General features: G+C 54.2%; 4 protein-coding genes across 7 annotated transcripts; 2 read left to right on the top strand and 2 right to left on the bottom strand.

Annotated features, from left to right (window-relative positions):
• Positions 1 to 22,231: 22,231 nt before the first annotated feature.
• NANOS3 (nanos C2HC-type zinc finger 3) lies at positions 22,232 to 39,727 on the top strand. Of its 3 annotated transcripts, XM_033195900.1 has the most exons (3): positions 22,232 to 23,347; positions 36,396 to 36,513; positions 39,413 to 39,727. In XM_033195900.1, the coding sequence occupies exons 1-3, from the start codon at positions 22,679 to 22,681 to the stop codon at positions 39,472 to 39,474; spliced, it is 849 nt and encodes a 282-aa protein (XP_033051791.1). In that variant the 5' UTR covers positions 22,232 to 22,678; the 3' UTR covers positions 39,475 to 39,727. The 3 variants fall into 3 exon arrangements, with proteins under 3 accessions (XP_033051791.1, XP_033051792.1, XP_033051793.1); XM_033195901.1 differs by lacking the exon at positions 36,396 to 36,513 and having other exon boundaries at positions 39,413 to 39,718; XM_033195902.1 differs by lacking the exon at positions 22,232 to 23,347 and having other exon boundaries at positions 35,148 to 36,513.
• A 1,588-nt stretch (positions 39,728 to 41,315) lies between these two features.
• On the bottom strand, positions 41,316 to 66,231 carry CUNH19orf57 (chromosome unknown C19orf57 homolog). The gene is given in 10 exon segments (XM_033195899.1): positions 41,316 to 41,880; positions 42,237 to 42,329; positions 45,188 to 45,282; positions 48,717 to 49,991; positions 52,825 to 53,010; positions 53,262 to 53,343; positions 55,512 to 55,686; positions 64,848 to 64,899; positions 65,853 to 66,098; positions 66,100 to 66,231. Coding segments are annotated over 10 exon segments (2,487 nt in total). The 3' UTR covers positions 41,316 to 41,729.
• Positions 66,232 to 66,263: 32 nt separating this feature from the next.
• Positions 66,264 to 93,042, top strand: CC2D1A (coiled-coil and C2 domain containing 1A). The gene is given in 30 exon segments (XM_033195895.1): positions 66,264 to 66,622; positions 72,594 to 72,729; positions 74,731 to 74,846; positions 74,937 to 75,002; positions 75,572 to 75,706; positions 75,805 to 76,039; positions 81,740 to 81,864; positions 82,194 to 82,266; positions 82,428 to 82,499; positions 82,594 to 82,724; positions 82,812 to 82,884; positions 83,521 to 83,654; positions 84,254 to 84,365; positions 84,449 to 84,621; positions 87,009 to 87,131; positions 87,225 to 87,283; positions 87,372 to 87,488; positions 89,329 to 89,402; positions 89,479 to 89,537; positions 89,631 to 89,682; positions 89,788 to 89,887; positions 89,985 to 90,075; positions 90,383 to 90,520; positions 90,614 to 90,635; positions 90,638 to 90,677; positions 91,850 to 91,913; positions 91,997 to 92,123; positions 92,243 to 92,319; positions 92,407 to 92,454; positions 92,537 to 93,042. Coding segments are annotated over 30 exon segments (2,853 nt in total). The 5' UTR covers positions 66,264 to 66,562; the 3' UTR covers positions 92,558 to 93,042.
• A 308-nt stretch (positions 93,043 to 93,350) lies between these two features.
• PODNL1 (podocan like 1) lies at positions 93,351 to 101,127 on the bottom strand. Of its 2 annotated transcripts, XM_033195898.1 has the most exons (10): positions 100,889 to 101,127; positions 100,495 to 100,716; positions 98,826 to 98,919; positions 98,447 to 98,511; positions 98,188 to 98,297; positions 96,708 to 96,864; positions 96,331 to 96,446; positions 95,252 to 95,909; positions 94,125 to 94,273; positions 93,351 to 94,048 (listed from the first exon to the last, which is right to left on the bottom strand). In XM_033195898.1, the coding sequence occupies exons 1-10, from the start codon at positions 100,889 to 100,891 to the stop codon at positions 93,898 to 93,900; spliced, it is 1,725 nt and encodes a 574-aa protein (XP_033051789.1). In that variant the 5' UTR covers positions 100,892 to 101,127; the 3' UTR covers positions 93,351 to 93,897. The 2 variants fall into 2 exon arrangements, with proteins under 2 accessions (XP_033051789.1, XP_033051787.1); XM_033195896.1 differs by having other exon boundaries at positions 93,351 to 94,273; positions 100,889 to 101,119.
• Between the last annotated feature and the right edge of the window lie 9,034 nt (positions 101,128 to 110,161).

Here is a 110,161-nt window from a genome sequence, read left to right as displayed (position 1 = left end):
GGTCTGGATATTGCCCTGGGATGCCGCCAAACAGGAACCCACACTTCCTGCAGTTCCACAGCGCCTTCTCCAGCCTTAGGAAGTTCCTCCTCTTATCCTACCTAACCTTCTCCTGCTGCCATCGAAAAGACTTTCTGGTCCCAGGCCATGCGGCCCCTGGGTCTGGGTCCCCTCCCTCTAGGCTTCCCGGCACCCTCCCCCACACACTGGGACCTCTGGGAAACTCCCCGGGCTCCCAGAGTAGCCCTGGGAGCAAGGCCCTCCCTGAATCCCTCCCTCTTTCCCGGTGTGCCTGTCTTTCCCGCTCCATCCTCCAGCCTCCACAGGGAGGAACACGGCTGCATTGTTCCTCAGGACGAGGCCCTGCCTGGGGGCCTGGCCCGGTGCCCAGGTGGGGGGCCAGGAACAAAACTCTGAGATCAAGGGGCAGGGTGCCCTCTGCAACCACACCAGTCTCCTTGGGCACGTCCGGCTGCCATCTGCCCTCTCCAGGCCGATGGACCCCTATCCACCACCCACAACCACCGTTGTGTCACAGCGGGGGTCTGGAACCCGCAGGACCCTTCCCAGACCTGGGTGGGCATTGCTTTGGGGGATGTTTCCCACTCAGTCTCCAATATTTTTGAGATGTCATCCTTGGGGCTAGGGATGAAATTCTTCATCCACGTCTTGGGTGGTGACAGAGCAGCCTCCCCTTTTGAGTAACTCTGGGGTGGGGGCGCGGGAGTTCCCAGCAGCAGGCCAGGCCCTCCAAGGGACTGGAGGGACTGGTTGGACGCTTCTGTGCCACCTTGCACCCCGGAATTCCTCCAGGGTCCCCCATTTCATCAGCTCAGCTGGCTCTCACCTTGGTACCTGGTAGAACTGGGGAGAGGGACTTAGGAGCCACACCCAGCTACCATCCCGTGGGGCCCAGCCCTGGGGGCTCTAGGGTCTTTTCTTCTCTGTGGGGCCCAAGGGGCAGGCTGGCCCAGGATGCAGGATCTGACAGGTTGGGGCAGGAGGGGCAGAGCCGCCTAGTGGGGCCCCAGGGGAAGATTTGGGGTGGCACAGAATTCCCCAACTCAGGGTGGGGCGGAGAAGGTGGGAGTAACTTACTACATGACCTTCTGAGCAGCTACACACAAGAATGGCATTTCCAGGGCGGGCCTGGAGTCGGGGGTGGGGTGGGGGGAGTCTCCCTGTAGGGGACACACACGCACACAAACTTGTCATTGCAAAAGTAGAAAGTGACCAAATTATAATGAAATGACAAACCTCAGATCTCTACCTCATCCCTATCCACACTGCCCCTCCGGAATTCCCTTCACCCCATAATAAGGCCTTCCATCCAGACATTGCCTCTCCCGTCATCAGTCCAATTCACATTCAGGGAGAACACCTCATCCATGCTGGCCTCTGGGGATACTTCTTCCCAGATTTTTTCTGATCTAATTTTCACTGTTCTGTTGCCTATGGCTTGGACCACACCCCAGTTCACTAGTATCCCTCAGCCCAGGCTCAGAGGGTCCTCCCAGAGCCCCCACCTCTCCCTCTGAGTCCCTTGACATTTATTTCCATAGGCTCCAGTCCTGAGCCTGCTGGTTTACCCAGGGCATAACAGGTGAGGGAGTGGTGAAGGGACAGGGTGAAGGTGAGACCAGGTCAGCTGGTCAAATGGCATGGCACGTGCACACACACACCACACACACACACACACCCTTTTGTTCATTCTACAAACATTGAGTGTCTGCTGTATGCATGTCAGGCTCTGTTCCGGGCATTTGGGGACACAGAAAAGAACAAAACAGAAGAAAAAAATCCCTGTACTTTTGGGACCAGCATCTATGGGAGAAACAAACGTGATAAGCAGATAGATAGGTATAAAGATATATATATAATGTGGCCGGGAGCGGTGGCTCCTGCCTGTCATCCCAGCACTGTGGGAGGCTGAGGCAGGTTGATCACTTGAGGCCGGGAGTTCAAGACCAGCCTGGCCAACATGGTGAAACCCCGTCTCTACTAAAAATACAAAAATTAGCTGGGCGTGGTGGCACATGCCTGTAGTCCCAGCTACTCGGGAGGCTGAGGCAGGAGAATCACTTGAACCTGGGAGGCAGAGGTTGCAGTGAGCCGAGATCGCGCCACCAGACTCCAGCCTGGGCGACACAGGGAAATCCTGTCTCAAAAAAAAAAAAAGTTATATATCTATATATATTTTTAAAAACTATATATCTATATATATTTAAAATTATGTATCTATATAGATTTTTAAATTATATATCCATATATATTTTTAAAAATTATATTTATTATATATATATATAAAAAATGTGTTGGGTGGTAAGTCTATGGGTAATCTAGAAAAAGGCAAGAGAGATGAAGTCAGTGAAGTTTAGTCAGGAAAGGCCTCCCTGAGGTGACTTTGAACAAAGATTTTAGGCACTGAGGGAGAAGCCAGGCAGAGATCAAGAGGAAGAGTTCCAGGCAGAGAGAATGGCCAGTGCACAGGCTTTGCGGTAGGATGGTGCCTGGAACATAGGAAAACTGGCAGAGTAGACCAGTTTCATGGAGGTAGAGAGGGGAGTGGAGTGGAAGAGGAACAAATTTTTGTTTTGTTTTGGTTTGTGTTTTTGAGAAGGAGTCTCACTCTGTCGCCCAGGCTGGAGTGCATTGTCACAATCTCACCTCACTGAAACCTCCACCTCCCCAGTTCAAGCGATTCTCCTGCCTCAGCCTCCCAAGTAGCTGGGATTAGAGGTGTCCACCACCACGCCTGACTAATTTTTGTATTTTTAGTAGAGACAGGGTTTCACCATATTGGCCAGGCTGGTCTTGAACTACTGACTTCAAGTTATCGGCCTACCTCAGCCTCCCAAAGTGCTGGGATGACAGGCGTGAGCCACTGCGCCAGGCCCTACACCCCAGCTTTCTAGCTGGATGTCTTTGGGATGTCTTTGCCATGTCTTTGGGGTCAGGCGATTACATTTCCTAAGCCTCAGTTTTGTCAGCTGAAAAATGGGGCTGAAAATGTGCAATTTGCAGTTGTTACCAGGCTTTGAGGTGAGACGTGTAATGTGCTGGTCCCAGGTAGAAAGAGGGTAAGTGATACACCAGGCACACCTGGATGAAGGGACCCTGACAGGCCCAGCCGGCCCACAGGTCACCCCAGCTCACATGCAGGGCCGTCTGCTGGGCCCCATAGCAACGCTGCACACAGAGACATCAAACAGGCCCTGCCGAGGAAGTCCCACGTCACTGCGGTTAGAGTTGCTCCTCCCAGCCCAGCCCCCGGCCGGCGGCAGTGACCCCCCATGCCTGTCAGGGCCCCTGCCTCCTGTCGCCCTGGCGACCATCTGTGTTATGGACTGAGCCGGGATCCCACCACATCCCTGCCCCCTCACCAGGGCACCAGCCACTCCCCACATCCGGAGAAGGACACTACACGGTGGCCCCAGCTCACCGTGACAAACTCAACCGCCTGGTGTCTGGAGCACCAGGAAAGACTTTGTATACCTACGTAATGGTTCAGAGGGACAGAGAGGTCCCAGGGATCTGTGGGGACCCCCAGCCAGGTGCCTGAAATCCCCAGGGAAGGGTCCCAGTGTTGCTCAAGGGCACTGGTGGGGCAGGTCAGACAGGAATAGCCCCCAGGCCTGGCCCAGCCCCCACCTCAGGAATGACTCACCGCCCACCCAGCTCCCGATGACATCAAGGCCTGGCCTGCCACCCTGACCTGGCCCCAAGCCAGAATTGGTGGGGGCACCCAAGCAGTGTCACATCTGGCTGTCCCTGCTTGACTGGGACCTGGTACGCAGAGGGTTAAGGAGGAGCCCTTCTGGGGGTCTCCCCCCCATCCTGTCACCCCCCTTTCCCGGGGATTTCGGGCCCCAGCCCCTCTGACGTCACTGGGGGTTGCTATGGCAACTGGCCGAAGTTCCCAAATAAAATTACCGCGGGCGGGTTAAGTTTCCTAGGAGGCAGCCGACGGGTAAACAATGGCGGTGGCAGGCGGGGCCGGCGAGGGGCCGTCTCTCTCTCCTACCCCCCACTCTGCTGCGACCTGGGGGTCCCTGGGGCCAGGAGCAGCGTCCCCCTTCCCGCGCAGGACCTGAGAGCCCTCGAGCCAGCGAGGGGATTGGCATCCAGATGGGGGACAGCGAGGCCGCGACCCAGATGAGCGGGGGATGGGGACGAGGGGTCTTTGGAGGGGAGGCTGGGGCGGCGGGGAACAAAGAGGGGACCGGAGGCCTGGGGATCCACCCTCCGCACACCCTTCCCCCCAACCCCGCTCCCGGCCGGCCGCCAGTCCAGCTGTGGCTGTTCCCAGCTGCCTGGCTCCCCACATCTGGCGGGCCGCGCGCTCACTTCCTGTCGCCCCGGCTGCCTGGAGGGAGGTAAAAATAACCCGCCCCCTCCCCCTGCCGGCGGCGCAGACGGCGGATCCTCGCAGCCTGGAGGAGGGCGAGGCCGAGCCTCAGCCGAGAGAGGAGGCCCCCTGAGGCCGCCTCCCGTCCCTCCCAGTGCCTCGGTGTCCTGGAAGGAGGGGGTTAAGTAGGGGTGTCACAGAGCCTAGGCTGCGCTGGAGGACTGGGGAAGCTCATCCCAGGAGAAAGGCCCTTAGCTGGGTCACCAGGAACCCAAGGAACCGTAGTGTCCAATACCCCCGCCCCCACCAATCCCGTGGAGGAGAGGGTTCAAGCTCTTCGCTGAGGGAGTGCAACCAACATGCCCAGGTTCCAATCGAGGGTCACCCACATCCTGACCTAACTTGTTTATAAACACACACACACACACCAAAAGCAATAACTGCTCCAAGCCTCAGTTTACCTAGCTGTAAAATGGGCATGATAGCGGTACTCACTTCAAAGTGCATTTGTTGGGTTAGGAGTGTTAACTCACTCCTATAATCCCAAAACTTTGGGAGGCCGAGGCAGGAGGATCGCTTGAACTCAGGAGTTTCAGACCAGCCTGGGCAATATAGCGAGACCCCTATCTCTATGAAAAAGTGAATAAGTAAAATGAAAACACATAAAAAAAGAATAACAAAGTGCATGTTTTCCCTGAGTGTTAGCTATGATCGTTTGCCCCTCCCCAGGGGCCCCTGAGACCCGCCCCCCTCCACCAAGTACAGTTCCCAGATGAGACACAGGACACCCAGTGAAACTTGATTTTTCAGATACACAGCGGATCTCTTTTTTTAGTATAAGTATGTCCCATGCAATTTTGGGGACATCGCTATACTAAAAAAAAAAGTTTTGTACTAAAAAAGAATTACTTGTTCTGTATCTGAAATTCAAATTTAACTGATGTCCTGTATTTTTTATTTGTTAAATCTGCCAACTGTATCCTTAAGTCACCATCATCTCTGGCCTAAATATATTCCAACAGCCACTTCCCTGGTCCTCCCTGACTTTCCTTATGCTTTCTATCCATTCTCCAGAGACAGCCTTTAAATTCAATGACGCTTCCCCTCTACCTTCCACTTTGAAAAGTTCCTCCATGTCCCAACCTCTCCCGCAGGAAGGTCCTGCCTGTTACTCGCCAACTCCTGAGCATCCTTCAGGTCCCAGATGCTAGTGTCTACTCTTCTCCCCACCCCATAGGATGTGGGGTTCCAGGAGGCCCCTCAGGCAGTTCCCTTAAGGGTTCTGTGGGCAGCTCAGTGGTGACTATTGGGGTGCCAGGGAGCCCAGAGTTCAGGCCATCCAATGATGCTGGTTCTGGGAAACTCTCCCTGCACTCAGATGGCATGGGAAGTCTAGCAGGGGCGCTGGTGCAGCCTCTGGAGTGCACAGCCTTCAGCTTTATGTGTCAACAGCTCCCAGGGAGCCCACCAGGCACCATCCCCACTTGTATAACCTACCCACACTTCAGTGTAGCCTTGACACCTATCCCCACAACGCCCGAAGACTCTTACAGATATGACCCGGCCAAGGCCAGGCATGCACCCTCCTGAGACAGGTTTGGGAGCCTGTATGCCAGCTTGGCTGTGCCTCTTCTGGCAAAGGACATTGCCCCTCTGTTGACTCAGTTTCCCTATCTGTAAAACGAGAATGTCGGTGAAACGTCAGAGGGCCATGGTGAACATTATTTTTAATTTTAATTTTATTTTTTTGAGACAGAGTTTCACTCTTGTGGCCTAGGTTGGAGTGCAGTGGGGCAATCTTGACTCACTGCAGCCTCTGCCTCCCGAGTTCAAGCGATTCTCCTGCCTCAGCCTCCCGAGTAGCTGGGATTGCAGGTGCTGGCCATTACGCTCGGCTAATTTTTATATTTTTAGTAGAGACAGTGTTTCACCATGTTGCCCAGGCTGGTCCTGAACTCCTGACATCAAGTGATCCACCGGCTTTGGCTTCCTAAAGTGCTGGGATTACAGGTGTGAGCCACCGTGCCCAGCCTCATGGTGAACATTACATGAGTTAATACACATAGGCCCACACATGTATAGAATGGGCTTAGAACATAGACGGTGCTCATTAAGTGTTAGCTACTTTGGGGGATTGGCAGGGCCGGGGGAGGATGCAAAAAAGCCCTCATCACAGCCCTCCTGACAGCCCCCGCCAGGCCAGCTCCCCAAATCCCTCTAGGAAAATGGCCTCCACTTCTCAGCTGCAACTCTGGCCCAGCCGCCATCTCCTGACCTGAGCACCCACTTCTGGGGAGCCCTGGTGGGTCTGGATTGGAGAGAGCCACCCTCAGCTCTTCCCACCTTCACTGGGCTACAGCTGTCTCCTTCACCCTCACTTCCGTGCCCACCAGGACCACAGGCCTGATCTGAACCCCAAATCTGGGGAAGCCTACGGGGTCCCAAAGTCCTTCTTAGCCCGCACCCTGGCCGGAGGCTCGAACCAAGGGCCGCGCTGGAGGGCGGTGGCGGTTGCCGAGCAACGCGCTGTTTGTTGGCACGGGGGGCGGGGCCGAGGCCGGCGCGCGGTGACTCACCGCGGCGTGATGCGGGCGGGCGCGGCGCCCAGCAGCCTGGCCGGCGGCCCGATCTCTGCTGGCCTCCGCGTCCGGAGGGGGCCGGCGGCGGGGGTGCCTTAGCCCCCAAGTGGGCGCCGGAGGCCCGTGGGGAAGCAGCGGAGCAGGTTCGGCGCTCCGCACTCGGTTCGAATCCTGGCACTGCCTCTTACTCTTGACTCTTGATCTGTGACTTCTGACTCCTTGCCTCAGTTTACCCTTCAGTAAAAGAAGCGACACTGGAGGGTGCAGTAACCCACCACTGGCGTTTAAGGCAGCTGAGATGATCACGCAGTGACATTGCGGGGCAGCGAGTTTGGGACACCCAGATTCTGCATGTGAATCTCCTGTGTTAAAGAAACTCTGCAACCTCAGGGAGAATCAATTTCCCCATCTGTTACAGGGCAGTAGCAAGAACACCCTGCCTCTCGGGTGGTTTGAGAATCCTGTGAATTCATGGTGAGACAATGCGTGGTACATTTCAGTACATCTGCTGCCCCACGGAGGGATGAGGTGTAGGAGGTTTTCTCTGTGGTCTGAGCTCAGGAGGGCAAGGAGGTCAGGGCAAGACTGGCACCCCTAGAAGTGGCTGGCAAGTCACAGGCCCAGGGGAGGGTGGCACGACCATGGCTGCAGAGGCCTCTATCCCGAAGCTGGCGCACAGCACCTGCTGCGGGCAGGCAGAAGGGGGGCCTGGGGGTGAGTCACCGCCCAGCAATGAGGCTTGAGTCACACAGGGCGGGGTCCCCCCCGGCCGCCCCCCCAGCTGCTCCCACAAAGGCCCTTTGAGAAGAGTTCCCCACCCCCTACTCCCACCCCCTAGGCCCTCTCTGGGGGTGGGCTGTGGGGCCGAGGCCCTGCTGGGCTGCCCCCAGGAGCCCAGTCTGGGTCTGGGAGGCGCCAGCCAGTTTCAGCCATGTCTGTGAAAAGTCACCATAGGAAGCTAGGCGTCCCCAGGGGAGGGGGCTTCCAGGCTGCCTGAGTCACTCGGATGGTGGAGGGTCACACGCGCAGGGCCCACGCACACAGCGGGCAAATTGAGTCAGGCTGTCTGGTGGGGCGGGCAGGCCAGGACGCTTCAAGTCAGGCTGCGAAGAAACCCTGGGAAGAGACGTGGTTCTTCCAAGCCCACAGCCTCTGGCAGAGAAAGAGGGTGCTTGAAGGACACATCTGGTGGGTTTCACCATGCCTCCTGCCCAGGCCTCCCCTCCTTGCCTGCCCAGAAACATTCTCCCCCACCTTTCTATCCTTCTTAAACTTGGGGTGAGAAGAACAGCAAGTTGGGTTGGGACTCCAGGGAGGCACTCCACTAGCGGAAGAATCAATATTATTATTTTTTAATTTTATTATTTATTTTTATTTATTTATTTGAGACTGAGTCTCATTCTGTCACCCAGGCTGGAGTGCAGTGGCATGATCTTGGCTCACTGCAGCCTCTGCCTCCCAGGTTCAAGCGATTCTCCTGCTTCACCCTCCCAAGTAGCTGGGACTACAAGCACACGCCACCATGCCCAACTAATTTTTGTAGTTTTAGTAGAGACGGGGGTTTCACCATGTTGGCCAGGGTAGTCTCGAACTCCTGATCTCAGGTGATCTGCCTGCCTCGGCCTCCCAAAGTGCTGGGATTAAAGGTGTGAGCCACTGTGCCTGGCCAATTTTTATTTATTTATTTATTGAGACAGGGTCTCACTGTGTCACACAGGATGGAGTGCAGTGGCATGATCACGTCTTACTGCAGGCTCGACCTCCCGAACTCACCTGAGCCTCCCACCTTAGCCTCCCAAGTAGCTGGGACCACAGGTGAGAGCGACCACACCTAGCTAATTTTTGTACTTTTTTTTGTAGAGACAGGGTTATGCTGTGTTGCCCAGGCGGGTCTGGAATTCCTGACTTGAATTCCTGCCCTCAAGTGTTCCGCCCACCTTAGCCTCCTAAAGCGCTGGGATTAGAGGCATGAGCCCCTGGGCCCTGACCTATTTGTTTATTTGTTAGAGATAGGGGTGTCTCCATGTTGCCCTGGCTGGCCTCAAACTCTTGGGCTTAAGGGATCCTCCCGAGTAGCTGGGAATACAGGCAAATGTCTCCACACTCAGCTTTAAGATCAAAAGATTTTTTTTTTTTTTTTGAGATGGAGTCTTTGTCGCCCAGGCTGGAGGGCAGTGGCACAATCTCGGCTCACTGCAACCTCCACCTCTTGGGTTCAAGTGATTCTCCTGCCTCAGCCTTCCAAGTAGCTGAGACTACAGGCGAGTGCCACCACGCCTGGCAAATTTTTTGTATTTAAGTAGAGACGGGGTTTCACCATGTTAGCCAGGATGGTCTTGATCTCCTGACCTCGTGACCCACGTGCCTCAGCCTCCCAAAGTGCTGGGATTACAGGCATGAGCCACTGCACCCAGCCCAGGATTAAAATTTTTTAAGACAAGGTCTCACCGTTGCAACCTCAAACTCCTAGGCTCAAAGGATCCTTCTACCCCAGCCTCCAGAGTAGCTAGAACTAGAGGTGAGCACCACCACACCTGGCTAATTTATTTATCTTATAGGGGTGGGGACGTGAGTGTCTTGCTGTGTTGTCTAGACTGGTCTCCAACTCCTGGCCTTAAGTGAGCCTCCTGCCTAAGCCTCGTAAGTAGCTAGGACTACAGGCATGTGCAAGCGCACCCAGTTTATTTATACCCTTTTTTTTTTTTTAAAGAGACAGGGTCTTGCTGTTTCCCAGGCTGGTCTTGAACTCCTAGCCTCAAGCAGTCCTCCTGCATTGGTCTCCCAAAGTGCTGGTATTACAGGCATGAGCTACCTCGGCTGATCACTTTGCTTTTTCGATTTGTTGACCAAGATGGCTATAAAGGGACTAACAGACAGGTAGCCTATACAGACAGCATGGATAAGCTGGGTAAAGGGATGATTCACATCCCAGGACTGTGGGAGATTTCATAACACTACTCAGAACGGCCTGGAATGTAAAGGTATGACTTGTTTTATTTCTGGAATTTTCTTTCTTTCTTTTTTTTTTTTCTGAGACCGAGTCTCGCTCTGTCACCCAGGCTGGAGTGCAATGGTGTGATCTTGGCTCATTGCAACCTCTGCCTACCGTGTTCAGGCCATTCACCTGCCTCAGCCTCCCGAGTAGCTGGGATTACAGGCACGCTCCACCATGCCCAGCTAATTTTTGTATTTTTAGTAGAGGCAGGGTTTCACCATGTCGGTCAGGCTGGTCTTGAACTCCTGACGTCAGGTGATCCACCTACCTCGGCCTCCCAAACTGCTGGGATTAAAGGCATGAGCGGGCCGGGCGCGGTGGCTCAAGCCTGTAATCCCAGCACTTTGGGAGGCCGAGACGGGCGGATCACGAGGTCAGGAGATCGAGACCATCCTGGCTAACACGGTGAAACCTCGTCTCTACTAAAAGAATACAAAATAACTAGCCGGGCGAGGTAGCGGGCGCCTGTAGTCCCAGCTACTCGGGAGGCTGAGGCAGGAGAATGGCGTAAACCCGGGAGGCGGAGCTTGCAGTGAGCTGAGATCCGGCCACTGCACTCCAGCCTGGGTGGCAGAGCGAGACTCCATCTCAAAAAAAATAAAAATAAAAATAAAAACAAGGCATGAGCCACTGGGCCTGGCCTCTGGAATTTTCCATTTAGTATTTTTGGACCAAAGTTGACCGAGGATAACTGAAACCGAGGAAATCGAAGCTGCAGATAAGGGGGACAACCGTATACAGTCAAATGTATTTAGAATATTCATAGACTTATGCAACCATCACAATACATTTTAGAACATTCCTTTTTTTTTTTTTGGAGACGGAGTCTCACTCTGTCACCCAGGCAGGAGTGCAGTGGTATGATCTCGGCTCACTGCAACCTCCGCCTCCTGGGTTCAAGCAATTCTCCTGCCTCAGCCTCCTGCCCAGCTGAGTAGCTGGGACTACAGGCATACGTGGCCAAGCCAGCTATTTTTTTTTGTTTTTTTTTTTTTTTTTTTTTTTGAGGCGGAGTCTCGCTCTGTCGCCCAGGCTGGAGTGCAGTGGCGCAATCTCGGCTCACTGCAAGCTCCGCCTCCCGGGTTCACGCCATTCTCCTGCCTCAGCCTCCCAAGTAGCTGGGACTACAGGCGCCCGCCACCTCGCCCGGCTAGTTTTTTGTATTTTTAGTAGAGACGGGGTTTCACCATGTTAGCCAGGATGGTCTCGATCTCCTGACCTCGTGATCCGCCCGTCTCGGCCTCCCAAAGTGCTGGGATTACAGGCTTGAGCCACCGCGCCCGGCCTTGTTTTTTTTTTTGAGACAGAATCTTGCACTGTTACCTAGGTTGGAGTGCAGTGGCTTGATCTCAGGTCACTGCAGCCTCCGCCTCCCAGGTTCAAGCGATTCTCCTGCCTCAGCCGTCCAAGTAGCTGGGATTACAGGCTCCTGCCACCGCGCCCAGCTAATTTCTGTATTTTTAGTAGAGACGGGGGTTTCACCATTTTGGCCAGGCTGGTCTCGAACTTCTGACCTAGTAATCTGCCCGCCTTGGCCTTCCGAAGTGCTGGGATTACAGGCGTGAGCCACCGCGCCTGATACATACCAGCTAATTTATTGTATTTTAGTAGAGACGAGGTTTTACCGCGTTGCCCAACCCAGTCTCCAACTCCTGAGCTCAGGCAATCCGCCTGCATCGGTCTTCCACAGTGCTGGGATTACAGGCATGAGGCACCACGCCCAGCCTTTCTTTATTTTTTTTCCTGAGACAGGATCTCACTGTGTAGCCCAGGATGGAGTGCAGTGGTGCCATCTTGGCTTATTGCAACCACTGCCTCCGGGGCTCAAGCAATCCTCCCTGAGACCTCAGCCTCTGGAGTAGCTGAGACTACAGGCGCCCGCCACCACGCCCAGCTAATTTTTCTTTTCTTTTTTTTTTTTTTTTTTTTTGAGATGGAGTCTCGCTCTGTTGCCAGGCTGGAGTGCAGTGGCTCGATCTCGGCTCACTGCAAACTCCGCTCCCGGGTTCACGCCATTCTCCTGCCTCAGCCTCCGGAGTAGCTGGGACTACAGGCCCCCGCCACCACGCCCGGCTAATTTTCTGTATTTTTAGTAGAGACGGGGTTTCACTGCGTTAACCAGGACGCTCTCGATCTCCTGACCTCGTGATCCGCTGGCCTCGGCCTCCCAAAGTGCTGGGATTACAGGCGTGAGCCACGGCGCCAGGCCATTTTTTTGTATTTTTTTTTTTTTTGTAAAGACAGGGTGTTACTATGTTGCCCAGGCTGTTCTCAAACTCCTGGGCTCAAGCAGTCCTCCCACATCCCCCTTCCAAAGTGCTGAGATTACAAGCATGAGTGACCACGCCCTGCCCAATTTTAGAACATTTCCATCACCCCAAAAAGAAATCTCAAGCCCATTAGAAATCATTTTCTGGCTGGGTATGGTGGCTCACGCCTGTAACCCCAGCACTTTGGGAGGCCAAGGTGGGTGGATCACCTGAGGTCAGGAGTTCCAGACCAGCCTGGCCAACGTAGTGAAACCCCATCTCTAGTAGAAACACAAAAATTAGCCGGGTGTGGTGGCACGCACCTATAGTCCCAGCTACTCAGGAGGCTGAGGTGGGAGAATCACTTGAACCCGGGAGGCAGACGTTATGGTGAGCTGAGGTCGTGCCACTGCACTCCAGCTTGGGTGACAGAGGGAGACCCTGTCAAAAAAAAAAAAAAAAAAAGAGGCCGGGCGCGGTGGCTCACGCCTGTAATCCCAGCACTTTGGGAGGCCGAGGAGGGTGGATCACAAGGTCAGGAGATCGAGACCACGGTGAAACCCCGTCTCTACTAAAAATGCAAAAAATTAGCTGGGCGTGGTGGCGGGCGCCTGTAGTCCCAGCTACTTGGGAGGCTGAGGCAGGAGAATGGCGTGAACCCGGGAGGCGGAGCTTGCAGTGAGCTGAGATTCTGCCACTGCACTCCAGCCTGGGCGACTGAGCAAGACTCAGTCCCAAAAAAAAAAAAAAAAAAGAAAGAAAGAAAGGAAAATAAAAGAAAGGAAAAGAAAGGAACAAATCACTTTCTATTTCACCCCCTAGTATTCTCAGTCTCTGGCAACCCTGATCTATGTTTTGTCTTTGTGTATAATTGCTGTGGTACAATGTGACTTGTGACTAGCTTCTTTCAATTGTCAGAGTTCATCCATGTTATAACAAGTGTAACAAGCATGAGTACCTTGTTCATTTTTATTGCCAAATAATATGTGGTATGGCTGGGTGTGGTGGCCCATGCCTGTAATCCCAGTACTTTGGGAGGCTGAGGTGCTCGGAGGATCACTTCACCTCAGGAGTTCGAGACCAGCCTGGGCAACGTAGTGAAACCCTATCTATGCAAAAATTAGCTGGGCATGGTGGTGCTCACCTGTAGTCCCAGCTACTCAGGAGACTGGGGCAAGAGGATCACTTGAGCCCAGGAGGTGGAGGATGCAATGGGCTATAGGATTCTGTTACTGTACTACAGCCCGGGCAACAGAGTGAGACCTCACTTCTAAAATAAAAATGAGGCCGGGCAGGGTGGCTCCTGCCTGTAATCCCAGCACTTTGGGAGGCTGAGGCGGGTGGATCACTTGAGGTTAGTAGTTCGAGACCAGCGTGGCCAACATGGTAAAACCCCATCTCTACTAAAAATACAAAAATTAGCTGGGTATGGTGGCAGGCAACTTTAATCCCAGCTACTCGGGAGGCTGAGGCAGGAGAATCTCTTGAACCCAGGAGACAGAGGTTGCAGTGAGCCGAGATCACGCCACTGCACTCCAGCCTGGGAGACAGAGTGAGACTCTGTCTCAAAAATAAATAAATAAGTAAATAATAAAAATGAAAATAAACAAAATAGAGAGACCAAAGCTATGTCCAGGGAGCAAAGCATTTGAGAAGCAGAGGCTGTCTCACAAAAAAGCCTAAGAAAGAGAAGGGATGTCAGGAGGATCTAGTGTCCCAAGGCCAAGGAGGAACCAGGCAAAGGTGACAGATACATGGAGCTCAAGGACAACTGCAGCTGAGAACTTGGCCTGACTCTGAAGTCTGGTATCAGTAGTGTGATCAGAAAGCTGCTAAGTAAATGGGAAGGAAGGCAATAAAGGCAGTGTCTAAAGAAATATATTGCCGGGCGCGGTGGCTCAAGCCTGTAATCCCAGCACTTTGGGAGGCCGAGACGGGCGGATCACGAGGTCAGGAGATCGAGACCATCCTGGCTAATACGGTGAAACCCTGTCTCTACTTAAAAATACAAAAAACTAGCCAGGCGAGGTGGCGGGCGCCTGTAGTCCCAGCTACTCGGGAGGCTGAGGCAGGAGAATGGCATAAACCCGGGAGGCGGAGCTTGCAGTGAGCTGAGATCCGGCCACTGCACTCCAGCCTGGGTGGCAGAGCAAGACTCCGTCTCAAAAAAAAAAAAAAAAAAAAAATACATTGTGAGCCACAAATGCAAGCCACATATGTAATGAAAACTTTTTTAGTAGCCACATTTTTTTAAAAAAAAGGAACAGGTGAAGTGAATTTTATTTTATGTATATTTATTTATTTATTTTTGAGACATATCACTCTGTCACCCAGGCTGGAGTGCAGTGGCAGGATCTCAGCTCACTGTAACCTCTGCCTCCCAGGTTCAAGTGATTCTTCTGCCTCAGCCTCCCAAGTAGTCAGGATTACAGGTGTGTGCCACCACACCCAGCCAATTTTGTATTTTTAATGGAGACAGGGTTTCGCCATGTTGCCCAGGCTGGTTTTGAACTCCTGACCTCAAGTGATCCACCTGCCTCAGCCTCCCAAAGTGCTGGGATTACAGGTGGGAGCCGGTGAGCCTGCCAAAATTAATTTTTTTTTTTTTTTTTTGAGACAGAGTCTTGCCCTGTTGCCCAGGCTGGAGTGCAGTGGCAAGGTCTCAGCTCACTGCAACCTCCACTTCATGGGTTCAAGTGATTTTCCTGCCTCAGCCTCCAATTAGCTGGGATTACAGACACCCGCCACCATGCCTGGCTAATTTTTGTATTTTTTTTTTTTTTTTTTGAGGCGGAGTCTCGCTCTGTCGCCCGGACTGGAGTGCAGTGGCCGGATCTCAGCTCACTGCAAGCTCCGCCTCCCGGTTTACACCATTCTCCTGCCTCAGCCTCCCGAGTAGCTGGGACTACAGGCGCCCGCCACCTCACCCGGCTAGTTTTTGTATTTTTAGTAGAGACGGGGGTTTCACCGTGTTAGCCAGGATGGTCTCGATCTCCTGACCTCGTGATCCGCCCGTCTCGGCCTCCCAAAGTGCTGGGATTACAGGCTTGAGCCACCGCGCCCGGCTAATTTTTGTATTTTTAGTAGAGACGAGGGTTTCACTCTGGTGGCCAGGCTGGTCTTGAACTCCTGACCTCAGGTGATCCATCTGCCTCGGCCTCCCAAAGTGCTAGGATTACAGGTGTGAGTTACTACACTCGGCTACAAAATTAATTTTCATAAGATATTTTATTTAACTCAGTGTATCCAAAATAGTATCATTTTAACATATAATCAAAGTAAACATTATGAACGAGATATTTCACTTTTTTTGGTACTGGCTTCAAAATCTGATGTGGATTTTATACTTATAACACATCTCAATTCAAACTATTAGGTTGGTGCAAAGTAATTGTGGTTTTTGCCATTACTTTCTTTCTTTCTTTTTTCTTTTTTTTTTGAGGTGGAGTCTTGCTTTGTCACCAGGCTGGAGTGCAGTGGCACAATCTCGGCTCACTGCAACATCTGCCTCCTGGGTTCAAGCGATTCTCCTGCCTCAGCCTCCTGAGTAGCTGGGATTTCAGGCATGTACCACCACACCTGGCTAATTTTTGTATTTTTAGTAGAGACGGGGGTTTCACCATGGTGACCAGGCTGGTCTCGAACTCCTGACCTCAGGTATCTACCCTCCTCGGCCTCCCAAAGTGCTGGGATTACAGGCGTGAGTCACTGCGCCCAGCTGCCATTACTTTCAAGAATAGCTGCATTTCAGGCTCTCAGTAGCCACATGTGACCAGTAATAACGTCACTGGAAAATGCAGTCCAGACAGGCCCGAGTCCTGCCCTTGTGTGACTCATGTCACTCACCTATCCCTAATCCCTGCTCTGTTGGATCCTATCTTTATTGAAAAAAACAATTTTTTTTTTTTTTTCTAGACAGGGTGGAATGCAGTGGTGTGATCATGGGCTCACTGCAGCCTCCACTTCTGGAGCTCAACCAGTCCTCTCACTTCTGCCTCCGAGTAGCTGGGACCACAAGCGTACACCACCACACCCAGCTAATTTTTTAAATTTTTTGTAGAGGCGGGATGCAGTGGCTCATACCTATAATCCCAGCACTTTGGGAGGCCAAGGCGAGTGGATCACTTGAGGTCAAAGTTCGAGACTAGCCTGACCAACATGGCAAAACCCTGTTTCTACTAAAAATACAAAAATCAGCTGGGCGTGGTGGCGGGTGCCTGTAATCCCAGCTACTCTGGAGGCTGAGGCAGGAGAATGGCTTAAACCTGGGAGCTGAAGATTGCAATGAGCCAAGATCATGCCACTGCACTCCAGCCTGGGCGACACAGTGAGACTCCGTCTCAAAAAACAAAATAAAATAAAATAAAATAATAAAACCCTTGGTTGGGCATGGTGGCTCATGCTTGTAATCCCAAAATTTTGGGAGGCTGAGGAGGGTGGATCATTTGAGCCCAGTAGTTTGAGACCAGCCTGAGCAATATAGTGAGACATTGTCTCTACAAAAAAATTTAAAAATTAGCCAGGTGTGGTGGTGTGTGCCAGGAGTCCCAGCTAGTTGGGAGGCTGGGGCGGGAGAATTGCCTAAACCCAAGTTGAGGCCTCAGTGGCCTAGGACTGTGCTACTGAACTCTAGCCTGAGCAACAGAGCAAGATCCCATTTCTAAAAAACAAATCAAACAAACAAAAACCCCTAAGCCTTCTCATCATACTTAAATCCAAACTCCTTACTGATCAATTCCCTACAAGATGTCACCTTCTCAACAGCCTTCCCGGATTGCACTTTCATCCTCCAGGCTGGGCCTTTGCTCTCCGCACTGAAAAGTCTTCATTGTAATTGGCTAGCTACATGACTAGCCCCCTGCCAGATGGTGGCAGGCAAGCTCCAAGTCTGTTTTGTCCCTCCCCACTTCCCATCACCTCCCCCAACACATGTGCCAGGAACATAGTGATTATTAATGCATTAATTCACTAGATATTGACTAAGGGCCTTTCTTAAGTTCTCCAGCAGTGATGAAGACAAACATTGTAGGCTGGGCACGGTGGCTCACACCTGTCATCCCAGCACTTTGGGAGACTGAGGCAGAAGGATCGCTTGAACCCAGGAGTTCAAGACCACCCTGGGCAACAAAGTGAGACCCCTCCAATGTCTCCAAAAAAAAAGACAACACCTATTGTGCTGGCAGAGCTGACAATTGAGTACAGGAGACAGATAAGAAACAAGATGCGTAGTAAAGCATGTAGCCTGTTGAAAGGTGACAGGGTTGTGAGAAATAAAGAGGAGAAACCAAGGTGGGTGCAATTTTTAAATAGGGGAGTCGGCCGGGTGCGGTGGCTCCATCTGTAATTCCAGCACTTTGGGAGGCTGAGGTGGGTGGATTGCCTGAGCTCAGGAGTTTGAGACCAGCCTGGGTAACATGGTGAAACCTTGTCTCTACTAAAAATACAAAAAAAAATTAGCCGGGCATGGTGGTGGGTGCCTGTAATCCCAGCTACTCGGGAGGCTGAGACAGAAGAATCACTTGAACCAGAGAAGTGGAGGTTGCAGTGAGCTGAGAGCGTGCCACTGCACTCCAGCCTGGGCAAGAGAGCAAGACTCCGTCTAAAAAAAAAATTTAAGAAAAAAAAGAGGGTAGGCCGGGCGTGGTGGCTCAAGCTTGTAATCCCAGCACTTTGGGAGGCCGAGACGGGCGGATCATGAGGTCAGGAGATCGAGACCATCCTGGTTAACACGGTGAAACCCCGTCTATACTAAAAATACAAAAAACTAGCCGGGCCACGTGGCGGGCGTCTGTAGTCCCAGCTACTCCGGAGGCTGAGGCAGGAGAATGGTGTGAACCCGGGAGGCGGAGCTTGCAATGAGCTGAGATCCGGCCACTGCACTCCAGCCTGGGCAACAGAGCGAGACTCCGCCTCAAAAAAAAAAAAAAAAAAAAAAAAGAGGGTAGTCAGGGAAACTCACTGGGGAAGTAATACCTGAGCAGAGATCTGAAGGAGTGAAGGAGAAAGATGTGAGAATCAGGGGGCAACAAGTCCCTGGCAGAAGCAGCAGCTTGTGCAAAGGCTCCGAGGCGGGACCATGCCTGGTGTATTTGAGACCTGGTCTAAGGAGGTCTGGAATGGAGTGAATGAGGGAGGGAGTAGAGAGGGTGAGGCAGAGAGGAGACAGGAGAGATTGTGCAAAGCCTTCTGGGTCCTGGGGAGGACTTTGGCTTTTGTTCTGATTAAGGTGGGAGCCACTGAGGGTTCCCAGCAGAGGAGGGACTGGACCTGACTTGGGTGTTAACAGGCGCCCCCCGCACCCCCGCCCCCACCGGCCCCGCTGCTGTGGTGGGGAGAGGCAAACAGGGGATTGGGGGTATGGGGACAGACTGTTGAGGGCTGCAAGGCATGCAGAGAGGTGGCAACTGGAGTAATTCTGGGGAGAGATGATGGGAGCCGGTGACCAGGGTGGGGCCCTGGAGAAGGCAGGATTCTGGATGCATTAGACCGGACAGTAACCAGCCTGGGCGCGATGGCTCATGTCTGTAATCCCAGCACTTTATTTTTTTATTTTTTATTTTTTTGAGACGGAGTCTGACTCTGTCGCCCAGGCTGGAGTGCGGTGGCCGGATCTCAGCTCACTGCAAGCTCCGCCTCCCAGGTTCACGCCATTCTCCTGCCTCCGCCTCCCAAGTAGCTGGGACTACAGGCGCCCGCCTCGTCGCCCGGCTAGTTTTTTGTATTCTTTAGTAGAGACGGGGTTTCACCGTATTAGCCAGGATGGTCTTGATCTCCTGACCTTGTGATCCGCCCGTCTCGGCCTCCCAAAGTGCTGGGATTACAGGCTTGAGCCACCGCGCCCGGCCAATCCCAGCACTTTAAAAGGCCGAGACGGGTGGATTGCTTGAGTCTAGGAATTCGAGACCAGTCTGGGCAACATAGCAAGACCCATCTCTACTAAAAATACAAAAAATTAGCCAGGCGTGGTGGCAGGTGCCTGCAGCCCCAGCTATTTGTGAGGTTGAAAGAAATCCGGGAGGCGGAGGATACAGTGAGCAGAGATCGTGCCACTGTACTCCAGCCTGGGCGATAGAGCCAGATCCTGTTTAAAAAAAAAAAAAAAAAAAGCACAGTAACCAAAATTGTTAATGGGTTGCATCTGTTAATAAAGGTTTTTGTCTGAGCAGCTGGGAGGATGGAGCCGCCATTTCCGGAGACCGGGAAGATGGCGGGAGAAGATGGTTTGCGGTTGAGGAAATGAGCTCCAAGCCCAGGGCTTCGTTCTGGTCCCGGAGTGTCCCTGCCCAGACTCTGGTGGGGTGCGGAGGAAAGCACTCACACGGCCTAGGCGTTGCCTCCTCGGGGCTTTCTCTCAGTCGACGACTGCGTGTGCAAGCTACACCCACATCTGAGTACACAGGGGCAGCACCCAAGACCCCCGACACATCCACCCGGTATCCAATGGCCACAGCCTTGGGGGACTTCGGGGGCTGGAGTTCCGGGCTGATGGAGTTGAGAAGGGCTGCCTGACTCTCACACCCACCTTGGGTCCCCACGGAGACCCCCAAGGGGACAGGAGGTGAGAACTCCCAGGGAAAGGTTCAGGAAGAGCTGCTGGTGTGTCGCAGCCCTGGGCTCCCCCTATGAGTCAGCACTGGCAGGGGCCCCAGGAACTGGGGACCGGGGTTGTGTAGGGAGGAGGGCAGTTCCCACGCCCTAAGGCGTCTGGGGCGCTGGGGCTTCCCCCACCGCTCCTCCCATCCTGTGCTGGGCTCTGGGGATCTTCAGAGGAGTCTGGGGGGTGAGAAGCCCAGGGCGAATTGGCCACTGGGCCAGGATCCAGGAATCTTCTCTCCTGGTCTGACCCAGTTCTGGAATGCAGAGGCCGCCTGCCCCGGCAAATGCGTTGCAGCAAGAAGGAGAGTTAGACGTAGAGAAACACCGAGTGAGTTGGACATTTGTGGGGACGGCAGTTCTAGGGGGCTTTATTTAAGAAGGGGCCCTTCCTTCTGGGGCCTCTGCATTTGGGCAATGGAGGCTCCAGCCTAGGGTGTCCAGGCAGAGTCCTCAGCTACCGTGGAGTGGGAGGTGGCGGGGAGGAGACTGCGCTGAGAGCTGAGATCAGTCCCGCCGGCCCCCACAGCTGGGAGGGCGCTGGACTTTGCTGCCCCCTGCTGGTGGCTGCAGGAAATTCAGCGGGCCGGACAGCTGGCCAGTCCTGGAGAAGAGCTAGGGGGAAAAGGCCTCGCACAAAAAGAATTCCAGCTCTGCCTTTTTTTTTTTTTTTTTTTTTTTGAGACGGAGTCTCGCTGTGTGGCCCAGGCTGGAGTGCAGTGGCGCCATCTCGGCTCACTGCAACCTCTGCCTCCCGGGTTCAAGCGATTCTCCTGCCTCAGCCTCCTGAGTAGCTGGGATTACAGGTGTATGCCACAACGCCGGCCAATTTTTGTATTTTTGGTAGAGACAGGATTTCACTGTGTTGGTCAGGCTGGTCTCGAACTCCTGATCTCGTGATTCACCCGACTCGGCCTCCCAAAATGCTGGCATTACAGGTGTGAGCCACCGCGCCTGGCCCCAGCTCTGCCTCTTACAGGCGGTGCCACCTTGGGCAAGGGCAGCCCCCGTCTGGGCCTTGGTTGCCCATTGGTTGGAACGGCAGTATTCACTTCATTGGCTTGCTGGGAAGAGTCTGAGATGATGGATGATAAGCCCTTCTGGGACCAGGAAGAAGGTTCCAAAATACAGCTGGGGAGAACTCTACCCTGGGTCCCCACCCCTCTAGATAAATAGAATAGTCCCTGCCTCAGAGGTTGCCCTGGTCTGGATGGGAGATGAGGTTTATACATGTCTATGGATGGATGGATGATTGCATGAATAAATGTGAATGTTGAGTATTCCAGAGCAAGTCCCTCCCCAACCCCCTCCACCTCTTTTTCTAGGAGAGGAACTCCTTCCCCAATACCCTTTTTTTAGAGATGAAGTGTCTATTGCCCATGCTGGAGTGCAGTGGTGCGATCACAGCTCATTGCAGCCTTGACCTCCTGGGCTCAAGCGATCCTTTTGCTTCAGCCTCCTACAAGTAGCTGGGACTATAGGCACTCACCACTACACCTGGCTAATTTTATTTTATTTTATTTTATTTTTGTAGAGACAGTGTCTCTCTGTGTTGCCCAGGCTCGTCTTGAACTCCTGGCCTCAAGCGATCCTCCTGCCTCGGCCTTCCAAAGTGCTGGGGTTACAGGCTTGGGCCACCGTACCTGGCCCCCTTGCTCCTTTTCTGTAAGAAGGGCTGGCCAGTGGGGAGGGGGTGGGTGGCACAGGAGGGGCATCAACAGAGCTGACCGCCCCCCCACCTTATTGAGGTATGATTACTAGATTGCAGTGAACTCCCATTCTCTCCCCTGCACGTGTCTCTCCATCCCCACTCTGGGGAAAGACTTCCTTTGGGAGAGGTTAGGTATAGACTAGGGCTGGCCCCTCTAACCTTTGGTGGGGTTGGGGATGCAGGGAGTGGTCCTGGAGACCTCCACTCTCCTGGACCTGGGACCAGACTTTCTGGGCTGAGACCTGAAGGCAGTTGGACGATGTGGGAGGTGAACCTGTCAAGGAGAAACTGAGGCAGGACTGTGGTGGAGGGGGCTGAAAGGAAGGGAGGGGTGCGGTCAGGTGGGGAAGGGCCATGGCCCCATAAGGGTTAAGGCCTGGGCTTGGAAGGGGGGCAGCCAAGGTTTCTCCATCCCCCTCTCAGACTGGGGTAGGGGATAAATAAACAGAATGAGAAATCTGCCAGCTCAGCCCGGGCCAATGGGAGGCTGCCTGGCGCCATGGTTTGCCCTGATGTGACCTTCCTCTACCAGCCGCGGTGGCCACTCCGGGCAGGGGCAGTGTGTGGAGCCTCAGCCAGGGTAGGATCATTCCTGCCTTGTGCATGCTCTTATACCTGGGCGGGGCAGGGGCGGGGGCGGTGTGTGGAGGGGGGAGTATGAGGGGATAGTCTGTGCAAGGATCTTTGGGAGATCCGGGGAACCCCATCCTTTGTACAGATGGCACGCGGTCTGTGCACCTGGCCTGTATACATGTTTGTCTCACAGTCCCAGGTACACGTCCCCACGTGCCCCTGAATTGTGTGTGTGTCTATGTGGACCCCTGTGGCTCTGGGACCTGCTGGGGGTCTTGTGCATGAGGCTGTTGGTTCTGTTTCTCTGCCTCTGCGCCTGGTCCATTTGACCTGAGTGGCTGTGCATATATGTGTGTGTCTGTGAACTTTGTAGATCTGTGTGCGTCTCTATGGGTGTGTTCTGGTTCTATGTGTATATCCATGTGTTATTTTGTGTGTGTCACGGTGTTCCTGTGGCTGTGTACCTGGGGTACTGCATGTGTATGTTGGGGGGTATATCTCAGGTCTGTGGATACCCCAGTGTGTCTGTGATCTCCTGTGTGTCCGTGTGTCTTGTGTGAGCTGTGCGCGCCCGGGGTTCAGCCGTGTTTTTGTAGATTTCGGTTCTAAGGACCTTCCCTCCTGTCCTGGATGTGGTGTGTCTGTGTATCTTGCATGTGTCTGGTGCCCCCGGGTGTCCCTCTGTGTGTAGCTGGGTTTTATGACCACCCCGTGCGGCCCGGCACGCCTGCACGTCCCGCCACCCCCTCCCTTGGGTGTGTGTCTCACAGCCCCCTGCACACCGTTCCCTGTGTCTGTGGCCCGCGTGCCTTTGTGCGCGCTTGCTCCCCCCCGGCGCCTTTGAGGTCTGCGTGCGTCTGGGTCCCTGCGTGTGCCCGCCCGCGCCTCCGTGTCCCCGATTCCCCCGCGCGGGCCCCGGGAGCTGCGTCTTGTAGACCCACGGGCATCCCCCGAGTGCGTCCCGGTGCGCCTGGCGGGAGGCCTCGGGGCGCGCACTGCCGCGGCTGGACCCACCGCCCGACGCGGCGCTGGGAGGAGGGAGGGGGCGGCGGTGGCGGGGAGCGCGGGCACGTCACCGAGACAGACAGGCGGGCGGGCGGGAGGCGGCGGCCACGGGTTCGAGCCGGCGCCGGAGCCCCGCCGCCCCCTCCCCCCCCCCCCGCCCACGGCCTAGGGAGCCCCCGCCCGGCCCGGAGCCGCCGAAATGCAATTTCCCGTGCAGGCGCCTCGGGCCCGGGGGGCTTTTCCGGGCGGGTTTTGGAAAGAAGAGGGGGAAATGCGGCGGCGGCCCCAGTCGAGGTGAGCGCGGGCGCCTGGCGGACCGGGGGCACGGGCGGGGCGGGGGCCGCCCGCGGGGAGGGGGCGCGGCGGGGCGGGGCGGGATGCGGCCGCAGCCCCCTCGCGCACCTGCTCGCGGCCCCGAGGCGAGCGCCCTGGCCTCTGCGGCCCGGCCCTCCATTGTTGTTGGGGATGGGAAGCGGGGCGGGGAGGCCCCGGCGGCATCTCTGCGTCTGGCCTTTCCGGAGAGGGGGCGCCGGGAGGGTCAGATTCTGCAAAGGGGACAGGCCCCCGAGTCCCCGAGCCGGGGCCGCCAGCGGGAGGGCGAGCAGAGATGCCCCCGCGGGGCGGAGACGTGCGATGGGGGGCGTGGGGACAGTGGCGCCCCGACCGCCCGACACCTGACCGCGCGCGGGGAGGCCACGGGCCGGGGCGGCGGCGAGCTTTGTTCTTGGGGGCGCGGGGCGGGTGGGGCGCTCGGAAATCGAGTGCCAGGAGAGAGTCCAGCCCGGCGCGCGCGCGCGTTCGTGAAGGCTGCTCCGGCCAAGTTCATGGGCGCTCGGGCCTGCGGAGACCGATCCCGGCGGGGGCCCCCCTCAGGCTTGGCCGCGGGCTGGGGGTGCTGCAGCCGCGCCGCCTCCGGAAGCCCTGGCGCCCAGCGCGGGCCGCCCCTCCGGCCTGTCATTACCGGCAGCAGCTGCAGGGTATTTACTGGGGCCAAGGTTTGCGAGAAGGAACCCGCCCTCCAAAACTGGCCATAAAAAGGAAAAATGGCCCCGAATCCCACTGCCGGGGAGCCCTTTTAAAGCGACAGGGCGCCTTTCAAAGCGACCTGCCCTGGAGGGCAGGTTGGGGGTGGGAGGGTGGAGAAGACACCTCATTGGCTGATAAGGACTGAGAGGTCCCCCCCACCGCCCCACGCTTCGGTTCCCCTCCCCTCATCTCCTTCCCTACCCATTCCACACCCTGGACTGCTGGCAGATGCATTAACCCAGCCACGATTAGATATTCCCAAGGCCCTGGTGGAGACCCCCAAAATCACACGCTATACACAGACGTACAGCACCGCCATTAATACACAGCCCAAAGTGATGCTGACACACACATACAGTCCCCCACAATAACACTGCCACGTGTGTAGACACGTCACCCAGAAGGGCTCGGACATCCAGGGATACTGCCCATTGAAAGACTGCCACACAGAGAAATGGAGCCACCAGCGAAGGCGGCTACAACATAGACACCGCCTTTCGCGTAACACTGACACACAGGAGTGGGTGTTCACCCACAGAATGTCACTCAGGGTAGCAATGACAAACACAGATCCCTAAAGCCCACCAGTCAGGCACACACAGAATCCATTGTTCACAATACCTGGGACACACACAGACATCCATGTGTCCTCCCAAGCAAGTTCACACCTGTACACTCACAGTTACCCACAGTCACCCCCCGACCCTGCCACACACACACACACACACACACACACACACAGTACAAAGCCTGCAGAAACACTCACATCTGACAGCAGGTCACATAAGGTCGTCATTTTTATTTTTATTTACTTATTTATTTATTTAGAGATGGAGTCTCTCAGCTGCCCAGGTTGGAATGCCATGGCACGATCTCCTGGCAAGCAATTCTCTTGCCTCAGCCTCCTGAGTAGCTGGGATTACAGGCGTGTACCACCACACCCGGCTAATTTTTGTATTTTTAGTAGAGACAGGGTTTTACCATGTTGGCCAGGCTGGTCTTGAACTCCTGACCTCAGGGGATCCGCCCACCTCAGCCTCCCAAAGTGCTGGGATTACAGGTGTGAGCCGTCGCGCCCGGCCACCGTTTTTTATTTTACTTTTTTTAATTTTTTAATTTTTTTATTTATTGATTTATTTTTTTGAGGCAGAGTCTCGCTCTGTCGCCCAGGCTGGAGTGCAGTGGCCGGATCTCAGCTCACTGCAAGCTCCGCCTCCCGGGTTTACGCCATTCTCTCGCCTCAGCCTCCGGAGTAGCTGGGACTACAGGCGCCCGCCATCTCGCCCGGCTAATTTTTTGTATCTTTTTAGTAGAGACGGGGTTTCACCGTGTTAGCCAGGATGGTCTCGATCTCCTGACCTCGTGATCCGCCCGTCTCGGCCTCCCAAAGTGCTGGGATTACAGGCTTGAGTCACCGCGCCCGGCCTATTTTACTTTTTTTGAGATAGGGTCTCACTCTGCTGCCTAGGCTGGAGTGCAGTGGCGCGATCTAGGCTCACTGCAGTCTATGCCCATCTCCTGGGCTTAAGCACCCCTCCCACCTCAGCTTCCTGAGTAGCTGGGAGTACAGGTGTGCACCACTACACCTGGATAATTTTTGTATTTTTTGTAGAGATGGAATTTTGCCGGTTGCCCAGGCTGGTCTCGAACTCGTGAGCTCTAGCTGTCCCCTGACCTTGGCCTCCCAGAGCGCTGAGCCACCATGCCTGGCCCAAATTTTTGTTTGTTTGTTTTGTTTTTTGAGACAGGGTTTGGCTCTGTTACCCAAGCTGGAGTTCAGTGGCACGATCATAGCTCTGACTGCAGCCTCAAATTCTCAGGCTCAAGCGATCCTCCCACCTTAGTCTCCCGTGTAGCGGGTCTCAGTAGTCTTGACATATACACATACAGACCCCCCTTGCCCAAGAACACAACTGCACACATGGACACACAGTTGTCCACAGTAAAATGGATCTTCCTAGCCACCCACAATGACACTGTCACCCACAAAGATACATGAGCACGAACCCAGTGGTCGTATGCCCATCGTCACCTACCCTGAGGCTTGTTTAGGCACTCGGACACCTGCACATCTACAATAATACTGACGTACACACAGACACAATTAACACATGTACACACACTGGCGTGCACAGACTCATGGGAAAATGACACACGGGCAGGCAGAAATCCCCAGAAACCCAATACTCATTGGCTTTTTTTTTTTTTTTTTTTTTTGGGAGACGGAGTCTTGCTTTGTCACACAGGCTGGAGTGCAGTGGCACAATCTCGGCTCACTGCAAGCTCCACCTCCCAGGTTCAAGCGATTCTCCTGCCTCAGCCTCCAGTAGCTGGATTACAGGTGCCCGCTACCACACCCGGCTAATTTTTGTATTTTTAGTAGAGATGGGGTTTCACAGTATTGTCCAGGCTGGTCTTGATCTCCTGACCTCAGGTGATTGCGCCCACCTCGGCCTCCCAAAATGTTGGGATTACAGGCGTAAGCCACTGCACCTGGCCCCAGTACTCATTTATTGAGCATCTGTTATGTACCCGGCACTGTTCTAGCACTGGGGATGCAGCTGTGAACAAGAGGGAAATCTGAAAGAGCACAGTGTTCACGCCTATAATCTCAGCACTTTGGGAGGCCTAGGTGGCAGGATCACTTGAGACCAGGAGTTAAAAAAAGAAAATTAGCTGCGCGTGGTGGTGTGTGCCTATAGTCCCAGGTACTAGGGAGACTGAGGCGGGAGGATCGCTTGAGCCCAGGAGTTTGAGGCTGCAGTGAGCTATGATGGCACCACTGCACTCTAGCCTGGGTGACAGCGAGACCTAGTCTCTAAAAAAAATTAAAAAAAAAAAAAAAAGGGTGAAATCCCTGTCCTCCCACACCTGACATTTTAGTGGGGAATGGGATGAGGGGGACACCATGACTGGATGATACAGACTCCAGTCACTCATAGTGACACCAGCAGACATCAAACACCCACGCACACTGGCTCACACGTCGACCTGGAATTATGCACGATTAGCATGATATACACCCACAGGAACGCTGACATCCACACACAAACAGAAGCCGACAGGAACTCACACACACGCACACACACACACACAACTGGTGGGGAGACTCCCACCTGGACTTACAGACACCCACAGAACCCCCCAAAATAGCTCAGCAAAGTAGCTTGGACCTGAAGCCCCGATTTAGAGACCCATAGAAATATCCTGCAAGATGTCTTGAGGTGGAGCCCACCCTGACCCAGGCCAGGGTCACCCAGCACCGTAAGCCTCAGTAGAAGTGTCTGAATTTCCCCTATTTAAGAAAATTCTTTTTAAATTTATTTCTTGTAGAGATGAGGGCTCCCTGCGTTGCCCAGGCTGATCTCGAACTCCAGGGCTCAAGTGATCCTCCTGCCTTGGCCTCCCAAAGCACTGGGACTACGGGTGTGAGCCACCACGCCAGGCCTGAATTTTCCTTCAGCTTGGCCCCTCCATAGTCCCCAATCCCAATCCTGGAGAAGCCAGAACCTCCTCGCCTTCCCCAGCCCTGGCCTCACATCCGGCAGGCCTGGGAAGGAAGCTGGGCTCCTAGCCCACCCACTGCCCATGGGCTGGGTGGGACAGAGGAGCCCCTTGTCTGAGGACCCCTGGCATGAAAGACTCCCACAGCTGGAAAGGAAGTGGGGGAGACGGCCTGCGGAGGGCGGGACCTGAGAGAGCCCACGCAGGTATCACTGAAATGAGGCACCCTTGCTTGCCAGTCTAGACAGCCTGGGCCATCACCGTGACACCGCGGAGACCCCCAGAGGGCTCTTCGTGTCGCTGGAATCCCCATAATGGGCTCTTTGTCTGCCAGGTCCTGACCACCTCCTCCCCCCGGGTCCGCCTTCCAGGCCCAAGTACGCACACGCACACACAGTTACATACAACATTCAGACACACAGGAGCATATATATAGGAACTCATGCGGGGAACATACATAGATACACCCCCAACCCCCACACACCAAAGCTCAGGGTTCGGGATCGAGAGGAGACAGCCTGTCACCTCCCACCCTGAGGGACTTCAAAGTCAAGACTTCAAGAATCACGGGCAGGACACACGGACCACCAGACATCCCTGGGAACTTGGGAGACGCTGACCTAGCCACGCCCACCTCGTTCTTCAACTTTTTTCTTTTTTTTTTGAGACAGGGCCTGGGCTAGAGTGCAGTGGAGCGACTGTGTCTCACTCACTGCAGCCTTGATTTCCCTGGCTTCTGTGATCCTCCCACCTCAGCCTCCCAAATAGCTGGGACTACAGGCATGCACCACCACGCCTGGCTAAGTTTTTTTATTTTTAGTTGAGCCAGGGTTTCACCATGTTGCTCAAGCTGGTCTTGAAGGCCGGGCGCGGTGGCTCAAGCCTGTAATCTCAGCACTTTGGGAGGCCGAGACGGGCGGATCACGAGGTCAGGAGATCGAGACCATCCTGGCTAACACGGTGAAACCCCGTCTCTACTAAAAAATACAAAAAAACTAGCCGGGTGAGGTGGCGGGTGCCTGTAGTCCCAGCTACTCGGGAGGCTGAGGCAGGAGAATGGCGTAAACTCGGGAGGCGGAGCTTGCAGTGAGCCGAGATCTGGCCACTGCACTCCAGTCTGGGCGACAGAGCAAGACTCTGTCTCAAAAAAAAAAAAGAAAAGAAAAAAAGCTGGTCTTGAACTCCTGGGCTCAGGCAATCTTCCTGCTTTGGCCTCCCAAAGCAGTGGGATGACGGGCATGAGCCACCGCGCCCAGCCTTGTTCTTCAGCTTGACGGTAGAACTGCCTCCATCCATCCATCCATCCGTCCGTCCATCACTTGCTCATCTGCCTCTGCTAGGACGTCTCACCTCTGACTCTGATCCCCCTGACCTGCACCAGCTGCCCTGTACCTTGCTGGTGCTAAGTGTGGGGGTGGGGGACAGGGCCCTGGGATAGTGTGGCTTATTTTTTTTAGTTTTTGAGACAGAGTCTCACTCTTGTCACTCAGGCTGTAGTGCAGTGGCTCGATCTCGGTACACTGCAAACTCTGCCTCCTGGGTTCACGCAATTCTTGTGCCTCAGCCTCCCAAGTAGCTGGGACTACAGCTGTGCACCACCATGCCCGGCTACTTTTTTTTTTTTTTTTTTTTTTTTGTATTTTTAGTAGAGATGGGGTTTCACAATGTTGGCTAGGCTGGTCTCGAACTCCTGACCTCAAGTGATCTGCCCACCTTGGCCTCCCAAAGTGCTGGGATTACAGGCATGAGCCACCATGCCCAGCCAAGAACGTGGCTTTTAGAGGGCCATCCCCCACACCCCACTTATCCTCAGACCCTTCCAGCTGCACTGGGGCCAGGTGAGGGGTCCCAGGAACCCTGCATCAAGGCTCAGGGTCACAAGCGGGAGGAGACAGTTTGTCACCTCCCACGCTGAGGGACTTCAAAGTCAGACCAGCAGACAGCTGCAGCGAGACAAGCGGACTCCCTCAGGGGACAGGAGGGGACAGGCACCACAGTCACCAGTCACAGACAGGGGAGATGGGGAGTAAACAGCCAGACACACATACAGACAGATTCAGACAGTTCAAGGCAGGTGCACGGGCCGGGCCAGAGACCCAGACCGATAACAGGTGTATGAGGGGCGTAGTCCGACCCAGACAGATGACCCTGGGACGACCAAGAGACAGGTGGATCTAGACAGACATGGAGGGCCAGAAGCCTGCACTGACCACAGGCAAAGAAGGGAGATAGTCAGACCCAGGGTTGGGGCTGCCAGCCTCCTGTCGCCCCAGCCCCAGCTTCCTGGCCTTCAAGACCAGAGCCCTCCTCCACCATGGTCTTGTGTCTTGTCTTAGGGAGAAACCTTATAGGGAACAACGTCCTTGGCAGTTCAAGGCCAAAGCCCTCAGGGGGAGGAGTGGGAGGCAGAGAGGACACACAGGAAGTGTCTGGGGAACCCCCTCCAACATAGCCAGAATGTCTCCTGCCTGATGACCCCCTACACCCAACATTACAGCTGTTCACAGTCATCAAGAAGAAATTCGGGTGGGAAGAGGTGGCTCACGCCTGTAATCCCAGAACTTTGGGAGGCCCAGGAGTTTGCGACCAGCCTGGGCAACATAATGAGATCTCATCTCTACAGAATTTTTTTGTTTGTTTTTGTTTTAAACTAGCCAGGCCAGGCACCTGTGATCCCAGCTACTCAGGAGGCTAAGGTGGAAAGACTGGTTGAGCCTGGGAGGTCGAGGCTGCAGTGAGCTGTGATTGCACCATTGCACTCCAGCCTGGGCGACAGAGCGAGACCCCGTCTCAAAACAAAACAAAAGAGAGAATAAACATTTTTCTTTTTTAAAGAAATGGGGGCCAGCTGGGTGCAGTGGCTCATGCCTATAATCCCAGCACTTTGGGAGGCCCAGGAGTTGGAGACCAACCTGGCCAACACGGTGAAACCCCATCTCTACTAAAAATACAAAAATTAGCCGGGCATAGTGGCAGGTGCCTGTAGTCCCAGCTTCTCGCCGGGCTGAAGCAGGAGAACTGCTTGAACCCGGGAGGTGGAGATTATGGTGGGCGGATATGGCACCACTGCACTTCAGCCTGGGCGACAGAAAAAAAAAAGCCTGGGCCATCACGGGTGACACCGTGGAGATCCCCAGAGGGCTCTTAGTGTCGCTGGAATCCCCATAATGGGCTCTTTGTCTGCCAGGTCCTGACCACCTCCTCCCCCGTGTCCCCCTTCCAGGCCCCCCCCACCCCCGCAAAAAAGAGAGGAGAGATGGGGGTCTCACTGTATTTTCCAGGCTGGCCTCAACTTCTGGGCTCCAGCCATCCTCCTCCCTGCCAACTCGCTGGGGCTACAGGCAAGAACCAAGCTTTTGAGGAACCTTGAGAGTTCTGGACTAACAGCCACTCACCTTCCCCCTCCGCAAAATGGGTATATCCTACTCATGGCGTGATGAATGTAGTGTTATCATCAGTAATGTAATTATTAATACCTGTTCTCCCAACTCACTCTCCTTCCCAAGTCCTAGGCGGTCTCCTACTTAGAATGATGATCCACAAGGCAGGGGACCGGCCACCTCCCTCCGAAGGGCCTGGACACCTGGGGATGGGGGTGGCGGTGGCGGATACAGAGGAGCTGATCAGGGCCCCTCGCACTCCATAGCCCGAATGGGAGGGCCTGCTGGACGCGGCGGATGAGCTGCGAGAGAGGGCGCCCCACTCCAGCTCCAGACAGAGGGGTGGGAACGTGACCCCGACCCGGGGCGGGTGAGAGGGCGGGCTCTGGGGGAAGAGCTCTAGAGGGTGTCGGAGGGCGGGGGGCGGTTCGGGAGGGCGAGTTAGCCGGCATCGGGCTCTGAGGGGCCCTACGAAGTTCGGTTTGGGGGCGTGCCCGGTCGGGGCGGACCTTAGTGGGGGGCCGGGCTTCGCGGAGGCAGGACGCTGTCCCGGGGCGACTGTAGAGCAGGCTTTTGTGGAGGGCTCTAAGGGGGCGGGTCCTATGGGATCTGGGCTCTTTGAGGACCGGCTTAGGGGCTTGGAGGGTGGGCTCCGTGGGAGTCTATATGGGCGGGTTTTAGAGGGAGCGTGTCCTGGGGAACAGGTCAAAAGCGACGGGGCTCCAGAGGGCAGTGCCTGGGGTGGGGCCTTGGCTGGTGCCTCCAGACTGTGGGTGGGGCTCTCGGGGGCGCGGCCTGGGGGGCTGGGCCGGGTCCTGTCGCCAGGACCGTGAGGGGTGTGGTGGTGGGGGGGTGGTTCACACAGCTCGACACACTTGGGGGTCCCTAATCCGCCTTGGGGTGTGCCAGGCGGTTATTTTGGGCCTCAGTATTCCCCTCGGTGAAATGTCAGGGGCCAGGAAATTATTTTTTGCGACAACGGGGTCTCGCACTGTCACCCAGGCGGGAATACAGTGGCGCGATCACGGCTCACTGCAGCCTCGAACTCATGGGGTCCAAGCGATCTTCCCATCTCAGCCTCCTAAGTAGCTGAGACTACAGGCTCACTACACCACACCCAGCTAATTTTTTTGTAGGGACAGGAATCTCGCTATGTTGCCCAGTCTGGTCTTCATCTCCTGGGCTCAAAAGATCCTCCCGCCTGTCTCTCAAAATACTGGAATTACAGGTGTGAGCCGCAGCACTCAGCCATGCCTAGGAAATCTGAATGCAGCTTTCTAGGCCGTCCGCAGACCCAGGTCGGGGGCGAAGGCTCTCTAGTCCATCCTGGTCACTGCTTGGCTTGCGGGGCTATGGGATAGGGGTGCGTAGCTGCAGGCCTGGGGGCACCCGGGGGTGGGGGGTGGTCGCCGAACTCTGTGCGATCACTGGAGGAAGGGACTGGGGGTCATTTGAAGGATGAGGAAATGGACAGGGGGCGCCGCAGCCCCTTTTGAGACCCAGGGGGCTGCGCTGACTCCCGAAGTGCCCGAGTTCAGATGCTGTGCGCACGCGCACGCGGGGCGAGCTGCGCCCTCTCTGATCCTCCTGCCTCTCCCCTGTCTAGTGGGGACCCCATTGCACTTGAAAAGTGGAGAGACCTGACGAACCCCCACCCCCAAGTGCCCCACTCCCGCTGTTGTAATTCCTAAACCATCGTGCCCGGAACTCAGTGAAGCTCCCGGAACGTATTACATTGTATTAAAATGGCTTGTTTATCTTCACGTTGCATCAATGCCCTCGGGGCCAGGATGCTTGGTTGCCAGACTTCCCGGGGCCATTTGGAATGCCTCCTCCACCTCGGACTAGCAGTGGCCTTTTGCCTCAGTCTCCCCAGTTGACAAAGAGGGGGTAATCTGCACCTCCAGGACCACTTTGTGAATTACTTAGGGAGCCGGCTTGAGGCCAGCCTTCCCGGGCACTGCTACATCTCCATCCCCATAGCAAAGGCTACATTTTATTTACTATCATTTATATTTGCCTTGTGTTTTTCCCAGATCTAGGTGCAAACAGTTGGCACCTGAAAAGCGGTTGTTGATTTCATGAGAGTCAAGGGGTCCCTTACTCTCTCCTCCTGTCCCCCTTCGCCCTCTCTGGTTCTCTGCCACCTACCCCACCCCCAACTCCAGGTCCCGGAGAATTTGCCAAGGGTTTGGGGGAACATTCAACCTGTCGGTGAGTTTGGGCAGCTCAGGCAAACCATCGACCGTTGAGTGGACCCTGAGACCTGGACTTGCCATCCTCCTTCCGGTGACTCTAACCTTCCAGATCTAGGGGGGCCAGGGGAGCCCCCAATCCAGCCTGGGCACGTCCCCTCCCCTAGGCCACAGCCAAGGTCACAATCAACATTCATTGTTGTCGGTGGGTTGTGAGGACCGAGGCCAGACCCACCGGGGGATGAATGTCACTGTGGCTGGGCCAGACACGGCTTAAGGGGAATGGGGACTGGGGACAGGACCCCCCACCCACAAAGTCACTCAGCCTGTTTTTTGCCCTGACCCCAGCCACTCCTCTTTGGAGAGGAGAGCTGGTGTCTGGGATCTGGATGGACTCTGGCTGGATTTGGGACTAAGTATTAGAGGATTGGGGGTAAACAGGCTGGGGCAAGGCAGCTAAACTCCCCTCTTCTTATTATTTATTATTATTTTTTAAGACAGTCTCACTCTGTTGCCTAGGCTGGGGTGCAGTGGCCCAATCTTGGCTCACTGCAACCTCTGCCTCCAGGGTTTGAGCGATTCTCCGGCCTCTGCCTCCCAAGTAGCTGGGATTACAGCCATCTGCCACCACGGCAGGCTAATTTTTGTATTTTTAGTAGAGATGCAATTTCACTGTGTTGGCCAGGCTGGTCTCAAACTCCTGACCTCAAGTAATCCTCCCACCTCGGCCTCCCAAGGTGCTGGGATTACAGGCATGAACCACTTTGCTTGGCCTAAAATCCCTTTCTGAAATGTGGGTGGTAAGTTCTGCTCCATGGAGTGCTCCATAGTTTTGTTCTTTTTTTTTTTTTTGAGGCGGAGTCTCGCTCTGTCGCCCGGACTGGAGTGCAGTGGCCAGATCTCAGCTCACTGCAAGCTCCGCCTCCCGGGTTTCCGCCATTCTCCTGCCTCAGCCTCCGAGTAGCTGGGACTACAGGCACCCGCCACCTCGCCGGCTAGTTTTTGTATTTTTAGTAGAGACGGGGTTTCACCGTATTAGCCAGGATGGTCTCGATCTCCTGACCTCGTGATCCGCCCGTCTCGGCCTCCCAAAGTGCTGGGATTACAGGCTTGAGCCACCGCGCCCGGCCTAGTTTTGTTCTTTTAAATTAGAGACAGGATCTCGCTCTTGTCACCCAGGCTGGAGTGCAATGGTGTGATCTTAGCTCACTGCAGCCTCTAATAACTGGGGTCAAGTGTTGATCCTCCCGCCTCAGCCTCCCCAGTAGCCGGGACCACTGGCACGCACCACCACACCCAGCTTATTTCGAAAAAGTGTTTTTGTAGGAGCGGGGTCTCAAAGTGTTGCCCAGGCTGGTCTCCAGCTCCTGGGTTCAAGCGAGCCTCCCTTGGCCTCTCAAAAATGAGCTGCAGTGCCTGGCCAATAAAAGTTTCTTCAATGAATGGATGGGTGGATGAGGTGTGTAAGCGGCACAGCCTCTCTCCTCTGTGTCCAAGTCCTGAGCACCCCCTACCCTCCTGAGATCTCATCTGGGGGAGGACATTGAAGAGCTGTAGGTACTAGGGTAGGTACTTAGGTACCTCCTAAGATCCCAACCTGCTATCCCCCACCTCCCGACTCCAGAGGATTATTTCTCACCCCTCTGCAGCCCCAGCCAGGAAGGGGCTCCCTCCCCAGCACCTAGCCTCAGGGGGCCCCCGGTAACTAGAATAAGGAGGCAGATCTGGTGCTTTTTGTTGTTTTGTTTTGAGACAAGAGCCTTACTGTGTCACCCAGGCTGGAGTGCAATGGCTCATCTTGGCTCACTGCAACCTCTGCCTCCTGGGTTCAAGCAGTTCTCCTGCCTCAGCCTCCCGAGTAGCTGGGATCACAGGCACCCACCACCATGCCTAGCTAATTTTTTTTTTTTGTATTTTTAGTAGAGACAGGGTTTCACCATGTTAGCCAGGCTGGCCTCGAACTCCTGACCTCACGTGATCCGCCCCGTCTTGGCCTCCCAAAGTTTTAGGATTACAGGCATGAGCCACCACGCCCGGCCTGGTGCATGTCTTTATAAATAACTGGATGGGCAGGTGGCTTCACACTTCAGTTTGCTCATCCATTAAATGGGGGTTCCACTAAGACAACCGATGTGAAAACTCTTGGAGGGAGACCAGAGCTTGGGGGGTGGGGCATGATCCTTCCCCTACCCCCACAACCAGCCCATGAGCCTGGGACCACCACACTCCTTTCAGAGACAGCTGGAGCATCAGCAACCTACTCCCTGGACACACACACAAAGAGCCCAGGGGCACCTGGCCACTCCTCCGCCCAGGGGAAGGAAGAAAAAGTTATAAAGAAGTTACTAAGTTAACTTCTTTAAGTTACTGGTAACTGTTAGTCTTTGAGGGTGGGGTTTCCAACCCATTCTGCCCATCCTCCAGTGGGGCTGGAGGGCTAAGGACTCCAAAAAGAGGGGAGTCAGGGTAGCCCCCCAGTTCCCTGGAGGTGTGTACATGGGGGTGTGGTGCACATCGCTGGGTGCCCCCCCACACACACCGTGTGTCCTGCAGCCCCCCAGCACCACCAGAGGCCATGCAGCCTCTTGGGAGGTGCCTTAGTGGGGCACCCACCCCCCTGCGACAACAAGGAACCTCCCACAGCCTGCTCCTCCCCCTTCACACCCCCTTGGAGGTAAAAGGAGGGTCGGCCAGCCCAGACTCCCAGGCTCCAGAGAGAGGAAGGCAGGGGCAGCAGAGAAGGTTCAGAAAGAGGGAGTTTGCACCAGGCAGGGTTACTTGTCTCTGTGACTCCCTCCACCTGGCACATGCTGCCCAGCTATGGGGACCTTTGACCTGTGGACAGATTACCTGGGTTTGGCACGCCTGGTTAGGGCTCTCAGTGGGAAAGAGGGGCCTGAGACCAGGCTAAGCCCCCAGCCAGAGCCAGAGCCAGTGCTGGAACCAGTGTCAGCGCCGGAGTCAGTGCCAGTGCCAGAGTCAGTGTCAGTGCCGGAGTCAGTCCCAGTGCCAGGACCCAAGGATCAGAAGCGCAGCCTGGAGTCCTCGCCAGCTCCTGAACGCCTGTGCTCTTTCTGCAAACACAACGGCGAGTCCCGGGCCATCTACCAGTCCCACGTGCTGAAGGACGAGGCCGGCAGGGTGCTGTGTCCCATCTTGCGGGACTACGTGTGCCCCCAGTGTGGTGCCACGCGTGAGCGTGCCCACACCCGACGCTTCTGCCCGCTTACTGGCCAGGGCTACACCTCCGTCTACAGCCACACCACCCGAAACTCAGCAGGCAAGAAGCTGGTCCGTCCTGACAAGGCGAAGATGCAGGACACAGGCCACCGCCGAGGAGGAGGAGGAGGAGCAGGTGCCTGTACAGGTGGCTGGGGGGACCTGTCCGAGAGTAATGGCTGAGCCCCTCTGTGAAGTAAGATTAGCCCCAGTACCCACCTCCAAGGGTTAAGGGAAGACCTTAGAGAGAGCTTAGAACAGCAGTTTATTTTATTTACTTATTTGTTTATCTTGAGACAGAGTCTCTTTCTGTTGATCAGGCTGGAGTGCCGTGGCCCCATCTCAGCTCACTGCAATCTCCATCTCTTGGATTCAAGTGATTCTCCTGCCTCAACCTCCTGAGTAGCTGGGATTATAGGCGGGCACCACTATGCCTGACTAATTGCCACCATGCCCAGCTAAATTTTGTATTTTTAGTGGAGATGGGGTTTCACCATGTTGGCCAGGCTGGTCTCGAACTCCTGACCTGAAGATCTGCCCGCCTCGGCCTCCCAAACTGCTGAGATTACAGGCGTGAGCACCACGCCGAGCCAGTTTATTTTACTTATGTCTTTATTTATCTTGAGACAGAGTCTCTTTCTGTCACCCAGGCTGGACTGCAGTAGCGCGATCTTGGCTCACTGCAACCTCGCCTCCTGGGTTCAAGCGATTCTCCTGCCTCAGTCTCCCGAGTAGCTGGAATTACAGGCCTGCACCACCACACCTGGCTTTCCCACCGGCCCCCCACCGGTAGAAACAAGGTCTTACTATGTTTCCCAGGCCGGTCTCGAACACGGCTTAGGTGATCCTCCTGCCTAGGCCTCCCAAAATGCTAGGATTACAGGCCTGAGCCACCATGCCTGGCCCCAGTGAGGTTTTATTTATTTATTTATATTGGTTTTCCGAGATGAGTCTTGCTCTGTCACCCAGGCTAGAGAGTGCAGTGGCGCGATCTTAGCTCACTGCAACGTCTGCCTCCCGGGTTCAAGCAATTCTCTTGCCTCAGCCTCCCGAGTAGCTGGAATTAGAGGCGCCCGGCTAATTTTTGTATTTTTAGTACAGAACGGGGTTTCACCATCTTGGCCAGACTGAGTCTCAAACTCCTGACCTGGAGATTCACCTGCCTCGGCCTCCCAAAGTGCTGCGATTACAGGCATGAGCCACCGTGCCTGGCCCCCAGTGAGGTTTTAAAAGAGAAATTCGTTCTAGCAACTTAAATTGTCTTTGAGGAAGTCAGGTAACAGAGGAGGGGCCCGTCCGACTAGGTATGTTTGGGCACTGCCTCACCCATCAGACTGTGAGCTCCTGGAGGATAGTGACTGGGAGAGGACCACCCCTCCCATCTATTCTCAGGCAGCTTTGCAGTGAACATTTGTTAAAGTCATGAGGCCGGGCGCGGTGGCTCAAGCCTGTAATCCCAGCACTTTGGGAGGCCGAGGCGGGCGGATCACGAGGTCAGGAGATCGAGACCATCCTGGCTAACACGGTGAAACCCTGTCTCTACTAAAAAAAATACAAAAAACTAGCCGGGCGAGGTGGCGGGCGCCTGTAGTCCCAGCTACTCGGAGGCTGAGGCAGGAGAATGGCGTGAACCCGGGAGGTGGAGCTTGCAGTGAGTCGAGATCGCGCCACTGCACTCCAGCCTGGGTGACAGAGTGAGACTCCGTCTCAAAAAAAAAAAAAAAAAAAGTCATGAAAGGATCAGATGTGGTGGCTCACACCTGTAATCCCAATACTTTGGGAGGCCAAGGCAGGAGGATTACTCAAGCCCAAGAGTTTGAGACCAGCCTGAGGCAACATGGTGAAACCCCGTGTCTACAAAAAAATTAGCCGGACATGGTGTAGTATGTGCCTGTAGTCCCAGCTACTTGGGAGGCTGACCAGGGAGGATCGCTTGGGTCCGGGGGGCAGAGGCTGCAGTGAGCTGAGATGGTGCCACTGCACTGCAGCCTGGGCAACACAGCAAGACCCTGTCTTAAAAAAAATAAAAGCGCTGAGGGCGGTGGCTCACGCCTGTAAACCCAGTACTTGGGGACGCTGAAGCAGGTGGATCACTTGAGGTCAGCAATTCAAGACCAGCCTGGCCAACATGGTGAAACCCCGTCTCTACTAAAAATACAAAAAATTAACGGCGTGGTGGCATGCGCCTGTAATCCCTGCTACTCGGGGGGCTGAGACACGAGAATCGCTAGAACCCGGGAGGTGGAAGTCGCAGTGAGCTGAGATCACGTTACTGCACTTCAGTCTGGGCGACAGAGACTCCCTCTCAAAAAAGAAAAAAAGTAGGCCGGGCGCGGTGGCTCAAGCCTGTAATCCCAGCACTTTGGGAGGCCGAGACGGGCGGATCACGAGGTCAGGAGATCGAGACCATCCTGGCTAACATGGTGAAACCCCGTCTCTACTAAAAAATACAAAAAACTAGCCGGGCGAGGTGGCGGGCGCCTGTAGTCCCAGCTACTCGGGAGGCTGAGGCAGGAGAATGGCGGGAACCCGGGAGGCGGAGCTTGCAGTGAGCTGAGATCCGGCCACTGCACTCCAGCCTGGGCGACAGAGCGAGACTCCGTCTCAAAAAAAAAAAAAAAAAAAAAAAGAAAAAAAGCGTGAAAGACTGCCTCCAGGAGACCTGTGAGGTTTGATGCTGTCCCACTGGGAGACGCTGGAGGCTAAAAGGACATAGGGACGATGGTGTCCTGCCGCCAGCCTTTGATTAAAAACTTCTGGGAGTAACAGATCTGGGGACCCCCCCCCAGAGCCCGGCGGCCACGAGAGGGCACCACGGTCGCAGAATCGGAACTCCGGCGCTTTGTCTTGGGCTCTGGGTCCCAGCGGGGCCGCCCTGCGGAGCCAGAGACATCACGGGGTCGCTGTCTCCGGAGCAGCCACTGGGTGGCGCCAGAGGCCCAGCATCTCCGGAGGCCGAGTCCGTGGGCAACTTGGGGAGCGTTGAGTCATCGTGGCCTGTGATTAAGCATTTCTCTCCCTCCCCCCTCCGCTAGGTTTCAGAGGTGCCGGGAAGTCTGAGCCTTCGCCCTCCTGCTCTCCCTCCATGTCCACCTAAGAGGCCGCCTACATCTGGGCAAGGGCACCCGGGCTCAGCTGGATTTCCAGGAAGACCCACCCTATGAGGACCACTCCCACTCCTAGACCCTCCCCCCAGGCCGAGATTGAGCCCTGGGGATGCCCTGGGGTTGGCGAGGGAACAGCTGAAATCGCCCGTCCTTGGGGACCCTGTCCTTTGTGCCATCTGCCATCTCCCCAGTGCTGGGCATCCAGTCAGCACGCAATAAATGCTTATGAATGGATCAACAACAGACAAGGCCTGGTCTTGGGGCAAGGTGTAGCGTGAACATTGCTGGGAGTCCTGTACCTAGATCTCCCTTTCCTCTTGAGTTTCAGCACCGTGGGGTGCTGGGGTGAGCTGCTTTGTGCAGAGTAACACAAGTGGGTCCTTGGGGTAGCTGAGGAGGTTCTGGCATCTTGAAGCCAGATCGACATCATGAGACCCTTTCTGTGGACATCTGGTCTTTCAGCCACCCCCTGCACTGACATGCAAGATGGCTGGACTCCTCCCATCCCACCCCCAGCTCCTTACTGGAGATGGGGGCTTCATTTGAGGAAGAAATTGACAGACAACTAGATGGGGCCCCCCGCATCCTCCTCACTAAAGAAGGTGAATGGTTATGTCACCATGGATGCCCCAGTGACAAGCCATGCAGTTCAGAGCAAGGGAGGGACATTTAGGGGGCAGGGAATGGGACCATGTCCTGGGGGATTGGGCAGGGGTGGTGGCCTAGGTGGGCTTGGGCAGGAGCAGAAAAATGGGGCCGTTCTGGCAGGGCAGGGGGAATGCATGTGGGGGAATTCCCATGCCCCTGCCTGCCTCCTCCACCTCCAGATCTTGTCCTGTTGAGGTGACAGGTGGCAGTGCTCAGCAAGCCAGCGCACCCACTGTGCAGTCCACATTCCTACCCCCGTCCACAAACCAGCCCTGAGGCCTGTGGTCTGGTGGCGAGGAATCGAGCATTGTTGTCCCCTCTGCCCTTGGCTTTCCAATTTAAACTGGAACCAGAGGCCCTGGGGATGGGGGTGGGTCCTTGCAGACAGCTGGGTCATGGAGGGGGATGTGGGGAGGAGGAGAAAGAAAACAGAAGGATACCAGCAGCTCCCAGGGTCTGGGAATGGAGTTAGGGTTTCCTAGGGCAGAGCCGCTGGGGCTGGAGACCCAGGGAACTGGGCTCACATCAGGGCATGTCCTGGTGGACAGGGGGCTCACCTGGGTGTGAATCCACCCTGCTCTTTCCTCCCCGTCCTGCATGAGGTCTCCGGGGTATAAGATTGCAGGGTAGGAGGAGGACCCCGCCTAAGCTGTGGGAGCTGGGGTGCAGGAGTCACAGAGTGCTTCATGACATCGAAGGTCCAGTCAGCCTTTCAGTGACAGATTTCATAGAGGCATTGTTTTCTGCAAATGGGATGACAGCAGCCCCTGTGGCTGCTAACAGGACTGTCATCTGGCTGTTGAGAGGCTTGCGTGGGATGAGAAGTGCCATGACTTCAGCCATGTTTGCATCCATAACAACCTCTTGGGATAGCCTCCTTCCTGGCTGGGGCCCACAGGCAGCTTTCCTGGAGGATGGGCCAGGCCACCTGAGCACTGGACTCACCCTGCAGCTGGGTGATCTCCCAGGGCGTCCCTTAGGCTTCTACGAACCGTGTGTGTGCTCAAGAGCCTGCACACACAAGCGGGCACACAGTCACCCACCCCTGGAGATTCGCACCCCTCTTGCTTTGCCAGGGAAGCTGAGGTGTAAACTTGTAGAGGGTGAGGAGGAGGAAGTGGGTAGAGAGGTTTGTGGGCGGAAGGTGAAGGAACTGAAGCCTCAGCCCCAAACAGCAGACCGGTCACGGGGCCTCTACAGAATCATTTATTACGGGTCTTCCCAGAAGAAATAAAATGGAAATAGGGAGAAAGAAAACAAAGGGAGCTCTCTTCTCCTCCAGGAAAGAAACAAATTCTGAACCTTTCATACTTGGCTCAGGAGCCTAAAATTTGCAAATCTGGACAGGATGGGCTCTGCTGGGAGGTAGCCGCTTCCTGGAGCCCAGGCCCGCCTGAAGCCAAGGGAGGCTACTGACCTTGATCCTGGTCAGGTGAGGCCAGGACCTCGGGGCCTCCTTTCTGTTGTCCATGGAAGACCAACTTCCGGGCAACTGAAGGGAGGTTTGTAGGGTCCACTAGGACCCCCCGGAGCATCTTGGAGGAGGTCCGCAGGCATGGGGGCTGGGTGGCAAAGGAAACACAGACCTCAAAGTGGCCTACAGTTCCCTCCAGGGTGGGTCCCCTCGAGGGACATTCCCAGACCCCTTGGAAGGGTAAGGCAGGGGGGCTTTGCCTCCCGGCTTTGTCTTCCGGTAGTTGAGGCGCTTGAAGGCTTCCAGGTCCCGGTGGGTGCCCATGATCAGCCGGCTGCGGGGGAAATACAGGCACGCGTGTGGGGCTCAGTGGTCACCAGGTGACAGGGGCCCGCGCCTCACAGCCACACGGTCACCAATGACTCAGATGCACACACACGGCTCACACACATGTGCACATAACCAGAAAGGGCCTGTTGCAGCACAGGCTGGGCCTGTTCCAGCCTTTCTTCAGAGCCCATGTTCTGCAAAGGACCAGGGACGGGGGCACGGTGAGGGCCCAGCAGCAGTGGGGTGCCTGACCCTCGCTGCCCACCCAGGGGCTTCACACTTCAGTCCCTCCCTGCTCCTCTGAGTCCCCACTGGCCTCCCGCAGGCCCCACGCCCTGTGAGTCCGATCCCAGCCCATACTTCAGGTTAGAGAGCTCAACGATGAGGCCACGCACGATGTTGGTGGCGTCCTCCATCCTGGAGGCCTCAGAGGCCTGGATCCCCACGAAGGTCCTGGCCGGCAGGGAAGGAAATTGAGAGTGGCCCAACCTCACTGGACTACCAGAGCTCTCCAGCGGGAGGGGCTTCCGCCGGGCCTTGTGCCATCTTTTCCGGGTGTCCAGCCTGTCCTCCTCTGTTCACTTGAACCCTGATGGCCAACCCAACTGGCTCCACTGCCCAGCAGGCCCAGAACCCAACCACTTCTCCCCTGCCCACCCCCTGCCCTCTCAGGATGCTGCTGCCACCGCCTCCCCAGCTCCTGCACCTGCAGTTTGCCCCCCACAGGTACCTGGGGTTGTGAACTTGGAAACCTGGCTCAGAGGCAGGCCCTTTCCTCCTGCAGCTGTGCACCACCTGCCTTCCCTGTGCCTTCCCCTCGTCTCCCACTTCTCCCCTCCCGCTTGCTGTAGCCACACTAGACTCCTGGCTATTCCTTGAGCACCTATCAGGATTCTGGAACATTCTTTCCTAAATGTCTCCTCCTGATGGTGGGTGGTGGCTTCCCTGATCACCCCTTACATTTTAACCCCTTCTCCGCTGCCTTTTTTTCCCCAACACTCTGCCATCTGATGATCTAATCTGCTGTCTCTCATGTCCTCACACCCCGAATCCCCCACTAGCAGTCAACTCTGTGTTTTGTCCCACACTTTCTCGCCAGCACCCAGGGCAGTGCTAGAAAAGTCAGCCCTGCCGGGTGCGGTGGCTCACGCCTGTAATCCCAGCACTTTGGAAGCCGAGGCGGGCGGATCACAAGGTCAGGAGATTGAGACCATCCTGGCTAACACGGTGAAACCCCATCTCTACTAAAAATACAAAAAATTAGCTGAGCGTGATGGCAGGCGCCTGTAGTCCCAGCTACTCGGAGGGCTGAGGCAGGAGAATGTGTGAACCCAGGAGGCGGAGCTTGCAGTGAGCCGAGCGCTGAGATCACGCCACTGCACTCCAGCCTGGGCGACAGAGCGAGACTCTGTCTCAAAAAAAAGAAAAAAAAGAAGAAGAAAAGCCGGCCCAGATGGCATTCATATCTATGTAAGGTTGGGGAGGTCAAGGCGGGAGGATGGCTTGAACCCAGCAAGACCAGCCTTGGCAACGTAGTGAGAGCCCGTCTCTACAAATAATACAAAATTAGCCAGGCATGGTGGTGCATGCCTGTAGTCCCAGCTACTCAGGAGGATGAAGTGAGAGGATCACTTGAGCCCGGGAGATGGAGGCTACAGTAAGCTATGATCCTGCACACCAGCCTAGGCAACAGAGCAAGACTCTTATCTAAAAAATATCCTGCCAGGCACGGTGGCTCATGCCTGTAATCCCACCACTTTGCAAGGCTGAGGCAGGTGGATCACTTGAGTCCAGGAGTTCGAGACCAGCCTGGGCAACATGGCAAAATCCCGTCTCTAAAAAAAATATACAAAATTAGCTGGGTGTGGTGGCGGGTAACCATAGTCCCAGCTACTTAGGGGGCTGAAGTGGGAGAATCACGTAAGCCCAGGAGATCGAGGCTGCAGTGAGCTGAGGTTGCACCACTGCACTCCAGCCTGGGTGATGGGAGTGAGACCATGTCTCAAAAAAAAAAAAAAGTCACGGAAGATCCAAGGAGCCACAGAACCCCACCCCCCCCACAGAACAGGTGCTACTCTCAGACATGGGCAGTACAGGGGGCCAGGCGGGTAAATGGGGGCCACTCGCCCTAAACCCGCCCATGCCCCAGGCTTGGCAGCACCTCTGGGGCTGTCACTATGGAAACTGCTGTCCTGTTGCTCCTGCCTTGGTCACCCTGAGGTGACTGGCAGCCCCTGGGCCTTAGCTTCTTGTGTGTGTCATTTAGCCTCAAGCCACCAAACCAGACCCCAGGCCTTCTCGGAGCTTCTAGACATCCAAGGCAGCGGGGAGGGGAGCTGCATTGGCCTTGGGACATCAGAGATTCAGATGTGAACCCTCCTGGCTCTTCACTTAAACCACAGCAGGCCACTCTGATGAACTACCTCTGGTCTGCGTGCAGGCTGTGTGTGTGGATAGGGGAGGTGGCCAGTGGCACGGCAGGTGCAAGTCACAGGGAGTGAGGGCAGGAGGCGGGGACAGAGCTGCCCTCTGCTGGGGGAGGAGAAGGAGGAGAAGGGTGTGGGGGCCATACACAGCCAGGAGCTGAGTCCCAAACCCTCCTCCACCCCCACCAGACAGAAACAGAAACTTGGCCATAAATAATTGACAAGCTGCCGCCTCTGCAGAGAGGCAGGTTCAAGTGCCAGGTAACAGAGAGGGCAGCCGCCCAGCCCTGGCTTCGAGGAGGGCTGCGGGAGGGCATGGGAGGAGGGGACAGACTACAGGGACCACAGGCATGGTGTGGGGGACAGGGTGCCCTCCCCACACACAGCAGCCTGGAGGACGGCTCATTGGTGGCCTGTGCGAGGGAGGAGGTGGCTCGCCTAGGGCAAGAGCCAAGTGGGGAGGGGAAGAGGTGAGGGCAGGTTAGACTCACTTGAGTGCCTATCTGGTGCCAGAGCTAGGAATGGCTCCAAGATGGTCTCAGCCAACAGTTCTGAGCCCTGTCTGGGTCCCTTCCCCTTCCCAGGGACTCAGGAGGAAGCTTTGGCCCCTCTTCCCAGAGAGAAACAGCCCACAGAGCCGGGGGCACTGTCGCAGGGCTCCTAGAGAGACACTGGGTTGGGTGCCGATCACTGGTCACTGTCGCCCATTCTCTGCTTTCGGGGAGCAAGGGAACGTGTACAGTTTGAAAGACAGGGCTCAGCTCCCCTGCTGGACTGAGGAAGTCGAGGCCCAGGGAGGGAGAACTGGGGTCCCCTCCGTCTGTCACCCTCCTTGGTAAAATTGGTGAGGGTCCTGGAGCCAGTTCTCACCCACCCCACACCTACCTCGGCTGGGCCTTGGCCACTACAACAGGGTCTCCACTGGCATGTGGGCTGAGGACTGGCCGGCGAGGGCCTGGCTTGTTCCCGGAAGGAAAGAACTGGAAAGAGAGCAAGAGGTGTGAGTGCCCGGGGCCCAGGTCGAGCAAGCTCTGCACGGGGAACCAGAAGTCACGCTGACGCCTTTGGCTTCACTGCGGCCACAGTAGGTCACACCGGGGCCGGCTAGGACTCCTGCAGAGGCAGAACAGTAATGGGGAGGAACTCCACGATGGGTAGGCCCAAGGCTACCAGCCTGGGCTGCACCCATCCTTTCCCCTTGGAAAGAGAAAGGCCACAGCCAACCCTGGTGTCTGCCCCTAGGCCGGGGCCTCCCACAGGCTCATCTGGGCAGTGGGGGCGCCCCTGTGCCATGATCTTTGGCCCTGACACCTCTGTAGTCTCCTGCATGCCCCTCACTATCTTTACGGGCACAGAGAAAACGCCAAGGGGTGGCAACTGCAGTGAAGTGGAGTTGTCTACCTTGGCTGAATGAGCCACACACATCCTGTCAGAAAAGGAGTTTGCAAATATAACACGAGGGGAAAACTCCCAGTGAATACAGAGGAAAGCCTGGTAACTCCAAGGCACTTAAGCTTCTAAGCATCAATGGTGGTTTAATTTCCATGGAAAATGTCAGGCTCCATTATAAAGTGGTGACTTACAATGTCCCTCAGAAAAGAGGCAATGAGCCAGGCTGGGCGCACCTGTAATCCCAGCACTTTGGGAAGATGAGGTGGGAGGATCGTTTGAGGCCAAGTGTTCCAGACCAGCCTGGGCAACGCGGCAAGACCCTGTCTCTACAAACAACCAAACAAACAAACAAACAAAAACCTCCAAAATTAGCCAGGCATGGTGGCACGCACCTGTGGTCCCAGCTACTCGGGAGGCTGAGGCAGGAGGATCAACTGCTTGAGCCTGGGAGGTTCAGGCTGCAGTGAGCTGTGATTGTGCCAGAGCAAGGCCCTGTCTCTAAAATTTAAATTAAATGACTCCATATGCAGATTGCAGAAGCTCTATCAGTCCAAGAGTGAGCACAGAGGAGCTATGAGAAAGTAACACCAAACCCTCCCATGACGAGACCTTGGTTTGAGATTTGACAGCTCTGTCTCTGCTGTGTCACCTCTGAGTCTCCTCCTGTAGCACAGTGCGTGACCATGGTGAGGTCAGGACGAAGTGCTGAGACGGCCCTCTCGATCCATCTTTGCTATTCCCCGTGCCCCTGCCCATGCCGGGAGACATGGGCCTTGGCCTTCCTGCCAGGAGCCACCCGGAACCTTCCCACGGGAACGTGTTCCTTGCCTGGGTCGCCTCGACTTGCTGGGGAACGCCTCATGTCAAAACCAAACATGCCCAGGCCCTGGCAGTGCTGTCAGGGCGGTGCCTCCTCCCCTGGTGGGGGAAAGGCTGCTGATGTTGGTCAGGTCTGACCAGCCAGCTGTCTGTCTGGGTCCCCCGGAGTGTGGATTTCAGGGTCTTTTTCCAAGCTCGCGGTTTGGCAGCCCATTTAGGTGGGTTAGGGGCTTCACCTGCTGGATGCCACTTAGGCGCACCTGGCCCCAAACACCTTAAGCATTTCCCAGCCTTCTCTCCAAGCCACCACCCACGAGACCACAGACTGCAGGCAATGGAGGCGGCTCTTCTCTCAAGCGAGGGATTTGCATTTTGCAAGGCATGAGGCTCTCATAAAATTTCAGCTGTGCCCAGCAACAGAACTCCTGGCTTTCCCACACGCTCGTGTTCAGCCTCTACCACTGAACTGCACTGTGACTATTTTTTTTTGAGACAGGGTCTCCGGCACCCACGCTGGAGTGCAGTAGCGTAATCTTGGCTCACTGCAACCTCAACCTCCCGGGCTCAAGTGATTCTCCTGCCTCAGCCTCCCAAGTAGCTGGGACTGCAGCCATGCATCCCCATGCCTGGCTAATTTTCTTTTCTTCTTTTTTTTTTTTGAGACGGAGTCTCGCTCTGTCGCCTAGGCTGGAGTGCGGTGGCCGGATCTCAGCTCACTGCAAGCTCCGCCTCCTGGGTTTACACCATTCTCCTGCCTCAGCCTCCAGAGTAGCTGGGACTACAGGTGCCCGCCACCTCGCCTGGCTCGTTTTTTGTGTTTTTTAGTAGAGACGGGGTTTCACCGTGTTAGCCAGGATGGTCTCGATCTCCTGACCTCGTGATCCGCCTGTCTTGGCCTCCCAAAGTGCTGGGATTACAGGCTTGAGCCACTGCGCCTGGCCAATTTTTTCTTTTTTTGAGACAGAGTCTTGCTCTGTCACCCAGGCTGGAGTGCAGTGGCGTGATCTTGGTTCACTGCAACCTCCGACTCCCGGGTTTAAGTGATTCTTCTGCCTCAGCCTCCAGAGTAGCTGGGATTAGAGACACATGCCACAACGCCCAGCTAATTTTTGTATTTTGGTAGAGATGGGGCTTCACCATGTAGGCCACGCTGGTCTTGAACTCCTGGCCTCGGGTGATCCTCCTGCCTTGGTCTCCCAGTGCTGGGATTACAGGTGGGAGCCACTGTGCCTGGCCATGAATTTTTTTTTTTTTTTTTTTTTTACATCTCAACACAGGGACAGCAAAGAAACAGAGGCTGACATTTGAAAAGCAAATTTGGCTCTGTGCTCCAGGATGCGGCGGCTGGGGCACGACCTGGGTGCCAGCCTGGCCTCCTCCCCTCCCGCCTGCCTCACCTCCAACAGGTGTACGAACTCTTCCAGAGTCTTCGCTGCTACACCCATTGTGTGGAGAGAACCGCCTACCTCCCAGGGTGTGACTGTGATGCCCTCAGCCCAGGCTCAGGTGTGCCAACAGCTGGGGAGGTCACTCTTCCCCTGGGGGGCAGGGCTGAAGCAAGGCTGCCACCTGCCCAGACAGGAGAACGAACGCCAACAGCTGGCACCAGCTCTGGAGCCAGAGGAGGCCACATCTGGGCAGCCGGTGGGGCAGGCAGATCCCTGAAGGAGGCAAAGCCCTTACAAATTCCGGCAGAAAAACAAAATGACTTATGTATGTTTGGGACGGAATCATATCAGGACCTCCAGAGGACCCAAAGGAGATGGGCAAAGGCTCTTTTGCAGCTTGGGAGTGAAGCCCCCTCCCCAGGCCCAGCTTCTCTCCATCACCCCACTGTGTCCACCGCCCTCAATACATGCCCTGGGACCCCACAGCCAGGGTCAGGCACTGAAGCAGAAGCTGCCAGGGGCTGGCACTCCTGGGGACTCCAGTTCAATGTGGGAGGCCCGGCTGAGAAAGCAGCTGTGTGTCACCATCCCTGGATATGTAGACAACCACCGAAAGGCAGGTCTATACTTTCTGGAAAACCACCAACTCCACGTCCTATAGAGCTGCAACTCGGACTCCTTGAGTCGTTGGCTGTCTAAATGGTACGCCCTGAGCCCCAGCTCCCCCTCCACCGCGGTGCCATGTGAGGAGAGGGCTTGTGCAGGTTAGGTGCCTGCCCTGGGCAGGTATGTCTGTCACGCGGGGCAGCTCTTACCTGCTCAGGCGGGGCTTCGAAGTCAGAAGCGTCCAGGGCATCCTGTATCTGGCTGTCCAGCAGGAAGTCGAGTTCCACAGCTGAAGAGTCTGCCCAGGTGGACTGGTCCACAGAATGAGGCAGGTGGTCTTGCTGCCCTGCCAGGTCTGAGGTGGTGTCTGGAATGCCCTGCTGGGCCCCAGGCTCCTGGAGAGGGCTGTCTGTTGCTTCTCTGTGTTCTAGCAGAACAGAAGCTTGTGGGGACACACGGAGCCCCTCAAGGTCTTGTTCGAGGTCCTGGCCACCTGACTCGGCTGCCTCTTGAGTAGGGCCTGGCTCCTGCTTCTGATCGACACACGGACCCGTGTCCGTGGCTGCATGGTCGGAATCTCCAGCGCCCATCATGGACTCTCCGCTCCCAGGTGCCAGAGCCAGGGAGGCTGTCGGACCCACTGGGACATCGCCAGGGGGCTTGTCATTCTGCCCTGCCTCCCCCGTTTCTCCTGCGGTTTCCCCAGTGAGGGGGGTGCAGCCTGGCAGGGCCCTCCTGTAGCCTCCATCAGCGGCCTTCCTCTTGGGAGAGGCAGGTGACATGGCGCTGGCCTGCCCATCGGGCCCAGCCACCTCCAGAGCCCTCTCTTCCAGCTCAGCAGGGTCTGTGCTCAGGTCTGCAATGACAACCATCCTGAGGGAGGAGCATCCCAGGCTGCTATGAGTCCCTTCCCCTTCCCTGCCCATCCTGCTGGGGGTCTGCTGGCGGTCAGGGGAGCCCTGGGCCACAGACCCGGGTTCCAGGCACCAAGAGGCAGGGCCCAGTCCCAGAGCAGGGCCCAAGGTAGGAGCTGATACTGGGGTACAGGGGATACCATCTCCCTCCTCCTGGGGCCCTCCGGGCAGGCCAGCCCCTGCTGTCCTTTGGGCCCCTCCCTCCTTGGGGGCTCCTCTGTCTGGCTTCTCCCCTTCAGAATCACTGCTTGGTAGGTGTTTCTTTTGGCCACGATCACCTGGAACCCCATCTGTTTCAGGCCTGCTGTCTTCAGCCCCTTGTTCTGACAGGTGGTCTTGGCTGGCCCTCTGTGAGGAGAACAACCCTGTCCCCCTGTCTGGAGGGTCATCAGGCTGAGAATCTCCACTGCTGGGCACAGCCTGCACAGGGCTCTGGCTGCTCTGCTCAGGGTGGGCACTGTCTGCCTGCGTTGGGTCCCCCGGCTCCGTGGCCTCCTGGAAGGGGAGCCCCAGGGTCTCCACTAGCGGCTGGCATCCTGGACTCTGGGCGCTGGACTCTGGGAGTGTTTCCTGTGGACAGAAAAAGACTTAGCCCCAGGGCCTTTGATAACCAAGTTCTCCAAAGAGTTTTCTATTAGGTTAGTGTAAAAGTAATTGCGGGTTTTGTTATTACTTTTAATGGCAAACAGTAGCCAGGCGCAGTGGCTCACGCCTGTAATCCCAGCACTTCGGGAGGCCGAGGTGGGCGGATCACTTGAGGTCAGGAGTTCAAGATTAGCCTGGCCAAAATGGTGAAACCCCATCTCTACTAAACAAATACAAAAATTAGGCTGGGCGCGGTGGCTCAAGCCTGTAATCCCAGCACTTTGGGAGGCCAAGATGGGCAGATCACGAGGTCAGGAGATCGAGACCATCCTGGCGAACACGGTGAAACTCCATCTCTACTAAAAAAAATACAAAAAACTAGCCGGGCAAGGTGGCGGGCGCCTGTAGTCCCAGCTACTCGGGAGGCTGAGGCAGGAGAATGGCATAAACCCGGGAGGCGGAGCTTGCAGTGAGCTGAGATCGCGCCACTGCACTCCAGCCGGGGCGACAGAGTGAGACTCTGTCTCAAAAAAAAAAAAAAAGGGGCCGGGTGCGGTGGCTCAAGCCTGTAATCCCAGCACTTTGGGAGGCTGAGACGGGTGGATCACGAGGTCAGGAGATCGAGACCATCCTGGCCTACATGGTGAAACCCCGTCTCTACTAAAAAATACAAAAAACTAGCCGGGCGAGATGGCGGGCACCTGTAGTCCCAGCTACTCCTGGGACTCAGGAGTCCCAGTCTCCTGCGCCAGCAGGAGAATGGCGTAAACCCGGGAGGCGGAGCTTGCAGTGAGCCGAGATTGCGCCACTGCACTCTAGCCTGGGCGACAGAGCGAGACTCCGTCTCAAAAACAAAAACAAAAACAAAAACAAAAATTAGCCAGGCATGGTGGCAGGTGACTGTAGTTCCAGCTACTCAGGAGGCTGAGGCAGGATAATCGTTTGAACCTGAGAGGCAGAGGTTGCAGTGAGCCGAGATAGGGCTGCACTCCAGCCTGGGTGACAGAGTGAGACTCTGTCTCACACACACAAAAAAATTAATGGCAAAAACCGCACTTACTTTTGCACCAATCTAATAGTTGTGACTGCCCTGTTCAAAGATTCAGATGTTGTCACCGGCCATCATGCGTGGAAATAGGCATCAGTACCAGGGCCGGCGACTGGAGGGGGATCTGGAAGCACAGAAACCTCTCCTTCCATCAAGCTCTTCTCTCTGCCAGCACCAGACACTCAACAAGATCAGGGATATGAAAATCAAGGTGGCATTCAGACCACACCAATGTTAATTTCCTGTTTATTATTATTTTTAGACAGAGTTTCACTCTTGTTGCCCAGGCTGGAGTGCAATGGCACAATCTCGGTTCACTGCAACCTCCACCTCCTGGGTTCAAGCAATTCTCCTGCCTCAGCCTCTCGAGTAGCTGGGATTACAGGCATGCGCCACCATGCCCGGCTAATTTTGTATACTTAGTAGAGACAGAGTTTCTCCATGTTGGTCAGGCTGGTCTCGAACTACTGCCTGCCTCAGCCTCCCAAAGTGCTAGGATTACAGGTGTGAGCCACCGTGCCCAGCCACTATTATTATTTTTATTATTTATTTTTCATAATTTTGAGACAAGGTCTCACTGTTTCATCCAGGCTGGAGTGCAGTGGTGTGATCACGGCTCACTGTAGCTTTGACCTTCCTAGGTTCGGGTGACCCCCCCATCTCAGCCTCCCAAGTAGCTGGGACTATAGGTATACACCACACCTGGATAAATTTTGTGTTTTTTTATAGAGACGGGGTTGTGCCATGTTGCCCAGGCTGGTCTTGAATGCCTGGGCTCAAGTGATCCTTCTGCCTCGGCCTCCCAAAGTACTGAGATTACAGGTGGGAGCCACTGCACCTGGCCAAGTTTTAAAACAATTATTGTAGGCTGGACGCAGTGGCTCATGCCTGTAATCCCAGCACTTTGAGAGGCCGAGGCAGGCGGATTGTTTGAAGTCAGAAGTTCGAGACCAGCCTGGCCAACAGGGTGAAACCCCATGTCTAATAAAAATACAAAAATAAGCCGGGTGTGGTGGTGTGCACCTGTAGTCCCAGCTACTGGGGAGGGTGAGGCAGGAGAATTGCTTGAATCCAGGAGGCGGAGGCTGCAGTGAGCCGAGATCGCACCACTGCACTCCAGCCTGGGTGATAAGCAAGACTCCATCTCAAAAAAAAAGAAAAAAAAAATTATTGTAGAGATAGAGTCTTCCTGTGGTGCTCAGGCTGGTCAAGGGAAGTCTCCCAAAGTGTTGGAATCACAGACATAAGCCACTGCACCTGGCCAATTGCCTAGTTTTGATGATGGACTACAGTTTTGCACGGTGTTACCACTCGGGGAAGCTAGAACAGAGAACACCAGAACTTCACTCTGTACTGTTTTTTGTTTTTTAAAAAATTGTGATAAGGCTAGGCGTGGTGGCTTACGCCTGTAATCCCAGCACTTTGGGCGGCTGAGGCGGGCAGATCACCTGAGGTCAGGAGTTCAAGACCAGGCTGGCCAACACGGTGCAACCCTGTCTCTACTAAAAATACAAAAATTAACTGGGTGTGGTGGCAGGTGCCTGTTATCCCAGCTACTCAGGAGGCTGAGGTGGGAGAATTGCTTGAACCCGGTGGGGCGGAGGTTGCAGTGAGCCAAGATGGTGCCATTGCACTCCAGCCTGGGTGACAAGAGTAAAACTCTGTCTCAAGAAAAAAAAGGAAAAAAAAAAAAGAATTGTTGCATACTGAACATACATCCATAGCACAATGTACTGAAAACGACGGGTGGAAGAGAGGTGCAGGCCTCACCATTGCCAAAGAACTCCAGGGTGAAATGGGGCTGCCAAGGCCGGGCCAGGAGGGCGCACGTGCAATGGGCTCAGCCTGGCTGATTTTAAAGGCCCCACTCCTGAGGTCCTCATCCTTTGTCTCTCCTTTTCTTGCCACTGTCTTTCTGGATTTTGCAAACCGGGGAACAAACCTCCCAACTGAGTTCTGTAAACCGGATACAAGAACAAAGCAGCAATAAAGATAAGGGAGGAATGAGGTCTCAGGAAAAAAGCAAACCCAAACCTGCTCCTTTCTTGTAGCCTTGAGAGAACTCCACCCTTGCCCTTTGGGCATCTTCCCTCCAGCCCCTGTAGACCATGGGTGAGCAACTGGTGACAATGAAGGGAGACACAGAGCCGGAACTTTAAGGGAGGCAGTGGTGCTTCTACATCCACGAGGCCACAGGACAGGCTCACCTGGGAAGGAGGAAGGGGAGCTGGCTCCTTCTCTGGTTGACGGAGGAGCTGGCAGGGAGCTCCTGTTTCCTCATCTGGGGAGCTGTGTAGGAAAAGATAAAACTGAGGGAGATCTGCCCGGGTACTGTGGCTCACGCCTGTAATCCCAGCACTTTGGGCAGCTGAGGTGGACAGATCACTGAGGCCAGGAGTTCGAGACCAACCTAGGGAACATGGTGAAACCCTATCTCTACTAAAAATCAAAAAATTAGCCGGATGTGGTGGCACATGCCTGTAATCCCAGCTACTCGGGAGGCTGAGGCAGAATGGCTTGAATTTGGGAGGTGGTGGTTGCAGTGAGCCAAGATCGTGCTACTGCACCCCAGCCTAGGTGACAGAACAAGGCTCTGTGTCAAAACAAACAAACAAACTGAGGGGGATCTGAAATCCTCCTAGGTTGTCACTCACATATTGAGACAAATGCAAAACAAAATCCAAGAGGAAACCAGTGCTAAGAGTCTCCTAGGCTGGGCATGGTGGCTCATGCCTTTAATCCCAGCACTGTGGGAGGCTGAGGTGGGTGGATGCCCAGGAGTTTGAGACCAGCCTGAGCAACATAGTGAGACCCCATTTCTACAAAAAATTTAAAAATTAGCTGGACAAGGTGATGTGTGCTTGTGGTCCCACCTACTTGGGAGGCTGAGATGGGAGGATCATCTGAGCCAGGGGAGTTCAGGTTGCAATGAGCTATGATCACATCACTGTACTCCAGCCTGGGTGACAGAGCAAGACCCTGTCTCAAAAAAAAAAAAAAAAAAAAAAAAGTCTGCTAGATGGAAGGCCCCGGAAAACCTGCTTTAAAAGAGTGGAATGGGGATGGAGAAGCAGTGACCTGAGAACATTTAACGGGCAAGGAGGGTGCAGAGTCTCACTTGGAGAATACACTGCCTCAACAGGTGACTTTGTTACACTTATAATGCCAGAACTACCTTCTGAACTGGGAATAGGGATATTCTCATTTGGACGGACACTCCAGCTCTCACAAGACACATTCTAGAGAAAGGAAATTGTACATGCAAGAAACATAGTGTCTTTAAAAACTAGTGAAACTTAGGGTTATATTTAAATAAATAAGGGCCAGGTGCGGTGGTTCACACCTGTAATGCCAGCACTTTGGGAGGCCGAGGCAGGCAGATCACCTTAAGTCAGGAGCTCAAGACCAGCCTGGCCAACATGGTGAAACCCCATCTCTAGTAAAAAATACAAAAATTAGCTGAGTGTGGTGGTGGGCGCCTTTCATCCCAGCTACTTGGGAGTCTGAGGCAGGAGAATCGCTTGAACCCAGGAGGTGGAGGTTGCAGTGAGCCGAGATTGTACCACTGCACTCCAGCCTAGGTGACAGAGCAAGACCCTGTCTCAAATACGTACACACATCCATAAGGATATATATATCGTTTTGTTTTGGCTAATTATTTTATTTCTTGTAGATATGGGGTCATCCTCATTATGTTACACAGACTCCTCTCGAACTCCTGGGTTCAAGCAATCCTCTTGCCTTGGCCTCCCAAAGTGCTGGGATTACAGGCATGAGCCACTGTGCCCAGCCCTGACTGCTTTTCTTTTTTATTGGTCATTAGCTCACATAACAATTCCTTTGTTCCCTTCTTGATTAAGGAGGAGGAATGCGGAAGACGGATGGGTTTGACCAGCAGACAGAATATGAGTTATAGAATATAAGTTCTGTAACCTTGAAAAATTCAACGTTATCTTTGTCCACAGTTAAACTTCTTTTCTTTTATTTTTTAGATGGAGTCTCGCTCTGTTGCCCTGGCTAGAGTGTAGTGGCATGATCTCTGCTCACTGCAACCTCTGCCTTCTGGGTTCAGTCGATTCTCCTGCCTTAGCCTCCCGAGTATCTGGGATTACAGGTGTGTCACCACATCTGGCTAATTTTTGTATTTTTAGTAGAGACAGAGTTTTGCAATGTTGGCCAGGCTCAAACTCGTGACCTCAAGTGATCCTCCCTGCTAGGCCTCCCAAAGTGCTGGGATTACAGGCATTAGCCACCATGCCCGGCCAAAACATCAACCCTTCTTACCAGCGAGGAAAGCTAGGAGAAGTAAGATCCGATGGCCCTGAGCTCTGGGAAGGAGTGGGTCACAGCACTGGATAGGTTGTGGGTCTACTTCCCAAAGCATTGCTGTCTGCTGAGCTGCTGTGCTATGTGGACTGTCAGTGGGGAGACCTGCCGGAATGCTCAGAGCCACCTACCTGCAGACCGCCTTTCCTGGTTCCTCCCCGTGCTGCTGTGTAGAGGGAACAGGTCCCAGTTTACTCTCTGGCTCCTCAGGGTGATGTAAACAGCCCAACATGGAACTCTGGGGGTCCCCATCAGAGTCTCCTAGCCTTGGGGTCTTTAGGGGTTTTGGAGGACAGAGTCCGTCTCCTGTTTTAGAGATAGAGGAAGATGAAGGGGTGGGGGATACAGCCACTGCCATGGCTGACAACTGAACACAGCAAGGCCACTGCTGTCTTGAAAGAAAGCAGGCTCGTTTCAAGGGCATGAAACCCCCGCTCTGATGCTCACCTGGTGAGCGAGAGATAGACTGGAACCCCTATCAAAGGTGGGACTTATGAGCTTATGTGGCCATGAGATTCAAAGGCTTTTTACCTATGGACTGGCCGGAGCTGAGGCTGAATCAGGAGGTGGCCTGGCCTGGCTCCAGATCACACAGAAGAACCTGGCCTGGCCGACTCTCTCTCTGGGGAAGTGGTAAGGGGTGTGTAGTGGGTCCCAGCTCAAACAGCTCTGCAGAGGGGTCATTCCTGTCTTCTCTACCAAACACCCCCTTTCATGAGCCTGACTTCTTCCCTTCTCAGCTTTTCTGCAAGTATCGATGTCCTGGGTCATCTCCCGTCTTCCCCACTACAACTAGGCTGCACGCGAGAAGGGGCCGAATCCATCTCACTCTCTGCGGGGTCCCAAGTGCCTGTAAGAGCATCCTGTACACTGTTGGTGCTCAATAAATACTTAGGACATGATTGGATAAATGCACACCACCAAGTGCAGACAAGATTAAATTATGTACCATTCTAGTGTGCTGAGACATCTGTGAAATAGCCATCCTGGGAAAACTGGGACTCACAGTCAGTAGGTGCTGAAGAAGTGATGCTTTGACCACGTCCTGGCCCCTTGCATTTCTGCACTAACTTCCCCATCACTGAAAGCAATTGCAATGTGTCGTCTTCCAGCATTTAAGAGGCTAAAGATGCTTACTTACATCTTTGTATACATAGCACGGTGGCTCATGCCTATAATCCCAGCACTTTGGGAGGCTGAGGCGAGTGGATCACCTAAAGTCAGGAGTTCAAGACCAGCCTGGCCAACAAGGCGAAACCCCATCTCTACTGAAAATACAAAAATTAGCCAGGCATGGTGGCACCCACCTATAGTCCCAGCTATTTGGGAGGCTGAGGCAGGAGAATCACTTGAACCTGGGAGGCAGAAGTTGCAGTGAGCTGAGATTGTATTACTGCACTCCAGCCTGGGTGACAGAGTGAGACTGTCTCAAAAAAAATTAATATGTATTATATATTATATAAGAATACATATGGATTCATATTTAACATATACACACATATAAAATATATTATGTTTACATACTACATATTTATAATTAGAAATACATATTAAATTATATATTTCTAATATATTAATATATTATAAAATTATGTACTTATATATGATGTATATTATATATTTATTAAATATATACAGTATATATTATATATCCCACTATATTGCCAGGTTGTTCCATGTGATCTAAAGCCAGGCCATGCCACCTCAGGATTCAGCCTCAGCCAAATATGTAAATATATATATTTATACATACATATTTATATATATATGTATTTATGTATTATATATACTATATATATATTTTTTTCTTTTTTTGAGACAGGGTCTGGCTTTGTCTCCCAGGCTGGAGTGAAGTGGTACAACCGTGGATCACTGCAGTCTTGACCTCCTGGGCTCAAGCCATCCTCCCGCCTCAGGCCCCTTGAGTGGCTGGGAAAACAGGTGTGTGCCACCATGCCTGGCTGTCTTTTTTTGTTTTTGTTTTGTAGACACAGGGTCTCACTATGTTGCCCAGGTTGGTCGTGAACTCTGGCGCTCAGAGTTCACGACCTCTGTCTCGGCCTCCCAAAGTGCTGGAATTACAGCCATGAACCACTTTGCCTGGCCAGCATCTATTTTTTGAATTAAGAAAACTCACTTACATTGAAGCTTTCAATAGTGGCTGGCTTGTAAGATGTCCCCAAACCTGGCCCCACCTAATCATGTATTCAGTGCACAAATGATAAGGGTTGACTCTAGTGAGTTCTACACCAGATGCCGTCCTAAGAACTTGTGTGTGTTAAGATAAAAGCTCAAGGCAGGGTGCTGCTGTTATGCCTGCCTTACAGAAGTAACATTGAGCAATTCAATATTATCTTTGTCCATGATTAAAATATCAGCCTTTCTCACAGCCTGTAATCCCAGGACTTTGGGAAGCCGAGGCAGGTGGATTGCTTGAGCTCAGCAGTTCAAGACCAGCCTGGGCAACATGGCGAAACACTGTCTAAAAAGTATGAAAACTAGCCAGACATGGTGGCGCACGCCTGTAGTCCCACGTACTTGAGAGGCTGAAGCGGGAGGATGACTTGAGCCCGGAGGAAGAGATTGCAGTGAGTCCAGACTGCGCCACTGCACTCCAGCCTGGGCAACAGAACTAGAGTCTGTCTCAAAAAGACAATTAAATTAAAATAAATAAAAAGGGCAATATGGCAAAACCCCATCTCTACTAAAAGTATAAAAGTTATCTGGGCATGGTGGTGGGCACCTGTAATCCCATCTACTTGGGTGGCTGAGGCAGGAGAATCGCTTGTACCTAGCGGACTGCGGTTGCAGTGAGCCAAGATGGCGCCACTGCACTCCAGCCTGGGCAAGGGAGTGAGACTCCATCTCAAAAAAATACATTAATAATTAAATTAAATGAAAAGGAAAGGAAAGATGTGAGAATTGACACCCAAGGGCCCCAAGTTCCCAGAAAGGTGTAAACATTGAGGCACACAGAGGCCAAGGAACCGAGGCTGGCACCCCGTCCAATTCCAGAACCAGCACACTTAGGAATACTTGAACATTTACCGAATGCCTACTATGTAGCAGATTTCTACCAAGGCACAGACAACAAAAAGACAAACCAACAGCCAGGTGTCGTGGTGCATGCCTGCAGTCCCAGCTACTCAGGAGGCTGAGGGGGTAGGATTGCTTGAGTCCAGGATCTCACTTGGGTAACACAGTGAGATCCCACCTCTAAAAACATTTAAAAATTAGCTGAGGGTGGTGGCATGCACCTGTAGTCTCAGCTACTTGGGAGGCTGAGGCAGGAGGATTGCTTGAGCCCTGGAGGTTGAGGCTGCAGCGAGCCGTGATTGTGCCACTGGATTCTGGCCTCAGCAACAGAGCTAGATCCTGGCTCTAAAAAAAAAAACTGAAGAATAACACTATTCAGGGCTGGGCGTGGTGGCTCACACCTATAATCACAGCACTTTGGGAGGCCAAGGCGGGTGGATCACCTGAGGTCGGGAGTTCAAGACCAGTCTGACCAACATGGAGAAACCCCATCTCTACTAAAAATACAAAATAAGCCAGGCATGCTGGCTCATGCCTGTAATCTCAGCTACTTGGGAGGCTGAGGCAGGAGAATCACTTGAACCCGCGAGGCAGAGGTTGTGGTGAGCCGATATCACATCACTGCACTCTAGCCTGGGTAACAAGAGTAAAACTCCGTCTCAAAAAATATATATATTAAAAAAAAAAAACCACTATCCAAACCCCAGGTGGACTCTTTCCAACCTCAGCTCTGCACTACACACTCACACACCTTGAAGTAAACCTACTGAATGAGTCTCTCTTTCCTCGACGCCAATTGCTAGGGTCTGCCTCAGTCCTAACTCAGCTGTTTGCCCTCCACTAAAACACAGTGATCTTCCTATAATTGCTTCTAATTCTTCTTCTTCTATTTTTTATTTTTTGAGATGGACTCTCACTCTGTTGACCAGGCTGGAGTGCAGTGGCACAATCTCAGCTCACTGCAACCTCCATCTCCTGGGTTCAAGCAATTCTTCTGCCTCAGCCTCCTGATTGGCTGGGACTACAGGCACAAGCCACCATGCCTGGTTAATTTTTTTGTATTTTCAGTAGAAACGGGTTTTCACCATGTTGGCCACGTTGGTTTCGAACTCCTGATCTCAACCGATCTGCCTGCCTTGGCCTCCCAAAGTGCTAGGATTGCAGGTGTAAGCCATGGCGCACAGCCAATTGCTTGTAATTCTGTCAGTTACAGTTTGGGAGTGCCTGTTTAGAACTTTATCCCACTGCTGTGTATTTGCTTAGCGCTCCCTGGGAGAAGCATTTTCCTTTGTCCCCTGACTAGAGCTGGAGGATCTCCAGGGCAGGAACTGAGTGCGCTGCACCCTTTGATCTCCTCCTTGCCCTCCCCCGCTCCCTCTGGTGCCCACCTCAAAGGATGCAGCACCACAAGTAAGGCTCCGATGGACATTACTTAAAGAAACATATTCCTAACCATCCAGGCACGGTGGCTCACACCTGTGATCTCACCACTTTGAGAGAGAGGTGGACAGATTGCTTGAGGTCAGGAGTTCGAGACCAGCCTGGCCAACATGGCGAAATCCTATCTCTACCACAAATACAAAAAATTAGCCAGGCGTGGCGGTGGGCACCTGTAGTCCCAGATCATCAGGAGGCTGAGGCAGGAGAATCGCTTGAACTCGGGAGGCAGAGGATGCAGTGAGCCAAGACTGCACAACTGCACTCCAACCTGGGTGACAGAGCAAGGCTCTGTCTCAAAAGAAACATGAACTTGTGGTCTGCCAGAAAAGACAAAATATAGCTGCTTTGTTTATTTGGTTTCTTGAGATTCTCAAACACTTGCTCACTTGGCTGATCGAATGGCCATTTGTACCAAATAAAAAGCAAAAAAATATCAATGGCATTGAAGAGTCTTCTCTTTCCTTCCAGCGATCTGTCCACATGGGACTAATTTAAGAAAAAATACGGCAGAACCTTGTGTTCAACACCAAAGACTGAAGACATTGGGAGGGAAAAGGCCTCTTTCACCACCTGCCAGAATCTTCTTCCTCTCTCCACCCTTCCAGTATACACAGAAAGGGCTGTCCAGGGCCAGCCCTGAGGTCCACTGAGCTGGGGAGTCTACCACCAACAGAGGCCCCAAGTGACCTGCTGTGGGTGGGCCTGGCTGTCCCCAGCTTCACTCTCCAAGGTCAGAGAAATTCTGATGCCTCCAAGCAGCCTGTTGTTCATCTCTGCACAAAACATGTTCAATCTGCTGATCATTTCCTCTTCTGTCCCATATCTTGGGGGAAAAACATGAACACCCTTCCCTAAATTCATCAGCCACTAAATTAGAAAGTCATTTCAAAATTTTGAAGAAATTTAACTTACATTAGAAAATGATAGGCAAATGGAACTCTACTACATCATATTTGGAGTTTGTCTTTCTGACTTGGTTTGTTCCTTTTTTATTTTTTTTAAGACAGAGTCTCACTCTGTTGCCCAGGCTGGAGTGCAGTGGTGCAATCTCAGCTCTCCCAGGCTCAAGCAAGTCTCGTGCCTCAGCCTCCCAAGTAGTTGGGATTACAGACACATGCCACCATGCCCGGCTAATTTTTGTATTTTTAGTACAGATGGGGTTTCACCATGTTGACCAGGTTGATCTTGAACCCTAACCTCAAATGATCCACCTGCCTTGGCCTCGCAAAGTGCTCAGATTACAGGCAGGAGCCATCGCACCCAACAATCTTTCTTTTTTTTTTTTTTTTAAGAGACAAGGTTTTGTTCTGTGTCCCAGGCTAGAGTGCAGGCGCAGTCACAGCTCACTGCAGCCTGGAACTCCTCAGCTCAAGCCATCTTCCTGCCTCAATCTCCTAAGTAGCCAGGACTACAGGTGTGTGCCACCACACCTTGTTAATTAAAAATATTTCTTTTTTGAGACTGGATAACATTATGTTGCTCAGGCTGGTCATTAACTCCTAGTCTCAGGCAATCCTTTCACCTCGGCCTCCCAAGTAGCCTGGAGTACAGGTGCACGTCACCATGCCTGGCTATTTTGCGGTGTTTTTCTTTTCAAATGATGAAATTGTATAGGTATACTGACAAGTAAACATGGTCATGATCTACTGCAAAGTGAAAAATGGAGGCTGCAGATCAGAAAGTGTGATGATTCTATTTCCCAAAAAAAGTACTTTATTTGGGCCAGGCACGGTGGCTCATGCCTGTAATCTTTGGGAGGCCAAGGCAGGTGGATAACATGAAGTCAGGAGTTCGAGTGCAGCCTAGCCAACATGGTGAAACCCCGTCTCTACTAAAAATACAAAAATTAGCCAGGCATGGTGGCGGGTGCCTGTAATCCCAGATACTCAGGAGGCTGAGGCATGAGGATCACTTGAACCCAGGAGGCAGAGGTTGCAGTGAACCAAAATCATGCCGCTGCACTCCAGCCTGGGTGACAGAATGAGACTCTGTCTCCAAAAAAATAAAACAAACAAAAAAACAAAACAAAACAAAACTCAACACTATATCTGTATATATACAGAAAATGTCTGACCAGGCATGGTGGCTCACGCCAGTAATTCTGAGCACTTTGGGAGGCCAAGGCAGGTGGACTGCTGGAGCCCAGAAGTTCAAGACCAGCCTGGGCAACATAGTGAGGCCTCGTCTCTTCCAAAAAATAAAAAAATTAGCCAGGCATGGTGGCACACACCTGTAGTCCCAGCTATTTGGGAGGCTGAGGTGGGAGGATCAGCTGAGCCTAGGGAGGTCGAGGCTATAGTGAGCTCCGATTGCGCCACTGCTCTCCAGACTGGGCAACAGAGCAAGACTCTGTCTTGAAAAAAAGAAAAAAAAAAAAAAAACAGCTGGGTATGGTGGCTTACCCCAGTAAGCCCAGCACTTTGGCTGAGGCGGGCAGATCACGTGAGGCCAGGAGTTTGAGACCAGCCTGGGCAACGTGGTGAAACCCCATCTCTACTACAAATACAAAAATTATCCGGGCATGCTGGCAGACACCTGTAATCCCAGCTACTCGGGAGGCTGAGGCAGGAGAATCGCCTGAACTTGGGAGGCGGAGGTTGCAGTGAGCCGAGATTGCACCACTGCACTCCAGTCTGGGCAACAAGAGCGAAACTCTGTTTCAAAGGAAAAAAAAAAAGTCTAGAAGTAGTGTACTGAGGTTAGAGTTCTGCCCTGTTTTTCATGCTGTTCTATAGTTGATCATTGTCCTATGGCTGAGCTAGATGTCAACATTAGGGAAAGCTTGGGGAAGGGTAGCCAGAACTCTCTGAATTACTTTTGCAACTTTTCTGTAAGTCCTAGATTACTTCAAAATAAAAGTTTTTAAAAAAAGTCTGGAAGAGCCGGGCGCAGTGGCTCACGCCTGCAACCCCAGCACTTTGGGAGGCCAAGGCGGGCGGATAATGAGGTCAGGAGATCGAGACTATCCTGGCTAACACAGTGAAACCCTGTCTCTACTAAAATTACAAAAAAGTTACCCTGGCGTGGTGGCGGGCACCCGTAGTCCCAGCTACTCGGGAGACTGAGGCAGGAGAATGGTGTGAACCCGGGACGAGGAGCTTGCCATGAGCCAAGATCACACCACTGCACTCCAGCCTGGGTGACAGAGCAAGACTCCGTATCAAAAATAAATAAATAGGCCGGGCGCGGTGGCTCAAGCCTGTAATCCCAGCACTTTGGGAGGCTGAGACGGGCGGATCACAAGGTCAGGAGATCGAGACCATCCTGGCTAACACGGTGAAACTCCGTCTCTACTAAAAAATACAAAAAACTAGCCGGGCGAGGTGGTGGGCGCCTGTAGTCCCAGCTACTCGGGAGGCTGAGGCAGGAGAATGGCGTGAACCCGGGAGGTGGAGCTTGCAGTGAGCTGAGATCCGGCCACTGCACTCTAGCCTGGGTGACAGAGCGAGACTCCGTCTCAAAAAAAAAAAAAAAAAAAAAAAAAGTCTCCAAACATTGCCAACTATCCCCTGGGGGTAAAAATCCCTTCCTGTCACCTAGTTGATAAACACTGCTCTAAAGGAAAGGGTAGTGGCTTTTATTATCCCCAATTTACAAAAGGGGAAACTGAGGCATAGAGGAAATCATCCACCACCACACAGTGAGCAAAACTGGGATGAACCCAGGTTTTGGGCCCCAGAGTAAAACACTCAGCCACACACCAGGTGGCCTTGTGATACATCAAGCATTATTCCAGGGGTCATCTCTAGGACTGGTTCCACAGGGAGGCTGTCCCGCTGCCCTGAAGCCTGGGGATGCCTCCTCTAAGCTGTGGGACCCCACCAGAGGCTTGCAGAAGCTCCAGAAAACTTTCACTATTACTTTTCCTGTATGCCCTCTCCATTATTTCTATTTTTCTTTCTTTCTTTCTTTCTTTTTTGAGACAGGGCCTCACTCTTATCAGTCAGGCTGGAGTGCAGTGGTGCGATCTTGATTCACTGCAACCTCCACCTCCCAGTTCGAGCGATCTTCCTGCCTCAGCCTCCTGAGTAGCTGGGACTATAGATGCCTGCCACCACCACACCCAGCTAATTTCCTTACTTTACATTGTAGAGACAGGATCTCGCTATGTTGCCCAGGCTGGTCTCGAACTCCTGGGCTCAAGTGATCTGCCCACCTCGGCCTACCAAAGTGCTAGAATTACAGGCGTGAGCCACCACACCCAGCCTTCTATTTTTCTTACCAGCATGAATTAAATCCTTTTCTTTTCTTCTTCTTTTTTTTTTTTTTTTTGAGACAGAGTCTTGCTCTGTTGCCCAGGCTGGAGTGCACTGGCACCATCTCAGCTCACTGCAACATCGGACTCCCGGGTTCAAGCAATTCTCCTGCCTCAGCCTCCCGAGTAGGTGGGACTACAGGCACGTGCCACAACACCTGGCTAATTTTTGTATTTTCAGTAGAGATGGGGTTTCACCATGTTGGTCAGGCTGGTCTCAAACTCCTGACCTTGTGATCTGCCCGCCTTGGCCTCCCAAAGTGCTGGGATTATAGGCACGAGCTACTGCACCTGACCAATCTTTATTTTCTTTTTCTTTTTTTTTTTTTTTGGAGGCGGAGTCTTGCTCTGTCGCCCAGGCTGGAGTGCAGTAGCCAGATCTCAGCTCACTGCAAGCTCCACCCCCCGGGTTCCCGCCATTCTCCTGCCTCAGCCTCCCGAGTAGCTGAGACTACAGGCGCCCGCCACCTCGCCCGGCTAGTTTTTTGTATTTTTAGTAGAGACGGGGTTTCACTGTGTTCGCCAGGATGGTCTCGATCTCCTGACCTTGTGATCCGCCCGTCTCGGCCTCCCAAAGTGCTGGGATTACAGGCTTGAGCCACTGCGCCCGGCCCAATCTTTATTTTCTTTTAAGGAGGTTGGGGCAGTTGTGTTAGCCAAATCTGCAATACACAAGCCCACATTCTTCCCACCAGCAGAAGTAGAAATCAAGAAGTGTTCATTTGAATGAACATACCTGAGGTCCGCAGCTTCTTCCTCTTTGTCATTTTATCTTCCCCTTGAGAAATCTGAAAACAAGCAAAATCTCTCATCATTATAAGCAGTCCTTGTGTCTGTTTATATCCAGTGGCTTTGGCTGAGAAGAGAGGTTACCCCCGCCTCCACCTCAGCCCATATGGCTGCCCCAGGGGTCAGATGGCTCCCATTGGGACACAGCATGGGACACACAGTCACAGCCACTTTGGGCCATGGCCAGGTGGGAATTCAAACCTCTTCCAAACTAAAGATCTTATGCCCAGGACCTGAAAGACAAATGGGACCTGGGGGGTCCTTATGGGAAGCCCCGGGGACCCACACTCTGGTTCCTGGGATGAAACAGCCTGTGTGAAGCCCCTCCTTCCCGACTGGGGTATCTGGGGGTCATTCCGAGGACACTTGAGGACTCTCCAGGGGCCTCTGGGGCCTTTGGAGACCAGCCCGGCCAATATGGCGAAACCGCCCCTCTACTAAAAATACAAAGGCTGGGCACAGGTGGCTCGCGCCTGTAATCCCAGCACTTTAGGAGGCTGAGGTGGGCGCATCACTTGAGGTCAGGAGTTCCAGACCAGCCTGACCAATACGGTGAAACCCCGTCTGTCTCTACTAAAAGTATAAAAATTAGCTGGGTGTGGTGGCACACATCTGTAATCCCAGCTACTCGGACGGCTGAGACAGAATTCCTTGAACCCGGGAGGCTGAGCTTGCAGTGAGCCGAGATCGCTCCACTACACTCCAGCCTGGGCGACAGAGCCAGACTCCGTCTCAAAAAAAAAAAAAAAAATTAGCCAGGCATGGTGGCACACACCCGTAATCCCAGCTACTCAGGAGGCTGTGGCACGAGGATCGCTTGAACCCAGGAGGCAGAGTTTGCAGTGAGCCAAGATCGTGCCACTTTAAAGAGGACAGTTGCGTCCTTGGAGGGGCAAGAGCTGCCACAGGCCGGTTTCTCCCAGCCTTGGGGGTCAGGCAAGCCAAAACGGACCTGGGCCACAGAAATCGCTGAGGACCCTCTGTCCTTATCCGTTGGGAATAAGTCGCTTGAATTATCAGCGTTTACTCTTTTTGGAAAAAATAAATGGCCAAATGGGCCCTCACAGAAGCCTGGAGGCCTCGAGTCGGGCGCTGAAGGATAGAAAGGCCTGAGGGTGGGCGCTGTGGACCCCGCTCCCGGCGACAAGCCCCACACTGACACTACGTCGACCACCGAAAAGTGAGGACTCCACAGAAGAAGTGAGAGCCCACGTGAAGCCGGAGCCTATCGGTGACTGAGGGACGCTGTGTATCTCACAGAGGTCGCCGCCCCTCCCACCTGCGAGCGCTCTGCCTCTTTCCCGCGCCTCGCGAGGCCCCGCCCCGCGCATGCGCGACGCGAGCACCGCCCACACAGCCCGCGACAGTGAGCACCGCCCCTGCCAAGCGCATGCGTGCCCGCGCACTGCCTGCCGGGAGTTGTAGTTTCGGCTCGGCGGACCCGACGAGTCCAGTGGCTGCGCTCCGGTGCGGCGGCGCCCGAGGCCCGAGGCGGAAGTGGGGCGGCCAAGCAGGGAGGCGAGGGCTCGGAATCGACGGCCGCGGAGCGCCGACGAGGGTTGCAGGACTCAGGAAGGGCGCGTGCGCGGCGACAGGGCCCAGGGAAGGAGGCAGGGCAAGGCCGGGCTTGGGGGCAGGTGGTTCGGGCATCCAGCCTGGAAGATGCACAAGAGGAAAGGACCCCCGGGACCCCCGGGCAGAGGCGCCGCGGCCGCCCGCCAGGTGAGTCTGCGCCCCACGGCGCGACCTGGGGATCCCTCCCCACCCCGGTCACACACTCAGGGAGGGGCCCCACCCCCCAGGGAGGCCCGATCTCCGCCCCCCAGGTAAGCCCCGGTCCTCGCCCCCACCTCCAGGTGAGGCCCCAACCCCACTCAAGTGTGGTCTACTGGCCTTGGCTCCCCAGCTCCTGGGGCCCTGCCCCAGGTTCGGGGCCACCTGTTGCCACAGCTGCTCCAGTCGGGAAGGGGCAGTCCTCGGACTTGACACATCAAACCCTTGCATCAGTCGGGCCATGCCAGACTCTTTTTATTCCATTGTACAGATGAGGACTTTGAGACTCAGAGACGTGAAGACACCTGCCCAAGGTCATAGGGATTAACAGCTTGGCCAGAGCTAAGCACAAATCCAGGGCCCCAGCCATAAGCTTATGGCACTGTGGCTGGGCCCCTTCTCCCTCTCCCAACTCTTCTGCCCCAGGCACCAGATAGTTTGATTTTTCTGTTTTGATGGAAGGAGCCCAGGACATAGCTTGGTGTTCAGATATTAGAGTCTGGCTGACCTGAAGTTCCCTCCTGGCCTCTGTACATTGGACATTTGACTTTACAGCTCTGAGCCTCAGCTTTCTCATCTGTAAAATGGAGACCTCTGTAATCCCAGCACTTCAGGAGGTGGAGGCGGAGGTGGGAGAGTCATTTGAGGCCAGAGTTTGAGACCAGCCTGGGCAAAAGCTAGACTCCCGTCTCAACAAAAAATAAAAAGACTAACTGGGTATGGTGGCATGTGCCTGTAGTCCTAGCTACTTGGGAGGCTAAGAAGGGAGGATTGCTTGAGTCCAGGAGTTCAAGACTGCAGTGAGCTATGACCGCACTACTTCTGCCCCAGCCTGGGTGATAGAACAAGACTCTTTCTCTAAAATAAAAATTAGCCGGGCGCAGTGGCTCAAGCCTGTAATCCCAGCACTTTGGGAGGCCGAGACGGGCGGATCACGAGGTCAGGAGATCGAGACCATCCTGGCTAACACGGTGAAACCCCATCTCTACTAAAAATACAAAAACTAGCCGGGCGAAGTGGCGGGCGCCTGTAGTCCCAGCTACTCGGGAGGCTGAGGCAGGAGAATGGCGTAAACCCGGGAGGCGGAGCTTGCAGTGAGCTGAGATCTGGCTACTGCACTCCAGTCCGGGCGACAGAGCGAGACTCCGCCTCAAAAAAAAAAATAATAAAATAAAATAAAATAAAAATTAAAAATTAAAAATGGAAGCCGGGTGCGGTGTCTCACACCTGTAATTCCAGCACTTTGGGAGGCCATGGCGAAACCCCATCTCTATTAAAAATACAAAAATTAGCTGGGCATGGTGGTGGGCACCTGTAATCCCAGCTACTTGGGAGGCTGAGGTGGGCGAATCACTTGAACCGGGAGGTGGAGGTTGCAGTGAGCCGAGATCGTGCCACTGCATTCCAGACTGGGTGACAGAGCGAAACTCCTTCTCAAAATAAATAAATAAATAATAAAAAATGGAGACCTCCAAGAGACCCTACATTACAGGACAGTTGTAAAGAGTAATTGAGATAGTTTATGGAAAGTGCTAGAACACAGCACTCAATAAATGTCACTATTATCATTATTACTAGTTGGTGGAGCCATACATAATTGCCAACATTTGGCCATTTTTTACCTACAGGAAAGGCAATTTCTTTTTGTTTTTGAGACGGATTCTCGCTCTGTCGCCCAGGCTGGAGTGCAGTGGCCGGATCTCAGTTCACTGCAAGCTCCGCCTCCCGGGTTTATGCCATTCTCCTGCCTCAGCCTCCCGAGTAGCTGGGACTACAGGCGCCCGCCACCTCGCCCGGCTAGTTTTTTGTATTTTTTTTAGTAGAGACGGGGTTTCACCGTGTTAGCCAGGATGGTCTCGATCTCCTGACCTTGTGATCCGCCCGTCTCAGCCTCCCAAAGTGCTGGGATTATAGGCTTGAGCCACCGTGCCCGGCCAGGAAAGGCAATTTCATATGGTTAAACACAATGTTGTCACATCATGATTGGTCATTAACCAAGATAGGAAGACGGGTCTGCATGGCAAACTTGCATTGTGGTTAGGACTTCTTTTTTTGTCTATTTGTTTTTGAAACGGAGTCTTGCTCTCTCGCCCCAGGCTGGAGTGCAGTGGCGCAGTCTCGGCTCATTGCAGCCTCCGCTTCCCGGGTTTAAGCGTTTCTCCTGTCTCAGCCTCTGGAGTAGCTAGGATTACAGGCTCCCACCACCACACTCGGCTAATTTTGTATGTTTCTTTTCTTCATTTATTTATTTATTTATTTATTTATTTTGAGACAGAGTTTCGCTCTTGTTGCTCAGGCTGGAGTGCAGTGGCGCGATCTCGGCTCAATGCAAGCTCCGCCTCCCAGGTTCACACCATTCTCCTACCTCAGCCTCCTGAGTAGCTGGGACCACAGGCATCTGCCACCATGCCCGGCTAATTTTTTTGTCTTTTTAGTAGAGACGGGGTTTCACTGTGTTAGCCAGGATGGTCTTGATCTCCTTACCTCCTGATCCACCCACCTCGGCCTCCCAAAGTGCTGGGATTACAGGCGTGAGCCACCGCGCCCGGCCTGCTCTTTTTTGGGGGGTCCATGGGAGCGGGGGGACAGAGTCTCGCTCTGTCGCTCAGGCTGGAGTTCAGTGGTGCGATCTCAGCTCACTGCAACCTCCACCTCCCAGGTTCAAGCAATTCTCCTGCCTCAGCCTCCTGAGTAGCTGGGATTGCAGACACCACCACCACGCCCAGCTAATTTTTGTATTTTTAGTAGAGATGGGGTTTCACCACGTTGGCTAGGCTGGTCTCGAACTCCTGACCTCAGGCGACCTGCCTGCCTCAGCCTCCCAAAGTACTGGGATTACAGGTGTGAGCCACTGCATGCAGCCGTCAGGGCTTCTAATTGCTCTTGAAGCCCCAACCTTCCCACACAGCCCCTCTGCTGAGGATGCTGGAAAGAAAAGCCCAAGTGTACAGAGTAGCTTTGCTTTGGGTAAAGTGTGGGGCCTGCTTTCCTCCCTCCCTCCTTTCTTCCTTCCTTCCTTCCTTCCTTCCTTCCTTCCTTCCTTCCTTCCTTTTTTCCTTCCTTCCCTCCTTCCTCCCTCCCTCTCTCCCTCCACCACAGCATCTCTCTTTCTTCCTTTCCTTTAGACAGGGCTTTACTCTGTTGCCCAGGTGGAGGGCCGTAGCGCAGTCATGGCTCACTGCAGCCTTGACCTCCCCGGGCTCAAGTGATCCTCCTGCCTCAGACTCCTGAGTAGCTGGGACCACAGGCACACACCACAACCCCCAACTAATTTTTTTTTTTGAGACGGAATCTCTCTCTGTTGCCCAGGCTGGAGTACAGTGGTGCGATCTCAGCTCACTGCAAGCTCTGCCTCCCAGGTTCACGCCATTCTCTTGCCTCTGCCTCCCGAGTAGCTGGGACTACAGGTGCCCGCCACCATGCCCAGCTAATTTTTGTATTTTTTTTAGTAGAGACGGGGTTTCACCGTGTTAGCCAGGATGGTCTCGATCTCCTGACCTTGTGATCCGCCCGTCTCAGCCTCCCAAAGTGCTGGGATTATAGGCTTGAGCACCGTGCCCGGCCAGGAAAGGCAATTTCATATGGTTAAACACAATGTTGTCACATCATGATTGGTCATTAACCAGATAGGAAGACGGGTCTGCATGGCAAACTTGCATTGTGGTTAGGACTTCTTTTTTTGTCTATTTGTTTTTGAAACGGAGTCTTGCTCTCTCGCCCCAGGCTGGAGTGCAGTGGCGCAGTCTCGGCTCATTGCAGCCTCCGCTTCCCGGGTTTAAGCGTTTCTCCTGTCTCAGCCTCTGGAGTAGCTAGGATTACAGGCTCCCACCACCACACTCGGCTAATTTTTGTATGTTTCTTTTCTTCATTTATTTATTTTATTTATTTATTTATTTTGAGACAGAGTTTCGCTCTTGTTGCTCAGGCTGGAGTGCAGTGGCGCGATCTCGGCTCAATGCAAGCTCCGCCTCCCAGGTTCACACCATTCTCCTACCTCAGCCTCCTGAGTAGCTGGGACCACAGGCATCTGCCACCATGCCGGCTAATTTTTTTGTCTTTTTAGTAGAGACGGGGTTTCACTGTGTTAGCCAGGATGGTCTTGATCTCCTTACCTCCTGATCCACCCACCTCGGCCTCCCAAAGTGCTGGGATTACAGGCGTGAGCCACCGCGCCCGGCTGCTCTTTTTTGGGGGGTCCATGGGAGCGGGGGGACAGAGTCTCGCTCTGTCGCTCAGGCTGGAGTTCAGTGGTGCGATCTCAGCTCACTGCAACCTCCACCTCCCAGGTTCAAGCAATTCTCCTGCCTCAGCCTCCTGAGTAGCTGGGATTGCAGACACCACCACCACGCCCAGCTAATTTTTGTATTTTTAGTAGAGATGGGGTTTCACCACGTTGGCTAGGCTGGTCTCGAACTCCTGACCTCAGGCGACCTGCCTGCCTCAGCCTCCCAAAGTACTGGGATTACAGGTGTGAGCCACTGCATGCAGCCGTCAGGGCTTCTAATTGCTCTTGAAGCCCCAACCTTCCCACACAGCCCCTCTGCTGAGGATGCTGGAAAGAAAAGCCCAAGTGTACAGAGTAGCTTTGCTTTGGTAAAGTGTGGGGCCTGCTTTCCTCCCTCCCTCCTTTCTTCCTTCCTTCCTTCCTTCCTTCCTTCCTTCCTTTTTTCCTTCCTTCCCTCCTTCCTCCCTCCCTCTCTCCCTCCACCACAGCATCTCTCTTTCTTCCTTTCCTTTAGACAGGGCTTTACTCTGTTGCCCAGGTGGAGGCCGTAGCGCAGTCATGGCTCACTGCAGCCTTGACCTCCCCGGGCTCAAGTGATCCTCCTGCCTCAGACTCCTGAGTAGCTGGGACCACAGGCACACACCACACCCCCAACTAATTTTTTTTTTTGAGACGGAATCTCTCTCTGTTGCCCAGGCTGGAGTACAGTGGTGCGATCTCAGCTCACTGCAAGCTCTGCCTCCCAGGTTCACGCCATTCTCTTGCCTCTGCCTCCCGAGTAGCTGGGACTACAGGTGCCCGCCACCATGCCCAGCTAATTTTTTGTATTTTTAGTAGAGATGGGTTTCACTGTGTTTTTCACCATGTTAGCCAGGATAGTTTCGATCTCCTGACCTCATGATCCGCCCGCCTCGGCCTCCCAAAGTGCTGGGATTACAGGCATGAGCCACCGCACCTGGCCAACTCCCAGATATTTTTAAAAGTTTTTTTTCCTGTAATCCCAGCACTTTGGGAGGCCGAGGCAGGTGGATCACGAGGTCAGGAGATGGAGACCATCCTGGCTAACACGGTAAAACCCTGTCTCTACTAAAAATACCAAAAAAAAAAATTAGCCAGGCGTGGTGGCGGGTGCCTGTAGTCCCAGCTACTCAGGAGGCTGAGGCAGGAGAATGGCGTGAACCCGGGAGGCGAAGGTTGCGGTAAGCCAAGACCGCACCACTGCACTCCAGCCTGGGTAACAGGGCGAGACTCGGTCTCAAAAAAAAAAAAAGAAGTTTCTTTTTTGGTAGAGATGGGGGTCTCACTGTATTGCCCAGGCTGGTCTGGAACTCCCAGACACAATCTATCCTCTTGCCTTGGCCTCCCACAGTGCTGGGATGGCAGGCGTGAGCCACTGCACCCAGCCAGGGGCCTGCTTTTCCCACTGAACTTGGCCCAGCAGCACATCATAAGTGTGGATTCAGATCGGAGAGCTGGGTCTCTTGCCCTTTGCCCCAGGTTGAACTGTGCCAGAGGGCCTGGCTTGTCTTATAACACCTGTTCTGGGCTTGTTCCAGTCTCCTAACACTCCTCAGGTAAATAGCTTTCCCTGGGAGACCTTGTTTCCTTCCTCCCAGGGGGACTCTCCGGCCATCATGACTGCCTTTAGCCATGTGGTGAACCAAAGGTCTGACTGAACCCTTGCTGTCCCCCTAGCTGGGCCTGCTGGTTGACCTCTCCCCAGATGGCCTGATGATCCCTGAGGACAGAGTTAACGATGAAGAACTGGAGGCCGAGTTCTTGGCTTTGGTCGGGGGCCAGCCCCCAGCTCTGGAGAAGCTCAAAGGCAAAGGTGAGATGGTTAACACACCCTCAGAACATTTTCTGATCTCCTGCAAGTGGTTCGGGTGCAGAACTGGGGGCACTGGGTAGGTAGGGGAAAGAAGACAGAGCCGATGGTCTGGGAGCCGATGGTCTGGGTAAGAGGGTCAAGATCAACTCTAGACCCAGACTGAGAGTTGGAATCCGAGCTCTGCCACTTACTGGCTATGTGACCTGACGAGTCACATCATGTGCTTTGGCCTCAGTTTTACCATCTGTAAAATTGGAATAATAACCATGTTATAGGAGTTAATCTTCTAGAGTCCGTATTTCGCCCAGGGTCTCCTCACACACAATAAGCTCATGTCAGCCGGGCGCAGTGGCTCACGCCTATAATCCCAGCACTCTGGAAGGCCAAGGTGGGCAGATCACTTGGAGCCAGGAGCTCGAGAGCAGCCTGGCCAACATGGTGAAACCCCGTCTTTACTAAAAATACAAAAATTAGCCGAGCCTGGTGGTGAACGCCTGTAATCCCAGCTACTCGGGAGGCTAAGGCATGAAAATCGCTTGAATCCAGGAGGCAGCGGTTGCAGTGAGCAGAGATCGTGCCACTGCACTCCAGCCTGGGCAACAGAGCAAGATCCTGTCTCCAAGAAAAGAGAGAAGCTTCATTCAGGCATTAATTACTGTGCTATTGGCTGTGAATTCAAAGTTAATGAATGAACAATATCTATTCGGTAAGATGTCTTCAAACAGAAACATGCATGGAGCAAGGTTGTGTATTGATCGGTTGATTAAAATTTTGTGACCAGAGCTTGGTGTGGTGGCACATGCCTGTAGTCTCAACTACTTGGGAGGTTGAGGCAGGAAGATCACTTGAGACCAAGAGTTTGAGGCTGCAGTGAGCTCTGATCGGGCCACTGCACTCCAGCCTGGGTGACAGAGCAAGATCCTGTCTCCAAAAAAGGTTATGACTGGAGGCTCACAGGAACCTAACCTTAAATTTCCCCTAGGAACAATAGTCCTGTAGTCATTAATTTAGTCTTCAAGGCAGCTTTATAGAATGTAACATAACTAATAACAAGATACTGGCAATATACTGTTCTAAGAGCTTCATTGACCTTCTGTGTTCCAACCTACCTACGAAGGAGGAACTGTTGTTATCTCCATGTCACAGAGGGCGAAACTGAGGCCCAGAGAGGTGACCTCACTTGCCCAAGGTCTCACAGAGAGAAAGTTGCAGAGCTGGGTTTGTTGTTTTTTTGGGGTGTGTGTGTGTGTGTGTGTGTGTGTTTTGAGACAAACCCTCGCTCTGTTGCCCAGGCTGCAGTGCAGTGGTGCAATCTCAGCTCACTGCAACCTCTGCCTCCTGGATTTAAGTGATTCTCCTGCCTCAGCCTCTCCAGCAGCTGGGATTACGCGCCACCACGCTCAGCTAATTTTTGTATTTTTTTTTTTTTTTGAGACAGAATCTCACTCTGTTGTCCAGGCTGGAGTGCAGTGGCACGATCTCGGCTTACTACAAGCTCCGCTTCCCGGGTTCACGCCATTCTCCTGCCTCAGCCTTCTGAGTAGCTGGGACTACAGGCGCCCGCCACTGCGCCTGGCTAATTTTTTATATTTTTAGTAGAGACGGGGTTTCACCGTGGTCTCGATCTCCTTGTGATCCGCCCGCCTCGGCCTCCCAAAGTGCTGGGATTACGGGCGTGAGCCACCGGGCCCGGCAATTTTTGTATTTTTAGTAGAGACGGGGTTTCACCATGTTGGCCAGCCTGGTCTCAAATTCCTGATCTCAAGTGTTCCTTCTGCCTCGGCCTCCCAAAATACTGGGATTACAAGCGTGAGCCACTGTGCCCAGTCTGCAGAGCTGGGTTTTGAATTCAGAGAGCCAGGCCCCAGACCTGAGGCTGAATAAGGAAGAGATGAAATGGGGAAGTCAACAAGAGGTGGGATCACCTAACGTGTCCGGGGTGGGAAATGGGGGCTCTTGGTGTACAACCCTGGCCCACCTGGGGCATCCCCCTACCGCCAGGTCCCCTGCCGATGGAGGCCATTGAGAAGATGGCCAGCCTGTGCATGAGAGACCCGGATGAGGATGAGGAGGAGGGCACGGATGAGGATGACTTGGAGGCTGATGATGACCTGCTGGTGAGCACTAAGGGCAGGGTGGGGGCTCTTATCCCATTGCCCCCATCCAGCATGCCCTCATGTCCTGCCCCCGGCTGTGTGTCCCTGCAGGCGGAGCTAAATGAGGTCCTTGGAGAGGAGCAGAAGGCTTCAGAGACCCCACCTCCTGTGGCCCAGGTACAGTTTGGATGACCCCACTCCCTTGAACCACAACCCAACAGACAGTCCATGGTTCAAGGCCTACCCTTTTTTTATGAGATGGAGTCTTGCTGTGCCACCCAGGCTGGAGTGCAGTGGTGCCATCTCAGCTCACTACAACCTCTGCCTCCTGGGTTCAAGCGATCCTCCCACCTCCACCTCCCCAGTAGCTGGGATTACAGGTGTGTGCCACCACACCTGGCTAATTTTTGTATTTTTTGGTAGAGATGGGGTTTCTCCATGTTGGCCAGGCTGGTCCCAACCTCAAGTGATCCTCCTGCCTTGGCCTCCCAAAGTGCTGGGATTATAGGCGTGAGCCACCGCGCCCGGCCCACCCTTGTCCTTCACAGCCACGTGACATCAGGCGGGTCACATGATGCTTCTGAAACCCCATTCCCTCCACTGGGAAATGGGGACCATGATTTCTGCCTCACTGGGGCGGGGGAGGCTGGTCCAGGAATGACATGTGGCTGACTATTACTGCAGAAGAGGCTGACGGGCATCCCAAGTGGGGTCACCACCCACACTGTGCCCCTGCCCTCCCACAGCCAAAGCCTGAGGCCCCCCATCCGGGGCTGGAGGCCACCTTGCAGGAGAGGCTGGCGCTCTATCAGACAGCAATTGAAAGCGCCAGGCAAGCTGGAGACAGCGCCAAGATGCGGCGCTACGACCGGGGGCTTAAAGTAAGTGGGCAGAGGGCAGGGTACAGGAACCCCCCCACCCCGATGTCCCGCACCAAGCTCTTGGCTTCTCCCAAACCAATACTCACGCCTTATCGCAGACACTGGAAAACCTGCTGGCCTCTGTCCGGAAGGGCAATGCCATTGACGAAGCGGACATCCCGCCGCCAGTGGCCATAGGAAAAGGCCCGGCATCCACACCTAGCTGCAGCCCTGCACCCACCCAGCCGGGCCCTGGAACTGCATCAGCCCCGGAGCCCAGGGTCACCCTGGAGGGACCTTCTCCCACTGCCCCAGCCTCATCTCCGGGCTTGGCTAAGCCCCAGATTCCCCCAGGTAGGTGATGGGCAGGGCCGGGCTGATGAGGGATCCGAGTGGGCCATCTGGCAGGATGCCGCTCTAGGGGGGTGCAGGCTGTGCACTGATTGTGACATATTTTCAACGCTCTGAATCCTGGGGTCTTCAAGCCCCTGGAGTTCATGAATACCTCCCAAGCAGGACATGGATACCCAGAGAGTTTTATTGTTGTTATTATAATATTACAATAAAACAGGCCGGGTGCGGTGGCTCACGCCTGTAATCCCAGCACTTTGGGAGGCCAAGGCGGGTGGATCACGAAGTCAGGAGATTGAGACCATCCTGGCTAACATGGTAAAATCCCATCTCTACTAAAAATACAAAAAATTAGCTGGGCGTGGTGGTGGGCACCTGTAGTCCCAGTCACTTGGGAGGCTGAGGCAGGAGAATGGCTTGAACCTGGGAGGTGAAGCTGGCAGTGAGCCGAGATTGCGCCACTGCACTCTAACCTGGGCAACAGAGCAAGACTCCATCTCAAAATATATATATATATATATATATATATTTATATATATTACATTTACCATTAAAAATTCTTTTAGTTCTTTTTTTTTTGAGATGGAGTTTTGCTCTTATTGCCCAGGCTGGAGCACAATGGCACGATCTCAGCTCACTACAACCTCCACCTCCCAAGTTCAAGCGATTTTCCTGTCTCAGCCTCCCAAATAGCTGGGATTTCAGGCATACGCCAGCACACGTGGCTAATTTTGTATTTTTAGTAGAGATGGGGTTTCACCATGTTGGCCAGGCTGGTCTCAAACTCCTGACCTCAGGTGATCCACCCACTTCGGCCTCCCAGTTTGCTGGGATTATAGGCATGAGCCACTGTGCCCGGCCTTTTTTAATTCTTTGAGACAAGGTCTTACTCTGTCACCCAGGAGTGCAGTGACGTGAGCACAGCTCACTATTGCCTCAACCTCCTGGGCTCAAGGGATCTTCCCTCAGCTTCACCAGTAGCTGGGACTACAGGCATGCACTACACACACACGTGGCTAATCTTTTTTTTTTTTTTTTTAGACAGAGTCTCGCTCTGTCACCCAGGCTGAAGTGCAGTGGTGTGATCTTGGCTCACTGCAACTGCCGCCTCCCGAGTTCAAGCAATTCTCCTGCCTCAGCCTCCTGAGTAGCTGGGATTACAGGCACATACCACCACACCCAGCTAATTTTTTGTATTTTTGGTAGAGAAGGGGTTTCACCGTGTTAGCCAGCCAGGGTGGTCTCGATCTCCTGACCTCGTGATCCGCCCACCTCGGCCTCCCAAAGTGTGAGGATTACAGGCATGAGCCACCAGGCCAGGCCTCATCTCCTCTTTTTTTTTTTTTTGGAAACAGAGTCTCACTGTATTGCCCAGGCTGGAGTGCAGTAGCGTGATCACAGTTCACTGCAACCTGCCTCCCGGGCTCAAGCAATCCTCCCGCCTCAGCCTCCTGAGTAGCTGGGATTACAGGCATACGCCACCATGCCCCATGCCCAGCTAATTTTTGTACTTTTTGTAGAGGTGCCATGTTGCCCAAGCTAGAACATATCTTCTAAGAGGTTTTTCTTCCTAACCTCCCCCTAGGAAAGGAAGGCCTCCCTCCCTCTCTTCGTGATACAAACATGGGGCTTTGCCCCAGGTCCAAACACTTCCCTGGCAGGAAGCAAAGAGACAACTCAAAATACTGGCATGGGTTTGAGAAAGCAAACACCGGGTCACTAAATCCTTCCGCAACTGAGCTGGTTTCCAAGCCATTGTTTTTGGCAAAGTTCAAGGATTACTGGAATTGTCACCTGAAACTGTCAACTGAAACGACCAAAAATTTTTCACAATGGGAGTTTGGCATAAAACTTGTCAGGAGTTCAAAGAATACAAAGACATCACAGTAACAAAATTCTGTGTGTTCCAATCTATTTGTTGATATGAAGTAAGTTTCTCAATACTTTAACTTTTTTGAGACAGAGTCTCACTCTTATTTCCAGGCTGGAGTGCAATGGTGCGATCTTGGCTCACTGCAACCTCCGCCTCCCAGGTTCAATTCACCTGCCTCAGCCTCCCGAGTAGCTGCGATTACAAGCGCCCGCCACCATGCCCAACTAATTTTTGTATTTTTAGTAGAGATGAGGTTTCCCCATGTTGCTGTCCAGGCTGGTCTTGAACTCCTGACCTCAGGTGATCTGCCTGCTCCACCTCTCAAAGTGCTGAGATTACAGGCGTCAGCCACTACCCCTGGCCTCAACACTTTAAAAAAGAAAAAAAAGGCCAGGTGCAGTGGCTCAAGCCTGTAATCCCAGCACTTTGGGAGGCCGAGATGGGCCGATCACGAGGTCAGGAGATCGAGACCATCCTGGCTAACACGGTGAAACCCCGTCTCTACTAAAAAATACAAAAAACTAGCTGGGCGAGGTGGTAGGCGCCTGTAGTCCCAGCTACTCGGGAGGCTGAAGCAGGAGAATGGCATAAATCCGGGAGGCGGAGCTTGCAGTGAGCCGAGATCCAGCCACTGCACTCCAGCCTGGGTGACACAGCAAGACTCCGTTTCAAAAAGAAAAAAGAAAAAAAAGTACTGATGCTTATGCCTGTAATTCCAGCACTTTGGGAGGCCAGGAGTTCAAGACCAGTCTGGGCAACATAGCAAGAACCCATCGCTACATAAAAATAAAGAAATTAGGCCGGGCGCGGTGGCTCACGCCTGTAATCCCAGCACTTTGGGAGGCTGAGGTAGGCGGATCACGAGTTCAGGAGATCAAGACCATCCTGGCTAACGTGGTGAAACCCTGTCTCTACTAAAAATACAAAAAAATTTAAAAAAATTAGCCGGGTGTGGCGGTGAGTACCTGTAGTCCCAGCTACTCAGGAGGCTGAGGCAAGAGAATGGCATGAACCCGGAGGCAAAGCTTGCGGTGAGATGAGATCATGCCACTTGTACTCCACACTGGGCGACAGAGCGAGTCTCCATCTCAAAAAAAAAAAAAAAAATTAAGAAATTAGCTGGGTGTGGTAGTACATGCCTATAGTCCCAGCTACTCGAGAGGCTGAGGTGGGAGGTTCGCTTGAGTCCAGGAGTTCAAGGCTGCAGTGAGCCATGATCGTGCCACTCCAAGTCTGGGCAACAGAGCAAGATCTTATCTCTAAAAAAAGGAAAAGAAAAAAAAGAAAAGGATTGAAAGGGAGAAACAAGCTGATTGTTAGGGATTGGACCCAGCTCCAATTATGTCAACAAGAGGTACATTTCTGGTAGAATTTTACCCTTGGTGTACAAAAACTATCAAATAGCTCAGCAGGGGCTGGGTGTGGTGGCTCAAGCCTGTAATCCCAGCACTTTGGGACACCAAGGCAGGCGGATCACTTGAGGCCAGGAGTTCAAGACCAGCCGTGGCCACATGGTGAGACCTCATCTCTACTAAAATTACAAAAATTAGCTGGGCGTAGTAGCGCATGCTGGTAGTCCCAGCCACTCGGGTGGGTGAAGCAAGAGAATCACTTGAACCCAGAAGGCAGGGGTTGCAGTGAGCCACGTTCGCACCACAGCACTTCAGCCTGGGCGACAGAGCAATACTGTTTCAACAAACAAACAAACAGGTTGGGCGCAGTGGGTCACGCCTGTAATCCCGGCACTTTGGGAGGCTGAGGCGGGTGGATCATGAGGTCAGGAGATTGAGACCATCCTGGCTAACACAGTGAAACCCCGTCTCTATTAAAAATACAAAAAAAGTAGTTGGGTGTGGTGGCGGGCGCCTGTAGTCCCAGCTACTCGGGAGGCTGAGGCAGGAAAATCACGTGAACCTGGAAGGCAGAGCTCGCAACGAGCCGAGATGGCACCACTGCACTCCAGCCTGGGCAACAGAGCAAGAGTCCATCTCAAAACAAATAAATCCAAAAAGTTCAGCTGGGTGTGGTGGCTCACACCTATAATTCCAGCACTCTGGGAGGCCAAGGTGGGAGGATCGCTTGAACCCAGGAGTTCAAGATCCATCTGGGCAATGTAGGAAACCGTGTCTCTACAAAAAATTAAAAATTAGCCAGGCACGGTGGTGCATGCCTGTAGTCCCAGCTACTTGGGAGGCTGAGGTGGGAGAATCACTTGTGCCTGGAAGGTTGAGGCTGCAGTGAGCTGTGATTGCACCATTGCACTCCAGCCTGGGTGACAGAATGAGACCCTGTCTCCAAAAAATAAAATAAAATAAGCTTGATGTATTTAGGTTTTGCTCAATTACCTGCTAGTAATAATTATAACAATAATTTGACCCAGAAACACATTGTTTTTAACACTGAAAGATTTATGATCACAGGAAATAAAACCAATACAATGTCAAAGGCGTGTTACTTCTACCTCCAAACCTATTTTCAGGGAAGTAAGCCTAAGTTTAAAGCAATGGGTCCAGTTGTTAGTCTCAAAAAAAGATCCTGCGTGCTATTTTCTGGGTGTTTCAAGATTTTGTAGGCACTGGTGGTATCTTTATTGTACCGTGTTATTTTATACTAAGAATTGCACTTAGAGCTTTAAATTTTGAGGTACTTCCTGAGAAAACATATCAAGCATATTATTTGAAACTGTAACTAACACAGTTTAAAAAGCACTGCATACTGAGTTTCCCAACTTTGCAAACACATTTCATAAATGTATTTTGGTTGTATAAATATACAATAGGGTAGGCAAAAAAGGCTTTCAAACACACAGCTATATCATGTTAGCATAAATTTCTGTGGGGGATGTGGATGGAAATAAGAGAAGACTCAAAATTCCCAACTGCTAAAAGTGAGTCCCAGGATCTATTTAAAAAGGGAGTCGGGCATGGTGGCGCATGCTTGTAATCTCAGCACTTTGGGAAGCTGAGGTGGGAGGATCACTTGAACCCAGGAGTTCGAGACTAGCCTGGACAACATAGTGAGACCCCATCTCTAAAAAAAATTTTTTTTAAATTAGCCGGGCGTGCTGGTGCATGCTCTGTAGCCCCAGCTACTCAGGAAGCTGAGGAGGGAGGATCGCCTAAGCCCAGGTGTTTGAAGCTACAGTGAGGTATGATTACGCCACTATACTCCTGAGCAGCAGAGCAAGACTCTCTCTCTTTAAAAAAAAATACATTAACTATGACCAGGCGTGATAACTCACGCCTGTAATCCTGCCACTTTGGAAGGCCGAGGTAGGTGGATCACTTGAGGTCAGGAGTTTGAGACCAGCCTGGCCAACATGGTGAAACCCCATCTCTACTAAGAATACAAAAATTAGCCAGAAATCAAGAGGCGGAGCTTGCAGTGAGCCGAGATTGTGCCACTGCACTCCAGTCTGGGCAACAGAGCAAGACTCAGTCTCAAAAAAAACGTTAAGGCTGGGCGCGGTGGTTCACGCCTGTAATCCCAGCACTTTGGGAGGCCGAGGCAGGCAGATCACCTGAGGTCAGGACTTTGAGACCAGCCTGGCCAACATGGCAAAACCCTGTCTCTACTAAAAACATAAAAATTAGCCAGGCACGTGCCTGTAATCCCAGCTACTCAGGGGGCTGAGGCAAGAGAATGGCTTGAACCCAGGAGGCAGAAGTTGCAGTGAGCTGAGATTGCACCACTGTACCCCAGCGTGGGCAACAGAGCAAGGCTCTGTCTGAAAAAGAAAAAAAAAGGATTAAATAATAAATAACAAATGGTTTACACGGTGAACTTGGCCCAGGCCCTGGAGGCTTTCTGTATGTTGTTCTCCCTTCCAGGTCCCTGCAGCCCTGGCCCTCTGGCCCAGTTGCAGAGCCGCCAGCGTGAGTATAAGCTGGCTGCCCTCCACGCCAAGCAGCAGGGAGATACCGCTGCCGCCACCAGACACTTCCGCGTGGCTAAGGTGCGTCCAGCCTGACAGACAGGACTGGAGGGAGGGGGCAGGATGCTTCCCACATGGCCCGGTGGCAAAGCACCCGGGCTGCTGGGTCAGGCCGACCCAAATTTGCATCCTAGCCTGGTCACTCCCTAGCAATAGTTTGCTGTAAGTCTTGGAGCCTCAGTTTACCCCCTCTGTGAAATGGGCACGTGTGTTGGAAGAGGATTAAGCAAGATGGCACAAACGGAAGGGAGGGAGCTAGAAGTCCTCAGTGCCATGGCAGGGCCCGGAGGCTCCCCACCAGGTCCCAGCCCCCAACTGCACCTTCTCTTCTAATCTCTTCCTTCTCCCAGAGCTTTGATGCTGTCTTGGAGGCTCTGAGCCGAGGGGAGCCCGTGGACCTCTCCTGCCTGCCGCCGCCACCCGGTGAGGACTCTGCCATGCCCACTCTCTGGGATGGTTTCACTAAGTTCTCCTTGATGCTGCCACCCCTGTTGGTCAGGCCCAGAGACCACCCTCAGGCCAGACCAACTTGTTGGGGATGCAGCATGTAAGCCCCTCATTGGCCTGGACCTCTCTGTCCCCAGACCAGCTGCCCCTAGACCCACCGTCACCACCACCGCAGCCTCTGACTTCCGCTACGGCGCCCTCCACACCAGGTAGGTTGTGGGACCCTCTGGGGTCGGCGGCAGGCTGAAGCCAGACTGTCTACCCGTCCCTTGACTCTTAACCTTGTCCCCCTGTCTGGCCCAGAGGTCCCCCCACCCCCTAGGACCCTGCTGGAGGCACTGGAGCAGCGGATGGAGCGGTACCAGGTGGCCGCAGCCCAGGCCAAGAGCAAGGGGGACCAGCGGAAAGCTCGAATGCACGAGCGCATCGTCAAGGTGCCCCGGGGGTTCCGGGGGAGGTGGGGCGAGTGGGCAGCCCCAGAGCCCTCCCACAAGGAGCCCTAACACCTGTGGCCCTTGCAGCAATACCAAGATGCCATCCGAGCTCACAAGGCTGGCCGAGCCGTGGATGTCGCTGAATTGCCCGTGCCCCCAGGTAGGCCTAGCTCTGGTAGGCTCCGCCCCAGTAGGCCCCACCCCCAGTAGGCCCCGCCCCCAGTAGGCCCTGCTGCTGGCGGACTCTGCCCCAAGCTCCTGTTCCTCCAGCCTCTGAGCGTTGGCGGATGCTATTACTCCCCATGGCACAGGCTCAGGGATCTGAATACAACATATTCAGGGGTTCTGTAAACTTGTTAATCAGTGGGAGCTTGACATTGGACATGATGTAAGGGTCTGCACCCTAGAAATTGGCAAACCGGCTGGACGTGGCTGTTCACATCTGTAATCCCAGCAGTTTGGGAGGCTGAGGTGGGAGCATCACTTGAGGTCAGGAGTTCAAGACCAGGAGTTCAACATGGCGAGACCCCGTGGCTACAAGAAATTTTAAAAATAGCCTGGTATGGAGGCGCACATCTGCAGTCCTACTCCAGATCATGCCACTGTACTCCAGCCCCGGCAACAGAGCGAGATCCTGTCTCAAAAAAAAAAAAAAAACACACACACACAATTAAAAAAATACAAAAGTAAAGGCCCAAGACTCTGTAGGTGGGGGAGGAATCTGCATCTCCACCATAATGGTGTGAGTTGGTCTCCATCCTGACACACAGTAACTAGGCCTCGACTGGCCGCCCAGGCTTCCCCCCCATCCAGGGCCTGGAGGCCACCAAACCCACCCAGCAGAGTCTGGTGGGTGTCCTGGAGACTGCCATGAAGCTGGCCAACCAGGATGAAGGCCCAGAGGATGAAGAGGATGAGGTGCCTAAGAAGGTTTGAGGGTTGGGGCCGGGTGCAGTGGCTCACACCTGTAGTCCCAGCACTTTGGGAATCCAAGCTGGGAGGATCGCTTGAGGCCAGGAGTTTGAGACCAGCCTGGGCCACATAGTGAGACCCCCATCTCTGCAAAAAATGTTTTAAAAATTAGCCAGGCATGGTGGGACTCATCTGTAGTCCCTGCTACTTGGGAGACTGAGGTGGGAGAATCGCCCGAACTAAGGAGCTCAAGGCTGCAGTGAGCCATGGTTGTGCCACTGTACTCCAGCCTGGGCGACAGAGCAAGACCTCATCTCCAAGACCACTAAAAAAAAAAAAAAAGTGTTTGGTGAGAATTGCCTGAACTGGGAGGCAGAGGTTGCAAGATTGTGCTACTGTACTCCAGCCTGGGCGATACAGCAAGACTCTGTCTCAAAAATAAATAAATAAAATAAAAATAAGGTGTTTGGAGCCAGGGGCTTTGGGTGAGGCAGGGGAGTAGCAAAGTCCTGGGAGCCCACTAAATGACCACTGTTGTCAGTGTCCCCTGATCCTTGGGGACTAGACTCATAACAGGTGCTACGAAATCTCTTAACATCCTCTCTCTTCCTCCACAGCAGAACAGCCCTGTGGCCCCCACAGCCCAGCCCAAAGCCCCACCCTCAAGGGCTCCCCAGTCAGGATCAACGCCAGCAGCCAAAGCACCCCCCAAAGCCACATCCACCAGAGGTAGGTGCCCCCCCTCCTTGACCCAGCTGCCTGTTGCCTGGCTGTGGCCTGGGCAGCACCCATAGCAGCTCCTATGCCCACAGCCCAGCAGCAGCTGGCCTTCCTAGAGGGCCGCAAGAAGCAGCTCCTGCAGGCCGCACTTCGAGCCAAGCAGAAAAACGACGTGGAGGGTGCCAAGATGCACCTACGCCAGGCCAAGGGACTGGAGCCTATGCTGGAGGCCTCGCGCAATGGGCTGCCTGTGGATATCACCAAGGTGAACCCTCTGGGCTTGCGGGAACTTCCCAGGCACCCACTGGTCAGGCTCCTGCCCCTCAGCAGCCACGTGAACTGAAGTGTATTAGTCAGGGTCCAGCTGCTGTAACAAATAGATCCTCCCAAGACAGTGGCTGAAATGAGACAGACATTTATTATGTTTCTTGCATGTACCACTCAGGGCAGTCTGGGCTATGCAAATGGGAGGTCCTTCAGGCCCTGAGTTCCTTCCACCTTATTGCTTTGCTGCACCCGAGGGGTTGTCCTTGTCCACATGATCCAAGTGGATCCTGTCAGAAGGATTAGAGAAAGAGGCAGAGCTAGTAGTCCCTTTTAAAGGAAGTGACGTCACTATTGCTTGCCTTCCATTGGCCAGAACTAAGTCACATGGCCACATTTAGCCATAGAGGAGCCTGGAACATGTAGTCTCTTGTTGGTGCACTGTGTGACCAGCCTGAGCTCCATTACTAGGGAAGGGAAGGGGATCAGATTTGGGGAGAGACTTAGATTCTGCCACTTTGGACAGGACCATTCCTTTCTCTCTGAGCATCATTTTTCTCCCTGGGGAAGTGGGGATGGCGAGCCCCGCCTCAAAGAAAGACAGCCAGGATTCCTCATATGATAGAATAGTACTCATAATAGGAAACATTTGAGGAGCTTGAACTGGGCGCCCAGCAAAGGCCACCCAGTTCAAGGAAGTGACATCACTTTTGCTTGCCTCCCATTGGCCCAAACAGTCACATGGCTACATTTAGCATCAGAGGAGCCTGGGACATGTAGTCTTTGCTGGGCACTGGAGATACGGCCTTGAGCAAAAAAGCCAAAAATTCACATTCTCTCTGGACATGGTGGGTCACACCTGTAATTCCAGCTACTTGGGAGGCTGAGGTGGGAGGATCGCTTGAGGCCAGGAGTTCAAAACCAGCTTGGGAAACAGTGAGACTCACTGTCATGGAGTGGATGTTCTAACTGAGAGACCACGAGAAACACACAAATATATAGCACCTTATCACAGCCCATGAAGCCTGCACCATCTGCCCCGTCACCTCCCTTGCCTGGTCTCTTTTTTGTTTTGTTTTGAGACAGAGTCTCGCTCTATTACCCAGGCTGGAATGCAGTGGCGTGATCTCAGCTCACTGCAAACTCTACCTCCCAGGCTCAAGCGATTCTCCTGCCTTAGCCTCCTGAGTAGCTGCGACTACAGGCATGCACCACCACGCCTGGCTAATTTTTGTATTTTTAGTAGAGATGGGGTTTCACTATTTGGCCAGGCTGAACTCCTGACCTCAGGCAATCCACCTGCCTCGACTTCCCAAAGTGCTGGGATTACAGGCACGAGCCACTGTGCCCGGCCTGCCTGGTCTCTTTCACCTGCCCCCTTGCCCACTCTCCCCTTTGCTGTCTAGTAGCCTCAAACACCAGGCACTCTGCAACCTCAGGGCCTTTGCACATGCAGTTCCCTCTGCCTGAATGCTTTTCCCACAGACACCTGTATGGTTCACTTTCTCCCCTCATTAGGTCTCTGCTCAGACATCAGCATCTCCAGGAGGCCTACCCTGACCTGTCTAAAATCCCTCCCTGTCACCCAGATCCCTCTGCTCCTTCTCCCAACCCTGCCTTTCCCTGTGGCATGTATCACCTTCTACTCTCTTATATGATTTACTTATTTCTTCTGATTATTGCCCATCTCCTACAAGAGAATGTCAGCCCCACGAGGGCAGGGGATTTGTTCTCTCTTCTTCATCCCTGTGTCCCCAGCCCCAGAGCAGAGCCTAGTGCACATTAGAGGCTCCATACATGATTTCTCCAACTCTTGAGCTCAAGCAATGTACCCGCCTCAGCCTCCCAAAATTCTGGGATTATAGACATGAGCCACTGCCCCTGGCACCACACATGATTTCTGGGGTGACTGAAGGATGCCCTTGTTAAGTGGGACAATGGAAGGATCAAGAAGAAAGAATAGAGGCTGGGTGTGGTCTTTTCACACCTGTAATCCCAGCAATTGGGGAGGCTGAGGCTGGCGGATCACTTGAGGTCAGGAGTTCGAGACCAGTCTGGCCAACATGGTAAAACCCTATCTCTACTAAAAATACAAAAATTAGCCAGGTGTGGTGGCACACGCCTGTAATTCCAGCTACTCGGGAGGCTGAGGCAGGAGAATCACTTGAACCTGGGAGGCAGAGGTTGCAGTGAGCCGAGATCGCGCCACTGTACTCCAGACTGGGCAACAGAACGAGACTACATCTCAAAAAAAAAAAAGACCAGAGAAGGGTGACAGAGCCGTGTTTGGGGAATGCTCCCCCTCAAGGAAGAACAACATTTCTGCAGAGCCCTAGGTGGGCCTGCTTGTCCCCCTTATCCCCCCACCACCAGCCTCGTCCTCCCCAGGTGCCGCCCGCCCCTGTCAACAAGGACGACTTTGCCCTGGTCCAGCGGCCCGGCCCAGGTCTGTCTCAGGAGGCCGCCCGGCGCTATGGTGAACTCACCAAGCTCATACGGCAGCAGCATGAGGTGAGGGGGAGGCCCCCAGCCCGTCCCCCAGGGGCGTGACCCTGCTTCCCCCTCTCTTCCCTTCCCCCAACTCACTGCCTTCTGTTTCCCCAGATGTGCCTGAACCACTCAAACCAATTCACCCAGCTGGGCAACATCACTGAAACCACCAAGTAAGTGCCCCGACCTATGCCAGACACTTGCACCCCCAGCCACCCATCCCCGGGGCTAGGGACATGAGCAGGGCCCTCCCACCGGCAGGTTTGAAAAGTTGGCGGAAGACTGTAAGCGGAGCATGGACATTCTGAAGCAAGCCTTCGCCCAGGGTCTTCCCACACCCACCGCCCGCTTTGAGCAAAGGACCTTCAGCGTCATCAAGTAAGGCTACTGATCTGTGCGCCACCATGTGGCCCCAATGGCCCTTTGGTGGCAGGGGGGTGGGGGTGTGCTCCCCAGAAGCTGGCATAAGATTTACATCTGGAGGAAAGTTTGAATGGGTGGAAGAGCACAGAGCGTGCAAAGGCCCTGGGGCAGGCATGAGATACAAGTGAAGAATGGCAAGGGTGCAGTCACAGTAACACATTTGGGAAAGATCTAGAGAGTACAAAGGTGTATCTTGTCCCAGGGCCTGGGTGAGTCCATGGGAGACCAGAGATGAGTTATGGCTTTGGTGGGTGTTGGTCTTGGTACTATTAAGTCTTCCCACACCAGGAGGAGTGGGGATCGTTTTCTCCACTTTTTTTTTTTTTTAATTTTGAGACAGAGTCTCGCTCTGTTGCCCAGGCTGGAGTGCAGTGGCGCAATCTCTGCTCACTGCAAGCTCCGCCTCCTGGGTTCATGCTGTTCTCCTGCCTCAGCCTCCCGAGTAGCTGGGACTACAGGCATCCGCCACCGTGCCTGGCTAATTTTTTTGTATTTTTAGTAGAGACAGGGTTTCACCATGCTAGCCAGGATGGTCTCGATCTCCTGACCTTGTGATCCACCTATCTTGGCCTCCCAAAGTGCTGGGATTACAGGCGTGAGTCACTGTGCCCGGCCTTTTTTTTTTTTTTTTTTCTGAGACAGTCTCACTTTGTCACCCAGGCTGGAGTACAGTGGCGCAGTCTCAGCTCACTTCAACCTCTGCCTCCCAGGTTCAAGCAATTCTCTTGCCTCAGCCTCCCGAATAGCTGGGATTATAGGCGCCCGCCACCATGCCCAGCTAATTTTTGTATTTCTAGTAGAGACAGGGTTTCACTCAGTTGGCCAAGCAGGTTTCCTCAGATGATCTACCTGCCTTGGCCTCCCAAAGTGCTGGGATTACAGGCGTGAGCCACTGCACCCGGCCCATTTTCTCCACTTTCTAAACGAGGTTAGGTGCAGCCACTGGCCCTCCAGTGGTTCCCAGCTGCCCCTGGGATAACCCACATCCCTTACCCTGGCTCCCCAGTCTCCACACAGCCTGGCTCCCTGTCACCTCCTCTCTGCCTCCTGTCCCCGCTTCACTCAGCTCTGGCCACCTGGGACTCTTTTTGGTCGCTCCTACAAACCAAGTATGTTCCTACCCCAAGCCTCTGCATCAGCTGTTTCTTCTGCCTTCACCCTCTTCCCCAGGTCTCCATGTGGCAGCTCCCTGTTGACATCTAGAGTCATCTATGATGTCACCTCCCCTCTGAGAGGCCCTGCCTGTCTCTCCAAGCAGTCTCTTCTGAGCACACTCCCCTCTTCCCTCTCTGCTGAGTTTTCTATTGTTTCTCTATTTATGTACTTGTGCTCATCTGTCCACTCAGCTAGATTGAGCACAGGGTATGGGTATTTCTTGTTTAATTCTAGATCCCCAGCAGCTAGGGTACTGGCTGGCACATAGTAGGTGCTCAAGAAATATTGAGAAATGAAGGAACTATCTCCTAGCAATTAGGGCACTGGCTGATGCTTAGTAGGACTCAAGAACTATTAAGTGAAGGGAATGTCACCTAGCAGCTAGGGTACCTAGCACACAGTAGGTACCAAATAAATATACGCGGACTGAAGAAAAGACTCAAAAGTGATCCATTGCTGACCTGAACAGAGAACTCTAGTCTGTCTGATTCTAAAATTAGCCCAGGAGCTGAGACGCCCCCAAAGGCCAGGGTCGGGTTTGTTCCCAGCCCCCACTGGAGGAAGAAAAGGCAGGTGGGCAGTGGGACTGAGGTACCTCTGTTTCCCTGCCCACCCGCCTGCCCACCTGCCCACCCGGAAGGATCTTCCCTGACCTCAGCAGCAACGACATGCTCCTCTTCATCGTGAAGGGCATCAACTTGCCCACACCCCCAGGTGAGGGGGCTGTAGGCAGGGGTCAGGGTCATGGGGACCCCCTCTCTGCCCAGCTCTGACCCTTGTTTGCCCACAGGACTGTCCCCTGGCGATCTGGATGTCTTTGTTCGGTTTGACTTCCCCTATCCCAACGTGGTATGTGGGGAGCTGAGGAGGGGAGGGCTGCAGACTCAGTGAGCCAAAGCCAGGTCCCAGGCCCCCAAGATTTCCTGCCTCCTCTGGTCATAGGAAGAAGCTCAGAAAGACAAGACCAGTGTGATCAAGAACACAGATTCCCCTGGTGAGCTTCAGCTGGAAGCACCCTACCCCTACTCCCTTGCAGCAGAAGGGATGTAAGACCATGGCCTGACCCCACCCAACTTCCTCTCCCTCCTTCCCCCTGCAGAGTTCAAGGAGCAGTTCAAACTCTGCATCAACCGCAGCCACCGTGGCTTCCGAAGGGCCATCCAGACTAAGGGCATCAAGTTCGAAGTGGTTCACAAAGGGTGAGCTAGAGGGAGCCATGGCCGCTGGGTGGGCTCCAGGGGAGGGGAGCTCCTCTGAACCAACCATCCTGTCCGCACTATACACATGTACACATAGGGGGCTGTTCAAGACTGACCGGGTACTGGGGACAGCCCAGCTGAAGCTGGATGCACTGGAGACAGCATGTGAGGTCCGGGAGATCCTTGAGGTAAGAGGTGGACATTCATCCGCATGCTCTGGTATGGCCATGCTACTCATTAACATTATTAAGACAGTTCCTGCCTTGAGCCCCCTATGAGCCTGTCTGTTGACCCAACGCCTCCCCTCAGAGGCCCAGACCTCCCTACTGCCCAGCCCTAAATACTTGCAGCACCCCACCCCATTATGGTCAACTGGTATCTCAGCCATACCATGGGCTCATATTTTAGAAGCCACTCTTGTTCTCCCTGGTCCTGGCCCTGAGCCTTTAGTCACTTCTTGCTTCCCACCAACAGTTACTCCTTACCCCTATCCAGGTCCTGGATGGTCGCCGGCCCACAGGGGGGCGACTGGAGGTGATGGTTCGGATTCGGGAGCCACTGACAGCCCAGCAGTTGGAGACGACGACAGAGAGGTGGCTGGTCATTGACCCTGTGCCAGCAGCTGTGCCCACAGTGAGACCCCCCACCCCTACCCATCAGCAATCCCAGGGAGGGAAGCTTGGTTCAGGGGCCCAGGACTCACAGGACTGGTTCTCTCCTCTGAAGCAGGTTGCTGGGCCCAAAGGGAAGGCCCTCCTGTGCCTGCCCCTGCAAGGGAGTCAGGTAACAGGTAGGTATCTGGGCCAGGGCATGCTAGAGAAAACACCCAATTCCCCTCTCAGCCCCAGCTGGACAGTTTCCCACCAGGCACAAATTGGACCATGTCCCTCTCCTGCTGCAAAACCTTTCCTGGCACCCCTTTTCCCAGAGGATCCAGTTTAAACTCCTTTGTTTGGTCTTTAAAACCTTTTGTGATCTGACCATTGTCAATATATCCAGGCTTCTCTCTCCCCACTCCCTCCTGTGGTTCATGGCCATGAATAGTTTTCACTGGCCTCTTGACTTCCGTGGGTTCCAATGCCCTGAACACCCCTACCCTTGTTCCTCTGCCCACCTCCGATTCCTTCTTTGGATCCCAGCTTGGCTGTTACCTCCTCCAGGAAGCCCTCCCTGACCACTAGGCATCATAGTTTCCTGGGTGTGCAGCCATCATCCCCACTAGGTTTTGGGATCGGCAACACCGGGTGGGTATTGCCTATCTCCCACCATACCCCCAGTGCCCAAAGTGTCTTTTTTTTTTTTTTGAGACGGAGTCTAGCTCTGGCACCCAGGCTGGAGTGCAATGGCGCGATCTTGACTCACAGCAACTTCCGCCTCCTGGGTTCAAGCGATTCTCCTGCCTCAGCCTCCTGAGTAGATAGGATTACAGGCATGCGCCACCACACCCAGCTAATTTTTCTATTTTTAGTAGAGACGGGAGTTTCTCCATGTTGGTCAGGCTGGTCTCGAACTCCCGATCTCAGGTGATCTGCCTGCCTTGGCCTCCCAAAGTACTGGGATTACAGGCATGAGCCACCGCGCCCGGCCTTTTTTTCTTTTTTTTTTTTTTGAGACAGGATCTCTGCCGCCCAGGCTGGAGTACAGTGGTGCGACCTCAGCTCACTGCAACCTCCACCTCCCAGGTTCAAGCAATTCTTCTGCCTCAGCCTCCCAAGTAGCTGGGACTACAGGCGCATGCCACCATGCCCGGCTAGTTTTTTTTATATTTTTAGTAGAGACTGAGTTTCACCATATTGGCCAGGCTGGTCTCGAACTCCTGACCTCGTGATCCGCTCGCCTCTGCCTCCCAAAGTGCTGGGATTACAGGCATGAGCCACCGTACCTGGCCCAATGTGTCTTTTTAATTAACAGGGTTGGGTGGGGGGAATCTCTGCAGTCCCTTATCCTTCCTCCACCCCTTAGATCAGCCCGGCCCCTGCATAGCCTCAGTGTGCTGGCCTTTGACCAAGAGCGTCTGGAGCGGAAGGTGGGTATCCATCCTGCTGGGCTCCATGGGGCAGGACTGGGGAGTCCTGGCGGGATCTTCACAGGCCCCTCTGTATCCTCTAGATCCTGGCCCTCAGGCAGGCACGGCGGCCAGTGCCCCCAGAAGTGGCCCAGCAGTACCAGGACATCGTGCAACGCAGCCAGTGGCAGAGAGCACAGCTGGAGCAGGGGGGCGTGGGCATCCGACGGGGTAGGGGTTCGGAGATGGGCATCTGGTGGGGGACGGGCTTGGGGATGGACACAGTACAGGAGGGTTGGGGCCAGCGAGGCCCCACCCTAAGCCCCCATCCCCCCACTATCCATTCTCAGAATACACAGCCCAGCTGGAGCGGCAGCTGCAGTTCTACACGGAGGCTGCCCGGCGCCTGGGCAATGATGGCAGCAGGGTGAGCTGGGCGCGGGCTGGGTGGGCGCTGGGCAGCGGGCAGGGCGGGACCTGCAGGGACTACCTGCTGAATGCCCATCCCCCACAGGAGGCTGCAAAGGAGGCACTCTACAGGCGGAATCTGGTAGAGAGTGAGGTGAGCAGCTCAGGAGACGGGGTGGTTGGGGGATCACTGTGGTCGTAGCCCACCCCGGTGACCCCAGGGGCCTCTCTCCCAGCTGCAGCGGCTCCGCAGGTGAGGAGCCCGTGGGGCGGGCAGCCCCCAGAAAGCGGGCAGCAGGCCCCGACACCGGGAAGAGCCGACACAGCCACGGACCAGACAAGCAGACAATCAGCGGACAATCGGTTCTGGACTCACCCCTCATCTGGGCCTCCAGCCCAGCCAGAGCCTCTGTGGCTGTGGGTGTGGGGAACGATCCCTGCCAGCCAGTGTATTCCCCTCACCCAGGCCTGGGTGGGCCCCATAGAGTCCTGTTTGCACAGCCCAGGGGAGTCCGGCCTCTGGCCCGCCCCGGAGCAGGGAGGGTGGCTGGGACCAAGCCCCGAGAGCCCCTGCAAGCACTTTACTTCCTGTCCCTCCCCAGCCTTAACCCCAAAGCCCTCCTGCACCCCAAAGAAGCCGCTGAGGCTGGCCGAGCCCCACTGTCTCCCCAGGGGCGTCAACCTGGCCCAGCTGGGTCCCCAGGGCCAGCACATGGAATAAAATAGCCAGGGCCACACTCAGCCCAGCTCTGTCCTGTCTGTTTGTTGCTCGGCCCCTCGGTGGCCAGGCTAGGTCTCCCCACTCACCCCCCAGTTCCCCTGGAGGTAGATGGGGAGGTGCCTGTTAGGGGAGCAGGTTTGGGGAGGGGCAGTGTGCTTGTGAAAGGCGCTTTTTTTTTTTTTTTAGAGAACGGGTTTCCCTCTGTCTCCCAGGCTGGAGTGCAGTGGCACAATCAGCTCATTGAAGCCTCCGACTCCTGGGCTCACGTAATCCTCCTGCCTCAGCCTCCTGAGTAGTGGATTACAGAAGGTCACCACCATACATCCAGCTTGAAGGGTGCATTTCATTCCCATGCTTGCTGTATGGGGGATACACGTGAGGGGGCCTGTATCTGTCACCCAGTGTTTTTTCAGTGGGTGGCCTTGGGCGTCCCTGCAATCACACGTGGCTGGGTCGCACAGGGTGCTGTTTGGTGACCCCAGTGTGTGCCTTAGGACCTCAAAATTCAGTCCTGACCCACTTAGCATCCCAGAGCCTCAGTTTCCCCAGCTGGACTGGTTGTGGGGAGGAGTCTGTGGACAGAGCCCCCAAAGGGTGCTTGGTCCGTGCTGAGCACTGGAAGGGTTTGCCTTTATTGTTGCTGCCTCCATCCGTGTTGGGAGTTTGGGGGAAGGCGTGTCCTGCCAGGCCAGCGTGGTCTGTGAGCCTGGAGTATGCCAGCTGTGTGCCTCGGTGCCTTGGCCAGTGCCAGGCAGAGCAGGCCCAACCCTGGAGGCCCAGGAGAGCCAGACAGAGGGCCCACGGTGGGTGTTGTCTCCAGTCCACGGCCCAGCGGAGCCCCAGGAGTCTAGGCTGCTCTGCTGGACCTCTCCAGGATCAGGGGCCCCCTGCCCGTGGCCCACGTGGGGTGGTGGGAGGCAGCTGGATCAGGACCTGCTCCGGATTCCCTGCCGTGTCCACCACGCGCAGGTTTGGGAGCCCCAGGAAGGCCTCGGCCGCGATGCTCGTCATGTGAAGCCTGTTGGCCCTGCACAGAGAGGCGGTCGTGACCCTCCCAGGCCCTCCCCTGCCCACCTCCACCCCTCCGGCCACCCTTGGGGCACCTGAGGAAGAGGGCACGCAGGCGGGGTGTGCTGAGGAAGGCCTCGGGGCCCACGTGGCCGATGCGATTGCCCTCAAGGTGCAGCTCCTCCAGGGCCTCAGGCAGGTCCGGGGGCACAAAGGACAGCTCGTTGTGGCTGAGGTCCAACATCTGGGCAGGGGGTTATAGATGGCGTCGTGGCAGCCACAGGCCTGAGCCACTCAGCTCAGCCAGCCCCCAACCTCTCCCCTTGAAAGTCTCCTGCCTCCTTCATACCAGCCTGTCCCTTCTGCCCCCACCCCACATGACTGCCAAATTTCTCCCCTCTGCAGTGGTAAACTAAAGCCCTTCCCAGGAAGGCACAGACAGATGGGTCCCCACTTGATTAAATGATTCAGTTATTGAATCGCACCATACCTCTCTGATCACTTTTTTTTTTTTTTTTTGAGGCGGAGTCTCGCTCTGTCGCCCGGACTGGAGTGCAGTGGCCAGATCTCAGCTCACTGCAAGCTCCGCCTCCCGGGTTCACGCCATTCTCCTGCCTCAGCCTCCCGAGTAGCTGGGACTACAGGCACCCGCCACCTCGCCCGGCTAGTTTTTGTATTTTTAGTAGAGACGGGGTTTCGCCGTGTTAGCCAGGATGGTCTCGATCTCCTGACCTCGTGATCCGCCCGTCTCGGCCTCCCAAAGTGCTGGGATTACAGGCTTGAGCCACCGTGCCCGGCCTTTTTTCAAGAGAAGGGCCTTGCTCTGTTGCCCAGTCTGAAGGGCAGTGGCCCGATCATGGCTCATTGCTGCCTCAAACTTATGGGCTCAAGCAATCCTCTCGCCTCAGTCTCCTGAAGAGCTGGGACTACAGGCATGCAACACCATGCTTGGCTAGGTTTTTTTGGTAGAGATAGGGTCTTGCTATGTTGCCAGGCTGGTCTCAAACCCATAGCCTAAAGCAATTCTGCCTTGGCTTCCCAAAGCACTGGGATTATAGGCATGAGCCACCTCACCCAGCCTCCTCATCACCTTCTAACCCACTCTTACCATTTTCTTGTTCTGATTGCTTGACCAGCTAACTAGAATGTTTGGGATGTGGCAGTGCAGGCAGGGGGATGGAGGGGCCCTGGGGATAGTGTGGCTAACCAGCCTGTGCCTGACCTGGAGGGCTTGGAGCTCATGCCAGGTGCCTGGCCCGATGTCACCGACCCGGAGCCGGTTGTGCGCCAGGCTGAGCTCCTGCAATTGGTCCAGGCCGGTCAGAGGTTCGGGCTCGAGCATCCGCAGCTGGTTGCGTTGCAGCCGCAGGGTGTGCAGGCCAGTGGGCAGGCCCATGGGCAGCCGGGTTAGCTGATTCCCCGCCAGGTCGAGGCTGCGCAGGGCGCGCAGCCGGCGGAAGGCCCGGTGGTGCACGTGGGCGCTGGTCAGGCGGTTATAGGCCAGGTTAAGCTCCATCAGGCCCGGTGTGGCGGCCAGGTCGCGGGCACCCAGCGTGGCCACGTGGTTGTGGGGCAGCACCAGGGCGCGCAGGCGGCGGGGCAGGGCCAGGGGCACGTGGTCCAGCCCATTGCCATAGAGGTGCAGTGTGTGCAGGCCCCGCAGCGGCCGCAGAGCCCCAGCAGGCAGCCCTGAGCTCCCCAGCTGGTTGTGCTGCAGCAACAAATAGCGCAAACCACGCGCCCCGTGCAGCCGAGCCGCCTCCACCTGTCGGATGCGGTTGCGGCCCAGGTGCAGGATAACCAGGGTCCGGGGCAGGCCGGCGGGCACGGTGGTCAGCTGGTTATGGGAGAGATCCAGGTATTCAAGGCTATGCAGCTTGCTGGTAGGAGAGAGGGTCGGTGTCAGGTGGGGCACTTGGAGTGGGGTGCCTGACAGATTTTGGCGGGGAGGTTGGGGAGTGGTCCTGAGACAGATTTAAGCTGGAGATTTCAATTTGGGAGTGATGCATTGAGAGAGCTGGGTGGGAGGTAAACTTGGGGTGCTCAGGGCAGATTCCAGCCTGAGAGTTAGCTACGGGGGTGACCAGGGTAGAGGCGAGATGGAAATGCATGTGAGACTTACGATGTCAGTGCAGGGCTGTGGGGAATAGGGACACCCACCCAGGGCTCTGCCAAGCCCAGTGAACAGCAGACACTCCGTAAATGAGGCTGTGGCTTAGGAGCCATCCAGGGAAGGGGGACTGAAGGTTGGGACCCCCGACTGTAAATTCTCAGCCCCTTCTGTCCCCTACCATCCTGTACCTGAAGGTGGTGGCATCCAGGCCGCTGTCGGTCAGCTGGTTGTGCTGGAGGTAGAGCTCCCGGAGTTGAGTCTGGCGGCTCAGGGCTCCTCGGGGCACCTTGGAGATGAGATTGTTCTGGAGAAGGGAGAAGAGACTGAGACCTGAGTCTGGGATGAGGGCAGCGGGAAGCCACAGAAGGCTCTTGAGTAAGGGAGTGACGGGGAGCTTTCCTTGAGCTCAAAGCGATTTCCAGTAAAGTGATTCAAAGAAAGATAACTCCGACCACTAGAATTCTGAGGGGCAATTGGGAAGGATGGAAAGCTGGGAACTGGAGGGGTCCCCCCTGGAAAGAGATGAAGGGAGTCTGGCCCAGGGTGGGACCTACAGCAGGGCTACCTGCAGGTGGAGCCGCTCAAGTGAGGGTGGCAGGCTGGGCGGCAGGTAACTGAGCCGGTTGTTGGAGAGGCTGAGGGTGGCGACGGCCTCAGAGCCGCGGAAGGCGTCAGGGGGCAGGCCAGCGTTGCTCAGCTGGTTGTTGTGGAGGTACACGGACCTGAGGAGAGCCAGGCTCCGGCCACCAGCCTGCCCCTCGCCTCCCACCACCCTGCTCCCACACCATACTCTGCTCAGCGTCGCCTTCAGAGTGTGTGTGTGTGCATGTGTAGGGTCTGTGTGAGAGTAATTGTGCATGTGTGCATATGACTGTGTGTAGGTGTGCAGGTGTCTGTATGTGTTGTATGAATAGATGTGTGTGCATGTGTGTGAGCAGTGTGTATGTGTAACGAGTGTGTGCATATGTGGAGTGTGTGTGCACGTGTGATTGTAAGAGTGTGTGGGTGTGCATGTGTGTATGTATATGCAAGTGTGTGCTATGTGCCTGTACATAAGTGTGTATGTGTGTGTGTGTGTTTATCAGTGTGCAACTGTGTGTATGTATGCATGTGCAAGAGTGCATGGGTGCATGTGTGTACATATGTGCATAAGTATGTGCCTGTGTGCATGTGACTGGAAGTGTGTGCAGGTGTGTATGTGAGTCTGTGTGTGTGCTTGTGTGAGGATGTGATTGTGTGTGCATGCATGAGTGTGTGCCTGTGTGCATGTGACTGGAAGTGTGTGCAGGTGTGTATGTGAGTCTGTGTGTGTGCTTGTGTGAGGATGTGATTGTGTGTGCATGCATGAGTGTGTGCCTGTGTGCATGTGATTGGAAGTGTGTGCAGGTGTGTATGTGAGTCTGTGTGCTTGTGTGTGCACGTGATTGCATGTGTGTGCATGAGCATGTGTTCATGTGGTTGTGTGTGCAGGTGTGTGTGTGAGTCTGTGTGAGAGTGTGTGTGTATCCCTGCACACACTGTCTCCACCTCAGTCTGGAGTTCTGACACAGCATACAGGGCCCTGTCTCCCACCTCACTCTCCTCCCAGGGTAGAACTGTGCCCTCCTCCCACTCCCCAAGCAAGGGATCTGCCCCCAGTTAAGCCCTCCAGGGCAAGGCATTTTTTTTTTTTTTTTTTAATTTTGAGACAGAGTCTCACTCTGTCACCCAGGCTTGAGTGCAGCGGCACGATCTCCTCTCACTGCAACCTCCACCTCCCAGGTTCAAGCAAGTGTCCTACCTCAGCCTCCTGAGTGGCTGGGATTACAGGCATGTGCCACCACACCCAGCTAATTTCTGTATTTTATGTAGAGACTTGGCCAGGCTGGTCTCGAACCCCTGATCCCAGATGATCCTCCCACCTTGGCCTCCCAAAGTGCTGGGATTACAGGAGTGTGCCACTGCGCCCGGCCGAGGGCAAGGTCTTAACTCCCTCATTGCTCCTAGAGCCAGGCGTGACCCAGACGTATCTGAGGCCTGGGGGCCTGGGCTGGGCCAGGGCCTACCTGAGTGCCGGCTTCTCCCCGAAGGTGAGGGGGAAGATCTCCATCACTTGGTTGGCAGCCAGATCCGCAACGCGGAGGGACCGGGGCAGAAACTGAGGGGCCACTGAGAGCTGTGGGGACACAGCCCACAGCCGCACTGGTCCTGGTGCGCCCTGGCCCCACCCCTTCCCCAGCAGAGCTGTCCCCTCCACACCCTGGGCTGTGTGACTGAAGCTGCACCCTCTCTGGGCTCAGCCTGCGGGTGGGGCTGGGGGCTCACCTTGTTGTGAGCCACGTAGATGTGCTGCAGCTGGGTGAGGGACTCGAAGGCCTCGTCAGGAAGGCCTGGGAGAGTGGGGGGGCAGTGAAGGACTGGTCTTGGGTGGAGGGGGAGTCTGGGCTCCCAGCTGCCTCAGGGCTCTGGGGCCGGGAACTGGCAGAGCCTCCCCAGGCCCTCAGATCCCCTCCTCCCCATCCCTACTCAAAAGCCACAGCCCCCAACCCCCACCCCAGCCCCTGCGTTTCCATCCTGCTCAGCAAAGGGCAGTTCTGGGAACTGCGACAGAGCTGCCCGCAGACAGGGCGGGGGAAGGGGATGGCAGCTGAGACCTCGGGCAGTCCTACAGCCCCAGAGAGGCTGCCTCCCTCTGCCCCCTCACCTTCTGAGGAGATGAGGTTGTTGTGGAGGTTGAGGGTTCGCAGGCCACTGAGGCGGGACAGCTCATTGTAGGGGAGTTCCTGGAGCTGGTTGTTCTGCAGGGCGAAAGTTGGGGTGTTCACACCTGTGACCCCATGCACTGATTCTCAACTTCCCATCAGCCCAAACCAGCCTCATCCCATCATCACCCCCACAGTTGATCCTAAACACCCCATCATCCTGACCGGTCTTGTAACTGCCAAGATGTCAAACCCCAAACCCGCACAACCGACCCCAAATGCGCCATCACCCCACAACCGACCCCAAGTCCCCCAACACCCCCACAATCAACCCCAAAAGTGCCATCACCCCCACAATCGACCCCAAATGTGCCATCACCCCACAATCGACCCCAAATGTGCCATCACTCCACAACCGACCCCAAATACGCCATCACCCCACACCCGACCCCAAATACGCCATCACACCCACAACCGATCCCAAATACGCCATCACACCCACAACCGCCCCCAAATGTGCCATCACCCCATAACCGACCCCAAATACGCCATCACCCCCACAACCGACCCCAAATGTGCCATCACCCCCACAACCGCCCCCAAATGTGCCATCACCCCCCCAATCGACCCCAAATGTGCCATCACCCCCACAACTGACCCCAAATGCGCCATCACCCCCACAATCGACCCCAAATGTGCCATCACCCCACACCCGACCCCAAATACGCCATCACACCCACAACCGATCCCAAATACGCCATCACACCCACAACCGCCCCCAAATGTGCCATCACCCCATAACCGACCCCAATACGCCATCACCCCCACAACCGACCCCAAATGTGCCATCACCCCCACAACCGCCCCCAATGTGCCATCACCCCCACAACTGACCCCAAATGTGCCATCACCCCCACAACTGACCCCAAATGCGCCATCACCCCCACAATCGACCCCAAATGTGCCATCACCCCCACAACCGATACCAAATGCGCTATCACCCCCACAACCGACCCCAAATGTGCCATCACCCCCACAATCGCCCCCAAATGCGCCATCACCCCCCCAATCGACCCCAATTATGCCATCACCCCCACAATCGACCCCAAATGTGCCATCACCCCCACAACTGATACCAAATGTGCCATCATCCCCACAGTCAACCCCAAATCCCCCAACACCCCCACAATCAACCACAAATGTGCCATCACCCCCACAATCGCCCCCAAATGCACCATCACCCCCACAACCGACCCCAAATGTGCCTGCCATCACCCCCACAATCGACTCCACATGCCCCAACACCTCCACCATCGACCCCAAATGTGCCACCACCCCCACCATCAACCCCCAATGCCACAACATCCCGATAACCCCAAACTCTCCATCACACTGACTCCAAACAACACTATAACCGCCAGGATGTTGACCCTAACACCCACTAACCCCCAGTCCCCAACAACTTCCAGCATGTCCACACTCACCCCTCTCACCTGGGACACGCAGAGCCAATCTGCCAAGGCAAAGCTCCATCACAGCCAGCTCCGCGCCGCCCTCCCGCACGTGTGTTCCTACACCCCACCACGCTCCTCAGCCCCGGGGCACCCCTCCAGCTCCCCTCACCTCTGGGTCTCAGCGCTGGGTGCCCCCACTCCCCTCCCTGGGCCCCACCTGCAGGGAGAGGTGCTGAGCGGCTCTGGTGATGTTGTCCGGGAACACCCGAAGGTCCAAGCCATTACAGTCCACAGTGTCGACTCGGGGGCAGGAGCAGCGCGGGGGGCAGGCCCGGGGCGGGGGCTGCGAGCTCTCCCCAAGGTGGGGGAAGGCAGCGTCCTCCATGCCAGCCACGGGCAGGGGGCCCGGCAACAGCAGGAGCAGCAGCAGGCTCAGCCACTGTGGGGAAGGGAGGGTCAGCGTGTCTCCAGGCTGGGCGCGGGGTCGCCATGGTGACTGGAGCATCCCCTCCTCGGGGAGGGTCTTAGTGGGGAGGCAGTGGCCAGTTGGCAGAGTGGGGGTGGGGAGGCAGGCAGGCCCCACCCTCAGACCCTCCCGTGCCCCACCTTACCATGGCCAGCCCTGACTCTGCCGTCTCGCCCAAGCTGCTGACCAGGACTCCCTAATGGAAACCAGGCGGTCACCTCCTGGAGTCTCTGCTGTGGCCACCACTGCCCCCCATCTCCAGACCCAGGCCACCCCCCACAACAGCCTGTTCTCCCGGGGCTTTGGGGGAGCTGGCCCACCCCCTTCCCCGCCCTGGGGAGGACGGGCAGGCGGCCGGATGGGGTGGTGAGGACAGGCCAGCCCATCCCCTTGGTCCCCCCCTCCCCGCCAACAACCACCCCATCTCTGCTTTCGTAACCTCAGCCAGCCTGGGCCGGGCCACAAGAACAAGGAATGTTTGGGGAAAAGCTGAGATTCGTCCTGTCTGGTATTTGGGACGACCGCAGGAGTAGGGGTGGGGATGGAGGGATCGGGGGAGCTTCGGGGCACAGGAGAGTTCCGAGAAGCAGGGGCGGGCAGCAGTGAGGGATTAGAGAGGCCTGAGGTTAGCCTGGCAGCCCAGATGCCAGCCTGGGAGCTCCTGACCAGGTCTGCTGCCTGGCACCCATATCCCCTCTGCTGGCTGATCTCGCTCCAGACACCCGCCCCCTCCTCCCCTGACAAATGGTCACAGCCGCCTAGAAGGAAATTACATATATCCAGGCATCAGCCTGGTGGTTAAGAGTGTGAGCTTGGTGCCAGCCTGCCTGGGTTTGAACCTGGGCTGTGCCACCTCTCAGGGCCTTGGTTTCCCTCTCTGTCAAGTGGGGTAATGGTTGGCTCACCACCCCATACTCCCCCAGTGTTGTAAGGATTATATGAAGTGTGCATTCAGAACAGTGCCTGGCATATCCCACGGCTTTCACACCCGTGGATGGGGGGGCCAAGCTGGTCTCCACCTAAGCTCAAATCTCCCAGACCCATCACTTAGCAACAGGGCAGCTTCAGACAGGTCCTTCTCCTGCCCAGACCTCAGCTTTCCCACACATAAAATGGAATTGACAGGCTGGGTGCTGTGGCTTATATCTGTAATCCCAGTGCTTTGGGAAGCTGAGACAGGAGGATCTCTCTTTTTTTTTTTTTTAAGACAGAGTCTCACTCTGTCACTCTGTCGCCTAGGCTGGAATGCAGTGGCGCGATCTAGGCTCACTGTAACCTCCACCTCCGGGGATCAACTGATTCTCCAGACTCAGCCTCCTGAGTAGCTGGGATTATGGGCGCCTGCCACCATGCCCAGCTAATTTTTGTAGTTTTTGCACAGACAGGGTTTCGCCAAGTTGGCCAGGCTGGTCTCAAACTCCTGACCTCAGGTGATTTGCCCACCTCAGCCTCCCAAAGTGTTGGGATTACAGGCGTGAGCCACTGCATCTGGCTAGGAGGATCTCTTGAGGCCAGGAATTTGAGACCAGACGGGGCAATATAGTGAGACCCTGTCTCTAAAAATAAATTTAAAAAAAAAATTAGTCTGGGCTGGGCTCTGTGGCTCACACCTGTAATCCCAGCACTTTGGGAGGCTTAGGCAGGCGGATCACCTGAGGTCAGGAGTTCCAGAGCAGCCAGGCCAACATGGTGAAACCCCGTCTCTACTAAAAATATAAAAATTAGCTAGGCATGATGACACGCGCCTGTAATCCTAGCTGCTCCAGAGACTGAGACACGAGAATCGCTTGAACCTGGGAGGGGGAGATCACGTCACTGCACTCCAGCCTGGGCAACAGAGCGAGACTCTGTCTTAATAATAATAATATAATAAAAATAACAATAATAACTAGCCTGGTACAGTGGTGCACACCCATAGTCCCAGCTACTCAGGAGGCCAAGGCAGGAGGATCACTTGAGCCCCTGGGCTCAAGTTTGAGGTTATAATAAGCTATGTGCCACTGCACGCCAGTCTGGGCAACAAAGTAAAACCCTGTTTTTAAATAAAGAAAAAAAAAAGGAGGGGGGAATGGCAAACCCCCTCCCTCAAAGAGCTGTCTTGAAGCAAAACGAGGGAGTGGGTAGAACATTTTAAGAACTGGTGGCTGGGGCCGGGCGCGGCGGCTCACGCCTGTCATCCCAGCACTTTGGGAGGCCGAGACGGGCGGATCACGAGGTCAGGAGATCGAGACCATCCTGGCTAACACGGTGAAACCCCGTCTCTACTAAAAATACAAAAACTAGCCGGGCGAGGTGGCGGGCGCCTGTAGTCCCAGCTCCTCGGGAGGCTGAGGCAGGAGAATGGCGTAAACCCGGGAGGCGGAGCTTGCAGTGAGCTGAGATCTGGCCACTGCACTCCAGTCCCGGCGACAGAGCGAGACGCCGCCTCAAAAAAAAAAAAAAAAAAAAAAAAAAAGAATGGTGGCTGGGTGTGGTGGCTCACGCCTGTATAATCTCAACACTTTTGGAAGCTGAGGCAGGAGGATGGCTCAAGCCCAGGAGTTCGAGACCAGCCTGGGCAGTAATGGTGAGATCCCGTCTCTAAAAACTTTTTTTAAAACTTAGCAGGGGCCAGGCACAGTGGCTCACACCTGTAATCCCAGCACTTTGGGAGGCCGAGGCGGGAGGATCAGCTGAGGTCAGGAGTTCAAGGCCAGCCTGGTCAGCATGGTGAAACCCCATCTCTACTAAAAATACAAAAATTAGCTTGGCGTGGTGGCACGTGCCTGTAATCCCAGCTACTCTGGAGGCTGAGGCAGGAAAATGGCTTGAACCCGGGAGGTGGAGGTTGCAGTGAGCGGAGATCATGCTACTGCACTCCAGCCTGGACTACAGTGTGAGACTCTGTCTCAAACAAAACAAAACAAAACATAGCAGGGCATGGTGGTGCTTGCCTGTAGTCCCAGCTACCAGGGAGGCTGAGGTGGGAGGATCACATGAGCCCAGGTAGCCATGTTCATACTACTGCACACCAGCCTGGATAACAGTGAGACCCTGTCTCAAAAATGAATAAATAAATAAAAATAAAAGTATAGTGGCCGGGCGCGGTGGCTCGTGCCTGTAATCCCAGCACTTTGGGAGGCTGTGGCAGGCGGACCATGAGGTCAGGAGATCAAGACCACGGTGAAACCCCGTCTCTACTAAAAAAAAATACAAACAATTAGCCGGGCGTGGTGGCGGGCACCTGTAGTCCCAGCTACTCGGGAGGCTGAGGCAGGAGAATGGCATGAACCCAGGAGGCGGAGCTTGCAGTGAGCCGAGATTGCTCCACTGCACTCCAGCCTGGGCAACAGAGCAAGACTCTGTCTCAAAAATAAAATAAAATAACATAACATAAATAAAAAATTTTTAAAAAGTATAGTGTTGGCCGGGCGCGGTGGCTCACAACTGTAATCCCAGCACTTTGGGAGGTCAAGTCGTGTGGATCACCTGAGGTCAGGAGTTTGAAACCAGCCTGGCCAACATGGTGAAACCCCATCTCTACTAAAAATACAAAAATTAGCTTGGCGTGGTGGCACATGCCTGTAATCCCAGCTACTCTGAAGGCTAATGCCGGAGAATCACTTGAACCCGAGATCTGGAGGTTACAGTGAGCCAAGATCACACCACTGCACTCCAGCCTGGGCGACAGTGAGACTCCGTCTTAAAAAAAAAAAAAAAGTTTAGTGTCTGCTCAGCTTGGGAGTGGCCAAGGCCCTGAGTTGGAGTCTCCCAGAAGTAGAGCTTGAGACAAGGATTGAGTGTATTTATCCCAGAGGAGGCAGGCCGTGATACAGGGGAGGGAGGAAGTGATCAAGAAACAGTGACTAGGCGCCGTGGCTCATGCCTGTAATCCCAGCATTTTGGGAGGCTGAGGTGGGCAGATCACCTAAGGTCAGGAGTTCAAGACCATCCTGGCCAACAAGGTGAAACCCCGTCTCTTCTAAAAATACAAAAAAACTAGCCAGGCGTGGCAGCAGGCACCTGTAATCCCAGCTACTCGGGAGGCTGAGGCAGGAGAATCTCTTGAACCTGGGAGGTGGAGGTTGCAGTGAGCCGAGATTGCATCACTGCACTCCAGGCTGGGTGACAGTGCGAGATTCCGTCTCAAAAAAAAAAATAAATGTTAAGAAACACGGGCCCAGAGAGGTGGTTATTTGTTCATGTTTCCTAGGGCTGTGTGACCTCCTGAGAATCCCACTTCGTGGGGTGACAGGAGACGGGTCTTAGTTTTGGCCAGAAGAGAACAACAGGTCCTATCTCAAGTACTCCCCATGGGATGGATGGCCATTAGCTTGGACATTGGGTGGAGGTTCCTCAGTCTCGTTAGCAGAGTAATGGGGTAACCCTAGGGAGACAGGACTACTGTACCAGTCCTAGTCCCCAGGGAAGCAGCAATAAGAACCAAGATATTTGAGTTCCTGGCAAGCCTCTTTCCATTGCAAAGGGAGAACCCAAACTGAACTAGCTAATACAAACAAGGGCATTTATTGGTTCATGAACAGAAAACCTGTATCCTTCAGGCACAGCTGGATCCAGGGGCTTCAGTGATATCTTTTAGATGAATTCTTTCTTGAACTCTGAACTCTACCTGCAGGCTTCTGCATGTGGTGCTAAGATATTCCCAGAACCAACAGGCGTTCTTCCCTGACTTTAGCAGAAAGCCTCAAACTTAAATCTCATTGGCCTAAATTTGGTCATATGTCCATCCAGAACCAATCCCTGGGGGCCAGAGGGATGGAATGTGCTGATTGGCTAGGAACCTAACCATTGCTCCGGTAAATAACCCACTGGCCTTATCTCCCTGCAACAAACTCCCCTTCTGCCACCGTGTTCTGTCCAGTCCTGCCCATTCCTGCCCAGCTCTGCACTACCCAGCAGGGGCCTCTGCAGGGATAACAATGGACTATGGTCCATCAATGTAGTCCCAGCATCCAGCATGGAGCCTGGCGTAATCAGTATTTATTATTTATTATAATCAGTATTTATCCGGCCGTGCACCCGGAATGCTGACACCCGTAATCCCCGCACTTTGGGAGGTGGAGAAGGGCAGATCATATGAGGTCGGGAGTTTGAGACCAGCCTGGCCAGCATGGTGGAAGAAACCCCATGTCAACTAAAAAATTACAAAAAAAAAAAAAAAAATTAGCTGTGTATGGTGGTGTATGACTGTAATCCCAGCTACTCAGGAGACTGAGGCAGGAGAATCGCTTGAGCTCAGGAGGCACAGGTTGCAGTGAGCCGAGATCACGCCACTGCACTCCAGCCTGAGTGACAGAGCAAGACTCTGTCTTAAAAAAAGACAGAAAGGGCCAGGCACGGTGTCTCACACCTGGAATCCCAGCACTTTGGGAGGCTGAGGCGGACGGATCACCTAAGGTCAGGAGTTTGAGATCAGACTAAGGTCAGGTTTCTCAACATGGAGAAACCCCGTATCTACTAAAAATACAAAATTAGCCAGGCATAGTGGTGCATGCCTGTAATCCCAGCTACTAGGGAGGCGGAGGCAGGAGAATCGCTTGAACCTGGGAGACAGAAGTTGTGATGAGCAGAGATTGCGCCATTGCACTGCACTCCAGCTTGGGCAACAAGAGTGAAACTCCAAAACAAAAAAAAAAAAAAGAAAGAAAGAAGGAAGCCGGGCGCGGTGGCTCACGCCTGGAATCCCAGCACTTTGGGAGGCCAAGACAGGCGGATCACGAGATCAGGAGATCGAGACCATCCTGGCTAACACGGTGAAAACCCGTCTCTACTAAAAACTAAAAATTAAAAAAAATTAGCCGTGCACGGTGGCGGGCACCTGTAGTCCCAGCTACTCGGGAGGCTGAGGCAGGAGAATGGCGTGAACCCAGGAAGCGGAGCTTGCAGTGAGCCGAGATCACGCCGCTGCACTCCAGTCCGGACTACAAAGCGAGACTCCGTCTCAAAAAAAAAAAAAAAAAAAAGAAGGAAAATAAATGTATTCACAGTTCTGGAAGCTGGAAGTGGTTCCAGGCAACTGTTGGTGTTTCCTGGCTTGTGACTGCATCACCCTAATCTCTGCCTCAGTTTCCACATGACCTTCTTCACTGAATCTGTTTCTCCTCTCCTGTCTTTATTTATTTATTTTATTATTTTATTTTATTTTTTGAGACGGAGTCTTGCTCTGTTACCCAGTCTGGAGTGCACTGGCGCCATCTCGGCTCACTGAAAGCTCTGCCTCCCGGGTTCACGCCATTCTCCTGTCTCAGCCTCCCGAGTAGCTGGGACTACAGGCGTCCACCACCACGTCCGGCTAAATTTTTTTGTATTTTTAGTAGAGACGGGGTTTCACCGTGTTAGCCAGGATGGTCTTGATCTCCTGACCTCGTGATCCGCCCGTCTTGGCCTCCCAAAGTGCTGGGATTACAGGCGTGAGCCACCGCACCCGGCCTTATTTATTTTATTTTATTTGTTTATTTTTGTTTTTTTTTTTTTTTTTTTTTTTTTTTGAGACGGAGTCTCGCGCTGTCACCCAGGCTGGAGTGCTGTGGCCGGATCTCAGCTCACTGCAAGCTCCGCCTCCCGGGTTCACGCCATTCTCCTGCCTCAGCCTCCCGAGTAGCTGGGACTACCGGCGCCGCCACCTCGCCGGCTAGTTTTTTGTAGTTTTTAGTAGAGACGGGGTTTCACCGTGTTAGTCAGGATGGTCTCGATCTCCTGACCTCGTGATCCGCCCGTCTCGGCCTCCCAAAGTGCTAGGATTACAGGCTTGAGCCACCGCGCCCGGCCTATTTGTTTATTTTTGAGATGGAGTGTCACTCTGTCGCCCAGGCTGGAGTGCAGTGGCACGATCTTGGCTCACTGCAACCTGTGCCTCCTGAGCTCAAGCGATTCTCCTGCCACAGCCTCCTGAGTAGGGTAGAGATAATCTTGTGGGAAAAAAATTGCAGAAAGATGCTAACAATATAGATCATTTCCATATATTAAAACATACAGGCCGGGCGCGGTGGCTCAAGCCTGTAATCCCAGCACTTTGGGAGGCCGAGACGGGTGGATCACGAGGTCAGGAGATCGAGACCATCCTGGCTAACACGGTGAAACCCCGTCTCTACTAAAAATACAAAAAACTAGCCGGGCGAGGTGGCGGGCGCCTGTAGTCCCAGCTACTCAGGAGGCTGAGGCAGGAGAATGGCGTGAACCCGGGAGGTGGAGCTTGCAGTGAGCTGAGATCCGGCCACTGCACTCCAGCCCGGGCGACAGAGCGAGACTCCGTCTCAAAAAAAACAAAATAAAATAAAATAAAACATACCTATGGGCCAGCTCTAGGGGGGAGACCCGAGTGGTTGTGGCTGGGGGTAAAGAGAGGCTTGCCGCTGAATATCCTTGTACATCTGTTTTTGTTTTGTTTTATTTATTAATTTAATTAATTAATTAATTTTTTTAAAGACAGAGTCTCACTCTGTCACCCAGGCTGGAGTGCAGTAGCGCAATCTTGGCTCACTGCAAGCTGTGCCTCCCGAGTTTACACCATTCTCCTGCCTCAGCCTCCCGAGTAGCTGGGACTACAGGCGCCCACCACCACACCCAGCTACATTTTTTTTGTATTTCTAGTAGAGACAGGATTTCACCATGTTAGCCAGTTTGGTCTCGATCTCCTCACCTCATGATCCACCTGCCTTCGCCTCCCAAAGTGCTGGGATTACAGGCGTGAGCCACCGTGCCCGGCCTCTCTTCTCTCTTTTATAAAGACACTGTTGGTCTTTGGATTTAGGGTCCACTCAGTTAATCTGGGGTAATCTCATCTCAAGATCCTTAACTGAATTACATCGCAAAGACCTGTTTTCCAAATCAGGTCACATTCACGGCATCGGGGAGACAGGACATCTGCCCATGTATTTGAGGGCCACCATTCAAACCACAACATGGATTAACATGGGTAGAAATAATCTTGTGGGAAAAAAATTGCAGAATGATGCTAACAATATAGATCATTTCCATATATAAAACATACATATGGGCCAGCTCTAGGGGGAGAATGGAGTGGTTGTGGCTGAGGGTAAAGAGAGGCTTGCCACTGAGTATCCTTGTATATCTATTTTTGTTTTGTTTTGTTTATTAATTTAATTAATTATTATTATTATTTTTAAAGACAGAGTCTTGCTGTGTCGCCCAGGCTGGAGTGCAGTGGCATGATCTCGGCTCACTGCAAGCTCCGCCTCCCGAGTTTACACCTTTCTCCTGCCTCAGCCTCCCAAGTAGCTGGGACTACAGGTGCCCACCACCACGCCCAGCTGATTTTTGTATTTCTAGTAGAAACGGGGTTTCACCGTGTTAGCCAGGATGGTCTCGATCTCCTGACCTCGTGATCCGCCTGCCTTGGCCTCCCAAAGTGCTGGGATTACAGGCATGAGCCACCGCACCCGGCCCTATGTATTTATTTTGAGACAGAGTCTCTCTCTGTTGCCCAGGCTGGAGTGCAGTGACTGGATCTTTGCTCACTGCAGCCTCCGATTCCCTGGTTCAAGTGATTCTCATGTCTCAGCCTCCCGAGTTGCTGGGACTACAGGCGCACACCATGATGCCCGGCTAATTTTTGTTTTGTTTTTTTTTGTTTTTTTTTGTTTTTTTTTTTTTTTTGAGGCAGAGTCTCGCTCTGTCGCCCAGACTGGAGTGCAGTGGCGCAATCTCGGCTCACTGCAAGCTCCGCCTCCCGGGTTCACGCCATTCTCCTGCCTCAGCCTCCCGAGTAGCAGGGACTACAGGCGCCCGCCACCTCGCCCGGCTAGTTTTTTGTATTTTTAGTAGAGACGGGGTTTCACCATGTTAGCCAGGATGGTCTCGATCTCCTGACCTCGTGATCCGCCCGTCTCGGCCTCCCAAAGTGCTGGGATTACAGGCTTGAGCCACCGCGCCCGGCCTTGTTTTGTTTTTAATAGAGATGGGTTTTGCCACGTTGGCCAGGCTGGTTTCAAACTCCTGACCTCAAGTGATCCACCCGCCTTGGCCTCCTAAAGTGCTGGGATTATAGGTGTGAACCACTACTCCTGGCCTGTTTGGGTGTTTTTTTTTGTTTGTTTTTGTTTTTTGTTTTTTTTGAGAGGGAGTCTCACTCTGTTGCTCAGGCTGGAGGGCAGTGGCACAATCTCAGCTTACTGTGACCTCTGCCTCCTGGGTTCAAGCAACTCTTCTGTTCAGCCTTCCCAGTAGCTGAGACTACAGGCGTACACCACCATGCTTGGCTAATTTTTGTATTTTTATTAGAGACAGGGTTTTACCATATTGGTCAGGCTGGTCTTGAACTCCTGATCTCAGGTGATCCACCCACCTTGGCCTCCCAAAGGGCTGAGGTTACAGGCATGAGCCACCACACCCAACCTGTTTTGTTTTGTTTTTTAAGAGACAGGAGCTCGCTATGTTTCCCAGTCTGAACTCCAACTCC

The sequence above is a fragment of the Trachypithecus francoisi genome, unplaced genomic scaffold, assembly GCF_009764315.1.
Source record: "Trachypithecus francoisi isolate TF-2019V2 unplaced genomic scaffold, Tfra_2.0 Lachesis_group5, whole genome shotgun sequence".
NCBI classification, from domain to species: domain Eukaryota; kingdom Metazoa; phylum Chordata; class Mammalia; order Primates; family Cercopithecidae; genus Trachypithecus; species Trachypithecus francoisi.
This window is presented reverse-complemented; position numbering and strand designations above follow the sequence as displayed.

Coding starts and splice junctions, on each gene's coding strand:
- NANOS3 (XM_033195900.1), top strand. CDS start 22,679: ATGTGGTGTGTCTGTGTATCTTGCATGTGTCTGGTGCCCCCGGGTGTC. Junction 23,348..36,395: donor CGGCGGCGGCCCCAGTCGAG/GTGAGCGCGGGC, acceptor CTTACTGGCCAG/GGCTACACCTCCGTCTACAG. Junction 36,514..39,412: donor AGGAGGAGGAGGAGGAGCAG/GTGCCTGTACAG, acceptor CCCCTCCGCTAG/GTTTCAGAGGTGCCGGGAAG.
- PODNL1 (XM_033195896.1), bottom strand. Junction 96,447..96,707: donor TTGAGCGGCTCCACCTGCAG/GTAGCCCTGCTG, acceptor TCCCTTCTCCAG/AACAATCTCATCTCCAAGGT. Junction 95,910..96,330: donor CTGGATGCCACCACCTTCAG/GTACAGGATGGT, acceptor CTCTCCTACCAG/CAAGCTGCATAGCCTTGAAT.